This window comes from Propithecus coquereli, unplaced genomic scaffold (assembly GCF_000956105.1).
Source record: "Propithecus coquereli isolate 6110/MARCELLA unplaced genomic scaffold, Pcoq_1.0 Scaffold13, whole genome shotgun sequence".
Taxonomy (NCBI): Eukaryota; Metazoa; Chordata; class Mammalia; order Primates; family Indriidae; genus Propithecus; species Propithecus coquereli.
In genome coordinates this window covers 681,737-806,847 of record NW_012137191.1, presented here as the reverse complement: position 1 = coordinate 806,847, position 125,111 = coordinate 681,737, and the positions used below count along the sequence as shown (strand labels likewise).

General features: G+C 54.2%; 5 protein-coding genes across 10 annotated transcripts in view; 1 reads left to right on the top strand and 4 right to left on the bottom strand.

Annotated features, from left to right (window-relative positions):
• RPAP3 (RNA polymerase II associated protein 3) overlaps nucleotides 1-766 on the bottom strand; it is a 33,123-nt gene extending 32,357 nt beyond the window's left edge. For both annotated transcript variants that reach the window (XM_012638509.1, XM_012638510.1), the window contains exon 1: nucleotides 604-766. In XM_012638509.1, the coding sequence (XP_012493963.1) occupies nucleotides 604-756 (153 nt within the window). In that variant the 5' untranslated portion in view covers nucleotides 757-766. The remainder of the gene's footprint in view (nucleotides 1-603) is intronic.
• Nucleotides 767-7,658: 6,892 nt separating this feature from the next.
• On the bottom strand, nucleotides 7,659-23,481 carry ENDOU (endonuclease, polyU-specific). Of its 4 annotated transcripts, none has more exons than XM_012638424.1 (10): nucleotides 23,267-23,481; nucleotides 18,257-18,379; nucleotides 15,637-15,702; nucleotides 15,025-15,162; nucleotides 14,383-14,554; nucleotides 13,818-14,017; nucleotides 11,178-11,291; nucleotides 10,434-10,540; nucleotides 9,560-9,702; nucleotides 7,659-8,846 (listed from the first exon to the last, which is right to left on the bottom strand). In XM_012638424.1, exons 1-10 carry the CDS (start codon nucleotides 23,319-23,321, stop codon nucleotides 8,729-8,731), a joined length of 1,236 nt encoding a protein of 411 aa, XP_012493878.1. In that variant the 5' UTR covers nucleotides 23,322-23,481; the 3' UTR covers nucleotides 7,659-8,728. The 4 variants fall into 4 exon arrangements, with proteins under 4 accessions (XP_012493878.1, XP_012493879.1, XP_012493880.1 ...); XM_012638423.1 differs by having other exon boundaries at nucleotides 8,679-8,846; nucleotides 18,257-18,375; nucleotides 23,263-23,321; XM_012638425.1 differs by lacking the exon at nucleotides 18,257-18,379 and having other exon boundaries at nucleotides 8,360-8,846; nucleotides 23,267-23,455.
• A 9,855-nt stretch (nucleotides 23,482-33,336) lies between these two features.
• RAPGEF3 (Rap guanine nucleotide exchange factor (GEF) 3) lies at nucleotides 33,337-65,967 on the bottom strand. Its single transcript, XM_012638491.1, has 28 exons — nucleotides 65,820-65,967; nucleotides 53,863-54,075; nucleotides 47,523-47,576; nucleotides 47,337-47,443; nucleotides 47,007-47,128; nucleotides 46,673-46,841; nucleotides 45,951-46,035; nucleotides 45,550-45,610; nucleotides 45,361-45,437; nucleotides 45,050-45,196; nucleotides 44,523-44,635; nucleotides 44,189-44,277; nucleotides 43,818-43,896; nucleotides 43,456-43,606; nucleotides 43,288-43,370; nucleotides 42,671-42,710; nucleotides 40,104-40,185; nucleotides 39,613-39,759; nucleotides 37,609-37,706; nucleotides 37,054-37,179; nucleotides 36,787-36,968; nucleotides 36,435-36,525; nucleotides 36,268-36,318; nucleotides 35,259-35,346; nucleotides 34,921-34,985; nucleotides 34,431-34,485; nucleotides 34,266-34,337; nucleotides 33,337-33,455 (listed from the first exon to the last, which is right to left on the bottom strand). Exons 1-28 carry the CDS (start codon nucleotides 65,919-65,921, stop codon nucleotides 33,337-33,339), a joined length of 2,868 nt encoding a protein of 955 aa, XP_012493945.1. The 5' UTR covers nucleotides 65,922-65,967.
• A 1,822-nt stretch (nucleotides 65,968-67,789) lies between these two features.
• On the top strand, nucleotides 67,790-74,595 carry SLC48A1 (solute carrier family 48 (heme transporter), member 1). Its single transcript, XM_012638492.1, has 3 exons — nucleotides 67,790-68,012; nucleotides 73,422-73,589; nucleotides 74,206-74,595. Exons 1-3 carry the CDS (start codon nucleotides 67,877-67,879, stop codon nucleotides 74,340-74,342), a joined length of 441 nt encoding a protein of 146 aa, XP_012493946.1. The 5' UTR covers nucleotides 67,790-67,876; the 3' UTR covers nucleotides 74,343-74,595.
• Nucleotides 74,596-76,252: 1,657 nt separating this feature from the next.
• Nucleotides 76,253-111,629, bottom strand: HDAC7 (histone deacetylase 7). Of its 2 annotated transcripts, XM_012638490.1 has the most exons (26): nucleotides 111,416-111,570; nucleotides 95,867-95,917; nucleotides 92,485-92,672; nucleotides 92,259-92,349; nucleotides 91,850-91,961; nucleotides 91,227-91,342; nucleotides 90,890-91,015; nucleotides 90,428-90,519; nucleotides 90,130-90,240; nucleotides 89,812-89,992; nucleotides 89,404-89,600; nucleotides 89,002-89,175; nucleotides 87,617-87,836; nucleotides 86,186-86,319; nucleotides 85,925-86,045; nucleotides 85,622-85,671; nucleotides 84,232-84,339; nucleotides 83,221-83,276; nucleotides 82,941-83,028; nucleotides 81,649-81,768; nucleotides 81,318-81,415; nucleotides 80,127-80,245; nucleotides 79,300-79,433; nucleotides 78,920-79,004; nucleotides 77,603-77,741; nucleotides 76,322-77,414 (listed from the first exon to the last, which is right to left on the bottom strand). In XM_012638490.1, the coding sequence occupies exons 1-26, from the start codon at nucleotides 111,432-111,434 to the stop codon at nucleotides 77,369-77,371; spliced, it is 2,976 nt and encodes a 991-aa protein (XP_012493944.1). In that variant the 5' UTR covers nucleotides 111,435-111,570; the 3' UTR covers nucleotides 76,322-77,368. The 2 variants fall into 2 exon arrangements, with proteins under 2 accessions (XP_012493943.1, XP_012493944.1); XM_012638489.1 differs by lacking the exon at nucleotides 90,130-90,240 and having other exon boundaries at nucleotides 76,253-77,414; nucleotides 111,416-111,629.
• Nucleotides 111,630-125,111: the final 13,482 nt, after the last annotated feature.

Genomic DNA, 125,111 nt, shown 5'->3' with positions numbered 1-125,111 from the left:
TGTTTCTTAAAGCTGAATAGTACTCCACGGTATACATATACCACATTTTATTAATCCACTCATGTATTGATGGACACTGGGTTGTTTCCACATCTTTGCAATTGTGAATTGTGCTGCTATAAACATTCGGGTGCAGGTGTCTTTTTCATAGAGCAACTTTTGTCCTTTTGGGTAGATGCCCAGTAATGGGATTGCTGGATCAAATGGAAGCTCTATTTGTATCTCTTTAAGATATCTCCATACTGCTTTCCACAGAGGTCGCACTAGTTTGCAGTCCCACCAACAGTGCATGAGTGTTCCCATCTCTCCATATGATGCTATTCATTTACCTTTAAGCATTATCACATGATCATCCTTTCAGCAACTATTCACTAAGCCTTAAAATATCTTACTATAGTTAATATAATTATTACAAAGACTTTCTAAAAGGCAGAATTTCTAAAAATGTTGACAGTGAAGCAAATCACTTCAATGTCAGTATTTTCACAAAACATTTTTAAAACATTGTTCTTTATCTTAAAATAAATAGCTTTGCTGGGTTCTTAATTAAGAATTCCTTTTAAAAAAAAAATTCCATGACAGATTAGGGAATTCTGAATTTACCTCTTCAGGAACACCATTCTGTCTTCTTAGTTCCATATCCTTTTGTTTAATGTCTTTTTCCCAGTTTTCTAAATCCCTCATAAAGTCTTGTAATTCTTCCGCATTTTGTTTCACTTGTAGTTGTAATTCAATTGCTTTATTTGTCGAAGTCATTATGACTGCAGTTGTGAAACACCTCTAATAAGAATTAAATAGGATATTTGACTTATCTTTCCAAAATCTAATTAATAATTTTTCACCACTTCACAAATGGCCAAGAGACACAGAGAAGAGCTTAAAGAGATGCTGAATAAAGAAAATATCAATATAATATTTTTTAAATGAATCAACTGTTGAATAAACAAATGAAAAACAGACAAGTTTGAACATCCTTGAAATGCAACATAAATGAAAGGCAATGGGGAGAAAATCACTGAAATCAGCAAGTAGCCTATGGTAGCAGATAGGCTGCTCATCTCTGGAGTTTGTAAGTATATCCCAATTACCTTCTTTATTCCTTTTTCTTCCAACATTTATTGAACTTCTACTATGCAAAAGGCCCTGTGTCAAGATTTAGGGATGCAAAAACAAGTAAGACAAGGTCCCTCCTTTAGTGGAGGAAAAAACCAAAATAATCAAAGTACTGAGTAACAAAATATTATGTTAAGCAGGGGTTCTCCACCTTGGGACTACTGACATTTTGGGCCAAAAAATTCTTTGTTGTAAGGGTGCTGTCCTGTGCATTGTAGAATGGGTGGCAACATCTCTGTCCTCTACCAACCAGGTGCCAGTATTATCCCCTCCCTTCTTGGATTGTAACAACCAAAAATGCTCCCAGACATTGCCCAATGTCCCCTGGCAGGCAAAATTACCCGAGAACCCTCTGCTAAAGGTATGTACATATGCTATGGAACTGACCACAAAGGGCGGCATAAATCAGATGGTAGAGTGGTAGAGTCAAGGAAGAAGTCCTCAGAGGTGTTGGAACTTTAGTTGGGTTTCAAAAGGGGACAGCAAAGTGACTGACAGGGAGGAGTGGGTAGGCAGAGTGAGGGAGTATGAGGGAGAATGAAGAGGTTAAAGAGGTGGCTATGGGACAGATCTTGAAATGCCAGGCTATGAGGTCTGACCAATATTGCAAAAGCTATGTGAAGGTATGGAGGTAGTAAAATCAAAAAGACTTGATGACTGATTAGACTGAGGAGTTTGGGAGCAGAAAAAGATTCAAACAGTGGCCTAGATGTCTGGCTTAGGAGCCTGCTAAGATTAGTGATACCATTTTGAGTCAAGAAATACAACTTTAAAAGGAAAAGAGATTTCACAGTTCACGGGGAAACAGAAAGTCAGATTATTTCAGTTTGGGACATGTTGAATCTGAGTGCTTACGGGGACATCAGGGGAGGAGATATCCGATAGGCAGTTATTGTATTTATACAGATAAATTTGAGTGTGTCACCAGCATAAAGGCAGAAGCTAGAATCATGGATTTGGCCATTTTAACCACTGTGACTATTGGGAAATGGGGGGAGCCTGGAGAACGCTAATATTTAGGGAACAAACAGAAGAAGATCTCTTAGGAAAAACTAGGCAGTAACACCTAGACAGCTGGGAGGAAAACCGCGAGTGTACTGTCACGGAATATCAGAGAAAATGAGTTCAAAAAAGTGAGAGGTCGGTGGTGACAAATGCCACAAAGTTCATATAGAGGGAAATAAAATGCTTTATATTTAATAATACAAAGATTATTGAGAGTGTTCATGGGATAAAAAAAGAGGGGAAACAAAAAGAGCTAAGTAAATGAAATTATATGGGGATTAGAGTACATTTGCCTTTAATTCATGCAGAGGAAAAAGTACATGGGCTAAAGAAAAAAAAAGAGTAAATCTGCCTTTAAAAATGTAAGACTTATTCTTGAGTACTAATCTGGCGGTAAGAGGAACAAAGTAAAAGAAGACATAGGAAAGAGGATGAGTCTGGGCCAAAGTCCCCAAAGAGGTGGGAGGAGATTCAAAGCTTAAGAGGGAGAGGAGGGAAGTAAGGTGGGAAGGAGAGAGAAACAATTGGAAAAAGGATTTGTTTAGGACAGTTAAAAATATCTCACTAAGGAAGAAAGAAGAGACAGTTGCAGATGCAGATAGGTCTTCTGATCCCCACTCTCAACAAGTAAACTAAGTTTAAGCTTCTTTTGGGCAGCGTCCATGTGTGATCATATATGTGCATCTCATTCAGGAACAAAACTACGACAATGTTCTGCTGGGGACTCAAAAATATGAATAAAAGTGCAGCAAGGCAATGAGAGGTTGTAAGAGATTGGAAGCTTTTCCATTTCACCTATCGCCTTTGATGCTCTCGCAGGCCGAAATGCTCCCTCGGAACCTGCGATGGGGCAGGGGTCTAGGCATGCAACCAGAAACTTCCAGAGCCTGGGGCATCACTTTCATACCCAATATCCAAGCAAACATTGCACACCAACGCCGACAGGGGGCGAGCCCCACCCCAGCCTTCTCGGGAGGGGGTGGCTCCGCGGTGCCGACGACCGCAAATTGCCCAGTACCCCGGGCGGCGGGGGTGGAGAGTCCACGAGCAAAGCAGAACGCCCAGGCCTGGGTAGCGCGGGACGAACCCCTCCAGGGAACTCGCTGCCCGGGACTCCGCTACCCTGGACACCGACGCGCCGCCCCAACGCCGCACCTCCGCCGCCTGCCCCAGCCCACTCCGCCTCACCGGTACGCACAGCCGCGCCGCCTCCTCCCGCTAGGAGACCCCACAGGTCTCCTCGGTTGCTCCAAGCAGCTACAACGGAACTGCCCGCTCACCTGACCGGGCCGTTAGTGCCGGCACCGCCCCGCCAGACCTGCAGGGACTCACGCTGGCCCCCGCCTTCCTGCGCTTTCCCACAAGCCCTCGCGAGCCCTTGCCCCGCCCCCTAGATACTGGGCTGGAGCGTGCGCAGAAGGTCAGGTTCATGACTGCTCGGGGTAGAACCAGCTTGGTGAGGAGAGTGTGTGAAGGCGGCGTCTGACCCTTTGCCTGCTTCCAATGTAACTAAACTTTACATGAGATAACCTAAAAACTGTAGGGTCATCCTGACTTTCTTATCCCCAAAACAATAAAACCTTGACTATTTCCTTGGACTCCCCTCAATGTTATCCCTAATATTTACCTTGCTGGTATCTAACGGTATGTCCGTGACCCGTGTGAGTATTATAATGATGTGAGAAACTTACTGTTTTTCTACCATGAGCAGACTTGTAACTTTGTAAACTTGTAACCCTGGCAGTGCGGGACTTTTTTTTTTCTTTAAGTGTTTGTATTTGGCAAACCAGTCCTTCAGTCTGACTCCCTTACTCCTTTTGCAAGTAAACACTTTCCTTTTCTAAGTGTATCTCTCTCTGAGTCTTTCTTTGATGTGTGCCTGTATTAAGGTCTGTCTTTAGATATGCTCTGGCTTACAGAGAAAAAAGAACATGAAGCTCTTAACACTTTGCTTCTGCTTCCTGTGTGAAGGAAGGAAGCTCTCAGGAGAGAAGGCTGTCATTACAGAAATAGCTTTGTTGCGGTGACAACTCTAAAATTGTAAAATGAAAATAATTTTAGAAGTCCACAAAAACAAACACAAACAAAACTTTCAATTTGAAACAGCTCTATGATCTCAAACACCATCCTGAAAATCCTGATGGGTGGTTCTCAAGCTTGATTGAAACTTGGAATCACTTAAGGACTGTATGTGTTTGTGTATGGGTACACACACACACGCACACACACACACACTGATTGCTAAGTCCTATCCCAGAGAGTCTGATTTAATTAGTCTGGGGTGCAGCCTGAGCATCAGAATTTTTTAAAGCATAGAAAACGACTGTACAATTGAGGCTAGGAACCACTAATCCAGGTGCTGGTCAATGAAAAACTACCTTGGGATCCTCCCTCATGAGATCATATCATTAGCACATCTTTTCCATTGTTTAATTATTGGTATCTTTGTATTTTAAAGTCATAGGAGTCAAATCATTAAGTGCATCATCAAAATATTTACTAACGGAATGATTTTTCTTAATTGTGTTAGGGAGAAATGTAACTGACTTTTAAAGAGTTACTTATGTGTTTTAATTAATAACAAATTATTTTAAAACAGATATTGATTTATTGATGTTCTTAACAAAACCAACTACATTTGATTTATTCTGGGAGATTTGTGCTTACTTCGGCAGCACATGTACTAAAATTAGAAAGATACAGAGAACATTAGCATGGTCCCTATGCAAGGATGACATGCAAATTCATGAAGCATTCCATATTTTTAAAAATATAATTTATGTAAAAAAATTCTGGGAGAGTTGATTGAAATGAGAGATAGGGAGACTAGGTGGCTGCTCTAGTAAAACGTCATAGACCCTTAGGTGATCCTCTCTTCTCTCTGTTTCTCTCTCGTTTTCTCTCTCAAGCCACACGATAATCAGAAGGTTGCTTAGTGAATATAAAATCAAAGTGAGACGAGTTAATGGAATGATCTTGATGGCCATGATCCCCTAATTCTGAAGCTCCTGTTGTCCCAATAAAACTGCGCCTGTGGTGGCAGCCCTCTCTCCTGTGAGCTCAGACCCAGGCCATTTTAAGTTCTTTTCCAGATTCCATGCAGACTTTCCCATTTCTGTTGAAAACTGTCTTCAAATGGGTTTCAACAAGGTTGGTAAATCTTGCCTTTATTGTGTGTCTCTTTTATTCATTTATTTACTTTTACTGAGAATAAACCCCAGTCACCTCAATTGAATTTATTGTTAACACCTGAATAGTCATTTTCAAAGAGACAATCTCTTTATGTATTTTATATGCTGAAATTCAAATGATCAGTGCAAATAAACATGAATGTTTATTATTGCAACAGTAAAATGTTGTAATTGTTGTGAATATTGTTAATTTTATATACAAAACAATAATTAGTATCTTTCAAATAGTTAAATAAATAAAGATTCTGACAGTTAACATAAATCTTAAGAAGGGGAGCATTAGCTAAGTAACTTTAGGAAGAAAATTTATAAACCTTGGGGCTTCCAAACCTGTATTAGGTTTGGTTGCATATGACAAAAAGCCCAAAATAAGAGTGGCTTAAACATGAGAGATTATTTCTGTCTCCCATAGGACTGAATATAAGCAACCTAGAACTAGTATGGCAATCCCAGTGCCAGACCCAGGCTCCTTCTACCTTGCTGCTCTACCATCTTCAGCACATGGCTTTCACTCGTGGTTCAAGGTGGCTGCTCAAGCTCCAGTGACCTTGTCTGAAATTCAGTCAACAGGAGGGGGCACGAGTGAGAATAATGGCACCCCCTGCCCTTTAAGAATACTTCCTCTTACATGCCATTGGCCAGGATTTAGACACATGGCCACTTCTGTTTGCAGGGAGGTTGAGAGTTTTTACTCTTGGCAGTCATGTGCATATCTAAACACTGGGAGTTCAATGAATAAGGAAGAGGAGGAGGAAAGCAGATATTGAGGGGCAACCAGCAGCCTCTGTCACAGGTCTTAATAGGTATTTTTTTTTTTTTTTTTTTTGAGACAAAGTCTTGCTTTGTCACCCCAGATAGAGTGCAGCGGTGTCGTCATTGTAGCTCACTATAACCTCAGACTCCTGGGCTCAAGCAATCCTCCTGCCTCAGCCTCTTGAGTAGCCAGGACTACAGGCTCATGCCATAATGCCCAGCTAACTTTTTGATTTTTTTTTTGTAGAAATATATTGCTATGTTGCCCAGGCTGATCTCAAACTCCCGGGCTCAAGCAATCCTCCTGCCTTGACCTCCTAGAGTGCTAGGATTATAGGTGTGAGCCACCGCGCCTGGCCAGTAAGTATTCTTTAGAAGAATAATGAATGAATAAATGAGTGGATACTGCTAGAAATACAGACTAACTACAATGTAAGCAAAAGGGTTGAACTTTGCAATCCTGATTCCGCTGCTTACTACAAATGTAGCTTAATCAGAGCCTCAGTTATCTAGGTAAAATTAAAGTGGTAAAGATAAAAATATCTACCAGATCATGCGAGATATAGTCAGAAGCTTAAAAAAAATACCTATCAGAACGAGAAAATGTATACAAAAGGACTACTTAGCACAGCTTGGGACATCGTAAGAGCTTAATGAATGTTAGTTCCTACCCCTCCCTCCTGCGAAGCTAAGGTCCAGATGCTGGAATAGGGTAACTCTCTCCTACATCTCTGTCTCTTTGTTTCCCACGTGACTACCTGGAAGACCTCCAAAGAGATCTGTAGGGGGCACAAGTATTGGGCACCAGTGGATGAACGTTAAGGCTGATAAGAAGGATGGCAAATTGCCTCTCCTAGTGCAAAATGAAATCTATATAAGTGAGACAAGAATTATTATAAGAATGGCTAGCATGTTATTTTACATTGCTTATGTCACAACAGTGGTAATATTATTCCCATTTGACTGATGAGGAAATTGGCTCATCAGCCAGCAAGTGACAGAATCAAGCCTTGTACCTGGGCAGCATGACTTCAGAGCCTGTACTGTAACCAGTATGCGCCACTGACTCCCTGTCTTGCTGGGGAAGGGCAGGAAAGGGCCCTGTTTCATCTATCTACACTGTGGTAACTTGCCTGAGGTATGCCTTCCTACCTGACATTTTTCTAGCATTGTGGCTTAAATAATCTTTTTTGCAGGTCAGAGGTCTCTTTGTGTATCTCTTTAGCATCTCCTCTTCCCTCAGTTTGGTCAACCTCTGTGACCACAGAAGCTGCATTCAGAGGCATCCTTATACTCCTGTGTATGTCATCAAAGGGAATGGTTATTGGGGATGGGGCTGCCAGTCTCCATTTACCCCCTCCTCATAATCTGTGTGTAATGTTCCTTCTACTCTTCATGTTACAGGTGCGTCAGGAGGAATTCTCTTCCCCTCTTGGCTAGAGAGCCTTGGGGAGTCATCAAGGACCACACCCAGATACCACATTCTCCAAGATTCTGAAAAGACACTAAAGTAGAAGTATCACTCCTAGCCCTGCTTCAGGGAGGAGACAAGGGAGACAGACAGTTGAGGGGGGCCATATACAAAGAAGAGACACATTTCATGTTTTCTTAAATGACTTTAATTAGAAACTCAAACCCTCTAAACTATAGTTCTCCTTAGCTCTGTGGGACAGCATCTGGTTTCCTGGTTTCCAATGGGGCTGTGAAGAAATGCATAACTGAGGTTGAGACAGGGAACCCCCATCTCCCTGGTCTCCTATTCTAGACTTATTCAAATTATGGCTGCTGGATAGGCCTTAAAATAATTATGTTAATTCACAAAACTATAGGTTCCTTTCTTCTTCTTATGCTACATCTTCCTCCTATGAGGGGAACTCTTTCAAAAAACTATTTGGGATGAAAAGATAAATCTATAACTGCACTGAACACCTGCAATTGGGAAGCTTCTTGATGCAGATACTGAGCTGGCTGCAAAATCACTCAGGTCCAGAGAAGGCCACCCTGCCTCCAGCCTGCCCACTGCACTAATCCATTACCCTTCTCCAGGGTCAGATTCTCCCAGACTCTGTTCTAAGAAAATCTAACTCTAGAAAAGACCAAAGGCCCAATGCCTGATTTCTATGGCCTGACTTCATTGAGGCCCCCAACACAGGGCTGAATTGTAGTTTGCAGAGCAGTGTACAATAACAGCCATTATAGTAATCTTGAATTTCTATCAGCCGTTCTTCCTAAGAACAATTGACAACACCTTCACAGTAATTGTATCACCAGGTTTGCCCTCTCACCAACCCCAAAAAGAGGAAAGAGATCAGACCCCTTCCCTTTACATTAAAGGAAAGCATGAGGCCCAGTGAGGTCAAAGGACTTGCTTGTGGTTCCACCACACATCAGGGCAAAGAGCTTGCAAAGGAGTCCACCTTCTCTGCCTGGACTCTGTTTCTTAGCCTACATTACCAAAATGCTGGAGGACAAAGATTTGACTCTTTGCCTGCATTTTTTCTGATTTATATCTTTTTTCTTTCCCATATGGGCATTTGGGAATCCCTCTCATCAATTTAGGGACCCCGCCCAGTTTCCTCTTTCCCCTCTGGAGTCCACAGCAGACTGCACCTTGGCCTTGCAAGAGCCCTCACTGCTCTCATCCCCCTTTCTGGCTCAAGGCTTTATCAGGTAGAACACACCACATAGGCTGTGGCGATGTACTTCTTGCCATTTCCATAGGTGGTCTTGTCCCAGGTATAGGTCTGGATGGCCAAGGGATGTCCACCCAGGCTTAACGCGCACCTGTGGGGAGAGATCACGAAATCAGAGGTGCTCACCACTTCACCCTCCCTCCGTCCCCAGGCTGGAAGTCTCAAGCCCAACCCAAGCAGAAGGGATTCCATCCTGTTTAAATGGCCACTAAGGCAGAGCTGCTTCCAGCCCCCACGTGAAGGGAGCCCTTTTGAAATCTATGCCTTGTTTTCTGTCTTCTTTAAAAAACACTGCTCCTCATCCCCAGAGCAATATTCTAAAATCCCTAAAATCCCAGATTCTAGAGCTGAAATACTCAGAAATTAAACGTTTGCTTAGGGTTTCATAAGTAGTAGGACCCAAATGTTAGAGAACATGAAGGCCAGTTTCAATCTGTACTCTCTGCGGCTCTAGGGTTCCGCTCCTCCCCCAGGAGCCTCAGGATCCACATAGAGAGGCATAGAACCCCAGGGCGACTCCATTTCTAACTGTTTTATATATGAAAGTCCTTAATATATAAGAAATATAAGATTTCATTTAGGGGGCAAGAGGGGAAGTGGTTCTGCTGCTGATACAAAGTTTGGCAGCCACAGACTTAATCTAACAGCTTCATTGTTCAAGCAAGAAAACTAGGCCCAGAACAGCGATTTGTTCAAGCCCTCCCCTCCACTGAGCGGCAGAATCCAGGTCTCCTGACTCTGTCTTGGCAGAGGACAGCCTGCGGCCCTGGCCTGCTCCCCAGGCCTGGCTGGCCCGGTGCTTACATTTTGCCCGGCCTGGCGATGAAGCACAGGGAGTAGAGTGCAAACTCAAATTCCGGGCTGCTGCCGATGAACGCGGCGCCCACTTCCTTATAGTAGCCATCCCAGTTGAACTGCATCGCCAGCACGTCAGGGTAAGAATCCCACTGCAGAAAGAGGGCAGCAAAGGGGCTTGGCGAATGCCACAGAGAGGAGTCACACACGTACAAACGGCAACAGGCAGCCAGTATTTGTTGAGGGTCCATTAGGGGCCTGTGTGAACCTTCTGGGGAGACTAGATTCTTTAGATGGAGGGGACAGTCTGCCTTGCTAAGGTGTCTGAGCCCTATTCATACCCTCTGTCTGGAGCTGCCAGTGTGCATCTACTAGGGAGGCCAGAGTTAGCATCCAGCCAATCCCACAGTGGCAGGGTCATAACTGTTCCCTGTGGCCCTCATGCATGAAAGAGAAAGAGAGTTTATTGCTCCCAGATTATTTCCTGGCACAGGACAGCAAATGTTTCTGTCTTATAAAATATGTGGAGTTTAGCTCAGACCAGCCAGGCTGAAACTTCCACATTCTAAGGAAATTCAGAGAGGGGGTAATGGCATATCTTTGTTTTTCCCCTCTGAGAATCCTTCCTTGACCCCAACCTCTCACTCAGATATGGTGCCCACTGCCTCTGCCCCCTGCGGTTCTGGAGCCTTCACTGTTTAGAAGGGAACCCCAGCATCCTAGCTGGCTAAACCTCCTCTCCAGCAGACGAGGACATCATGGTCACAATCCCCAGTGGCCTGCCCATGAGAATCAGGGCGAGAAACAAGTCTGGCTGTTTGGAAAGCAGAGCAAGAGCAGGAAGTCTGGGCGCTGACAAGGCTTTTCCAGCCTGTGTACTCACAGGGCCGTCGTAGTTGTAACTGTAATAGTCAACGAGGCCCTCCTTCTCCTGCAGGTAGAAGCGGATCCAGTTATGAAAGCCGGTGACCTTGCCTTTCTTGACTTCACCTGTAATAAAGGGTCCAAGGTGAATGATTGAGGCTCCTTCCCTGCACCACTGCTCTGCCCCCTTTCTCCACCCCATGACAAGTCTGTCTCCCTTCTCCAGTCTTATTTTCTAGAATGTCCAGCTGCTCAGCCCCTGCCCTGACCCCCTAGAGTGCCTTGCACCCCCACCTCTCAGCTCAGGAAGGCCCCCTTTTGGCTCAAGGCCTTGGGGAATTCTTCCTCCCGCTGATCCTGAAGACCACTGTCCATCTCCCCAGGAGCAAGCCAGGCTTGGTGGGAGCTTTACCGGGTGGGGCAGTGGCGGGAAAGGCCATGAGCTTCTTGAGAAGCTGCTGATCAAGCACTGGAAGCAGAGGACTGTCCAGAGGCAGACGACCTTGCCCCAGTTACTTTTTCCATCCTAGATGCACCCTTGGGAGCCCCAGCATCCGGTCCTCTTTCCTCCTTAGATACTCCAGAAGAGACTCTTTCTCAGCATGGCTCCTTGGAACCCTCTGTCCAGGCCTGGGAGTGCATGTGTCCCTCCTTGCTAATTGGCGTGGCTGCTGATTCAGCAATGCCCAGGGCTGCCCCGCTCCTAAGCAAAGCCATTCTTCTTCATCCCTCCAATCTTTCTTGCCAAGCAGAGTTATCTCACCTGAGAAGACGTGTTCAAAGCCACTTGAGTCTCCCTCTTCGTTGCCTCTTGAATAGAGCCCAAACCACATGTTCTTCAAGTCATCTACGAACTCTTGTTCTGAGCTGTAGCGATCTGCAGAGAAGAACACAGGGAGCTTGGAGAGGGGACACAGAGCCTGGTCCTGGGGAGCAAGGAAGGGCCACCTGCTCCAGCACATCAACAGACACATGGGCTCAATCAAAAAATATGTGCAATTGCTTAATTCAACAATTACCTATGGAGTATCTATTTAGTAGTGGGCCCGGGTCCACAGGCTGCAGATTCAGCAGAGAATGACAAGAACACAATTCCTGTCTTTATAGTTTACATTCCAGTGGAGGAGACAAATAATAAATAAGTAAACAGTAAATAAATAATACAATTTCAGGTAAGTGCTTTGAAGCAGAGTCACCCTTAATGACTGGAGAAGCAATGGGAGGGTAGAAGGATCTTCCAGAGAGGACAATCTGAAAAGCCTCTCTGAGAAGGTAGCACTAATCAGAGATCTGAAAGATAATGGGCCTCACAAAGATCTGGGGGGAAGATTCTTCTATGTAGAGGGAACTGCAAGTGCCAAAGGCACCAGGCAGACTTGAGTTTGATGTCCAAAGAACTGAAAGGTTAATGTGGCTGGAGCACAGTGAGCAGGAGGGGAGAGTGGCAGGAGAGGAGGTGTGAGAGGTAGGCAGGGACCAGATCCTGCAAGCCATGGCAAGCAGGTCAGATCTCAGACAAGTAGTAATGAAAAAAAAATGTTTTCAATTTACCTAGCACTTTCATGTATGCCTAGCACTGTCTCAAGTGCTTTTGATATAACATTGAATCTTCACATTAAATCTTTACATAAGGATGGTGCTAATTAGCCCCAACTTAGAAATGAGGAAACTGAGGCAGACAGAGGTTATAAGATTCATACAAGATCACACAGGGGGCAGTGGGGTAAAGACAAGAATTAAATCTAACTCCTGGGCTTTTGGCCTGAGCAACTGATGGATTATGCTATCCTTTAGGAGATGAGGAAGACCCGGGGAGGGGTAGGTCTGGAGGAAGAGGTGGGAACCACGAGTTCTTCCTATGCTAATTTCTGTGTAAGATCTCAGTTGATAGGCAAGGAGATGTTGACAAGGCCCTTGGGACCCACAGGAAAGGTCAGGGCTGGAGATTTAAATTTAGGAACCATCAAATATTTTTACTGCCCAGAATTTTTTGTGGTGGATACAAAAGAGATACCAGACATATTTGCTCCTTTCAAGGACATAAAACACATTGGAAAACAAGACTAAATATACGTGAAATAACAGAGAATAGTTTCCCTAACAGAATAGCTGCCCTTACTGAGCACTTCCTGGGTGCTGGGCTTCCTGCTGGGGGCTTTATCAGCATTCACCCTCAAAGGCCCCACTTCACAGGTAAGGCTCAGAGAGGTAAAATAACTTGCCCAGGGTCTAACCACCAGCAAATGGTTCAGACCAAGTCTCTCTAGCCCAAGGCTGTTTTGGACCACATCCCAAACTCTCCACCTCTGCAGAGATGCTAAAAGCCATACATATGGTGAGATGAGCTAGAACTTTAAGGATAAGTGGGATTTGGACAGGGAGAGAGGAGAGGAGAGGGTGAGGTATGGGACAGCTGGCCTCAGCTTCGGAGCCCTGGGCTCCAGCCTGGCTCTGCTGGCAACTCCTTTGTGGCCTCAGATACAGGTCTCTGTTTCTCTTTTGAAAAACCCTTGCTCAGCCCAGACTGCCAAGACTGGCTGTGCATTTACTACAAAAAGAACACCAGGGGGCGGCACAGGATTGTGTCTGCAATCAAGTGTCACTGGCTCTACCTAAAAACACCACCACCAACTCCTAACCGAGGTGGATGGAATGCAGCAGCTCTGAGCCCAGGAGACCTCAGGAACAGCGAGGGGAGAACTGGACAGAGACACCTCTGAGACAGCCCAGCTGCTGGAGTTCGGGAAAGGAATCTGGAGGACACTAACAAACACAACCCCCTGCCAAGAAGTCCTGCAGCCAGAACCTTTTTTGGTCTGACTGGAATATATCTGTATCTGGAGGCATTCCAACCAGAACTTTTCCTGGTAGGACTTCCCTTTCTGGACCTTTGTTGATCTGTTGCTGTTTCCCCAGCAAAAATGTGGAGTCGGCCCACTCGCTTCCTGGACTCAGTGCAGGAGGAAGGAGTAGACTCAGGGCAGTAGACTCTACCAGTCGGAAATGTGGCACTGACTCTGGGGTCCACTGGGGGACTGAGAAGTGCCTTGGACTGGGGGTGGGGTGTGAGGGGAGGCTCACGCCTGGCAGAGAACCCTGAGACTGAGGCAGAGGGTGGGGATCCATGGGGCAACTAACGCTGAGTCAAAGGTGGGTGATTTCCAAGCCAGACAGCCAGAGTATCTTCAGCTCCTGGTTGGGTTCACAGCCTCTCCTTGGCTTCTCTCTGGCCTGCCTCGTCCCTGGTCCATCCCAGATATACACTGACCTCCACAAAGTCCCCAGAGCATCCTCACCTGCCCTCCTCACCTCCCCACCGTGGAGACCCAGAGGCGCCTGGCCCTCTTGCAAACAGACCTGTGTCCTCGGCACTGCCTTGTGGGGCTAGGGACAGCTCACTCACTCTGGTGGTGGAGGAAACTGTAGAGCTCCTTCATGACTGCTGTCTTCATGATCTCCCTGAGGAAGGTGTCCTGCTCGGCCAGCTGCTGGCCATTGAAGTGCTCCCCGTGGCCCGTTGCCCGCTGATAGTTGTTGAGGAGGTTGATGAAGGCTGCATAGGTGGGCTTGGAGAACAGCTTCTCGTTGACATAGGTGAAGAGTCTGGGGGAGGCAAAGGGGACCCACTGAGAGACCTACACATGGAGCAGAGATCCCTCGAGAGACTCCTAGACAGGCCGGGGGCAGGCGCATGAGGGCTGGATCATGAGCTGAGGGGGACTTCAGATACTCTTGAAGGCTGCACATGAGGTCATGTTTCTTCTACCTCAGCCTGGCCAGTCACAGAAACCCTCTCAGCTGAATACCCGCAGTCCCTCAAGACGGCTTTATTTGTCTCTGGAGACCTATTTTTCTTTTCTCTCCCTTTGATTCAGCCTGACTTGAGGAGAAAAGAGCTGAGGCATCAAAAGCAGCAAGGATGAGGGAGAGGCTTTGGGGGAGTGGGAAGAGGGCCGAGGGGAACTCACGGCTCTGGGCAGTGGTCCACTTTGTCTCTGGTCTCCGAGGGGGAGATGCAGTTTTGGCTATTGAGAACAATGTCTTCCTTCCGGGCTTTGTTGGTGTCTGCCCTGTAGATCTTCTCAGAGGTGCTCTGAAGCTCCTCTTTGGTTATGGCGTCACTGCTGTGGGAGAAGCCCTCTGGGAGAAATTGGGGGAGGCTGGTCTCAGAACCAGTGGGGCGGGCAAGAGATGATCTGTGGGCATCCCTCCCGGGCACCTTCGAGAAGCCGGCAGCGAGGGAGAGGGGCCACAATCAGATACCCTAGTGAGTGGAGGGCAGGGGCATAGAACCTAAAGAACCCTTAAAATCAGCACATGGCATTGTCCACAGAGTGGCCACAAAATGTCCACACTGCCCCGTCCCTCTAGGAGGGCTCTCACTCATGGGCATGCTTCATAATCACCTGGAGGGCTTGTTAAGACAGAGCGGTGAGCCCCTGCCCCAGAGTTTCTGATTTGGTAAGCCCAGAGGGAGCCCTAGAGTTTGCATGTCTCACAGGTTTCCAGGTGATGCTGAGCGAGCAGCTGGTCCAGGGACCACACTTTGAGAACCACTGCTCTAGAGTCCCTCTGTCTCTGAGGCTGCGCGAAGGGAGCAGGGGACTGACCGTGGTTGCCACACAGATTTGCGAAATCCTCGCAGCAGTTCCCAAACTCTTGGCAGCGGGCGTTGCAGTGGCACGGCTGGTGCTTGTCGAAGGCCTCACGGCAGCGGCCCTGGCAGGAAGTGGGTGCCAAGTACAAGTCTGCAAACAGAGGGGAGGCATGTCCCGGACTGGCCTCTAGAGGACGCTCTGCACGCCCCTCAGACCGGCCCCCCTCTGGTTGGCTCTCCCCCACTCTTCCTATTAAAGATCTCCATCCAGGGAAGGAAAACAAACAAGCTTAATCCGTGCACACCCTTCACAGTCAGGAAGTCCTTTCTGTTGCCGGACTTAACTTTCTGGCATGCTGTTTTTCTAATCTTCCCATTCTAAAAATAAAATCTCTTCCACATCCCTCTTCAGGCCTCAGACTCTCTTTCCTGGCTACTCCCCTGCCCCCTGAGGGGCTGGCTGAGCCCCTCAGCTTCTTCCTGCCCAGGGCCCAAGAGTCCTGTGAGCCCCTCTCAGCTGGCTCAGGCCTGGGCCTGCCACCTCTGCTGTGGCTGTCCTCTCCTGTCACTCCTCATGTCCCTCCCACTTTATCCTGTAGGCCCCCATTTGGGAGGGCAGGCTCACTGCTGGTGGGGGCCTCTTCCTCCTCTTCCTCCAGCTCCGGGAATGGCTCTGGCTCTTTGGGGTCCTCTGCAGCTGTAGATAGAAAAATAAAGTCACCAACGTCCCCTCCCTCTTTTGTCCTGGTCCCCAGGTCCCTGGCACAGGGACAAGCAAGGGCACTGGAAGCAAATAATAAACAGAGGCCTGGTCCCATGGACAGCACGAAATAATTGAGGACAAAAACTGAAAATGGAAGACAAATTATTGAAAACTGTCATAAAAAATGAAAATAACCTCCCCAGGTGACAAATCTCCAAACACTTTATCATTCTGGTACCCATTGTGCTCATCTATAGGAAGGGGAGGGGGCAGGAGGAGGTGGTCCCTTCTGGATTAAAAATTGATTTTAGCTATGACTTTTCTTAACTAAAGCTGACAGATGAATGGAGAGTCTTGATGCTCTCAGAATGACAAGACAGCACTTTGGAATATCTCCTACCTATAATAACTCTCAGTGGGAGTCGAGGGTAAATCCTCAGGGCCTAAAGGAATAAGAACTGTTTCCTGAGATACCAACTTCCTTTCTTTCTTTGCCCCACTTGGAAATGGCCACAAAGATTGTGTTTAGGGGAAGCGCACATTCAGAAAAGCACATTCCTATTGCTGCTTCATTCTCCTAACCTGCAAGCTGAGTGACTCGCCTCTGGGCAGAGGAGGGTGGGGTAGGGAAGAAGAGAAAGGAATGTTCCTGGGGACTCTGAGTTCCCCACTCATCACACAGTGGAATAATTCCCTCCACAAAGATACACACATACACACCCAAGAAAGGACACTGTTACAAGGTGACTCAGAATCTATTAGTGAGTTTGCTGGATAAAATTTTGTTATTATCATCAGAACCACCCGTCAGTTTATTCATTCAATCAACAAACATCTCATCACTTACTCTGTGCCAAGCTGTGTTCTAAGAGCTGGCAATCCATAGGGTTCTTAATTCAGCCACATTTTATGCTAAATAAACTTTTGGGAGCTGAGCTGGAGTCCTAACCATCATTTACAATATTTTTTCTATGGGAAAGAGGTTCTGAGTTTCAAATCAGAAACACGAAGGTGAAGTGACTACTAAACTGGGTATTGTCTTTATCTTGAAATGCCAGCCTGATGGCCCAAGGTGAACAGAGCTTCCTGTGTCTGCTGAATGGTAAGAAAAATTAGGGATCCAGGGGCAGCAGAAAAGGGGACTCTGGCACTGAGCTCTGAGCCTGGGCCTCCCTGCCTGGGCCTGATCATCAGGACCTCTGCTAATATACATGGTGTTTTTGTGTAAATTGAAAAAAGCGTCCATGTGAGTGGAAGCAGCTCTGTGGATACATGGCTGGGTCAGCAGATACCACCTTTGGGCAAATTAGGAAAAGGCATTCCTTTCTCTGAGCAGATACAACTCTGGAACAGGGCACACACTTAATGAGAAGGGTACAGACTGAATTTTAGTCCAACTTGCCTGCTCGGCCAGGTGTCCTTGTGCAGTACACAATCTCTGCAACCATATGCAGTGGTCTTGCTGACCATTACCTAACATGGCTTCAGCGACCATGTTTTCCAAATTGGGAATTGGGGCACATGATTTGACAGTGAGCCCAGCAAGGCGTTGTGTCACAAAGCAGGAGATCATTTATGTGGCAGTCTACAACCCTAGAAGCACCTAAATAAGATCATTCAAAAATAATTTTTAAAAATATTTCATTTAAAAACCACGCAGAATTGGCCTTTAAGGGTGGTACATTTCCCTTTTTGTTGCTGTTGTTGTTTTGAGACAGAGTCTCACTCTGTAGCTCTGGCTAGAGTGCAGTGGCATCATCATAGCTCACAGCAACCTCAAACTCCTGGGCTCAAGCAATCCTCCTGCCTCAGCCTCCCGAGGCAGGGACCATAGGCATGCGCCATAATGCCCAGCTAATTTTTTCCACTTTTAGTAGAGATGAGGTCATGCTCTTGCTCGGGTTAGTCTTGAATTCCTGAGCTCAAGTGATCCTCCCGCCTCAGCCTCCCAGAGTGCTAGGATTACAGGCGTGAGCACGACACCCAGCCTGCATGTCCCATTTTTAATCAGTGGCCTGGGAATGACAGTTTGGAGATATTGGGGCCACTCGGTCCACTCACTAGAGGAAGAGTGGTAAGAATTGTGTCAGTTACTGTGACACCATGCAGTCTTCCGGGGGGCATGTCAGTTGTGAGAGTTCACTGCCATTTTTATATTTTTGTGATTTAAAGTATTGAATAACAATTGGTAATATCATATGTACTAAAATATCATTTTTATCATTTTGCTCCCTTTGGGAATTAGGTTCTTAAACTTTCAAAATACTGTTAATCCTGATAGTTGAGACAGATATTCCAGATAAGTGACATCTACTATATATTAAGTCGGGGACATCCTAGAAAACCTGAGATGAGTGGTGGTCAAATCCCTGAGCCCAGCCTCTGCCCCTCCGTGCTCTCGTTCCAGGCCCTTAGAGCCTCTCTCATCGGTCCTGAAACCCACCCTGGGCTGCTGGACACCCAGGCCAATGGCCCCTCGGGCAGGCTGGACGTGCACATGGCCTGGAGGCCCCCGAACCCTTCATCCCTCCAGGATCCTCACCAGCACACAGATGTTCATAGTCTTCACAGCAGTCCCCATGCCGGGGACACCGCCGGTCACACTGGCAGGCAGCGTCCCGGTTAAATTTCTCATTACAGCGAGATGCGCATGACTCCATTCTTCCTATGGGCAGTAAAGGTCACAAACTCAGCTCTGTGGGAACCCTATTCTCCTCCTAACAGTTACTCTTGCGGGAGGGTCCACAGACAGGGGCAGGGGCACACCTGGCAGGGAAGGGCATTGCTCTCGGTGCAGGAGAAGTGCGTCCACAGCCTCCCAGGCACAGCATAAGCCTCCTCCCACCACCCAACACCCACCAAGTATTTCAGGGCTCATAATATAGACCAGGATCACAAACTCAAATGCCTACTCGGATTAGGCCTGCGCATAAACAAGCAAAGAACCAGGGTGCGAGGCAGTAAGAAGAAGTGGGGACTGTGACAAAATTGGTATTAATAGCAATGCCCCGTCGGAAGTTTGCAACCACCACTCAGCCCAGCCGATTGCTGCCATGCTGGGATGTGGGCTCAATGTTCCCAGAGTCTCCAGGTTTTCAAAACAAGACTTCATTTTTATGTGAAAATTTCCAAGCTTTTAAAACTTCAAGCAGGCCAAAGAAAGAGATCTGTGAACTAGATGCGGCCCACAGGCCACCACTCACCTGCCTTGTAGAGGAAGGGAAGTCACTGCCGCCCCAGTGATGCCACCTGCCCTCTCCCCTCTGCCCTTGCTCTCATCCCATCCTTTTTCTGTTCTTTGCTTCTCTGTTCTTCCCACCCCTTCACCTGGTCTCCTCCGCACCCTATTTGCCCTGCTTCACATCTCTGCTCCCTCCAGGCTTTGGAATGTATTCAGCGGAGTGAGGCGGGTGTGGGTGACAATCGGGCTCCGGCACAGGTTCTGTTATGTAACCACAGACCGCATCCCCGACTCCAGCCGAATGGTTTGCAGAGCAAGCTTTTGGTCACAAGGGACGTAAGACAAGATACTTTGAAAGGAACAGTACAAACCCACTATCCACTCTGGGCTTTAAGGGCGCTGACAGAGTCTTTGTTCCATTTGAGGTTCCTGAGGTTTGGACTTCGTGAGGCCTGGGTGTAGGGGCCAGGCTGTGCTCGGGGACAGTGTTGAGAGCAGTGTCAGAGTTGCCATCGGCATCAGACTGTGTCAGTGAGGAAATTGAATCCTAATCTGGACCAGGGTTGAGGTTAGTTAGATGAAGAGCCACAGTTAGGATTTGGGCTTGAGTTAAATTTATTGATAAAGTAATAATTTTGTATTGGTATTCGGGTAAGAAATAGGGTTAAACTTAAGGTGACATTCAGGGTGCGGGCATGTGTTGGGATTAGAAGAGGAGAAATAATCCTAGTGTTGCCTTAGATTATGTTTGCAGCTTGGTTCTGCTTATGATTGGACACAGGTATAGTATCTCAGTTTAAGCCTGGATTGGGTCGGAGATGAATACTAGAGATACGGGTTTAGTTACTGGTTTGGATTCTAGGATTAGGGTTTATTCTGTGTTAATGAGAGATGTTGTAGCAGAGAGGTTAAGAATCCAGTCTCTACCACCCACCTGCTAAATTTGACTGGCTTTTATAAAAAAATAACAATAAGAACCTAGTCTCTGATGCCAAATGGCTTGAGGTTGGAATTCTGGTTCTGCTGCTAACTATGTGATGTTGGCCAAGTTATTTAACCTCCTGTACCTCTGTTTTCTTATCTGTAAGAGTGGAATAATAATGGAGCCTATCTCATAGAATATTTATAAGAATTAAATGAGTCAATATTTGTAAAGCACTTAGTACATCATGACACATAGTAGCGCCATCTAAGTATTTGTTCGGGAAATAAACATTGGCGATATTTCGTGCCCATCTTCAAAGCAGCAAGTGTTCAGACTGGGTGGAGCAGTTTTCCCCGTGGAGTGGCCCTGTCGACATATTTCATTTAGTTGACACCCTCCCTGGGATTCAGCTGGTTTGGGTTGTCAGTGAATCTATGTTGCTGATGGTCCTGGCTAACGTCATCACTATGGGTCTGCATTCTTTACATCAGAGAGGTGTCAGGTCAAGGTTAACCCAGTTTAACTTCACATTGTCTACAAGGCCCCCAAGATAGCCAGGAAGGCAGTACTTTGGTCCAGTGGATCTTCTCTAAAAGCAACCAGACCCAAGGCCATTGTTCCTTCAAGCCCATAGGAACTCCTCTTGAATCTTAAATGATGCTCCCTTGGAACCTGAAATGCAAAAATCTTAAGGAAAAATTTTCACCCCTTCAGCTGCCTGCTCAGTCGGCTGGCAGTACACCCAGAATCCAAAGGGAGAGAATTCAGGCGAATCAGGGCAATGTTTTTAATGGGCCAGATCAGCAGAGTCCAAGGAAAGAATTCACTCCATTCCAGCAGCTGGCACCGGTTGAGAAGAGCTGAATAGCCAGCTTGGACAGCTCAGGAGAGCACCCCCGCCCGCCCAAGCTCAGTGGACTTTTTCATCTCTGTTCAAGAGCTTTGTCTCCAGCAAGAGCCCCTTGCCATGGGTTTCTCACATCTCTCTGTGAGCTTGGTCTGCGTCAAGGTGACCTTGGGATTTCAGGGTGGGGGGCAGGGGTGGGTGAGACTTTTCCCCATAGGCGCCTTGCTGCGCTGTTCTGGGGACACTCAGATGACTAGTCACCCTGACTACTCACTCCAGCGCCCCCACCCCACGCCTCCTGTTGACACAGACGCTCTGTGTAAGCCTAGAGCCCCAAGCCAGGCGCCTGAATCACTGCTTCAGCCACCTGCCGCCCCGTCCCTCTGCCTCGCCTCTCTGACTCTCTCTGCCTTTCTTCATTTGGGCCTTTCCTCTGTCAGGTTCAGATGCTCCCTGCATTCCCCATGAAGAGCTGAGGTCCTCTGTGCCACCGTGAAATGCTAAATTTCTCTGTACCCTATAAGACTTCAATTTGCCAGAACATTAGTCCCTATGCATACTTCAAGAGAGCTTGGTTCCAAGCCTGAGTGGACACAGTGTCCCTATACACCAGCCCTCAGCCCCTCACACCTGTGCCTCTCAGGGGCCCCAGATGCTGTCTCCATGGAGACCTAGACATCCAGGAAGCTTCAGTTCCAGGACCAGCTTCCTTTCCCCATTCACAACCAAGAAACAACCAAGGTCCTCAGCAGATACTCAGCTCGTAAAAGAGGATGTGAGGCTAGCAAGGACTCCCCGATGTGATTCATATTCTTGCATCTAAGAGGGTTTGGGAGAGTACAGACAAGAACAGAGCCTCTTCCCTCCTAACCCACTCGACCTTCACTTCCCGTCCAACCCACAGCTGGATCAGATCTGTGCTCTCACGCCCCAGCAGCAAGGGCTCCACCTGCACTTCTTTTTTGTTTGTTTGTTTTTTTAGAGACAGGGTCTTCGCTCTGTCACCCAGGCTAGAGTGCAGTGGTGCGATTATAGCTCACTGCAGCCTCCAACTCCCGGGCTCAAGCCATCAGTGATCTTCCTGCCTCAGCCTTCAGAGTTGCTAGTCCTACAGGCACATGCTACCATGCCCAACTAATTTTTAAAATTTTTTTGTAGAGATGGTGGTCTCATTATATTGCCCGGGCTGATCTTGAATTCCTGGCCTCAAGCAATCCTCCTACCTGAGCTTCCCACCGTGCCGGGATTACAGGCATGAGCCACTGTGCCTGGTCATCCACCTACACTTCTGAAGCCACTGTTGCCTCTGCCCTCAGGGAAGTCCCCGCAGGGACCAAATATCTGGTGGTGCTCTCCTCTCCTGAGGCTGGGATATCCCAAGCCCACCAGCCATGCCTCCACGCTAGGCCCTCACATGTTCTCCCTGCTTTCACACCACTAGGTCTGAGGATAGAGGCTCCCCACCCTCCCTCACTCTCTCCACTGCCTCTCCGGCATCCAGGGCTCAGGCACAGCTGATTCCTAGGTAGATGTGCACAGTCCCATCCAGTGCTGGGAGGCCTGGGAACAGCATTTTGCTCCAACAGCATTTTGCTCCAACGCAGGAATCCCATTAAGAGTCTCCTAATCTACAACCTGATTGAAAATGGTCCCAAGAGTAAGTTTCTCCCAGGAATATTTGCAATCACAATCATAACTGAAGTTCCAGTTCACTGAGATCTCATTCCACACTGGATGCTTCTCATATATGGCCTTATTTAATCCTTACAACAGTCCCGTACAGGAACAACCCAGGTAGGTGGGATGGACATCCAGCTCTGATTCTCTCCCCTGTGGGCAGAGGAGGACCCTCCCCACACTCCTCAGCTCAGCCCCCTCCCTTGCCAAACCTTCCTGCCCACCCACTGGCCAGCGATTAACACATCAGCATCTCTATTTTGCATAATCACTGAACAGGAAAGTGCTCCTGTTCCTCTGCTGGTTCCGTGCAGCCCCTGCACCATCACACCTGTGGACCAGGTCCCTTCTCTTCTTTTTAGTTCCCCTGACCCTGGGACAGAGACCCATTCCTCTGGCCACTTGTACAACCCCAGATAGGACATGGCTCACCTCCTGGTCAGGGGCCCTTCTGGTTTCCACCTGAGCCTGCCCATCTCCTAAGAAAGGTCACACTCAGACAACCTCACCTGTCACCAGACTGTGGAGGGAGTGACCAAGGGCAGCCAGGCCACTCACCCCAGCAGGCCCCAGCCCCAGCTTTAGATCATACAGTGGCCACAGAAAACAAAACCTTGGTGAGAACAAAAGTCAAGCTGGACTAAGGGACATTGGGGCTTACCACCTCAGAGGTGGTAAGAAGGGGCTTCCATGAAATCAGTCCTTCAGCCCTGCAACTCCCTCCACACCATCCAGCCCACTCCAGAGACGAGTCCTGCACCCTGGGACAGGGCAGGCCAAGAGTGCTCCACAGCTTTAGAAGAGAGCTCACCCTCCCTGCCCCACTACCCTACCCTCTCTCTACCAACCTCCCCAACTCTCTGCTTGTTTAGCAAAGACCTCTACCCACCCCCATTCCCATGCCCACCAGATAGTGACTTACCAACCCAGGCCAGGCCACAGAGCACGGCCACTATCAGGGGGACACAGGCCCTCATGGTGCCCCGTTGGAGGCCAAAAGGGGAGTGGCTGTTGGACTTTCACTAGAGTCAAGGTGAATGTCACAGCTCTCAAATGAGCCTTATTCCACAGGTCGATCCTTTTAAAGACATCAGGACTTGTGGATCTGGTGTCTCCAGATCCTCCCAGGAAGAAAAAGGGAAGGGAGGGACCCCAGGTGGATAGGAGGTGGAGGGGAGGCGGGGCCCTACAGCTGTTTGAAGCCAGAGGGAAGGTGACTAAGCAGGGAGGTAATGCCAGATGTTTGAAACAGGTAATGCTAGCTGTTTGTAGCTAGAAAATAGGTCATTCAAGCAGGTAGGCACAGAAAGATGGGCCTAGTTTGGGAGGTTCTTTGTCCAAACTGGGGACACCCATGGGCTAATCTTTGGGTGATCCCTACCAAACACCCACCTACTTACTAGTCTCAGACCTGACCTTCCAAGGGGCCACAGATTGGCTTCATCTTCGAATTCTTAGTCCTTAGCATGGCACTGACACATAGTAAGGTGATCGTGCCAAGTCTGACAAAAAGTAAATGCCCAAGCAAAGGTTGGGGTCATTGGACAGGGAGACATAGGAGGTATGGGTCAGAAACGAGAGCTGTTCTTGTTACCATCAAGCCCAACACAACTAAATCATCCCGAACTATTAATATTATGCAAATGACTCTTATTGAGTCAGCATCTCAGGTTTACATGTTTCAGGTTCTCCCAGGTTCTAGTTTATGAGGCACGGGAAGGGCAAGAGCCCTCTTAAAGGCAACCGAGGGATGACCCTTCCTCTCCTGGGAGCCCAGGGTCTCGCCCCGCCTCACCCCTCCTTGAGCCCTCCCCCTCAGGGACCCCTCCCCAGTGAGAGGGGTGGCTTCTCAGGGTTCCTTTGTTTCCAAGTTGACAGAAGAGGAACAGCTCCCTGTGGCTTTCAAGTTTTCCCCCCAAAATAAAGGTAAAACCTGCTAAGTAAAATACCCTTTCCAGAAAGAGGCACTGCCTGGGGATTCTCAGCCCTCTCAAAAAAAAGAGAAAAGTATCAAAAACTATCATATAAAAAGGCAAAATTGATGAACAATGGAGACCACTCTGTAAGTGACTGTATCTGGAGGTGGGGAAGTGGAGCATGGGAGCATGTCTTCTTCATCCCCTGTAGTTTAATAGAAGTTTCTTTCTCTCTGGTCTTCAGCTTTCTTGTCTGTGAAGCGATGGGGTTGGATCTGACAAACCCTCCCCAGTTCTCAGACTTTAATCTTGAGGTTTCCTGCCCGTGCACCAGGTTGAGTAGTTACTGTTGGGTTAAGGAGATTCCCCCAACTCTTTGCTGTGTGGAAATGAGACCAAATGTGAGGCCTCAGGGGTGAAGGACAAGCCACCCTTGCAAGGGACTCATGCCAGAAGTACAAAGGAGGACTGAGCCTGGCCCTGCTCCCCGGGAAGGAAGCTGGTTAAAGGGAGTAAGGGCAGAAACGGTCGCTTCATTTGCATAGGTTTCATTTGCACAACTCACAAGTAGGGAGCTGAGCCACCGCCAGCCAAAAGTCTCATCCTCCCTGGATCAGCACCTTGAGAACATGTCAGGAGGGTCACTGGTTGGGCTAGGAAGCAATGATGCCCAGAGTTTGGCATTGGATGGTCTGTCCCTTGCAAGTGCCCAGCGGGGTGGACCCTGGCTGAAGCCAAGCTGCAGAGTGGGAGTGCAGCCTGGCCAGGGCTCCCCTTTTGTCCAGCTGAACTGGCCATGGCATGGAGTTTTGAGGGCAGGAGCTCTTCCCTCCATCAAGGGAATTTTAAGTCAGGAGCAAGGGTGGGAGCTGGGGAAGACAGTTGCGACTGACCACATAGAGCCAGATGGATTGTCCGAGGACCCAAATGTTTCAAACTGCTCTCATCAGCAAGAAGGCCGACCTTAACAACTACCACCAACACCGACTGAGCACTTACCATGTGTCACACATGAAGTGTGTGTGTTATCTCACTGTATTTAATATGTGTTACCCCATCGATGCTCACTACAACCTTACTAGGTACTATTGTTGTCTTCACTTTACAGATGAGGAAACTGAGGCATAGAAGGTTAGGAGATGTGCCTAAAAGCACACAATTAGTAAGTTATGCCACAGTGCTTCAAACCCAGGTCCATCTGACCAGAGGTCATTCTTGTAAGCACTGATACCCTGTTGGCCCACAAACATCACACTTTCAAGCACCACTTAATCATGTCTAGGTTACTATGCAAAGGAGTCTAGCTTCAGATTCATTGGAATTAAAGGGATCTCAGTGGCCATCTAGTTCCATTTCTCATTTGATGTTGCAACCCCCTAAACAGTCCTAGGGGTCATTGAAATGGTTTTCCTGCCTCCACTTCAATGCCTCTGGTGCTGGGGTGGGGGCATTGGGTCACACCCTCTCAAGGCTGCTCATTCATACCACCCCTTCTCCCAGACCCTAGGACTCTACAACCTGACACATGCTGACGTAGGCAAAAGTAGGTAGGACAGTGGGAAAAAAATCCATTAAGCCAACGAATGAACATACACCAATACATTCATGCAAAGATGCCTCATAGATAAACTTAGACAGCCATAAATACGGACACGGATACATTCAAGTGTATTTCAAACAGCTTTCTCTTCCCTGCTGGCCTGGTCTGGACAGAGAACTCTGCTCCTCCTCTTTCTCGTTCTCCCCCAGGTAGGTTCTCACATGGGCATTCCACCCTCACACGCTTCCCAAGGAGCCATAGTGGGGACCACCTGGCAAAGGGGGAGTCCCAGTAGGCTGGGTTCCAGAGAGCTGAGGCAGGGAGAGGGTAGAGGGAGATGCATGGTGGATGGGATCCCAATGATGAGATACCAACAGAGATGCTGCTCTTATGGCCTCCGCAGAGGTTTGGGAGGTTGGAAGAGGGGGAAGCGGAGAGGGCAAAGGTCCAGGAGGCAGTCAGCTGTCAGAGATGTAGGGAATGGAAATTCTATTGCCAAATATTTATTGAGTGCTCACTATATGCCAGGCGCTCTATTGTTATTGGATTAGCAGGGTTCAGGCCGGGCTGGAAAACGCTTCCTGGAACTGATTGGTTTCTGGTGGAACAGAGGACAGATAAGCCTCAGCATTAGGCCATTGTTTGAATTAGGCCCCACTGATCTCTGGGCTACCAGGGGTCAGGAGTCTGTCAGGATCATCAGACAATGAGGGAGACTGGCCCAGGGGACTACTGAAGAGGACACCTGCCCAGGCCAGCCTATTCCACCACACTTGTCCTCCTGCAAAACCAAGGCCAAGTCATTTCAGCAGAGGACCTGAGCCTGCCCAGCACAGGTGAGGCCTGGACTCACCTCTGAAGGGGACTCTGGCACCTGAAGTTGCTGGATCTCCACTCTCCGGCCCACTGCGTCCTGGCCCTTGGGGGAGAGGCCAGGGATAGTCACCCACATCTGATCTTACTGAATGTGTCTTAGAAATGGCTCCATGTGTGATTTCTTTCCCCTTTGCTTTGTACGCTGCATACCACATCTGTGTGAACAGGCTTTTGTCTGAGGGTGTGGGCAGCCCTGACATCCAGCATCAAGCTCACTGCTGCCTGGGCATCTCTGTCAGACCTGCCCACGGGCCCACCCGTGGCAGAGTCCCAGGCTGTGCTTCCAGTTCTGCAGGCCACACCCCATGCTGTCTTCAGCCTAGAATGCCCTCTCCTCACCGGACCTGCTCAGCTGTCCTTCTCCTACTCATCCTCCCGCCCCAGGGCAGATCCACCCTCCCACAAAGCCTGGCCTCCTCTGTCCAACCCACAGGATTGCTCTTGCCTGTGGACTTAGTTCTTGACATTTGTCCCACGTGCTTTGACTCAGCACAGCCACCTCTGATAGATCTGTTGCTGCCAATGTGGTGTCAGTAAATCCCTACACCGTCATGTAACTTTTCCTCCATACTGGTTGTTTCCTTAGCTCACCTCTGAAGTTCCTTGAGACGGGACCCTGTCTCATGGGTCCCCTCAGCTGCTTTGCATTGCCATCCAATGTGTGTTAGAAAACTGTCACCATGTGCCTGTGGCCTGCAATGATCACTCATGAATGAATAGGGCACTGGTTGGCCTTCTGGCCCCACCTGTTGTTAAAGACTGGGGTGAAGATAATTAGCACAACAGAAACTAGATGGCTCCCCCATGAGCTGTGATGGCACCCATATTTGTATGTGGGGGGCCTTACAGGCAGTGGGTGGAAGTGGGGTCTCGGGACTCATCTCAAGGCTGCGTTTTCATAGCAAACCTGCCATTTTTAACTATATTGTGTTTATTTGGGCCTAATGTAAATTTAGGGGGACCTAACCCCCAAGCCACCCCTTAGCACCTCCACTGCAAAGGGGCAGCCACCAGCAATTTCTGAATCCAAAATGTCACAGATAACTCAACTTTAGGATCCCAAAATGATCACCTGCCTGCACTTCTGCCAGCTGTGCTAAGGTTTGTTTTACACTGCCTGACAGCGATTATAAAATAAAATTACTACTATTGCATGTCCTCAGACTCCACTGGCTTTGGAGAGTGTCTGCAGGCACAATGGGAACAAAGAGAAGGAAATGAGACAGGCAGACAGAGATAAGGAGGCTGAGAGACTGCGAAGGCGTGAGCAAGGGCAAGATCAAGAGAGAGAGCCATGCCCGAGGCTGGCCAGGAGCAAGGCATTGACTAGACATGAGGCACCTGGCCCACCCCTCGCCCCAAGCGTGTGGGCACAGTCAGCTGTATGCCAGGACTGACAGGAGCAGTTCCTGACCCATGATTCAAACATCTACAATCTGTCAAAATTATCATTATTGTACTAAGGTAGTTGGGTTATGAGAAATTTACCCCTTTCTCATTCATTCATTCAGCTGACCCGTGGTCATTGAGGGTCACAGTGTGCCAGACACGGTGCCAAGTAAAGTGGACACAAGGGCATGGACTCGGTGTCCGGAGGGGAAGGAAGATCACAGGTGAAGGGCATTTGCAGCCACAATCAGAGCAGCAGGGCACAGATCTGAGATCATCGCTCCTACAGCTAGACCACCCGGGGCTGAATCCCAGCTCTGCCACTTAACAGCTGTACAACTCTGGGCAAGTTCTCTAACCCTCTGTGCCTCAGGTTCCCCTGCAGATAAAAAAAAAAAAAGGGCATGTAAGAGCATCTTACAGGGCTGTTTTGAGGACCAAATAATACTTGCAAAGCTTTCAGAATAGTGCCTAGCATGTACCAAGACCAGGTAAGTATTTGTTCAAAAAAATCAGGCCTCACAAAGGGCACAATTTAGATACGATGGTTAGGAAAGGCCTTCCTGAAAAAAAATGACATTTAAAACAGAGGCACAATGCATAAGAAAGTGGAAACTTCTCCAAACTCTCCATAATGGGATATTTCTTTTATAATTCCACAAATAAATTTAAATTTTAAAAATGTGCACTCTCAGTATCTTCAAGTCTTAGGGATGGCCCCTTGATGAGTTGCATTGTCTGTGTCACCTGGTTTGGTCCCAAAGTGAACCACCTGTGTTCTGCAGCCGGAGGAGCTGTGCCTCGTTCCAAGGGGAGCTAAGAGCTATAGTGGGGAACAGGTCCATGGCTCAGCCTCCTGAGCCATGGCTCTATTTGATGAGATTACCCACAGCTGCCTGGGGCAAAGCCAAGAACCAGAGAGGAGGAGGGACAGAGATGGCTGACCTTCTCTGTGGGCCACCAGAGAGTCCAGCAGGCACATGCAGGCTCTCCCTCCAGCACTCAGGTTGCCCCTGCAGAGCTCAGCCCCAGCAAAGCCCAGCAGGTAGAAGGGGCCACCTGCCTTTCCCCCTGATTCCCACCCTGGGGTGTCCTTGCTCCCCAGGACCCCTGCAACACTCTCCCACCCTAAGTGATACTCTGGAGCTTGCCGCCTGATCATGCCATTAAAACTCTCCCTAATACCATTGCCTCAGGGCTCTTCCTTTCCTATTTTTCTTAACGTGACCATTAAAAGTATTAGTTACAATCTTCCCAAATTGTGTATCTACATAACAGGGGCCTTCTAGAGACAACTCAAGGACTAGAAAGCAAGCAGCCAGGCACTCAGGCAGGCTGCAGGGAGCAACATTTCAGGGTAGGGAACTCTGAGAACACTTCTAATAAAACTGCACTTGCAGCTGACTATGCCCCCCAGAGCAGTCTGGCTGGAGGCCACCGCTGGGAAGATGCTTGGAGGGGGCTGCACCCCTCTCCCCTTTGACAGCCTGAGCTGCCAAAGTCATAGACACAAAGAGCGGGAAGACATCCCCAAACACTTCTAGGGCTAACCCCTGTTTATAAATGAGGAAAATGAGGCCCACAGAGAGGAAGGGGCTGGCCCAAGGCCACATGGCTGCTGAGAGGCTGAGACTCCCCCTGCCCCAGCACCCTGCCTACCTGTAGCACCCTGTGCTACCTCAAGCTCTGGTTGACAGGGCACTTTTATGGATGGTCAAGTAGGCTTAAAATGTCCTGCTGTCAAGGCCCCAGCAAAAAGGCACCCTCTGTCCACCGCTGTGCTGGGGAGGGTCCCCTAAGTGACAGGAAAACCTGCATGGTCCTCCATTCAGCAACCGAGAACAGCTCTGGGTTGTCCACAACTCACACCCCAGTGAGAAAACCAAGACCCCAGGCTCCCTCTAAGGGCCAAGATCGTGGCAGGCAGAGTCAGGGCGAGGCCTACATGTCCGGCTGCCTCGGGGTGAGTGGTGAGACACAGCCGCCCTCAGCTTCTGCCCCACAGCATCTTCTTCTGATGGACTTGTCTGCCGCCGGCTGGCCCACCCTGGGGGCGCCGGGACTGCCCGTTTTGTTCAGAGCCCCCACGAGGCCCACGGTAAGTATTTGAAAATGAAGGAACATGGGAGTGGAGAGAGGGAGAAAGGAATTTCTATGCCTGGGTCTGTTCTCACAAGAGAAGAAAATGTGGGGTTCGGGGAGCTGTCATGGGGAGTGCCGGGGGCACGAGGAAAGGGCATAGCTGGTACACATCCAGTTACTTCATCTGCCCACCCTGTTATTAAGCAGTCACGTGCCCTTAGGCAAACCTTCTTGTGCCTCAGTTTCTTTGACTGTAAAACAGGGGTGAATATACCTGTAGTACCTATTCTATCATCAGGATAAAGATAAGACAAAATATGAAAGTGTGAAGATGAAAAAGGATGAAAACACTATTCAAATGTTAATTTACTATTATTGTGATAAATACTGTGATGTTGAGAGGTAGAGCAGCCAGAGGCCAGTGCATCCAGGAGTGTGAAAGCAAGTGGGCCCCCACCAGCTCGCCCCACACCCGGTGCTCTCAGTGCTAAATGGCAGGGGCTGGTGATCGATCTGCAGGCAGAGTCTGTCCTGCTCAGCTGGGGCGGGGAGAGAGGGGAGTGCTGGCTCCAGGGAGAGGCTGGAGCAGCCGGAGGGTCCTGTCTCCCAGAGAGCTCCCCCCCACCCTGTGTGCTGGAGAGGTGTGACACTCCTGGTGTGCACCCCACGGTTAGGGCCCACCCTGGCCCCAGCCTGCCCAGCTTCACAGGGAAGCTAAGGGCAAGGGGGAAAGGACAGGGAGATGTGTGTAAGAACAACCACCCCCCATGCTATTGTCCCCCACAGGACACACCCACACCCACATACAGCCCCATTCCGTCTCTGCTTGACTCCTTTTAGGTGACAGAGATCTTTAAAAGACTGACCTCAGGCCACACTCCCTTCCCTCCTACCTTCCTCTCAGTGGTCCCATGGACTCCTGGGCTGCTAGGGAACCTGAGAGGACCCCCCCCTGCCCTGCCCCATGCCCGGGCAGTCTGGGAGACAGGAGACAGCACAGCTGTTCAAGCATGAGGCCACCCTAAAGTGGCATCTTCCCTTCCCCTCCTGGACCTCCTGTCCTCTGGGGGTGCCCTGGGCCCCAGCTTTTCCCGCTCCTGGAGTCTGTGTCCTCTCGCCTGCCCTGGGTACAGTTCTCCTGGCAAGGCCTCTCCCAACAGGCTCACAAGGAGTCCTGCCCAAGAGACTGGGGCAGCTGGGGGTTGCAAGGTGGTGCAGGGCGGAAGGGAGGCCCACTCGCAGCCAGTTCCATCAGGACGTAGCTGTGGCCAGAGAAGAGGAGAAATGCCGGCAGAGGGCACCAGCCCCGTTGAGCTTGGTTTCTGTCAGTCACTGGGCTGGGCTCACCCTGGAGTCTGGAGGAATGGCATAGGCCCCAGCTGGCTGGCTGGTGCCTTTGTGAGACACCAACAGACAATGGGCTTAGAAGAGAAGAAAACCCCTGGACTCCTGACTCACCAAGGCTTGGGCCTCCTGTCCTGATTGCCCAGCTCCGGAAGCTTCCGTGCCCCATAATCCTCTACCCCACCCATGGCAAGGGAACTGGTTTGGCTACCCCTGCCACCTGCTCCATGTCAGCCTCTCCCTCGGCCTTCACCCGAGGCAAAGCTGCCCCTCCACCAGGCCTGGACATGGAGCTGTGCAGAGGCAGGAGCTGCAGTTCCACCTGTTGGTCACTAAGCTGGATGAGAATCATCACACCCAGTCATAGACGGAGGAACGAAGGCAGAGAAGTGTTCGCGGACTAGCTCAGATTCGTTTAGAGACGTGAGGTATAATCCCAGCTGCGCTGCCTCCTTGCTAAGGGCTCTGGCCCTTTCTGGAAACAGCTGGCACGTGTATCCATGACCTCCACATTGCTGAGAGGAGTCTGGCAGTGTGGAGGCGAGAGGAGGCAGGGGTGTGTGCTGAGCAGGTGTGAAGGTGCCATCCCAGCACCTGCTCTCCCTCCAGGTGTGGGCCCGCTGCCTCCACACCTACTCGGAGAGCAGCCATGGGCCTGCGTCTCTCTCAGGCACACAGTGTGCTCCTGCTGCCGGGCTCCAGGCAGGAGAGCAGAGAGGGCAGAGTGTTCACCCGGAGCTCAGCACGAGAGGTCCTGGCAGCAGCTGGTTCCCAGGGGACACACTGTAAGGGCAAGGAAGAGAGGACTTCACCCTAACAGAGGTTGCTGGGAACTTCTCATCATGGATGACAAATCCTGATTTCCTGGAAGCCTGTCAGGCCTCAGCAAGTGATAGGAAGCCTCGGCGTCTTCTCTGTCAGTGGCCACCCTCGACCCTCTCAGGCAGCGTGAACAACACCCAGCAGGCCAGGGTGTGCTCAGGCCAGGGGAGCAGGGATTGGAGTGAGGAGGAAGGAGGTGGAAAAGGCCAGATGCATCTGGTCTGTACTGGTGGTTACCCTGGCCACACTGAGGGCCTCCAGCCCTCCCTGAGGCAGGGCCCGGAGGCACATCTGGGCAGCACTCAGCCACTTTGGAGCCCTGCCTTGGTCCCAGAGACCACACCAGCGGTGGGGCGGGGAGCAGGTGGTGGGGCAGGGTGAGGTTGCTCCATCAGCCTCCAGTGGAGCAGGGTCTTGCCTCTCTGCCACACGCCCTGGGGCTGGCCTCAGAACACACATACTTAGTCAACCGACAGTAACAGGAAAGCTCCTCAGGGACCACCACTCCCCAGCTGCAGCCCTGCCCACGCCCAGCTGTTTATCTCAGATGCTCTGGAAAGAAAAACAGGACGCCCCGCCCCCCTACAGCCCTCCAGGGCCAAGGCCCTGGCCCTTGCCACACATATGCCACACACATGCAGTCGCTCTCTCTGCCCACCGTGAAACCACAAAGGCCTGGCCATGGCTGGACAACAGAGCCAGAAGCTCAGGATCTGGAAGGATCCTGGTGTGGAGAGCTCTCTATTGAACATGAAGTTCCCAGCGCCCGCCCTGCTCTCCCACCCACTCCCAGGGCCTCTCTGTCCCCATTCCTTATCCTTGGGCCCCAGCTCAGGTCCACTCTGAAGTCCTCCTTAGCTGCCAGTTATCACGGGGGACAGCTGCCTCCATGCCGCCCGCTCCAGGGCCTCGAGTCCACTCTGCGGAGAGCCCTGCCCAGCTGCGGCCAGCCTGTGGGCCTCTTGGCCCGACGAGCCCTGCCTTTCCCGGAGGGAAGTGCCTGCTCCAGCCCCAGCCCCTTCCTCATGGCTCCAGCTCCCGGGAGAGGCGGGACAGTTCCCGCTGATTGTCGATGACCTTCAGCTGCTGGACATAAGCCCAGGTGCTGGCTGGACTCCGGGTGCTCAGGGACTGCTCCGAGCCTGGCGGGGGGAGAGTGGTCAGGGAGGAACGATGACACTTTGTGGAAGCCATCCCTTCCCCTCCAAGGAGCACACAGCTTTCCTACCCTCACCACCACCCTGCCCCTCCCAGCCCCAGTGCCCAGGACTGCTGCCCGCCCACCCCACTGATGCGGGGCAGAGCAGCACACGGCCCAGAGCACAGGGCTGAAGGAAGCAGGTCCCCAGGGCTCCAAGCAGCTCAGCACTCCTAAGCTCAAAAGCAACTAAACTAAAGAATATTTTGTCATTATATATACGAATATTAGATATGAGGGATTTTAAAGGGGGTGGGGTGTGTGTGAGATCACAGTATTTTAAAAACCCAAAAAATGAATAACTCCAAATTCAGGATAGGGTAACCCCGAGTGGGGGGCTGAGTAGACAGTGGGAGCTGGGAGTTATTGTCAGTGTTCTCACACTGGGGTTGGTCCAGAGGTGCTCATTATATTATCAGAATAAGAGCATACCTAAAATAAAGCAAAGGGCCTGTGGGGACAGGGTGGCATGAACCACAGATGATCATTCCCACTTCGTGCAACTGAGGTCCAGTCAAAACAATGTAGTCTGGAGTGACAGTGTCTGGCTTCCAGCTCTGTCACTAACTCATCGTGTGGCCTTAAGCAAGTTACCTCAACGAGCAAGCCTGTTTCCTCATCTTTCAGTTGGGATAACACCGTCACCCACCCCACAAGGGTGCTGTGACGAGTTATCGGCATCACGTATGGAAGTGCCCAGGTACGCTAGCGACGGCTGAGCATTATTGGCACCCCCAGGTCCCGCCCCACTTACACGTGGAGATCCTCAACGCCTGGCCGTCCTCGTGGAGGTGGGAAACCCGGCTTCTGAGTGGCGAGAGAGGCACTGGTGGGGTGAGGGGTGGGAGACAGGAGTCAGGGCCGAGCCGGGGCCTCACAGAGGACGTGGGGGGCTCCTGCCCGGGCCCAGCCCTCTCACCGCTGCTGTGGCCTCGGCAGTGGTGCAGCATCCGCACGGCTCTGGCCATCATGCGCTGTGGGCAACACAGGGCATGAGGGATAAAGCCCCGTCCTGCCCTGGGCGGCAGCTGGGAGTCCCAGCTCCCTCTGAACGGGGGCTCCTGAGGGGCTGTAAGAGGTGGGGTCGCACCGTCTTCTCCCAGCACACCCAGAGGCCCAGCAGGGACCAGGCAGAGGAGCAGACGGAGGTCAGGAAGCGCTTAGGGAGAAGAGGGCTGCAAGGGGCTCTTGCCGAATGGGAGATGTTTGAGGCTGTCTCCCCAGCAGACCCCAGTGGAAAGCAGAGCCTCCGGTGCGCAGTGAGGAGGCAGGGGCTCTTTAACAAAAAGCATTCACCTTTATGTCATTGATAACAAGTTTAAGTTACCTCCCAGCCCTGCCCCCTTTCCAGGCCACAGTCACGTGCCCCCACCTATGCCAGCGGCAGACGCCCACTCTCCCGAACTCACCATCTTCTCAAAGTTGATAAGATTCTCCACTAGCGTGTGGTTTCCCTCGTGGATGAAGGTCATGTCTGCAAAGAGTTGGGTTTTGTTCACAGGTCCCCAACTCCTCCCCCTCCTGTAGCCCAGGAGAGGTAATAAGGAGAGGAGGCCCACCCTCCACACAGCTCCAGCAGCAGTGTCCTCATCTCACAGGCCCTCGCATGCCCTTCTCTGTCTAGTGTCTGAACTCTTCTTCCAGCCTGGGAACTTGTCGTCCACCTGTGTCATCACCCTGGCAGCGCGGGCGGTCGCACAGGTGGGGATGGACGGGAAGCAGCAGGGAGGCCAGCGCCCGCCCTTACCTTTCAGAAGGAGGGGCATGAAGGGGATGACGGGTGGGGAGAGCTTTGCCAGGGCCAGGCGGTACACCCGGTGGTTCCACGAGGGGTCCTAGGGGAGGAAGCCACAATGTGGGGTGGTCCCACACACCATAGCCCACCCCAGCCCCCAGCCAACCAAGGAGGGGCCCCACACCCATCCCCCCAGCGGACAGCCCCTGGCTCAGCCTCTCCTCAACCCCAGAGCTCAGCCTCTGCCCGGAAGCTGCTGCCACTGCTGCTCTGCGAGCATGTGGCTTCCTGGTCTCCCACTGGCCCTGAGGAACCGTTAGTCACAGGGGCCCCAAAGTTTCTTGGAAAGTCTCTGTCGTTTTCTACCTCTCTTTGTCCCCTCTCTCTGACCCTCTCTCTCTCTCTGTGTCCCCCTCTGTCCCTGTCTCTCTTTCTCTCTACCCAAAGGTGGGTAAATTCCTTTGAACCCCTTGAGCCCCATGAGGTGAATTTTTTTCTCAAGAGCTCCAGGGCTATGCTGATAAAGCACCTCTGCTCTAGTTCTCTCCTGAACACTTCAAAACCCTCAGAAATTCCTGGAGGTGGAAGGTTCCGCCCCCCAACTCTTCCCTCACCTTTTGTGCTAGTCTAGCCCACAAGCACCTCAGTGCTCCTGAGACACCGCTGACGGCACCGGCTCATGTGGGCTCTCAGTGCCAGGCCCTTGGGGTCCTGACGCTGCCCTGACACTGCAGAGCCCAGGACCAGACACCCGACACGCTCTGGCCTGTTCTTCACACAGGGTCTCCTGTCCACAGCAAATGCCCCCACACGTGCACGCATGGAGGGGTATAGTGCACCAGGCAACCCCATCCCAATGCCGAACACCCCATTCCTCAGCCAGCTCCCCAGTCTCACAGGCCAGAGGGAGCTAGGCCCTGGGCCAGGGTTGGGAACCCGGAAAGTGACTAAGGGCAGGCAGAGGGAGTGCTGGGAGCCAGAGTCAGGGTTTCTCGAGGGCCAGGCCAAGCCCAGCACTCACCAGCAGCCTTTCGAGGGCAGAGTACAGCTTCCGGACTTTGTGCGGCAGCCGCTGTGAAGGAGACACAGGTGAGCTGCCGCTGTCTGGTGGGGAGGCCCACCCCCAGCCAGGACTCCCAGGAGGAGCCGAGGCCTGACCTCAGGACCGGGGCCTCCAATCCCACCTACCTGCCAGGTGTGGGCCAGGCGGCTGATGGCCGAGTTGCTGAGGCCAAACATGACAGCAAAGAAGGAATTCAGATTCTTTTGCTCCTTAAGGCTGTGAGCAGAAGACCCAGAGACCCTCAGGGAAGAAGCCACACCCACGGTGCCCCCAGAAGACAGCCAGGCCTGGTCCAGGACAGGGCCGGTGCTGTCTCTGCTGGGGACCCATGCTGGATGGGGTGGGGACACAGGGGCTCCAGGGGGCATGGGGAACAAAGGGGATGGCGGATTTAGCAACACACTGAGCAGGGAGGGGCTTTAAGAAAAAACAGCCTCAGGACACTGGCCAATCTCCTTCCCCCACAGAAGGACTCACTGGGCCGCCAGCTTGATGAACTTCCTGAGCAGCTGGGCCCGCAGGCCGGGCACCGAGCAGAGACACAGCTCTGTGGCCACCCAGTACTGCAGCTCATTGAAGCGGCGCATGAAGCGCTCCAAGTTGGCAGTGGTGACGTCCCGGAGATGCTGGGGGCCCAGCACGTAGTGGATCAGCTCCACCTGGGTGGGGGCCACAGGGGAGGTCAGTGTGCCCCAGGCTGGGCGCCCTGCCTTCTGCTCGCCTCCCCCGTCTCCGCTTCTGCACCTGGTGGATACTGTTGAAGAGGTTCCAGTCGTGGTCCGTCAGCTGGCCTGCCAGGTCCTTGGCGCTCACCAGGTCCAGCCCCTCAGCCGAGCCCACAGTGGGCCCCAGCTGCTCAGGGTGTGGGGTCTGCAGGTGGGAGAGGGCTCAGGGGGGTGCCTGAGGAATCCAGGGGAAGGCACAGGGTAGGAGGAGAGGGTTGGGTGCAAAGACTCTGCGGGTAGTAGGATGGGGACTGGGGAGGGCAGGGGGACTGCAGGGAGTGGAGGGGCTTCTAAGGGGATTCCCAATGCTGGGGACCCCTCCCTGCAGGCACCTGTCCCCTGGGGAAACCCTAAGCAGGTCTCCTCTTTCTCCTTGGGAACTTCCAACCAGTGCTACCCCCATGATCTTTGGAATCCCCCCATCAGCTGAGGCCCGGTCCTTCCTCTCTCCACTGAAGACCCAGCTGTAGCCAGAGCCAGGCCCCTCCCTCTTGTCCTGTGACCCTCCCCCAGAACCCTCCCCTGCCATTCCCAGAGTTCCTCCCTGGGCCATGGCACCCTGCCTGGTCCCTACCAGCTTATGCACTTCCTGTGGGTTAACAACAAAGAGCCGCTCATTGAGCCCCAGGGATGTGGCCACACCGCGGGCATCTAGCTGCAAGCCAGTGGCATCTGCAAAGAGAACAGAGGTGGCACTGGGTGGGGGCAGGGAGAGAGGCCAGGGACCAGCTGGAGGCCGGGGTGGAGGCCCTGTTTGGGAGGTCCCTTCTCCCAGTAGTGGGGTTGGAGTTCTGGGCAGGTGCTCTAAACACACAGGTGCACGTGTCCACACATCCACACTGCCAGGGGCAGCACACCCAAGGAGGGTGAAAAGGGATTCTTTGTGACACAGGCAGACCTTGGGCAGGGTTTGGACCTCCCTGAGCCTTACTTTCCTCCTTCGTAAAACAGAGACAATAAGACTTGCCCTGACTACTTCAGAAGTCAAATGAAAAAATTTATACAGTGTCTATAAGTATATAATACATTAAAAAGCCCTTTGAAAATTGGGAAATGCCTTACATAAGTCTTGGTGTTGATTTTCATCAGCTCTTCGTGGACTGGGACTGTGTTTTTTGTCATGTTTGAATCCCCAGTCCCTTGGCCAGTGGCCTCCAGAGTCAGGTATATAAGTCTATCCATATGTCCAGGAAAAATATTAGTTCTTTTCCTTATATTTATTTTTCCTACCTGTTTTGCATTTCTATTTTGCATATAGCTTTAATAATGGTATTAGTGTAGTAACATAAGTATGATTTATAAACAAATATTCACATAGTGGGGGTTTCTAATAAATTATTGGTTACTGACATAGGTGTTGATCAAAGTGGTTTGGAGATCAGTGCTCTAAACCGTTCCCAGCACATAGTAGGGTCTTAATTGGGCAGCGACAATTCTCTAGGTGGCCACCAGAGGGCAGTGCTTCCCAGAGGCGAGCAGAGCACACGGGCGACCTGTCTCTCCCTACTGCCTGAGGGGAGAAGGCTTTTCTTTTCTCATCTCCACGTCTTCATTATTCTTATGCCCCTAATTCCAGTCTACGCTGGGCTCCAGCTGTCAGGCCTGTGCCCTTCGCAAAGAACAGTGGTTTTTAATGTCCCAAGTTCTCTGAAAGCAGATCTTAATAATCCTGCTGCTGCCATGTTCTGAACACTTACTGTGCCAGACTGTGTGCTAAGTGCTTTACACACATTAAGCTCATTTAATAGGCACCGCAGTTCTGTGTGACAGATACAATTATAGTGCTCATTTGACAGATGAGCAAATGGAGGCTCAGAGAAGTTGAGCAACTTGCCAGGGATCACACAGCTAGTAAGTGGCAAGTCTAAGATTCCTCGACAGATCTGGGAGTCCACAGTTTATACTCAACCATCAAGCTGATCTATTTTATCTGCTGTGGTATCTCTAGCTGTTAACATATTGCTAGTCCATAGCTGAGCCTCAAAAATGTTTGCCAAATGACTGAATGAAGACAACCTAAGTTCCAAGGCCAGCTACACTCTCACTTACTGTGTGAGCTTGAGAAATTGCTTAACACCCTTGAGTTTCAGCTTCATTGTCTGAAGATAGGATAAAAATACCTATATCTCATAAGATTGTTATTAGTTACGATTAAATGACTGTAGAGGAATAATAATAATAGTAGTAGCAGCCAGTACTTATGTATCACTATGTGCCAGACACCGTTCCAAACACTGTAACAGATTAACTCATTTAATCCTCACAATTCCTCTAGCAGGCAAGTCCTCATCATCCCCATTTGACAGGTGTTGGCACCCAGTGCAGGGAGATGAAGTGTCCTACCTGAGGACACACAGATAAGGGGCTATCAAATGCAGACACAGGCTCCAGAGTTCATGCTCCCATGCGCTACACATAAAAGCACATTGAACAGACGTCATAAACCTCCCATAAACACTGAATGTCATTCGCATTAGGAAGATGAGAAAGATGATGATAATGGTCTTAACCTGGGGGATCTGGGCATGGATCTCAGGGGGGCACCCTCCCTTGGGGTCTATCCAGAGACACAACTCACCGCCTGCAGAATTGACCTTCACCAGCACCTGCCCCTTGGTCCAGCCGTCCTCCTGGGCCAAGGCTGCCATTACCTCCCTCACCGAGGCCGTCACAGGCAGCTGCAGAGTCAGCACCGAGTGGTCTGGCCGGCAGATGTCGTAGGAGACTAGAGAGGACAACATGCTGAGCTGCGGGAAGGGCTTCCTGGTCTCCCCACCAGAGGAAGGGCTGCGACTGCTGTGCTGGGAGGGAGCCCCAAGAGGCTGAGCTTCACAGAGTAGGTGGGGAAGCACTGAGCCAGAAAGAGGGGTGCAGGAGGCAGATCTGCATGGCAGCCTGGGACGCTCCTCTGTACCCCGAGGAGTACATGTGCCACCTCACATGGTCTGGGAGGCAGGATGAGCATTCAGGCACACCGAGGAAAAGGGTGACAACAGTGGGACAAGGGAGGCAGAGACAGCAGGGTGCAGATGTCAGGCTATGTATGCCTGGCTGGCTCAGACCACCAACCTTTGTCCCCAACTTGGATGGCACAATTGCTGCTGGGGAGGGGCTCCTCCTGGCTGGGGAGCCAAACAGGCACATTCTGGGCCTGGGAGGAAGAGAAAAGAGAAAGTGAGGCTCAGACCCAGAGGAGAGCACGCAGGGAGGGGACAGTGAGGGCCCTTGTCACCAGGAGCATGGGCCGGCACAGCACTCACACCACCAGAGGGCTCTGCCTGCCACATTCACCTGAGCCGGGGAAGGTGCCTAGGACCAAGGCTCCAGGAGAAGAGACACAAGAGGTTTCAGGTTAGGGCCAGTCTGTGCCCCTCCACCTGTCTCCCCCACCCCAACCAAGTAAATTCAGAGCAGTTCTAATATGGAAACCCCGCAGCTGTTGATCCTGGTTTTCCCCTTTCCCTCCTTCAGCTACCATTCGCTGTGAGCCAGGCATTGTTCTAAGTACCTAAATATTCCCAACAGCCCTTTGGGAAAAGTACTATCATTTTTGTTTTGTGGATGATATAAATGAGGCTCAGAGAGGTTAAGTAACATGCCCAGGGCCACACAGCTGCTAAGTAACAGAGCTGGACTCCCTCCTGCCCTGCCTCCCTCTGTGCTCTTACCCACCAGCACTACTGTGTCAGTGGCCCTGCCCACCCGACAGCAGGGCGCAGCGCCCCAAACCTCTGCTGGTGGGGCAGCCCCTGCTGGTCAAAAGGCTCCAGACGCAGGTTTCTCTTCCACCCCAGACTGTCCTTCCAGACTCTGGTACTGACTCTCTTCCTCCTCCCAGCTCCAAATGTGGCAGATCCTCCAGGTTCAGACCTTGGCCCATGGTTCCTCCCTAGATTCCCAAATCTCAGGGCGCTCCGCAGAGCTCCTCACGGCCTCAGGTGCCGCCTGCATGTCCGTGAGTCTCAAACCCACCACCAGTGCTGAACTCTCTTCCAAGTCCTGGTCTCACTCCCCTCCTGGGCCTTCCAGGTCCGTGAGCCATCACCCCAAACTCAACACACCCTCCTTATCCCCTCATCCTGCCTCCCAGACCACTCCTGCCCAGCCTGTCATCCCGCTCTGTGGCTTAGGCTTTGAGACGGGTCTCAGCCTCCTCCCCCCAGCCCAGGCTAACTCCAGCTCCACCTGCCCGGAGGCCTCATCCCTTGTCTACTACAATGGCCCAGCTATTCTCCACGTCTCCCCCCAGGTGCCTCCAGCCTCCAGCCGCCTCTTCCAATCTGCCTGACCAGAGCCCAATTAAGCTTCCTAACTTAGCTTCAATGGTGGTCATTGTCTGCTGGATAAAGCGCAGGCTCTTTAGCTGACCTATTCCAAATGCAAATCAGACCTGGCCAACCCTTGGCTCAAATCCCGTCAACAGTTTGCACCGCTCTTAGGACAAAGGCCAGATCCCCTTCCCTGGCCCAGGGGGCCCTGCATGCTTTGCCCGATTGCTCTGTCAGCTCTCTCTCCCTCCTCCGGGGCTCCCTTCCCTCTTGGCTTTCCTGTCTGGAGCGCATACAACAGCCTGCCCCTGGCTTGGCTGTGAGCCCCACAGGCAGGTCTGGCTGTCCCCACCCACTGCTGCGGCATCAGCACTAGCCCAGTGCCTGGCACTCAAGGGCGATTCCAGGCGGTTCCTGAGGGTCGGCCGCGTGCCACGCGGCATGTGGGCACGGTGGAAGCAGAGGCAGAGGCCCTCGAGAGTGAAACTGGCCTTCTGTGGGATGTAACAGACAATGGCAAACAGAAAAAGCAAACTCCATGTGGCAGGAATGTTTTGAAGAAAATCATGGAGGACGCCTTGGGGGGAGTGCTGGGAGAAAGGGGACTGTGCCCTGGATGGGGGGATGGGGAGGGCCTCTCTGGGAACCCAGCATGTTGCCTGGGATTGGAACGATAAGAAGGACCCAGTCGGGCCAATAGCCAGACAAAGAACTGTCCAGGCTAAGGAACAAGCGCAGAGTCCCTGAGGTGAGAACAAGCTTCGCCTATAGAAGAGGAGCCAGCTGCAGTCTCCGGCAAGCAGGAGGGTGGGACAGACAGGTGGCTGGGCACAGACAGCCTGTTGGCTGGGTGACATGCCTGGATTTTACTCCCAACACAGCACTCCCCATCACCAACCCAGTCTACCTCCCCAGTCCTTTCTCCCAGCATTCCTCAACCAAATCTCGGCTCCAGCCACACCTTCTCCCTCTGGGCCCCAGCTGGGAATAGCCTGAGCCACCTCTGACCCCGGGGAGGGGCCTCGCCTTCCTCTGGGCTCCCACAGCACTGGCCACCCGGAGCCCCCTGGGCCTCAGAGGCTACCTCTAGCCCCGGTTCCTCATCTCCCAGGCTCTAACTGTGGGCATGAATTACCTCCCAAAAGGAATAAAGCCCCTTGGGGTGGGGAGGAGGGGTGCCACCTTAGACCTCTGTGTCTCCCCAGCAGGGCCTGGCCCCAGGTACCACAGGTAGCAAGGGCGTGGGAGGGGAACCTTCCCACCCATGCAGAGCCCCTCAGAGCAGGAACTGAAGGAGGGGCCCGGGTCCCAGGAGGAGCAGAGGGAAGAAGCTGGGGCCGGCCAGAGGTGACATCACAGGGCAGACACCTTCATCTGCGGAGATGCATTGCCACAGCCATTTTCCAACCTGTGGAGCAAGAGAGGAGGTAAGGTGAGGCCAGCTATCCCTGGGGGCAGGGCGGCCTTGGTGGGGTGGGGGGATCCCTAGAGGCTCTGGATCCCATCCCGCCCTCATCAGCGGCTCAAAGGCAGGCAAGACTTGGTAAGTATCGCAGGGAGAGGGGCCAACTGGGCTGTGAGCCCGGGCCCCTGGAGTCCGTGTTTTCCCAAGGCCAACACGGGCCCAGTGTCTCTGATGGGGCACTGCCCCCACGGGAATGTCTGGGAACCCCAAGGCAAACTCTAGGAACTGTACCGGGCGGGGCCGGCGGGAGCTGGCACTGGGGGCATTCGTTAATAAACGTGTGCCGAAGGGAGGGAGTGAGAACAGCAGGTGCATTCAGGATGCCAGGATGTGCGAATGAGCAGATGATGCATGAGGATGGATGGACACGTGGTGTGAGGGTGACCAGCAAGGGGACAGAGAACAACCCTGAATAAGTGGCACAGCCTGGCTCTGAGGCCAGGTGCTTGACCCCAGAGCGTGTGCTCACGGCCCCCGAGGAGTTGCGGACATGACGCTTAAGGTAGAGTCAAAGCTTAACCTGTGGTGCCGTCGCCGCTCCGGCCACTGCTCCCTCAGCAGGTTGCTGAGCCGCGTGTCCCTGCTCACCAGGTCTGAGAGTTTCTACAAAGAGCCAAGACTCACTGACATGGCCGTGGCTGCGTCCAGCCCGGGCGGCCCAGCCCAGCCCTGCCTCACTCCCAGGTACCTGCAGAAAGTTGGTGGCCACAGGGTCAGTGTGGAGCATGGAGCCATACAGGGCCACCCACTGGCTGACCAGCCGCAGGATCTGCTGTCTCTTGTTGCAGATGTAGGTGCTGCACTCCTGCTCGCTGCCTCCCGCGGGCTCCGCATGGAAGGTGGGCACCAGTCAAGGGAACCACAACATACAACTGGGCCACCCTCCACACCTCAGGCAAAGGAGGGGCAGGATGCCCAGGGCCCCCACACTAGCTGGGCCTGGCACGAGACCGGCTCTTCGGAGGGCTCAGCACACCCTCGCTGGCGAGGCTTACCCTCCACATGCCACCCAACCCTATGCACAACATCCCCCTGGGGCTGGGAGGATATTGGTGCAGGAGGGCAGCGCAGAGCTGGGCACTGGGCATGAAGACGCTGTGGGTCAGGAGGAAGTCGCTGAGGAACGTCTCTGTAGGGCAGGGGGCAGGAGGAAATTCAGAGGCCAAGTCTGGTGAGCACGGGTATAGGGACAGCTGGAGGGGCCCTCCCCACGTGCCGCCATGAGCAAGGCACCAGCAACGCCCAGCCCTGTGACAGCGCTCCCCCCAAGCCAAGAGCATAGGTAAAAGGACTTCCTGCCAACTGGCTGTATGGATCAATCCAGCACCTGATGAGGGCAGATGCCACATGTCTGGCCCTCTCCCAGGCTGCACTGAGCACCCAACGAGTCAGAGAGCAGGCAGGGTGGCTGCTGCCCATACCTGTGGGGTCGTGAGCACTGGAATCCGGCCGCATGGCCTCCAGCAGAAGCTCTAGGATCTTCTCTGGTGTGCCAGACATCACCGTATACCTAGGGAAACGGCTACTCCATAGCACTAACGGTACTGCTCCCCACTCCCACTCCAGGGCAGACATCAACAATCAATCACATCACTCTTCCCGATTTGCCAGCCCTCTCCCCACTTAGGGTAGGGGGAGGCTGACCCAGGGGTGCATCCTAATCCCAGGGGGCAGGGAAATGACACAGTGGAAGGGTGCAAAGACCGGGAAATGGAAGGAGAGACAGCAGGAGAGGCAGCAAGGTGGGCGTGTTACCGGTTCCTGCCTGGGGTTGGGGGACGCGTGGTGCCAGCGCCCTGAGAGGCTCTCTCCAGCACCAGCACCACTTTGCCATGTTCTTCCAGCCGCATGGTCTTTGCCTCCACGTCCTGCAGAACAGACACGCCCGGTGCTCAGCACACCATGGCTCTGCTCTGGACCCTTCATCCACCTCCTCCGCTCAGGACCCTGACCCCACGGGGGTCCCACAAAGGCCCTCTGCCCTTCGCCCGCCAGGCTTTGGCTCTGCCTCCCCTGCCTCGTGGTGGGAGCCCCTTCCCCCTGTGGATCCTGCCCCTGCAGCCTAGCCCCCACCCCCTTGGCCTCCCACACCCAGCCTGAGGTCACTGGTCCTGCAGAGCCCGCTCAGAGTGCCACGGGCTTCACCTCCTCACACACCGAGGGCTATGGTCCCCTCCTACCGTCTCCATCTCCTACCTTCCCTGCCCCTCACAGGCCCTCCCTGGTCCTTGCCCTACACAAATCTCTGGACCCGTGTCCCCGCCCACCCCCAGCAGCAGCACCTTGATGATGCGGTTGAAGTCCTGCTTGTCCACACGCAGGAAATGACAGTTGTCTTCTCGCAGGATGATGGTGGCTGCCCGGGGTGCATCGTTCACCAGAGCCAGCTGTCCGAAGTCATCTCCCTCGTGCAGCGTGGTCACCAGCCCCTGCAGCCAGTACTCCGTCACAGCCACCCCACCCCTAGCCCTTGCCAGGACAGGCCCAGGGCAGGGAACCCAGACAGGAGCCGGCAAAGGCACGGCCCATGAGGATGGGGACCAGGAAGCAGTTACCACCCAGGGAGCTGGGGCAGGAGGCTGGGAGGGCTTACCTTGCCGTGGGTCACCACGTTGACAGATCCCTTCCAGATAATGTACCACGAGGTGCCCTTGTCCCCCTGGCTGAACACTGAGAGATGCACAGCTCAGACACGGCCCTCCTGGCACCCGCCACTCCTCCTTCATGGCCTCTACCCACATCCAGGCCCTGTACCCAGTTTGTGGTCCCCTGCTCAACTTACACACGGTCCCTGCTTTGCTGTGGGGCTCAAAGAGCAGAACTGCAGCTAACTCCCGCTTCACCTGCAGGGCAGGGAGAGGAGGGTTAGCAGCCGCAAGTTCAGGTGAAGACAGGCCAGGCTAGGGTGGGGGAGGTTAGGTCCAAAGACAGGAGTGCTGGGGGACAGAGATGTGGCCAGGTCAGGTGTTTCCGGGATTCAGCAGAAGACAAAGCAAGTGGAGAAAATGGGCTAAAAGAGGCAGAAGAATTTTCAGGCAGGGCAGTGCTGGGGCAAGAAATTAGACTGAAAATTCCAGGTGACCAACAGAAGGGTAGGGAACTGCCATCTGGCCGAGCCTCCATGAAGTCACGAGAAGAGGTGATTCCTGGGGACAGGGCAGGACTGGGACAGGCGACACTGACCGAGTTGGAGAGGTGGGCCACAGCCTTGACATGCAGCAGCTCCTCAAAGATGAGGTCCAGCTCCTCATCTGTGCGCTGTCCTGGGCTACAGGTGTGGGAGGGACAGACAGGATCACGTGAGGAACTGAGGGCTTGGGGCCAGGGAGGAAAGCCACCCCACCAGCCCAGCTCAGGCTTGGGGCCAGACGGCGCCCCAGCCTCGACTGTTGTCACTAGAGGGCTAACCTTTACGGAGTGTGCACGTGTGCCAGAAACCGTGCCAAGCACTGTGCATGCATTGTCCCACTCCACCCTCGCAACAGCCCCATGACGCGGGCGTCACGATCCTCACTTGACAGAAGAGGAACTAGCACGGGATGCCCAAGGTCACCCCACCAGTAACCACTGGAGCTGGAATTTGAACCCAGACCTGCCCACAGATTCCAAAGCCCAACCTCTCTTAGCCACAACTGTGTCTCAGCATGGGAAGGGTCCTGAGAGACCCTCTGGCCCAACACCCTCATTTACAGAGGAAGAAGCAGGCTCAGTGGGGGTGGCGGGACGGCACCAGATCACACAGCGAGCCCACGGCAGAACGCAGGGCAGGGCTGGGTCTCCTGGGCCAGCCAGGTTCCCTCCCCTCAGCACCAAGTGAGGGATGCCCTTAGAGATGAACGTGAGACGCGATGGAACCTGAGTGCTGTGCGGGACCTGGGGTGGCGGGTGCTGGGCTCCCGACTCACGGCTTTCGAAGTGCCACTGTGAGCAGGGCATCAGGCCCCCGCTGCGAGAGCAGGGCCATAGCCTCAACCAACTCCTCCTCCATCTCATGAGCTCCCGTGGGCTCTGGCTCTGGCCCAGGGAACCGGTAGAATTGGGCATCCCGGTCCTGGAAGGTCCAGTCGTGTTTCACTGGGAAGCAGAGGCCCAGGTGTGGGGGAGGAGAGGAAATTGAGGCCGTGTGGGCATGAGGCCCCCACTGCAATGCCACTCCCCTCCGCACTCCCCACCGGCGCCTGCTCCCAGGACTGCCTGGCATGCCCAGCCCAGCACACCCCACCCTGGGCTTGGGCTCACCATGGCAGAGGGCACCTTCATCCAGCAGCACCTGGCAGATTCCCACGGCTTGGCTCCGGGAGTGGACCCCAAGTCCCAGAGCCAAGATGCCATCCACCAGCTCCCGGCCAGAGCAGCACTGCCTGTGGGAAGAGGGACAGGTAAGAAAAGGGAGAATCCAATGGAAAGAGGGTAGGCGGAGAAGACACGTCTCCATCAGAGAGGCACCCTCCTAGGCCTAAGCCTAGTTCTCCAGCTGGAAGCAGGGCTAGGTGCAGGCGCCTGGAGCAGAGTGGGAAAGGAGGGAACATGGTGGGGGCGGGAGAGGAGGTGGGCAGGGCCTCTACTCACCGGTAGAGCCTAAGATGGTACTTTCGGTCTCGGATGAGGTTCGGGCAGGTGGCCAGGAGGTGCCGATGCAGCTGCTTTCCAGCCCTGAGCACCCGCTCTGTGGAGGCCTTGGAGGGAGGAAGGGCAGAGCTGAACCCTCACGGTGCTGGTCTGTCGATCCCAGCTCCACCCCTCCCGGGCTCCTACCTGCTCCAGGCTCACAGTGAAATCCAGGGACTCCTCGCTGTTGGTGAGTGGTGTCTGAGGGCAGTGGGGAAAGTTTGCACATCAGTGTGAGGCCTCCCAACCCAGCTCACGGACACCTCCCCTGCTCCATCACTCTGACCTAGCCAAGGCCCCACCCCAAATGCACCCATTCAGCCGCTCATCCAACAAATATGCAGACATTCGCTGAGCATCCTGTGCCCCAGGCAGCTGCCTCTTCCCACCCTTCCAGCCCCATCACCAGACTGGACCTAAGGACCATACCCCCTGCAAATGAAAGCCCCAAGACCCCTGTTCTGCTTACTCAGGGCCCAGATATGCCAGGAACCCCAGTTAAACTGCCCCCGGAGAAGAAGCGAGGGAGCTGGAAGGAGCATGAGGGCATGAGATAAGAAGACCTGCAAGAGGCCAGGATGTGAACAGATAAGGAGGTCTAGGAATACCCGCTCCTGGGCTGGGGCCCCAGGCCTGGTCCCAAGGTTCTGTGCCCAACCTCAGGACCATGGGCAGGTCTCCTGCCCCCTGTGGGCCTTGGTTCAGCCTGGTAGTTAAAAACACAAATCCCAGAGCCAGACTTCTGGATTCAAATCCCTGCTCCTCCAATTACTGAACAAGTGATTTAACTGTTCCCTGCCTCAGTTTCTTTATCTATAAAATCAATAAAACACAATAATACCAACTCATAAGCTTCTGGAAGGATTAAATGAGTTAATACACATGGAATGTTTAAAACATTGCCTGGCATATGGTTGTATGTACATGTTAGCTATTATTCATCTGGGAAGCATAGGGTGGGGCTCTTGCTGGAGGGTGTCCTTCTTCTCTGAGATGCTGCTAGTCCGTATGCTGCAAGAGTGAGTCAGGCCGTGGCAACACCCAGGACTGGCTCAGGAGGACAGGCTTGATGGCAGAAACATAGGTTAACAAGGTTTCCCTGCCCTGGGTATCAGTCCAGCCACCTGGAACCCCCGGGCCTATCTACCCTGGTACATCGACATGAAAGCCCCTCACCACCCTTTTTTTCCTGCCACCTGAAAACTGGAGCTTGTGGACGTCTCTTGACAGGATGCCCTGTGAGCACTCCCAATGGCAGGATACTTTGCAATTTACAAAGCATGTCCGCCTCTTTGATTTCACTGGCACCTATGTAAAATAGTACTACAGAGGGTTCTACAGTGGCTCACGCCTGTAATCCCAGCACTCTCAGAGGCCAAGGTGGGAGGATCGCTTCAGCCCAGAAGTTTGAGACCATAAGGCTCAAACAATAGTGAGACCTATCTCTCCAAAAAATGGAAAAATTAGCCAGGTGTGGTGGCACATGCCTGTAATCCCAGCTACTCGGGAGGCTGAGGCAGGAGGATCGCTTAAGCCCAGGAGTTTGAGGTTGCAGTAAGCTATGGTGACTCCACCGCACCCTACCCTGGATGGCAGAGCAAGACTCTTGTCTCCAAAAAAAAAATTTAGAAGAAAATATAGAATATCTTTAACAGTGAAGTAGGAAAATATTTCTTAAACATAGTATAAAAATGCAAATCATAGGGGGAAAAGTTATTAAGAATGACTACATACAATGTTAAAATTTCAGCTGGGCATGGTGGCTCACGCCTGTAATCCTAGCTCTGGGAGGCCAAGGCAGGAGGATTGCTTGAGGCCAGGAGTTTGACACCAGCCTGAGCAAGAGCGAGACCCCATCTCTACTAAAAATAGAAAAATTAGCCGGGCGCAGTGGCGCATGCTTGTAGTCCCAGCTACTCGGGAGGCTGAGGCAGAAGGATCGCTTGAGCCCAGGAGTCTGAGGCTGCTGTGTGTGAGCTATGATGATATCATTGCACTCTAGCCTGGGCACAGAGCAAGACCTTGTCTGTCTGTCTGTCTGTCTAAATGAATGAATGAATAAATAAATAAATAGTAGATAAGTAAATAAATAAATAAATAGGACCAGATGTGAAATTGGCAGAGCAGGTATTGGCCGTCCTCTGTGACTTACAAGGAAACAACAGTCTTGAGGGGAAGTGCCTGTGTAACTCAGGCACACATACTCAGATAGCCAGACAGCTATGGATGAACTCAAACTCCCACCCAGCAGTGCTGGCATTCTTGGTCCCACTCCGCCCACCACACCTTCCCCTTTCCTTTTCCTTCCCCCTTTCTCTCCCCAGCAACCTCTTTCCTGCCTTCCCATCTGCCCTCAGGTCTCTAAAAATGACCTGGCTGGGGCTCTGGGGTACAACCAGTCCAGGTCCTGGCAGGGCCCTGAGCACAGGCGTCCTGCCACTGTGTACCCAGGCAGAGGTCTGGCGTGCACAGGCGCCTGACCCAGGGCTGGGCGGAAGTCACTAGGTGTCCCAAGGGTATCCCTGCCCGGGTCATGGGGCCCAGCCCAGTGCCAGACACGGAGCCCTGGAGACTGAACGACAGGAAATGAGGAGGAGGAGGAGGAGCTGGGGAAGGGAGGAAGAGCAGGAATGCTACCCAGCCAGCCCCCTGTGTCGGAACAAACAGTGCCTGAGTGCTAATGACTTGTTATTGTTCATGTCAAAATGCGCAGGTGGCCCCAGTCCCTGCCCCAACTCCCTTTGGTGCCCATGACCCAGGCTCCAGCACCAGCTCCCTTCCTGGTATTATTCTGGTCTGGGAGGGCAGGTTAGCAGGGGAGGTGCCAGGTCATGTGGCCAGGCTGGTCATTTCCTGTCCTCCCCCAGGGAATGCGCACAAGGCCAGAGACCAGGGCCCTGGCCCACCAGCGCCGAGAAAGGGACCTTAAAATGAGATCCCTCTCATTTTGCCAAGGAAAGCAGAAGCCCAGAGAGATCGGTAGGCTATCCAGAGTCACACAACTACTTAGAAACGTAAGATTCTCCTGCTACTGGTGCCAACCCTGGAAGTGGATTTGCATCCCATTCCACAGCTAGAGAAAAGGAAGCTCAAAGGTTACATAACCTGCCCTAACAGTTGGTAAATAGGGCACCAGGACTCATGCCGTGCCTGTCTGACTCCCTAGCCGTGCTAATCTCAGCACTATGCCCTGCCGTTCCTGTGTCCCCTGGACACAGAGGCAGTAGAGGCATTCTGCCCTCAGAAAGTTCCAAGGGCAGGTAAGTTTGGGAACTGCTGGGTTAGACAAAGTTAGATAGGCTTGTCATCACAGCCCCTCTGTGCCCGAGAATGTTCGTGTGCATGGGAACCTCCCGGGACGGGGCAGGGGAGGGCTACTACGCAGGGGCAGTGGACAAGTGTGTGGGCTCCAGAGCCAGATGCTTGGGTTCAAACCCTGGCTGTCGATCACCACCTGGGTGAGTGACCTTGTGCTGATTACTGAAGCTCTCTTCAGTTTCCTCGTCTGTAAAGTAGGGTTGATGATGGTAACAGTACTACTCCACAGGGCATAAGGATCAAATGAGTTAATAATATAAAGCACTCGGAGCAGTGCCTGGCTCATAGCAACTGCTTCGTAAATGTTAAATGACGTGATCGAACTGTATTTCACGAAGGGCCCTATTACCCAGACACAGTGAAAAACTGCTGTCCCACAGCGGACCCTGTCTCTGAGCTGATGACTGAGTGTCAGCACTCAGTGCTGACATGACTGAGGGGCTCTCAGTCGGGAAGATGCAGCTGGTACAGGTCAAGGGGAAGGTCCTTGCCCACCTCCTCCTTTCATTCCTACACGGGAAGGACTCGAGTGGAAGAGGAGGCTAGCTCCCCTGGCACCAGCACTGTCACCTGCCCCATCCTCCCTCCCTGTCAGAGCTGGGATGGAGGGGCAGGTACAAAGCTAAACAGTGTGGGGACCCGTTAGACCAGTTCCCTTGGGCCATGGCTAAGGTCCCAGGTCAGGGCTGTGTGTGGCGGGACAGGGGAAGGGTGCATAGGGAGGGGTGATGCCTTGGGTGTCAGTGTTACCGTCTGTAGCAAGAGAGAAAGAAGTACAGCACAGTGGTTGTGAGCTTGAACTCTACAGCCAGATTGCCTGGGACCAAGGCCCAGCTTTGCAACTTAGCAGTTACGTAACCCTGGCCCTGTCACTTATTCTCTCTGTGTCTCTGTTTTCACATCTATAAAATGGGGATGATGACATAATTTGCCTACATCATGGAGCTGTTGTGAGGATTATTTGATATGATAAAGGCAAAGCTCTTACAATCGTTCCTGGGACATAACTACTAAATAACTATTAGCTACTATATAACCACCATTATTTGAATAGGTTGGATAAAAGCCTAAAACAGTTAGAGAATAGGGCCACCTCCCCCAAAACAATCACTCAGAGAGAAGCATCCCAAACTTCCCTGAGCTAGTGGTACCCACCAGAGGTCACCCTGATCTTGCTCCTCTCCCCAGACATTAGACAAGATCTCACCTCCCCCTCATATTTTCCAAAGAAGATGTTCTTCCATCCCATTCCAGCATCACCTTTGACATAGTTGGTAAGTCTCTTCTGTATCTAACTGCAAGCCCTCTTGCTATAACCTGCTTTCATTTTCTCTTGTCCTGGTCTAGGTAGGAACAGAAAGAACTCTCTTTAGACCTCTTTTCTCAGAGGTTGATGGATTTGCCCCTTGGCTTTCTAAGAAGTAGGTCTGGCCTGAACAACTCCCAGTGCTGTCCTGCTGGGACTTGGGCTCCACCTCCTTCGCCCTGTGTGTGCACACTCACTGCTGGCACTTGTGCCTGCATGGAAGCCCTTCCTGAGCCAAAGGCAGCATCATCATCAAGGCATCAAGGCAGAGCTTCACAGGTACCCAGAGCCTCTTAAACACGGGCACAGTGGAATGAAACCACCCAAACCTGTTCCCCAAAGACGGTCATCAGGAGAGGGTGCGGCCGGCTGCCTCTAGCCCTAAAAATCTAGGTTCCCTCTGGTCATTGACCTCCATCTGGCAGGGGAGGTGCCTTGTTTCTGTGCCTTTGGCCCCATTTACACTCAAGCGACCCTCACCCCCACACTTCCGGCCTCCCCCCACGCCAGCCTTTAAATTCTGGGGGATTGGAGGAGTCGGAAGACATCCTGGCGGCCTCCTCCACCCCTTCCCAGACAGCAGGTCCCAGGGGATCCTCCAGTGACCTCACTGTCCTGGCACCTGACCTTCCCCCCACTCCTACCTTGCTTCTACAAGCTGGGAGGGGGACAGGAAATGCACAAGTAATTATAGCCTGAGAGGCAAGAAGGGAGGGAGGGTTCCAGCCCACTGGCTCCAAGCAATAGCTACTGCCAGCAACCCAGAGAGCCAGAGGTGTGGGGGCAGGACCCAAGGCCCGAGGTAGAGAGGGCTGGGGGAGAGCAGAGGGACTGACACCTGGCTTCTCTTCTCAATTCCAACTGTAGAGAGGACGCCTCATCTTGGCAAGCCTCAGTTTCCTCAACTCAGCCACATATTTTGGTAATATAAATGGCAGCTGGGCAAGGTAGGGGAAAGGAGGGAGAAGGTGGTGGTTGTTCTACTCAAAGGGACTCACCATACGAGATGAGCTCTTCCAAGTTTGTCACCCACTCCTGGTCTCCCTCCACCCCTTTACCCAAGTGCCCTCCTGGCACTCCCCCCGGCTCCTCTCACACATACACATGTGTACACGCACAACAGACACATAACTGAATCTCAGGTGAAGCTACTCAATTATTAAGTCTGGGTTGTTGGGGTGGTTGGAGAGAGCATCTCTGCTGATTTGGACCCTACAGCCATTATCCTGCCCCACCCCCCACCCCCCAATCCCACCATTCTTTCCCCTGCCTGCTTTTTCCTTCATTCTTTCACTTCCAGAGATGTTTTCACTGGCAAAGGGAGATTCAACATCTCAGATTCTCCAAACTTCTCAGAATCCTCCCCTGAGCCCCCCAAAGCCAGATGCCAAGCAGTGTCCATATAACCACCTCACCCCAAGAACAAAATGCAAAATTAGCACTCACTAAAGGAGAATGTTGCCACGGCGACGTACCAGGAACAGTAACCAAGCTTAACCCACCCCTTACTTGACCTGGCCCCCACACCTCACACCCCCACCTGGAGAGAACACACAAGCAACCTAATTCAATGCCTGGCACACAGAGGTGACAGATAAAGGACAAATTCCTTTCCTCTTACCCCTGTGCCCAAATGGGCACACTTGGGCATGACACATGCAGACACACATGTCACAGCTGTGTGAGCCACCCACGCACACTGTAGCCAAGCTTCATCTGACCCACTGTCCATCCTAGCTGTGCCACTCTGCACCCCCAGCCCCCAGAGCAAGCTGGGCCACCAGCAGCATGCCCGAACCACAATCCAGGCCCCCCTCCAGCCCTTGTGCCTGGCTCTGGCCTAGGCAGGTGAAGGGTACTCACCCAGCGAAGCCCCTGGATGCGGCTTGGGCGCCGGTGCTCCAGCAGCAGCTGGTAGGAGCAGCTTCGGGACCGGTACATCCTCCTTAACACCATGTTGAGCAGTGTCCCCTCTGGCACCACGTCAGGGAGGCCTCCCACCTGCGATGCACTCAGGGCTGGGCTATCCTCCAGAGCCAGCCCTACCTGCCAGCGGCTCTCACCTGGCCAGCCCACCTATGGTGTGTGGAGGAAGGTGGACAGCCATGGGACAGGGGTTGGGGCAGCTGGACCACAGCACTACTGCCCCAGGCAGAACCACTTCCTTAGAGTCCTCTGGACTGGCCAGGCGGAGGTGCTGCAACCCTGCCAGAAGCTGGGGGGAGGAGCAGGAAGACCTTCACTGGGGCCCGCCGGTCTGGCGCACTTAGGGGTCTCTAGCTGGCTCACAGGGAAGATCAGGCCCCTCTCAGTCCTCTTTGGAATTCTGCCCCACCCCACTGTCCAGGCCCCTGCAGGGATCTCCACCACCTCCCAGTATGAGGCTATGGACTCACTGGATCCCCAGAAATGCAGCTTTGGCTCAAACCCTTCTTCTCCCCTCCTCCCTCACCCCTGACCAACCCTTTCTCTCCCACCCAAACTCCCCACCGTGTCAGCTTCCTCTCCCGCCCTCTCCTGCTGGACCCTGACCCCACCTTACCCACCTTCATGTTCCTTCTCAAGCTCGCACAGCTGTGCAGGCTCTAGCAAAAAGCTTGGGGGTCCCCAGGGAGGCCGGTCAGCTCTGATAAGGGGTGCTGGAGGGGTGCTGGCGGTAAGTCTGGGTACAGTGAACAAGGCCAATTCCTAGCTGGACCGGCTGCCGGAGCAGCAAGATGCAGGGTTCGGTGGAGAGGCTCCTCTTGGGTGAGTAAAGGGCTGGGGGCGTGGTGGGGGGGAGCCCCCCCAGCAACAGGGAGCCCGGAGCCTCCGCCTTCGTCCCAGACGAAAGAGCCAGCTGGCACCGGGCAGTGAAGCGAGGCTGCAGCTGGCACTGGTCCGGACGGGAGCTGTCACACCCCCTGCGCTGCCCGCCCCCTTCCCCTCCCCGGGACGGGCTGAAGAGGCGGGGAGAAGGCGCCCAGCCTTACGGTAGGGGAGGGCGCAGGGGAAGGGGCGGACATGGGCTGGGGGTGGAGTCCCGACTCTGGGGCACGTAGAGCGGGCACGAGCCGGAGCCCAAAGGGACCCCGGGGGGCAGGAGCAGCCCTGAGGTGTGTGCAAGAGCCGCAGCGGCCGGGGTGTCGCGGCAGGGGCGGTGAGTGGCTACCCCCGCCGCCACGTGGCCGGGAGGAGAAATGCAAACAAGGAAACTGGGGAAAGGGGGGCGGGGGGTGAGTCATCGCGGCCCCACCCGGGAGGGAAATCCGGGCTGGGGCCGCTTCCTGGCCGGGGGCGTCTGCCTCCTGTTTCGGTCCAGGGTCTCCAACAGCGCAGGGTGGAGGTGGGGGCGGGGATTGGGCGGCTTTCCCGTGGGGAATCCCGCTGCCTAGCATCCCACTGTTGCGTTCCGGGACACATGCCCCCTCCCCTCGCCCCAGCACACACGTCGGGCGCGGGGTATAGAAACTGAGGCTGGAGAGGAGGGACTGCGCTCGGGAATGGAAGGCGGCTGGAGTTGTGGCGGAGCTTCCAGGACAGAAGGGGATTCTAGGGGGCCACGCCCACCCCCCAGCGCGCTCCCTGGCGGCCGGGCAGGATGAGGCAGAGTCCTGTGTTGCAGGCTTGGTACGGAGCCCCACACCTCCCTGGGCCTGAGTCTCCACCAACGCGCAGGTGGCCAGAGCCGTCCTTTCCGCCCTACTCCTGCTTCCGAGAGGGCGGAGAGACAGTGGCCCTGGGACAGCGGCTCCCGTGGCGTCCCGTGATTGCTCAGGACGATAATGAGGGTTTGGAGGGTGGCGTACGCCCCGCCCCGGCTTTCTAGGACTCATTGACATTTCGCCCCATCTCTTCCCCATTGCCTTTGCTGTTGAGCCTGCCCGGACTTAGGAAGAAACATCTCTAAGAAACCTCTACCCGCTCCTTTGGGATGCCAAGGCCCTATCCTTCACCGATGATTATTTTCTTGAAGTGGGGAGAGGAATTTTAATTGTGGTTTAAAATCCCAATTTTAATGTGTATGTGTATAAAAATTTTTCTGCATTTTAATACTGCAGGTTTCATCCCCCCAAGTTCAGATTCAATCCTATTGGTATGAAATGGAAAATCTGTGTTTTGAATAAACACCCCAGGCCATCTGCTGTGTTCACACTTTGAGAAACACTGGTGGAGTTTTAAATGCCCCTCCGGGGAGGGAGGAGAGCCTGAGAATGAATCTGACCCAAACCTATTCACCCAAGTTCTGGTCGTTTGGAAGGAGGAAGAACAGCCTGGATACTGGCAGGAAAGGACAACAAGCTGGGGGCCGCAGGTATGCATGAGAGAAAGAGTTGAGGGAGGGATGGATTAGAGAGTTTCAGGTTGCTGGGCCAGTGGCCTGACCTAGAATTTCTTACAGGAGAGTTTCCTGAGACTGGCAGTGGGGTCAGCAAGGAGTCCTTTAGTTCCCATTCCTGCTACCCCTACTGTGGACAGGTGGAAAAGATGCTGGGAATGAGGCAGGACACCTGCTTACCTATAGACCTTTTAGCACAGCCACAGAAGCTTATCATGTCCTGGTACTGTTCCAAGTGCTTTCCATGTATTTAACCCCTGCCACAATCCTATGAGGTAGGTACTACTGTTATCCCCACTTTGCAGATGGGAAAACTGAGGCTCAGAGGTATTAAGTAACTTGCCAAGGTCACACAGCTAGGAAATGGTGGAGGTGGGGCTGAATCCAGGTTGTGGCTCTACTTACCCCCATGCCATACTGCATATATTCTGTATGCATTCTATTCATTCTTCTAACATGACGTAGGAGAAGATACCAAGGAAAGGGAAATGTGGGGGGGGTGTGTCCTGGGGGGAAGGATCCAAGGAAAGTCATGCAAATGGGTAAAAAGGAAAATCCCAAACCCACTTTCCCCCATTTATGTTCCCCCTCAACACTACTTTGCCTTCTTTTTCATGTCTCCTTGTTTCCCCTCTCTGGGAGACTGAGGAGATGGCCTGGGATGATTATCTGCTCACTGGTAGCCCAAGGAGATCACAGGGACTGGACCTTCCCCCTGCCCTGTTTCTATTGCTGGCAGGCAGGGCCACCAGTCTCCAGCCAAGTGGGAAAGGTTTTTCCCTTCTCAGGATTCCCGGATGTGGACTGGCCAGTGGATTAGTGCTCAGGAGATATGTGGTGGAGGCAGAGGGGGCAGGGGACTGGGAGTATGTCTGAGGAAGACATTCAGGCCAGATGGTTAGTCATTTGGGGGATAGTCATGCCATGTCCTGGTGCAACCTCCACCCTCCGCTGACTGTCACTAGATGTCTGGCAGGTGTGTTGGGACAGATAAATAATAATAAGAATAGTTTACATGCACCAGGCCCCGTTCTCAATTTTTATAAACATTCACTGATTCCATTGTCACAATCACTTTATGAGGTAGGATTGTTATCAGAGTTTTCCCATTTTACAGATGAGGAAGCTGAGACATGAAGAGGTTAAATGACTTGCCCAAGGTCCCACAGCTAGGAAGTGGTGGAGCAGTGAGTGATTCCAGCCAGGTGATTTCAAGTCTGTGTGCTTTATCACTCTCAATGCTGCCTCTCAAACATTCTGGCAGCTGCTACACAGCGGAGAAAGCCCACACCAAGGTCATTTCCCCACACCTGTGTGCACTGGCTCTGGGGTAAGGGGGGGAACAGGTAGACAGGGAAGCTGAGCAGCAGGCCTCCTTGACACAGTCTGTCTAGACAGTGAGCTCCTGCCAGGTCATGAAACCCCTCGAGCCCTCCTCCGTTCACTTCAGCAGGTGGCAGAGGCTCCCACAGAATAGTCAAAGAGGGTGGGACGGGTGAGAAGGGCTTCTTGGACCAGGCTTTGACTCTGGGCTGTGTTTCCCCCACCTTGGCCTCTTTGCTGAGCTCTATGCATGGTGAACCCATAGCTTCCTGGATCTCCATGGAAGCCTCACATTCTGTGCGTCCAAAACCCCCTCCTCCTGCCTTCTGTCTCTCAGCCTCCTGCTCCCTGAAGCCCCACCAATGCCTAAGTAAGGAACCTGATACTGCAGGTCCCCCCTTCTCCCACCTACGTCAGGCACCAAGTCTGGTTGATTCAACCAAGGAAACATCTTTTATATCGGTTCCTTACATACCACCCCCACTGCAACTGCTCTAGCCCCATGGTGGTCTCTTCCAGCACTTACTATGTGCACCATACCGTGTTAGTCACTTTATAGACATCTTTTGTCCTCAGAACAATTCCTATTTGCAAGTCAGGAAACTGAGGAGCAGAGAAGTGAAGTAACTTGCCCAAGGTCACACAGCTAGTAAGTAGTAGAGCCAGACTCAGGCAGTCTAACTGCAGAGTCCATATTCTTAACCACTTTTTGTACTGCTACCCCCTGCCATGATTGTTACTCTCAGCCTTGCCTTGCTCGGCCCTTCCTGTGCAATGCCACATGAATCATTAAACAATCTTTAATTCATTCAACAACATTTGCTGTAGGTGCCAGGAACTCTGCTGTAAACTGGAGATCTAAAGCTGAGCAGCAGATACTGTCCCAAAGCTTCAGGACCATAGAGCCTAGCAGAATTATCTTTTATCTCCCTAACACACGAATCTGATTGGCTCTCCCCACCCAGCACAGTGCCTGACATAAAGTAGGTGCTTAATGATTATGGCTGGGAATGAAATGAACAGGAACCATGGGAAGTCAGCTGGTGCCTGCCACAGGCATATACCCTGGACGGCTTGGAAGGGAGAGGAGCTAGTTTACCAGTTTGTTGTTAAAACCTTTCGTTTCATCTCCCTCCCTCCTTGCCACTTTCTTGTCTCCTATCTGTTTCTCCTCTGTCCTATCCTGCAAAGGCTCAGCTATGTCATTTGAGGGTGATTGCTGGGAAGGAGAATGAGAGGGGAGAGGGAGTTTTCACTAACAGACCTCGTGCAGGACTGCAGAAAAGGGCCAGCTTGGAGACCAACTCTGAAATAAAGCAGTAGCAGATGGAAGGGCTGTGCTGGGACCTTGGCCTGCAGCCAGCTCTCCCCCAGCAACCCTAGGAGTTAACACTGGCCGTGGGTGGTCAACAGTGGGGAGAGATTGAGAAGGGAGCCCCGGTATCCTCATCTGTTCTCTCCCTCCTGGCTCTGCATGGTTTAAAGCCCTCTGACTCCTGCCCAGTCTCCTTCCTCCCAAGGGTGGTTCCAGTTCAGTTCCCCCATCTCCTCCCTTGCTCATTCCTGGGGTGGGGGGTGGAGGCAGGGAGCTGGAACATTGATGGGCACTGAGCCAAACCTTCATAGGACTAATAGGTCACAGCCAATCACTCATGAGCCCCTATGGCAGCGATGGAGGCAGAGGAAGGATGGGCTCCTGCCTTCCCAGGTGGGGAGGTGGGCAAGCCCGGACTGACAGTCAGGGCTTGGACCAGCAGGGTGCTTGTAGAGGCAAAAGCAGTGACCCCACACTACCTGTGGGTACATGCTCCAGCTACCTATGCATGACAAGGGCGAGGAAGCCATCACCGAACAGACCTGTGGTGGTGATGGTGGTGGCTGGAGGGTGGGGAGAGGGTAGGGGAAGGTGGGAGAAGCCAGGAGAACAGGGAAGAAGATGGACAGGTCTGGAGGTGCCCCTAAAGGGAGGGGAACCGGCCTGCCTCCCAGGCAAATTTGGTGTTCTTTGAATGTGCAGAAATTAACTGCTCTCTGCCCCCAGCTTCTGCCTCTCAAGGAGAGAGTGTGTATGTCTCCTGTGTGTCCTAAGAGTGGTCTGACCTTGAATGGTCAGTGTTCTGAAATGGCTGCTCAGTTCCAGTTGCGGCCACTTTCCCTCAGACTCACTTTCCCCTTCACTCCTGTACCTCTGTCCTGGGGCTGACCACCCTACATCCTACCTGCCTGCCACCTCTTCCCCACTCCCCTCTTCCCAACATTCCCAGCTTCCCCAGACCCTTGTCTCAGTGCTCCCATCTTCCAACTCATCCTGGGCCCACAGCCTCTGTTCAGGACTCAAACCCTGTACTTTACCCTCTGGTTTCAGAGACCTGGCAGGGGTGGCTGCGGGAGCCTGGGGGAGGGGTCCAAGTAGGGGCCTGGGCCCTGCTCATGAGATGCCCAGTTCTGTCTCCCAGTCACTTAGGCGGGATCCAAAGCACTGGCTGGGAGGGGTGCGCAGGGTCGGGGAGGGCCAGGGAGAAGGGCCCCCTTCCAGCATTAGAGCAGAACCCAATCCTGCCCCCAGATCCCACTCGGGAAGTGCTCGGGTCAGAGAGGAAGTGGAACAGTCCAAAGACTTTCTGGCACCAGATCTGCTGCCCATTTCCTCCCTCCAGAGAGGACTTGGTAAAAGACCAGAAGCGGGTGTGAAGGTGGGGGTCTAGAGAGGGAAACAAAAGTGGGGTCCAGAGAGGGAGAGAAAAGAGAGGAGAAGTCTCCAGTTCTACCTGAGAGACAGACATAGGCCACCCTCTCAGCCTTTGCCTTGGGATGGAGAGGCACCCCAGGGGCACAGGAAGTCCTTCCTGCTCTTCAGCCTCTGCGCCTCCTCCTCTAGGCGCTTCACCTCCGGGAGTGGAGAGCCTGGTCCTGTGCTCTCTACTGAACACACTGCAGGGCTGGCCTGAATCCTGATTTAATATTCCCCGGCCCAGCCTCCTCTGGCCTCAGCTGAGGGTGCCAGGAGCTGCAGAGCGGCCAGGGCTTGCCTGGTGCTGCCCCAGCTTGGGCCCCATTTCCTTGCCACATGCCTGGCCCTCACCACATTGAGTCAAAGAATGGCATAACGATTTCATAATTCCTCCTCCAGGAGAGTGTAAGCTGTCAGAGGGCAGGAAGCAGCTCTGCTTTGCCCAACGCTACACGCCTGGCCAATGCCTTGTACATAGAAGGCCCTCAAGAGAGATTTCCTGCGTTAAATAGTAAATGGATTTCCCCCATCTCCTGCCATGGGTCCTTCTCGCCTCCCTCGTAGATCCCCGAGATCTGTCTTTCCTCCTGGGTCCTGTCCTCCCAGTTCTTGACCAAATCCCATTCCTCAAACTGCCTCAGTGCATCACTTGACTATCTCTTCCCCCTCTGGGAGGTACCATCAGATGTGGCCCCTGGAGCCTGTATAGGTTGCCACACTTGGGTCCCATGCTCTGGACTAAGCACAGGTGACAGCCTTATTTCTAGTCCTTTACTTCACCCAGTGCCCTTGCAGTTGGACTAGAGGGGAGTCCACATGCATCGATGAAGGAGCCATAGTGACTTTCTCATTCAATAAATCTGATCCCCAAATCCAAATCTAAAGGGTAAATTTTTTTTTTTTTTTTTTTTTTGAGACAGAGTCTTGCTCTGTTGCCTGGGCCCGGGCTAGAGTGCCGTGGCATCAGCCTAGCTTACAGCAACCTCCAACTCCTGGGCTCAAGCCATCCTCCTTCCTCAGCCTCCGGAAAGCGTGAATATTGATTAACTCCTGCGCCAGGCTTTGCCCTTGGGGAAGAGTGAGTGCCCTCCCCTCCTGCCCGCAAGCCTTGTTCTCTCACTCCTCACTCACAGGTACATTCCCTGCCCTTCTTCATCCCCTTGCAGCTTCCAAGAGTCACCCAAGTGAATCAGCCCCATTTGCCGTCAGGCTCAAGTCCCTGTTGAGGAGAACTGCATGCTTTACCTACCTCACCCTCCCCATCCAATAACTCCCTCGGTAAAAGAGGAAAGAGAATGGAGCAGGTACCTGTAGTTGAAGGTTCTGGTCAGGAGGTGGGGGTCACCAGAGGACACCAGGAAAGGGGAGCAGGCCTGGGCCCTGGCTCCTCCGTGCTGCTCTCCGTAGGCTGGTGTGGCTGTGACATCCGCCCCTCACCACCACCTGTGACTCTGCCCCTGATGCTCTTAAAAGCTTGTGAACTCAAAGACCTGCTGCTTCCGTTCAGCATCTTCTCACTCGCCGTCCTGCCTTCTGTGCAGACCTCTAGGCTGTCAGTGGGCAGGCAGAGGAAGTGGGGTCAAGGTGAGAAGCCAGGCTCTGAGCAGTTTCACTCTAGCCCTGAGAAGTGACGACAGCCCCTTCTAGGGGCAGAGACAGCCTTCCCAGGTGGGCCCTGGGAAGCAGCATTCCAGAGCCAAGGTGACCCCTGGATCTGAGTCCTTCCTGTAGCCTCAGAAGCTAGAATTCACCATGAGGGGACCAGTTCCTCCCTGCAGCCAGCCACCTACACCTCCTCTCTAGGCAGTCCTTTCTGCTCTGTGGTCTACAAGCCTGACCTCAGGAGGAAGATGGAGCTGCAGGAGGGGACCTGGTTGGGTGGGCAGGGGAAAGGAACCCGCCTCCATGTCAAGCACGGCCTTGGGCTGTCATATCCAGGGTCCTCTGCCTTGAACTCCACAAGGGCTGGGGGTGGGCAAGAGGACCAGGTAAGGTCTGGGGAGAATCTTGCATAATTTACCACCTAAGTTCAGGCACACACATATTAGCCCAACCTGCAAAGCTGAGTCTGAAAGCACAAGGTTGGGGAATGCTGCCCCCTAGAGCCAGAATCAAAAATTCTTTATGGACATTCAGCCGTTCTCTATTTCACGAGTATTAAGTTCCTACCTAGGCACCGGCATTATGCTAGGAACTGGGAATACAGCAGTGATGGAGGCAGGCAATAGAGTGACTAACCATCACGGTTTGCCCTAGATTGAGCGGTTTCTCGGGACATGGGACTTTTAGTGATAAAACTGGAAAAGTGCCAGGCAAATTGGGACGAGTCAGTCACCTAAGAGAGAAGGTCCTGCTCTCTTGGAGGTCATATTCCAATGGCGATGGCAGGGGTGGGGGTGGAAAGGATAAATACATAAGACAATTTCACATGGTGCTAAGTGCTGTGGAGGAAGGAAAACAGTGCAGGATCCTCTGAGGAGGTAACAGTTGAGCTGAGACTTGGATGATGAGGGATCAATCTTATGAGCACTCAGAGAAGAGCTTTCCAGGCACAAAGCACAAAGACCCTGGGGCAGGGACAAGCGCAGTGGGTTTGAGAAACAGAAAGAAAGCCCGTGTGCCTGAGTGAACTGGGCAAGGGTGAGTGAGGCTGGCTGGAGCTGGCAAGACCCTGATCAATTTACCCTAAGAGTCATGGGAAGCTATTGGAGGGGCTGAAGCAGGGGAGTACAATGTTCTGGTTGTTATTTTTAAAAGCTTGTTCCAGCTACTGGGTGGGGAGTGGATTGGAGGGGGAGGAATGAATGGAGGACGACCAGTTAGGAGGCTGTTGCAGATGGGCAGGTGGCTGGACTAGGGTGGCAGTGGGGCTGGAGAGAGAGGACAGGGCAGGTCCAACTATATTTTTTAATGAATTGGACATAGAGGTTGAAGGAAAGGGAGGACTCAGGGATAAGGCCTAGGTTTGGGTCTGGAGCCACAGTAAACAAGGACGTGCCCCAGGGGCATCAGGGGTCGCTCTGCGTGGGGATTAGGAGAAGAGAGAGGAGGAAGCCCAAGTCCAATAAACTCCATCAATTGGAAGATAGCTCAGTGGGCATATCCTTGATGTGGCATGGTGGGAGAAGATATATGTCTGGAATGTGCCTTTTGGGGGGAGCAAAGAAGGAGTTTCTTAGAAGGCAGAATGTGTGCGTACAGGAGTTAGCACTCTGTCTTAATATTGATGGGGTCCAGTTCAAAAGAGACTGCAGAGGAGTCGATGGTTCGGACAGGTTATGCATAAAGCAGTGGTCCCCAACGCTTTTGGCACCAGGGACCGGTTTCATGGAAGATAATTTTTCCATGGACTGGGGGGCATTCGATTCTCTTAAAGAGCACACGAGGAGCTTTGAAGCTTCGCTTGCCCACCTGCTGCTCACCTCCTGCTGTGCAGCCCGGCTCCTAACAGACCATGGAACAGTACTGGTCTGAGACCTGGGGGCTTGGAGACCACAGCCATAAAGGACCTGTTTAGATGACTTGAAATGGAATGAAGATGGTGTATCAAGATAATAAGGTTAGCTGTAACAAACAACCCCCAAATCTCAGTGGCTTGGCACAGCAGAGGTGTATTTCTCACTCGTGTTACAGTCCAGTGAGGGTCTGGGGGATGGCGGTGGCTCTGGTCCATTCATTCACTCGAGGCTGCCAGGCTCTTCTCATCATGTGGTGCTGCTCCCTTCAACACATGCCCTCTAACATCATCACAGAACGGGAGGAGGGAATGCAGGATGTGTGGGAGATTTTATGAGTCCAGCCTGGAAATGGCACACATTGCTTCTGCCTTCATTCCATTGCTCAGAACTCAATCCCATGGCATCAATTTAGCTGCAAGGAAGCTGGGAAGTATAGTTCAAATTTAGGAGGCCGTGTACTCAGAAGAAGAGACACATAGGTATTGGTGAACACTAGTGGTCTCTGCCATAGGCAGGGAGAGTGCTGTCTGTCTCATAGGGGTGGCAGTGATGCCTGTCCTGGTTTGGGATGGGAGTGTGCTCTCTGAACATACCTTGGAAAGGAAGCTGATGTGAGAAGGTGTGTGTGTGGTGCACACCTGTGTGCTTTGCAGCGCCACAGTCCTTCCATTCTCTCCCATTCTTGTGGCCTTTCTCCAGATAAGATCTTACTTATCTCACACCTTACCACTGAAATAACCTTGTGAATGCTTTGTCTTCTACAGTTTTATTTCCCCATCAAATCTAACCTGGATACTACAGTCTAACTAATCTTCCCAAGACCTGGCTTAAGTCATGCTACCCCTGTTCAATAATAACAGTAACAACAGCTTGTTGGATTTCTGTGTTGAGCGCTTTCACTGTAGTATCTCAATGTATCTCAATCTTTGCAACAAGCCAGTGAGGTATCATCATTATTTCCTTCATGCAAATAAGGATCCTGAGATGTTCTAGCTGTGCTAACAGGGTACCCACTAGCCATGTGCAGCTGTTTAAGTTAAAATTAATTAAAATTAAATATAATTAAAAATTCAGTTCCACAATCACACTAGCCACATATCAGGTATTCAGTGGCCATGTGTGACTCATAGCCACCGTTGTGGAGAGTGCAGACAGAGGGTATTTCCCTCAGGGCAGAAAGTTCAATTGGGCATTTCTGAGCTAGGATCACTTGCCCAGGGTCGCAGCAGCAAATGGTGAAGCTGCGCCTCTGACCCCATCTGAGACTAAAGCCCTTCAATAGCTCCTTATTGCTTCCGCGATTAAGAAAGTTTCGGCCTGGCCTTAAGCTTCTTGAACAACTTGGGCCCACGCCGCTGTTACATAATTATTTCTCATTATTTTCTTGCACAATCTCACTGTCCAGCACAAGTTTGCTCACTGCTCTCCAATACTCCCAGAATGTCCACTCATAATATTTTTGCTCTCCTCCTTTCTGTCCGCCCAGCTAATGAATTCCTACCTGACCTTTAGGTTCAAATAGCTTAAATATCTCTTGAATCAGTTCCCTTTTTTCTATTCTCACTGCCTCCGCCTGAACCAACTCTGAGGTTCCTCATCATCTCTTGCATGGTAGCCGTCTGCTGCTGCTGCTAATTATGCTTCCTGACATTTATTGAGTACCTGCAGTGTGCTGGCACTCTGCTAAGCACCGACCGCTCATCGGGACACTTTGAAGTAGTTATTACTGTGGTCTCCATTTGGTAACAAAAGCACTGGAAGGTGAAGTACTTGTCCAACTCATCTGTCTGCTTCTAGTCTTTCAGGGGCAGCTCATTCTTGCTCTATTACTCCCGCCACAGTTCTAAAACACAGAATGGTTACTTCCCTCCCTGGGCCCTATGGGGAGGGGACAGCGGGGCCTGCAAGGACCTTTATGTGCAGAACCTTTCTATTCTCAAAACCCACCACTCCACCCTCAAACCTGGTAGTCCAGCCACACACTGCTTACAGTTGCCCAAACCTGCCATGTTATTTCTCCCCTCTGGGCCGTCACATATGCTGTCCCCACTGCCTGGAATGTTGCCCATCCCGCCAGCTCTGAAGCTGCCATGGCAGCACACTCTGGACCACAGGCTTGCTCCCTCCTCTGCAGGGCCAGCACTTACTCTCCACCTTGGCTCCTAAGGGGGGGCTGGGTGCTGATCTCCTAGCATCAAAATCACTTCTCATTAAAATATTAATATATTCTCTGGGCTGGGTGCAGTGGCTCACATTTGTAATCCTAGCACTTTGGGAGGTCAGGGCAGGCAGACTGCTTGAGCCCAGGAGTTTGAGACAAGCCTTGGCAACATAGCAATACATCTCTACCGAAAATTAAAATGTTAGCCAGGCTTGGTGGCATGAGCCAGTAGGTGGGAGGATCACATGAGCCCGGGAGTTTGAGGTTGCAGTGATCTGTGATCGTGCCACTGCAACAGAACAAGACCCTGTCTCAGGAAAAAAAAAAATAATATATATATGTGTATACACACACTCACACACTTTCCAAGATTCAAAATTTAATAGGCAGGGGTGGAGTTTGGTTTATTTATTGTTAAAGAAGCTCCTGAGGTTATCTGAGTGAGGCAATGTGGTTTACACTGGTTTACATCCCTTGCTTGGGCAGTTAATCATGCCCTGCCTAGATTCCTTGTGTATAACACCCTTTCTTGTTATTTAAATCTCACCCTCATTCATTCACACTCATCTATGCAACAAATGTTTATTAAGGGGTATTATGTGCCACATGCTCTTCTAGGTGTTGGTGTGAAAAGTGGCACCATCCCTGCTGCTCATGGAGTTTACGTTCCAGAAGGGTGTGGCACACAGAATAATGGCCCCCAAAGACGTCCCCATCCAAATTAATCCCATAGAACCTGTGTCACCTTATAGGCAAAGGGATTTTGCTGATGTGATGAAGTTAAGGATGTTGACATGATTATCCTGGATGGTAGGGTCCTCAGTCACAGAGGTCCTTGTAAGGGAAGAGAGGGAGAGAGAGCACCACAAGTCAAGGCATGTGGGTGGCCTCTCTCTAGAAGCTGGAAAAGGAAATAGATTTTCCCCTAGAGCCTCGAGGAACAAGGCAGCCGTGATGTCCCCTTAATTTTAGCCCAGTGAGACCTGTATTTGGATTCCTGACCTACAGAACTATAAAATAATGTGTTGTTTTAAGTGACCAAATTTGTGGTAATGTGTTACAACAGCAAAAGGAAACGAACTACTACTAGAGGTTTGGTTACATACTTTGCACAGATGTGCGGTGGGCTCCCCTTGTATTATGTTGATAGATTCTGAGAGCTTGGGGCAGAGTCCCTGTTGCTGTGCCCAGGTTTTCCCTCCCAGCAGGAAGCGGGGCCGCGGTGGAGCTGAGTGTACACCTGCTACAGATTGTGTCGCTGCTTTAAAATGGTCTGATTCTGAGGGTCGGGGTGATGTTTGGTGGGGACTTGAGGTATGAAGCTTGTGCGGATAAAAGGAAAGGGGAACGGTGGGTGAGAATAGGTGTTTGGGGTTAGAAGGTGATGGTCGCAGGGGTTCTCAAGCATTAGTGTGCAGAGGAATCTTCTGGGATGTGGTGAGAGGGAACCTGGTTGATAAGGGGACGCGTGGAAGGAATTATATTCGCTGTGTACTCTTTTATTTCCTAATTTTTATGTATTTTAGCAAGAAACTTAAATCTTAAACGAGAATGTGCCTCCGATTTAGATAAAATTTAAAAAGTAATCACCGCAGCCTGTTTGTATAAAGGCATATTCCCGGGCCCGGCCAAGGCCCACCTATCCTGCCACGGCGCGTCTGGGGACGAGCCCAGGACTCTGCCTGGCTGGCAGGCACCGGCCGAGCCGGCTTTGCAAAGCGGCGGTGCGGCCTGCGCTGGGCGCGGGCGGCCTCCGGCCGGGGAGGGCGCTGTGCCGGCGGCTAGGGCGCCGGGGCCAGGCGGGGGCGGAGCGCAGGGCGCCGGCTGCTCGGGCTGCGGCTCGGGCCCTGCACCTGTGACTCTCGGCCGCCCGGCGTCGCAGCCCCATGGCCCCGTCCCGGCTGCAGCTCGGCCTCCGCGCCGCCTACTCCGGCATCAGCTCCTTGGCCGGCTTCTCCATCTTCCTCGTCTGGACGGTGGTCTACAGACAGCCGGGGACCGCGGCCATGGGAGGGCTCGCAGGTACGCGGGGGCGCGGGGTCCCGGCTCGGGCGGGCGGCGGCGGGGAGAGCACTGTCAGCTGCTCCAGGACGATCCTTCTGGGCGGCGCTTCCCCCGGGCAGCGGGTGGGGTGTTTACCCGAAAACGCTGGTTGGCAACGCTGGTTGGCAGCGCAGGTCCCGCGCGTGCCCGGGCTCCTGGGCATGCCCCTGAGCCCCCGGGACCCGATGCCCGCCCGAGCCCGCCGCTGCCGTTTGCACAAGCGCGCCGAGCCGCCCGGCTTTCGTCCCCGCTCCGCATCTGCCAGCCCTGCGCCCGGCGCCCGCTTCCCTGGCCACCTCCTTCCCCCAAACACGCACACTCGTTCTGGGAGATCCTCGTCCCCCAAACGCCCCTTGTTGGGTGCTGGGTGAGGGAAAGGAAGAGGGCAGGGGAACCCATCTGCCTCCTTCCAGTGCGGACCCACAACCCTAGCAGAGCCCTCGGCGGAGACTGGGAGCACAGCGCTGGGGATCTGATGGACACTGGACATTTTCTTTCCACCCACGTTGGTGCCTTTTGCCACCCGTTTGCTGCGGCTCCTTGGCCGAGCCCCGCCGACCACCTTTCTCAAGGAGGGAAGGGGCGGCACCGGCGCTCTGGTGGAGGCCAGGTGCGCGCCACTGCTTCCTACTTGCTGTGCACCTTTGGCATGCAATTTAACCTCTCTGTGCCATAGATAGACAAAAAATATTATTTCTACTTGCTAACATTTTTTTAATGCTTTCTATGTTTCAGGCACTGTGTTAAGTAATCTGCTTCCCTTATTTCATTTAATCCTTACATTAATCCTATGAAGTAGGCATTATTGTTGTGTCCATTTTACAGATACTCTAAACTAAGGTTTAGAGTAAATAAATAACTTGCCCAGGGTTACACAGCTACATGAAATAATATGCGTGGGAAAGGACTTTGGGGAAAAAATACATGTAAGGGTAATACTTTTACATATGATGATCTTATTCTGTTACTAAAATCCTTTACTAAAAGAGCCCTACATGGAATTACTAAAAATAACTAATTTACTCATTGCCACAGGGCTTGCTGAGGGCCATCCCCCGGTACAGCCAGAGCATGAGGTGGGGTTTCTGCCTTATAAGAGGGGCATACGTAGCCCCAGTCTAAGCAGTGCCAAGCAAAGTGCTGGGGTCACCACAGAAGTGTAGATGGGCGCCCTGACTGGGATATTCTCAGCCTGCCAAGCTGCCCCACCACCCGTGGGCTCCTGTCCCTCCTGTGGGCAGCCAGCCCAGCTCTGCCCAGTTATCTACGAGCTCTGGTTCCTTTTCCCCCACACCCCCACCATCTTCCATGCTCTTCACCGTTCACTTCTTACAGCTTCTTTTCTGTATCCTGTTGGCCCTGCTGCTTGCTTTCCTTTGGAAGGCGGTGTCAGGGCAGGATGGTTGAGATAAGGGGACTATAGAGGTGGTGGGGGAGGGCCATCCCTGGGACCCCAGCTTGGGTACATTCAGAGTCTGGCCTGGTGGAAGTTGAGGTGAGCCGTTCCTAGCCGTTGTGACCTTGGGCATACCAAGGCTTCCTGGGCCACAGTTTCCTCTTCTGTAAGAAGTGGGAGATTCCCCCGAACTAGCTATCTGACTTCCCTCCAGGTCTGAAATGTTGCAGTTCTGCTGTCCACTCCCTGAATCTTCCATCTCCAGCTGCCTGTTAGAAAGTTGTGGAAAAGGCCTTCTTTCTTGTACTCTGGGGAGTTGCCTAGGGTTTCCCTCTGACCCAAACTCTGCCCTCTCTCCGTCCCTGCGGCTTCCCTTGGCCTCTGAGGCAGGCCAGCTGTGAGCTGTGGCATTGCCTTCAGGGAAAGGCGCTAAGGCAGCAACCACTTGGAGTAGGGTCCTGGCATTTGACCTGACATTTGACCTTTGACGGTGGCCACGGAAGAGCCAAAACTGCTTGGTGGTAGATGGTGGCGGTGGTGCATGGTGGTGGGGAGGGGATCGCCAGGCCAGGGCCATGCACCTTCCCCACCCCGAGTGAGTTCTGAGAGAGTCTGTAGCCAGTCAGCCTTCTTCCCCTTTTTGGGGGTGAAGTGTCAGCGGATTTACTGACTTGTGAGCACCTCACTTCTGACTTGGCATTTTCCAGCCCAGAAACTGCTGAGTCACCAGAGGGTAGCCCTAGCATGCTCCTTCTCCCCCTGTGTTAGACCAGGAAAGGGCTGGTTGGGTGCACTGGTTTCTGGGGCCAGGGCAGCCATGGAGCCCCTGGTTCCAATGGGCAGAGAGTTTGTGGGTAAGGACACAGTCTCCCAGCCTGGTGGGTATCTGGGAAAAAGTGTCTTAGAAGAAAGGTTGGTTTTGCTGGGGAGGCCTGGGTTGGACCTACCTGTTCTGGCTTTGCTGTGGGAGCCCTGGAGGGAAACAGACTCTTGCTCTAGGTTTAGTAGGCCAAGGAAAGAGAAAAAGAATAGTTGCCCCAGGAGACTAAACTGCTCTGCGTTCCTCCCACATGAGCTGTAGAGGGCTGGAGTGCCCGCATGTAGAGGGGCCCGACCCAGGCCCAGTGTCCTGCTTGTCTTCGTTTCACCTGGGGGCTCCCCTGGCTGTCTTATGTCTTCTCACCTCCAGCCCAGCCGCTGGGGATGCTTTCACCACCCAGCCCTGCACCTTCCTTGCCCTTAGCTTGTCTGCTGTAAGCGCAGAAGTGGAGCAGGGGCCCTGCTCCTTGGAGCAGGTGGGGTGGAGTTAGGGTGTGGTCTGACATGGGCTTGCAGCCAGGGGGTGCTGGTGATCTGTCCATTCCTCTGAGAACCGTGCAGACCAGGCTTGCTGGAGTCCCGGAGTATCCTAGGGAAGGGTGCAGGGCCGAGGGATATTGCCTCTTGCCTGAGGTGTGGGAGGGGACCAGCGAGCGGCTCCAGCTCACTCAGTGAACCCCTTGGGTAGAGCTGGTAGGGAGCTCTCTTCTGAGGAGGGTGGCGGGAGCCAGGGTGGTGGGAGTGGTCCTGCCTCCAGACTAGGCGTGCGTTTATCTGGATGTGAGGCCTGTGTGCAGGGCCTGGAGCAGGTTTGAGGGGAGGTGAGAGGTGGGTAAAGTCATGCTTGCTTATTAACAAAGAACAGGGCCCTAGAAACACCCCAAACGGCCATCTTCTTCTCCCTCTTGGCCTCACCCTCTTTGGTATGTGCGTGTACATGGGGTGGGAGTTTTGGGGAACTACTGGATCATGGCCAGTGGACTAAGAGCTGGCGTCTTCACAAGCCTCTATTTCAGCATTTCCTAACCCAGAAATTGCTGAGTCACAGAGGAATTGCTCTGACCTCCTTATTTTTCTCCTAAGCTGGCTTCCAGAATCTTCAAGTGGGAAACGATCTTGGAGCTCAACTTCTCCAGCCCCTCTGTGGCGTGAGGAGACAGAGGGCGAGTGGACCTGTCCCAGACAGGTGCCCGTTTGACTGTTCCTTGAATGTGCTCAGTGACAACAAGCTCGTCCCTAGGGCCCTTTAAGAAGCCAAACATCTCCCTCAAGTGAAAACTTAGGATGATGTGAGAGAAGTGGGACTTTTGAGGACAGTGTCCGGTATAAAATCCAGATCACATAGGATGTAAGCAGAAGCCGTGGGATTATATTCTGTCCACTGCAAGCCTGCTCCAGCTGCCTGACTAGGCAAGGATGGAGAGATGCTTATCCCTAATCTCAGGGGTAAGGGGACCCACTTTCCAGGCCCCCAAACCCTGAGGATGGTGGCCAGGGGCAGAGCTGGGAGAGTGTGTGGGAGGGGAGGCTGCGGGGTGGTGGACCTCTGCTCTCCCCAGAGTGGAGCTCCAGGGCCCCTGATTATCCAGACTGGCAGGACCTCTGGGCTCACCCATTTTTAGATGTGAGAAACACCAGGACTCTGGGGCACGCCAGCACAGGGCCTCAGGTTTCCTGGCTTGCAGGCTCGTGGATTTTTGTCCCTCACCAGGCTACCGGAATTGCGACAGCTTCTGAGCTGGTATCCAGAGTATAGCTCCATGATAACTAGCTTCCCCTTGCCTTTTTTTTCCCCTTCACTTTTAAAAAAATTATGAAATATTTCAGGCATGTAAAAAAAGAGTAGACAATTTAACAAAATCCCTTATATTCACTACCTAGCCTAAGAAATAAAATAGCATACATTCAGTCAAAGCACTCCCCACTCCACCTCCCTATCAACTTCCCTTCCTCATCTCCATTGCCAGAGATAACCACTTTCCCTGGCCAGATGCTCATCCTTCCTTGCATGTTTGGGAGGCTGTGATGCGTGCAGTGTGTGCCACCCCCTTTTGGAGAAGCCTCGTGACTCCTAGGGCACAGCAGCCTATATGGCCCACACCCTGCAGGCCAGCAGGTGGAGAGGTTGCAGCTGGCTCTGCCACTTTCCTCATTCCTCCCTTGCTGGGACCCCACGGCCCAGTCCGGACCCTTGCCAATGGAATTGATATTCGCTCCACTCTTTGGACTGTGCCAGCAGGCACTGCCTGGCACAGAGGGTTGTTTTGTATTGTATTGTATTGGCTGAGTGGCAGCTGGCATCCTAGGGGAAGTGCACACCCAGGCCCAGAGGGCAGGCCCAGGAAAGGCTGGGGGTGTTGGCTTGCCCTGAGCTGCAAACTAGAGGGAGTGGCATGAGGTCTGGCTAATAGCAAGAAGGCTTCTTCAGTGCTGGGTGGCCCTGGTGTCCTCATGGCTGGGCCTCCTCACCCTCCAAGACCAATGTAGGGAGTTTGGGAAGAGCCCTGCTACGTAAGAGCCCTGCTACAGGCCTTGAAACTTGGAGGTTGTGGCCTCCAACGGCCAGGTGGAGGAAGCGTGGGGTGGGAGGACAGCCCCAGGACAGGGTGGACAATGGGAAGTCCCCATAAAGCAGGCTGGGCTGCTGAGGTTCTCAAATTTTCTGATTTCAGGACCCCTTTATGCTCTTGAAAAGTAGTGAAACTCAAAGCAAATTTTGTGTACATGGGTTATATCTATGGACATGTACCACATTAGAAGTTAAAACTGAGAACACTTTTCAACACTTGAAAGTAATACTAAAAATAATATTGAGTTAACAACATAAATAACATTTTCGTGAGAGATATTCATGTTTTCCAAACAAAAACAATCAGGGAGAAGAATGCAGGGTTTTCTATTTTTGCAAATCTCTTTAATGTCTGGCTTGCTAGCAGGCAGCTAGCCTCTTATCTGCTTCTGCATCTAAGTCCTGGTGATACCACAGGCCCTGTCCAGCTCCACGGGAACCTGCACTCTGCAGTCACGAGGGAACCAGTGAGGAAGGCCAGTATTCTTAGTATTCTTATGCAGATAGGCCAGGCCTAGTGGACCCAAAGGGCCCTGGGGATGCCCGAGGCCCTGGGGCTGCAGCGTGGCTGGCAGGCGGGTCGCTGACCCAGTCTTTCCCGCAGGTGTGCTGGCGCTGTGGGTTCTGGTGACGCACGTGATGTACATGCAGGATTACTGGAGGACCTGGCTCAAGGGGTTGCGCGGCTTCTTCTTCGTGGGTGTCCTCTTCTCGGCCGTCTCCGTCGCCGCCTTCTGCACCTTCCTGGTGCTGGCCATCACCTGGCACCAGAGTGAGTGCCTTCCCGGGGAAGAGGCGTGGGAGGGGGAGCGGGGGGCTTAGGAATAGATCCTGGGATTCCGGTCCTGGTTCCGCAGCTCATGGCCAAGGGACTGGGTAGACCACTTAGCCTTCCTGAGCGTGGGTAATCTTATCGTGAAAGTGGGGAGAATGAGCCCCCACCCCTAGCGATGGGGGTGTTCGAAGAGACTGTGGGAAGTGTTGAGCACTGCCCATGCGCAGTAGCTATTGGTAGCGCTCAGTCTCATCGGGGTGGGGGCGCCCTCTGGTGGCGGTGGCAGGAAGTATCCAGAGGCCCTTCTGCCTGCCCGCGGGCAGTCTGATGCTAACTAAAGCAGGTTGCCAATGGCCTGGGGTGCGTGTCACAAAAACAGAGTGGATGATACAGACCTGTGCTTGGCCAGCCCTGCCATTCCCTAACCCCCACTGCCTCCTGCCTGCAACCCCTGGAATGCTCTGAAACCTCTATCACACTCAGGTCTTTCTGTGGGGTCCATTCAGCTGCCAGGATGTTGAGCAGGATGAGGAAGGTGGCCCTGGCCTTGTGGCATGGCGCTGGGGCTGAGGGCGGGGCCCTCTCGAGTCACTGTCCGGCTCTCTCCCTGCAGGCCTCACAGACCCCACCAGCTACTACCTCTCCAGCGTCTGGAGCTTCATTTCCTTCAAGTGGGCCTTTCTGCTCAGCCTTTACGCCCACCGCTACCGGGCTGACTTCGCAGACATCAGCATCCTCAGCGATTTCTGACCCAGGGGTGAAGTCTCTGCACCCTGGGGGTCCTCAGGACCTGGACTCAGTCTCTTGAGACATTGGGAGGGCCTGATCCCACCCCCTTGGGAACCCAGAACTGTGGCAGAGAGCGCACAGCAGGACGAGTGTGGTCTCCCAGAAAGCTATCCTGCCTGTCCTGTTGGGGGAGACCTGGGTGTGGTGGAGAACATTGCTCCTCATCGGCCTGGCTGGAGGGCAGCTTTACACCTTCTCGAATGGGTGTTTTCTTAGCACTCAGTGAGGAATCTTTGCGGGTCAAGGGGTAGGACCATGAGGCCTTGACCTACGCCTGGGGGCAGATCAGTCCCAGAGATGGCGACATTGGGCTCTTATCCCCAAGGCCTAAGGAGCTGAGTGGAGAGTTCAGTGTCCCTCCTCCTACCCTCTCACCCTGAGCTGGTCTCCCATGAGTGTGCTAGAGCCAGAAGCCATCAGCCTCTCCCTGCCACCCCCAACATACAGAGGCATCCCCATACCCCAGCACAGGACTCCCCCAACAAGGCCAGACTAAGGGTCATGGGGAATGTGCTCCTGCCCCCTGAAGGGCTTTGGGGAAGGGGGCAACATGGTATAGGCTAGAAGGAGCCCCCCAAACCTGTACCGTGTACCCCCCACCCTGCATTTCCACTCTGCCTCCTCAGAGTGCCATTGCACCCAGCCCCCCGGCCATGAGGTACCTTCTCTCCCACTCCAGCCCCTGCTCACTGCCCTTCAACTAGAGCTTTTATCTTTTTAAATCTCCCTTCTGAAGGACTAAATCTGCTTTTCTGCCCATACACTGGCCCACGGGCTCACCTAACTCAGGAGGGAGGGGCCTGTTGTTACCTAGATCTTTTTATGTTATGTTGCCATTTTGCACGGTCTACCCCTCTCCCACAGACCCACGATGTGTCCTGCCCCTCAGCTCTTTGCCTTATCTGTGTCACTGTCACTTTAGCGGAAATACAGCAGCCATTTGTATCAGACAGCCTCTGGTGGTTACTTGTGGGGAGGGAATTAGGAGGGAGGATGGACTAGGAGGGGTGGGCGGGGCGGAGGGTGGTAATAGTTCTCTATCGGATTAAACCATTTCCCTAGTCCAAGTTGTGGGGAACCAGCAGCTCAGCTGTGCTCTCTCAGCTCTCAGCATGCCCCCAGCAAGGGCGAGGATGCCCACACACACAGCCTCAGCAACCCCCCTGGGATCTGGTGTCCATCACAGGAGAGGCCAGGTCAGATGGGAAAGGGACGAGCACCTCTTCCCTTCACACCCTGCCAGGCTGCTGAGGGCTCAGGGCCAGGTCTAAGGTAACAAGGTGCTGCTCTTCCTGCTGGAAAAGCCTGGCAGACTCAGAACCGCAAAGGCAGGTGCTGGCAGCCCTGGCGCCTTCCTCTCTGCTTATACCGGCTGAGCTTGCCCGGGCCTGTTGCCTCGCCCATTCTCTCTTCTAGGCTCAGTATATGCTTAAGAAGTCATGGCACATGAGAGCAGAAGGAACTGTAAACAATATCTATTTCCGGAGCCTTTTGCTGATAAACAGAGGCCTCAGAAGGTGATGGGACTTACCTGAATTCCCAGCTGGGACTTGAACCCAGGGGTGTCTGATTCATGACTCGCTGTGGCTGAGCACCTGTATTCCTGCCTCCCCCATCCCAGGGCTGGGCCCTGTGTGTGTGGACTCAGCCCAGGGCCGCCTCCTTATCACCCCACGGTGGGGCAGGCAGGGACAGCTGTGGTGTGTTCAGAATGGGTTCTTCCTGCAGGGCAGCAGCCGCAGAAGAGCAAGGAGCAAGAGAGCAGCTGCGGCCCAGCCCCGGCTCATCCCTTGCTCTCAGCTCCGAGTCGGACGCGTGCTGCGCGGTGCAGCTGTGTGTCCATGTACACGCCCACACGACAGCACAGGCCCTTTCATAGGCACTTTTAAAGCAAATAAAACATTTATTCAGATTTTTTCCATTTTTTTTCCTTTTTTCCTTCTTTTTTACAAAAACATGCATACATACACAGGGTATGGTGGGTCCTGGGGAAGACACGCACACGCACACGTACACTCCCCACTCGCACACGCTCACACACAAACGCTTTCCTTCTTGGCCCCAGGCCTGGACCCCAAAAGCCTTGAAGACTTTGCCAGGGAAGCCTCCCCTCCCCACGTCTTGTGTCCACTCTCCCACTCCTCCCCCACAGCCAGGCTAGTCCTATGTAGGACAGGAGTGAGAGCTGGGGGAGACCCCAGAAATAAGGCTCATGGAGTGGGCAGCATCTGGGGGGTCCCTGGGGGTCATGCTGTGCTTCTGAGGGGAGATGAAGGGTTTGGCACCATTGGATCAGGAAGCACAGGACTCCAAGAGCACCTGTCTGCCCCACCAGGGCACTGAGATGGTCAATGCAGGGCGGCCTCCGGCGGGGGGCAGGGACCAGATGGAGGTCTGCTGACAACTGTTCTCAGGGGGAGCTTCGTCTCAGTGCCCAGTGTTGCAGGGAAGCTTCCAGAGTCATCCGAGGAAGCAGGTGAGAGGAGGGGACCCCCCTGCATTCAGGGATACAGGACCTCTTGGCTCCCTGCCTACCTCCAGCCCACAGAGCCTAGGAAGGGCCACCCTGGCTGAGGCCAAGTTCACATTTCTGTGTGGAGCCTGGGGCTGTGTGCAAAGTCTGGGGTCTGCAGAGCCAAAAATAGTGGTTAAGTGTGGGCCCAACCGAGCCAGTCCTCCTCCATGCAGTCCTGAGGAACGTGGGCCACCGTTTGGGGCCGGGACACCAAAGGGGTAGAATCTGTTCTTGAGAGAGCCCTGCTGGGGCCTGGCTGCCCAAACTCCTCTCAGGGTCCTCTCTGGTCCTGTCCTAGACCCAGGGGCCCTCTCAGACTCCCTGGGGTGACTGTCAAGGCAGGCAGGCTGTTCTCTGGCCCAGACCACCTGCCTTCAGGATCTCTGAAGACCCAGGAAGGGGGGCAGTTGCCAGAGATTAGAAGAGGACCGGGTCTGAAGGGCAGGGTGGGTGCACAGATGGTTCCAAAGCCTTAGAGATTCATTGGTTCCTCCTCCTCCACCAGCTGCTCTGAGGACCTGGAGGGAGGGACAAGGGTGGGATGCCGGAGGGCCAGGGGCTGCAGGAAGGGCTGCAGCTGAGCTTCCCTCCCAGCCCTGGTCAGGAAGCCTGAGAAGGCGGGGGTAGCTGCACTGGGGATTTGGGGTCTTCCAGTAGGGAGGATCAGAGGGGTGGAGAGGGCCCAGGGTCAGGGGTCTGGCATTACCTGTCTTCAGCCAGGATGCCTACAGAGAGGGATGCCAGCGCGGTCACTGCCTCCACTTCTTCTGCGTCGGCCCCTGGCCCCCGGGGCACCCAGGAGTCTGGACAGGAGGCCAGGCGCTGCATGCAGCCCCAGTATTTACCTGGGGTGAGAAGCTGGTGAGAAAGGGCTGGGGAAGGCAAGCCCCTCCACGCTGCACCCTAGACCAGACACAGGCGTCTCAGGCCCAGGGCCCAAGAGCAGCAGGCCCATCCTCAGCTTGGGGTCAGCTCTCCCACCTGCCCCTCACCCCCAGTCACACCCCTCCCCGCCCAGCCCTGACAGGGTGAGCACAGCAGGTTCCACTTGGCTCTGAGGGGGTCCTAGCAGCGCAGGCCTTTCTCTCATGCCCTGTGGCTGAAAGGCTACATTGGACCCCTTGTCCTAGGTGTGGGTTCCTGAGAGCACGGGGAGGACCCACTTTCCTGCATACGGGGTCTGTGTCAGAGTGACCTCACAGATCCCCAAGCCGTGGCGTCCTGCAGCACAGGGTCCCATTCATGCTGCCTCCACCAGTGCTCCGCCCGGCACCCAGGGAAGGAGAGCGTGGGAGGTGGGAAGAATACAGCGCTGGGAGAGCTGACCATCCCACGGCCACTCTGTGCGGCCTTCGGGCTGCCACCGCCCCATCCAGGCCATGGCAGTGTTGTGAAGGCTGATGCACAGGGAGCACGCCCAGCACACAACCTGGCCGGCGTGAGGCCTCCACCGAAAGAACCAGCAGTGTCTCTGCCATTATGCACACTTCCTTTACCCAGCCCTTGTGTGGGGACTCTGTTTTATTCGTTTTTATGTCCCTAGAATAAGTTCTGGGTCTTTACATAAAGTACTCAACACATGTTGAGTTGAAGCTGAAAACTTGAAGTTCTTTCCAAATGTGGGGGTTATTCTGAGACCGGGCCCCCAAGCAGGCAGAGGTCCCAAGGCTTCCGTGGCCACGACTGGGGGGAGGGGCGGCAACGCGGCCTCTGGAAAACAAGGCCTGAGTGCTGCATCGGCCTGGCCCTGGCCTAGGGATGTGGCTAGAGAGGGGAGGCCAGTCCCTGCCTTGAGGAGGCCACTGTCTGGTGGTCCCTGCTGTGTCTATCTGGAGGGCTTGGAGGTGCCTACTCACGGGGGGCTGCCCACCATTACTGCTGGGTGACTCAGGAATCTTACTACAGACCAACAGCAGGTCACCCGGTTGGCACTGGAAGCCCTGGAACTCTGGCCACTGGGGACAGCAGATCTTTGAGTTTCTTTCAAGTCTGAGCTCAGTGACTGTCCTATCTCCACACTTACTGTGCGCCCGGATCACGGCTTCCAAGGATCGGATGGCATTGAGGTTGGGTTTCTGTTTCCAGCCTTCTTCTGAAAGGGGATCCACCTACAGAAAACACTACATCAGCCACCAGTCTCTCAGGGACTCACAGGCCCAGCTCTCTCCCACCCCAAGGGCTCCAGCCTTCTGGGTACAAATAGGCACAGGTGCTGGCTCTGCCTAGGTCAGGAGGTGCTGGCCCTAGACCAGCCTTAGGGAAGAGACATCCACTTTGCCTACCTCATTTCAGACCTGGCCACTCCTGCCCTGTCCCATCCCATCTGCCTGCTCTTTGGGCAGTCCTGGGGAGCAGGGCTCACCTGCCCCACAGAAGCATGGATGGGGGTGGGGGAGAGCTTACCTTGTTGCCCAGCAAAGCAGCCACACAGGCCTCAGAGGCATCACAGATGGCTGTGAGGTCATGGCCGCCCTCCAAGGCCAGCACCACTGCACCTCCTGCCAGGTTCATCAGCTGCTGTGTCATGTACCCAAAACCTAGACGGTCGGGTGGGGGGGATTGGAGGGGACGGCGATGGAGGAGTGGTGACCCATTCTCTACCCCTGTCTCCCTGCTTGCTTCCTCCCTTGTAGATAATGACTGAAATGCGTAAGTCGCTAGTTTCCCAAGGGCTTTCACATCGAATCCCGCACAAGGCTCAGAGAAGTTAAGGGACTTGAGAAAGGCCCCACAGCTAGTAAGTGGCAGCAGGGCTAGGACTTGAACTGTGGGCATCGACTCCAGCCTGAGTCTTTTTCACGGAGCCACACCATCTCCTCTTTCTGTCCTCTAGGCCCTGTGGCCCAGGGTGCTGAGGGGCACCCTCTGTTCTGAGGACGCAGCTCCTCCCATCCTCCCTGTGGAGGAGCTGCCAGCCCCGCCTGCAAACAGCACAGTTGGGCTGGGCAGTTCTATGGCTGAGCTTTCTGTGTGTCAGACTTAAGTTCCCAGGGGTGTGACCTGGTCAAGCCCTCTCTGGTGAACAGGCCTGGGTCCCAGAAAGGGCCTGGGCGGTGCTAGGCTAGGAGATCCCAGGGAATCCCAGGGCCAGCTGCCATACTGCAGTCCTCAGGCTCACAGCCCTGGGCCAGCCACTGCTGCTGTCCCCTTTAGACTTGGGCGGTGCCTCCTCACCCCCCACAGCCTGGCTCTCCATCCCTACACCTCCTCCTCAGCTGGGGCCCCCTTACATTTGGCAGAAACGTGGTAGCCACCCAGCGGGGCTGGGTGACCCTCGGCAGCGTCAAACCCAGCTGACACTAGGACCAGGTCTGGAGAGAACTCTCGGGCGATGGGCATGACAACTGTCCTGTGAGGTTGCAAGGAGAAGCGGGGTCACCACACTGCACAGCGCTGCTGGGGGCAGAGGCCAGGGCCCTGCCAACTTTGCTGTGGGGTGCCCTGCTCTTAGGGCTCCAGGACACGCAGTCCCCCAGCAGGATTAGCAGGTCCTCTGCCTCCTTGACTTTGGCTGGCCACTCGTGTCCCTGGCACACAGCCTGAGGACTCAGCCCCCCAGGGAATGAAGGAGGAGTGTGTGTGTATCTGTGAGTGCAGTGAGCAGGGCCACAGAGAAGGGGCAATCTCACAGCCGGCGGAATGGCTGGGGACTGGCCCAGGGACTGCAAACGCTGGGCACTGTGGACTGAGTGACTGGGCACTGTGGCACTGTGGCACTCAGCTACTCCATACCTGAGTGCTGACCAGGGCAACTAGACCCTCTGAGGTCCTGGGCCACTAGCTCCATTCTCTCATCCCCTCCTCTGCCGGCCCCCCACAGCTGCCTCCCTCTAGCCCTGACCGAACTCCGAGGTCCATTTTCATGTTCTTCAAAGCCCTGGGCTCTTGCCACAGACACCAGGAACTCCCGCCCAGGGCTCCTGCAGAATTAGCTCTCATGGAGAATACCTACAGAAAAGTTTGGAGGTCTACTTCCAGGGTTCTCATTTCCTACATGGAGCGCAGGGCCCCCAGCGTGAACGGAGCCTAAGCCCCTCTCCCAGATCCAGAACAGCTTTTCTTAAGGTACTCCCCCAACATGGACATCCTCTGCTTTTCCTCTTCCTCCCCAATTTAAGTTTCTCCTCTCCTGCTCAAAGCCCACCTCCTCCAGGCAGCCTTCTCTAAGTGTGGCAGCTCTGCTCACTCCACCCTGCCTGTCTGCCGGCGTTCAGTCTGACATTGGCTCTTGGTAATGTGGGACTTTATACAGCACCCTTTGACTTCTGTGTGTGTTCTATCTTTCCACTTGAGTTTGCCTACAATGTCTAGTAACCAGTGGGGACAGGGTGACAATCCATTTGATCGCCTCCAACCTGGTGCTATTGGGAAAGGGCCAGGAGAGGGTGGCCTTGCTCCTCTGGGGGCCCCTGAGCACTTACCTGAAGGCAGCCAGGTACTCAGGATCCCCCATGGGGGGGTCCAGACCGCCAGCCCAGGCCACATTGACATTGAAGCCCTCACCGCTTCCAGCCCCTACCTGGGAAACAGACGCAAGGGAGGCATGAGGAGAGCAGAGCCCCGGGAGAGGAAACCCAGACGCTAGCGCTGCCAGACCAGTCCATCAGCCTCCTCACTTCCAAATGGGGAAGCCGAGGATCAGGGAGGCCAAACGATCTGCTCAGGGCCACACAGCTCATGGTGACAGAAGCAGATCAAGTGCCAGGAGGAGAGTCAACAAGGTGGGAGGATATGGCCCCACCGTGTGGTCACCTCATCCACAGCCCCGCTGCCTGGGAAGAAGTTGCCATCGTCATGGCGATGCAGGGAGATGTAGAGCACACTGGGGTCTTGGTAGAAGGTTTGCTGGGTGCCGTTGCCATGGTGAACATCCTGCATAGGGAGATGGGCAGTGGATTAGGGAAGACGCGAAAGCAGAGAGATGGGGACCAGGACGGTTAGAAGGGTTTCAAGGTCAGTAGCCATTCTGAGGGTCAGGACCCTAGACTGGGGGTCAGGAAACTGGGGTTCCTAGAGCCATATGGATCAGTGGCCCCAAGTAACCCACTGCCCAGCTCTGAGCCTCAGTCTCTCCATATGGAGGATCTCTCCCTCCCTGTCACTCTCTATAGGGACAGAGAGAAACATGGTGGGTGGAGCTGGCTATAGTATGAAATCCTAAGGGAGGCATCTTCATCTCTGAGGAGGCAGCCACAGCAGGCCGGCCCACATGAGAGAAAGCATGTGGAGTGGGGGATTAGTGGCAGGGAGCGGGAAGAGACCAGGATTACACACATCGGGAACCCTCGCCACCATGTCCTGCATGAAGGCATGAACAGAAACTGAGCTCAGTTACGGAGGGGCAGGTCCCTGGCTCGGCCCCATCCCTCCTAGGAAGAGCTGAGCCTACACTCGACTCACAAGGCCACGCATGGGCTCAAGTGTGCAAAGTTCCTCCCCAGTTTTCAACTTCTGCTTTGCCGTGTCCCTTTCACAGCCATCAGTGCAGAAGGGACATAGCTTAGTAGTTAAATACGTGCACTCTACAGCTAACCGGCCTGGGTTCAGATCCATCTCACAGCTTATGAGGTGAGTGAGTGTGTACAAGTCACTTAATTTTGTTCTGTGCTCACTTTCCTCATTTGTAAAATGGGTTGTAGTCCGGATTAAACCCATCTCTATAAAAACCATCGGTGTCTGGATGTGAGTAGTGGTATACTGATATGATTTGCTATTATTCTTATCATAACTACCTGTAGGGGAAATGCAGACATAATTAGATCTGCCAAAAGAAGCCAACAGAGGTCAAGAGACAACACTCAAATGCAAACGCCTACCCGCTGTGGGAGTTCACTCTGGCTGAAGGCCTTCCCACACACCATGTCCTCTGGGCCTCCCAACAGCCCTGTGACATGAGTGTTATTTTCATCGGAATTTTACACAAGGGGAAACTGAGGCTCAGGGAGGCTAGCACAGAACTAAGACATGGAACCATATCTCTAACGCCAGGCTGCGGGCTCTCTCCACAGGACTCTCGGATCTGAGGTGCAAGGACAGGCACCTACCCAGTCCACAATGAGGATCTTGCTGGCCTTGCTCTGCTGTTGCAGCTGCCGGCAGGCGATGGCCACAGAGTTGAAGAAGCAGAAACCCCTGGGTGGAGGAGAGAGAGGTCCTGCTGGCCCTTTCCCTCCCCACGACCCCACCTCTCCAGCCCCTTCTCTCCCCCAGCCTCTGGCTCGGCCCAGCCCCAGAAGGCTCAGGGAAGGAGGGGAATGTCCTTACAGGAAGACCCTGGAGGCCTGCCCCCCACCTCATCCCACCTAGGCCTCCCCCAGGCCTTACATGGCTGTGGAATGATCTGCATGGTGTCCCGGGGGCCGCACCACAGCAAAACCATTCTGGAAAGAGAAAGAATGCTTGTCAACCAAATGGCCAGTGCTCTGACCCTCATCTGCACGTACCAGTCCCCCAGCCCCAGCCTCTTCCTCTGAGAAGGAGCGACAGGGCATCAGCCGCCAGCATGTCTGACCCTGTCCGGGCTGGAGCTGAAGTGGCCCAGAGCCCGACCCTCATGCTGCAGGCCCTCTGTTCGCAGGCTGCACGTGAACACAGAGCCCCTCCTCCTGGGGTGTCCCGGCTATTATCACTTGGCAATGACAACTGCTACTGACTATCAAGCAAAAACGATGCTCCTGGCACTGTGCTAAACGCTTCATAAACGCTGGACTTCATCCTCACAGCATCTCTGTGAGGTCAACGTTACCTAATCCTTCGTACAACATCTTCATCAGACACACATTATCATCTCCAGTCCACAGATTAGAAGTCTGAAGCTCAGGCGAGTTAAGCAACTTATCTGAGGTTGTCTGGTTGTGAATGGTAGAGCCATGCTTTCCAGCTCCACTGAGGTCCTCTGACACTGAGGACACTGTGACTGCCTTGGGCTATACGCTCCTAGACAACCGGGGTGTGGGCCGCAGGACAAGTCCCATAAGATGCACAGCCCAGAGCAGAAAGCATGGGCACCAACCCAGTCTACATGACCTCAGCACTGGAGGTCCAGTGACATCCCAAGACTTGCCTATAGCCACGAAGTGGGCCTTAAATGATCCTGGATGATCAGAACCCTGTGTCTCCTAGAGACCAGAGGTCACAGTGGCTTGCCTCCCTGCCAAGTAACATGAGCCTACGGTTGAAGTCTCCACCTGGTCCCTAGAGCCTTCGATTTCCCTTCCAAAACCATGTGGCAATATCCAAGAGGAACAAGATATCTGGGGTCCTGGGCCTGGATTCGCTACTGTTCCACCCTGTTGCCTCCCCCGTGGTGGGCCCACCTCAAGCCAAACTTCCTACCTTCAGCTCACGGGAAGCCACTTTGAAGGCGAGTTCAGTGACACTGCCAGCGGCCCAGCGGGCTGCATTGGAAGAATGCAGCTCGTTCCAGATGGTGTCAGTATCCACCTGTGGGAGCCAGAGTCAGGGCCCGCATCATCCAAGGCTTCGCACAGGAGCCAGGGCCCAATGGGGCAATCCCCACCCAAAGGCCAGGACCCCAGGGGCAGGGAGCTGGGCAGACAGTGCTGCCTCCCCAGTGCCCCACCGCCCAAAGGCAAGGCCTCCTGTGTCCCCAATCCCAGCACAACTTCTCCTTCCCAGCTTAAGTCCCAGAACCAGCCCATATCTGGCCAGCACTCTGCTGGCAGCATCGCACCTGCCTCCCTGGTCAGGGGAGGGGGCATAGCGTTACCTGGGCGGGACTTGGGGTTTGGGCCGGGAGGGGGTTTTAAGCCCCAGCTGACTCTGCTCAGGCCCTGCGGGACGGTCGGAGCTGGAGGGGCCGTCTGCACCACTGTCTTCCACTCAGGGCCCCTAGCCCAGGCTGGCAGGCCCCCCAAACCCAGCCCCTGGGCCTCAAGGGGGGCATGATGGGGAGATGGGGAGGGCGAGGCAGACCAAGAGAGGCGAGGAAGGCAGAGAGAGTCGCAAGAGGCTGGAGAAAGAGAGAAAGAGAGAAAGACAGAGAGGGAGAGGAGGGAGGAGAAAACAGAAGCAACAACAGTTGGAAAAATCAGAAAGTGGCAAGAAATGGGAAGTTGTGAACAGGGCGCTGACTGGCTCCCAAACAGCCCCCCACCAGCTACAGCTCCCACTTTCCCTCAGAGCGAAGCCTCCATCCCCTGCCTCCACACACCTCGCTTGAGAAACCACTGCAGGGACATTTCTAGGTGAGGAGAGCCGAGCCAGAGGGGGCAGGAAGCCCCTCCAACAGGTGACGGGCGAGCAAAGCTGGGGGTCAGGGGACTGCGTCCTGGGGTAGAGAAGTGCCTGGGTCGCCAAGGACACCAGGAACACCCCATGGCCCCACGACAGGCAGTCCCTGGTCTGGAGACCAGCCTCACTCTGCCATGGAATGGCCAAGACCCAGCCACTGGGGTCTCAGGAAGGGAGATGACCGCAGCCCCAGTCTTGGCCCTGCTCTTTAAGCCTCACTCGACGTCCACCAAACACCTTCTCAGTGCAAACCTAGACTGGGCTCCATGCTGGGAAGACACCGATGGGCTAGGATATCCCTTGCCCTGGGGAGCTTCCAGCCTGCAGAGGGCGTCATGGGGAAGTCCCTGTCCACCCGGCCCGGAAGAACCACAAGAACAAGCAGGCAGGGGCTGGGCCTGGGAGAACCGAGGTGGGGAGGGAGATCCGAGAGCCTTTGGCAATGCCCGCTCGAGACCCTGGGCACACTTACCCCAACCCCACCACAGGGCAGCATCACAAACATCCGCTGTGCCAGGAGCCCTGTGGGGAGAGGCCGGGCCCACGTGAGTGTGAATGCTCTCAGCCTTCGGCCCGGCCAGGAGCAGGGGGGCCCTGACAAGGGCTGGGCGGGTGTGCAGGAGAGAAACAGTGCAGGGAGAGGTGGGGGTGGGCAGCCGAGGGGCCAGCAAGGCAAGCTGGAGCAGGGATGTCCAGGAGGCTGCAGGACGGCCAGCGGGGACGAGAGCACAGGGGCCAGGTGAGACCCGGGGCCTGGGCGCCACCAAGCCCCTACCTGCCAGCTTCCCGTTGTCCAGTTTGAGGCGGCTGAGCGGGTTGGTGCCGTAGAGGAGCACATGCCGCTCAGAGTGAACCAACTGCAGCTCCTCCAGGTTGGCTTTCCGGCCCCGGACACACTGAGGAAGGGCCCACAGAGCTCCTCAGCTCTTGCCCACCCCCTCCTATTGCCACCGCCCCAGCTGCCCCTCATCTCTCGCTGGCCCCAGGCCCTCCGACCCCATCGCTCCCACTGCCCTTACCTCCTCCGCCTCCTCACCTCACACTGGCTCCGGAGCCCCCGCTCCTGCAGCCGGGACCAGATGCTCTGGATACGGCCGGCGTGCTCTGGGTGCCTGCTGTTGTCCCCGCAGGAGCACTGGTGCTTCAGCATCGCTGAGTCATAGACCAGCCCTGCGGGAGCGGGGGTCAGGACCAGCACCCCAAGGCCTCCTCCTCCACCTCCATGGCCACGGCCCCCACAGAGCCAGGCAGGGCACAACCCCCGCACACCCACACATTCTTGCCCCCATCCCCACCCCAGCCCGTCACACCCATCTGCACACCCTGACGCTTCCCCAGGTGGCCTCAGACAACACACCAACACAGCGCCAGCCAACACAGCGGCCACAGAGCCACTGCCTCCCTGCCACGCTGACCTGACTGCTCACACGGCCCAACACGTCACCAGGCCCTCAAGTGCTCAGAGCCTATGCACAACAAGGCCTGCTGCCAGGAGTCTCACACTGGCTGTCATGACCCCAAAGAGGCTACCAAGGGGCAGCAGAGGGGAAAGAATTCCTAGGAAAACCCAAAACCGGGAGCTAGGAAGCCCACAACGACACCGGGTCATGTGATAAGACAAATACAGCTTTGGAGAAGTGACTCTTTCAGTCTGACCTGTGGGAAGACTATAGGGGAGGCCCTGCACAGTGCTGGTGGGAGGATGAGTTCCTGTGGATCTCAGGACACCAAGGACCTTCAAACTGCTCACACCATTTTTCCCAGGGATGCCACTCCCCAAGAGTGAACGCTGGGAAATAATGCCAAGCATGAGTGAAGATTTATGCATCAGGAAAATAAAATGAGCAATAATCTAAATGTCCAACCACTAAGAAATCACCGAATAAAAATAAAATACTATGAGACTCTCAGTTTTACAATTAATGTGTCAAAAAGCATTCATAACATGTTAATCAAAGAACGCAGGGTACGAAACATAGTTCATGTGTTGACGGCATCCGCACACGTACATGTGGCTAGAACAAAGACGGGACTGAACTATGGCAGAATTTAAGAGGGGTTACCTCTGGGTGGTGGGATACTGGTTGGTGATTTTTATTTTATTTTTATGCTTTTCTGTACTTTTCAAACTTTCTAAAATAATTCTGAGCTCTTTCTACAACAGAGCTACAGTAATAAATGTCATTTCAAAAATGGGCTGAATGCGTTGGCAGGAGATTGAAATTCTTATCCTGGCCTGACTGGCACTTGCCGTCTGCCCACAAACTCGTCACCTTAGATTTCCCAAGCCTTGGTCTCCTCAATGGCCAACAGAATCACCACCTGCTCCACCGGCCTCACGGGCACTGTGTGGCTCGAACAAGACTAAGTGCTCTGTGGGTCTAAAATGTCCTCAGTACCACGACACAGACATGGGCTCGTGCAGCCGAGCCTCCCCCTCCTGCCTCCGCTGTCATCCCATTCTCACCTGTGGTGAAGCGTGGGGTCCCGGCAGGGGTCTCTGAGCTGGAGAGGACGCGGGCCTGGCTGGCAGGCTCTGAGGTTGACAGTGAGGCAGACGCGGCTGGGGAAGACTGAGTCCTGGACAGGGGCCGGTGTCCGCCCTGAGCCAGAGGAAGCAGCAGAGAGTCCCCGGTGCTTCCCGGGTGGAGCCGCCCGGCCAGTCGCTGCTGTTCCCAGAGCAACACCTGAGAGAAACAGGGGGCCTCAGTCTCCAGTTTCTCAGCGTCCTGCCTGAGGTCTTGGGAACCTCTGGGTGGGGCCCTTTCCTGGAGAGACTCCAGGACACACCTAGCCCTGCCATCCAGCTGGGCTCTGGCCTTGGACTGAGCCCCCTGCCCCAGCAGCCCCTCAGAGGCCTGTACCCCAGACGGACCACCCAGCTCCACCAGAGCTCCCTGGGCCCTTGGGACCCGAAACCAGACCCAAGTGAGGGGACTTGGGTCCAGCTCTGATCAGGATCTCCTCATCTCCACAGACTGTGCAGCTGCCCCAGAACACATGTATGGACCCACGTGTCACACTGTGCCCCCAAACCAATTCACAGTTGAAGTCCTAGCCCCCGGTGCCTCAGAATGTGACCTTATTTAGAGACAGGGTCTCCAAATTACAGAGGTAATTGAGTGAAAATGAGGTGATCGGTGTGGGCCTTAATCCAATATGACTGCTGTCCTCGTAAAAAGAGGAAGTTTGAACACAGACACAGACAGAGGGAAGACCATGTGAAGACACAGGAAGAAGATGACCCTCTGTTAGCCAAGGAGAGATGCCAGACAGCTCCTTCCCTCGCAGCCCTCAGAAGGAACCAACTCTGCCAACACCTTGATTTTGGGCTTCCCCAGCCTCCAGAATTGAGAGGTGATAAATTTCTGCTGTTTAAGGCACCCAGACTGTGGTACTTGTCCCAGCAGCTCTAGCAAACAAATACACCGTGGCTTGGTTCACATGGTGAATTAAGCACTCCATCTGGTTGGAGTGCTTGAGCCTAGCTCCTTCCTGCCTCTTGCCCCAGCCACCTGTGCCTGGGTACAGGGGAGACACACTAGGACAGGGTGTGCATGGCTCCATGGAAGGCCAGACTCCCTGCTGGAAAAGGGACATGTCTTCACCCTGAGACTGGCAGGCTGCTGGAGCATGTGTGTACGTGTGGGTGTTTATGTGTGTGTGTGAATGTGTGCACACATGTATGTGCCTGCATCTTGGAGTGGATGCAGCACCTGGGATCTTGTAGGGTAACCATGGGTTCCAGAGCTGTCCCCTGCACTAATACCACATCTCCCTCCCTTCCTCATCTCATGCCCGGCCGCAGAGTCTTGCACACGCTCTCTGAGGGGTGTGCGGGCACTGCCGTACCTGCGGGTGCTGCTGGAGAGGAAAAGGGCCTCTGGCTTCGGGCTGCGCATGGCTCAACTCCCTGTGCTCCGGGCCGTCGTCTTGCAGCTGCCCCACTGCGCCCCCATCCGTCTCGAGGTCCTCAGCTGAGGGTATCTGCCGCAGTCGGGGCTTCTCACTCGGCTTGGCTGGCCTCTGAGGAAGGGAGACGCCTGGCTGAGAAGCCACGGTGGAGTGATGGGTGTGGGATAGGAGGTGGAGGGTAGGGCCAAGGACTTCAGCACCATGCAGCTCTGGGCCCCCAGAAGCCACATCCTCCCTCTAGCCCTCCAGGTCCCTGCCCTTCCTAAGTCCCTCTGCTTTCAGGCCCCCAGAGGCCAGTTAAGCACCCACTCAGAACAGCCCCTACCCAGTTCTTCTCACCTTGATCAGCTGGATGTGAGGTTTGAGTCGCTCCTGGCCAGGCTGCAGGGGGCCCAGCAGTAGAGGGGTGGTGGCACTGGGGGGCAGGGGCTCTGAACGAGTCCGGCTCAGCGGCCGGTGGAGGCCTGACCCGGAGAGCCGCTCGGTGGTCAGTAAGGACTGGGCAAAGTGGAAGGGCACGTGCCCAAACCCAGGCACTGGAAAGAATGGGGTGGCGGGGGCATAAGGAGGGGACCACGGGGAGCAGTGGAAGGAAGCCAGGGTATGGAGTGGGGACTAGGGCACAGCAGGGAGATGCACAGGACAGGGGGATGGAAGGGGCAGGAAGGAGGGGTCCCTTCCCAAGCTTGGCCCTTAGCAGGGTGCAGGGATCCACCCTCAGCCCCCCAGAGAAGCAGTGGGACTTACCAGTCAGCAGGGAGGCATGAGAGACTGAGGGGTCCAGGAGGAGAATGGGCTGCAGGCGAGAGGGCAAGGCGCCCCCAGCCTCGGCCTCCAGGCCATGGGGCAGGAAGAGGGGAGCATGGGGGCTCCCCAGGACCGGCCCCCGAGGGCCCAGAGTTGGATGGGTCCTGCGATCACCATCAACCTGGGAGAGAAGTAGGGAGAAGTCACGGGGAGAACCTTCCAGCAGAGAGCAGTGGAGGTGATGGGGTGAGGCAGTAGGAAAAGAGAGTGAAAGAAGCTGGGAGGCCTGAAGTGGGGGTTGGCGCCCCAGCCACTCACCCTGGCAGGGGCAGGAAGCCCCAGTGTGATTGTGGGCAGCAAGGACACTGTCGGCAAGGCGAACAGGGCCAGAGAAATCTCCTGCAGCCGCAGCCGCTGGCCCAAGAGCGCCTGCCATAGGGAGCAGGGCCAGGGGTCACCGGTCCCAGCCCTCCACCCCGGCACGCTCCCCAGAACCCCCAGAGGCTCTGCTGCGGGCTGCCCAGACCCTGCGGCCCCAGCCCAGGTCGGCTGTCTGCTGGAAGAAGGCTGAGCCTCAGAACTGCCCCAGGAGAGCCCAGTCCTGGCAAGGCCTTACCTCCGAGCCCAGGACAGGGTTAGGGCCATGTTCGCTGTCATTGGGGGAGCTGCACCCTGACACGGGTGTGCTGCTACTACTGGGGGAGGAGTCTGGGGTGGGGAGAAAGGGAGGTGCATCAGAGGCCGTAGTGGGCAGGAAGGTACCCAGAAGCAGCCTCTTCCCTGATCGGCAGCCTCTGCTTCCTGCTTTCTTCCCATAAGAGCAGAAAGAAGGCAGGCCACACCTAGCCTACAGCACCTGGGGACTATTTTTTTTATCTGCCCTTTTCTGGGCAGATGTCAGCTGAGCCAACATCTAAGCAGGATAGGAGTCAGCACGCCCCCGACCCCCTCCAGCAAGTGTGTAGGACACACCCTGTATGACCACACACAACAGCCCTGAGGAGGGGACACCCATCTGGATGGGACCCGACCCAGAGGGTCAAGACCTGCCAGGATTGAGGGTGGCTGCTGCCCTCACCTCCCAGGGTTTCTGCAGGCCGCCGCCGGAGGCTGGGTGGCGCACTCTCCTTCCTGAGCAGCGGATTCTTCCTGCGCTCCAGAGACTTCTTGGGCTTGTAGCGCAGTTTCAGGTTGGGCTCAGAGACTGCGAGGAGCACCAGCGTTACTCAGGCCCCACGCCGCCCTTTGGTCCCTCACCCCCAGTCATCTCTGTGGGTTAGGCAAGAGACGGCAGCGCCAGAGAGAAGACCACAGCCTGTGGACCGTGGCCCCCACCCTCTGCACTCCTGACCTGCATCCGAGGCCCTCCCCCTAACTTCCCAGCAGGGCCCCGCTCGCTCGCGTGCCCAGCTCACCTGTCTTGCGCAGGGGGAAGTGCTCTGGGGGGTCACTGGGCAGGCTGGGCACAGGAGGCAGAAAGCTGCTGAGCATGGAGCAGGCGGCTCCTTCTGTCTCCAAGGGCTCAAGAGTTCTGTGGAGGGAGTGCCCTGGCACTTCAGAGTGGCAGGTGCTGCACAGGCACCTTCCTGAGCACGGCACATGGGCCTGGGACCTGCTAGGGAGGCAGCAGCAGGCAGGGCCGGCAGGAATGGGGACCATCTCCAGGGGGCAGCAGTGGGCCACCCATCCTGCTCTGATCTAGGCAGAGAAGCCAGGGTCTCAGCGCTTGGGTGAGGGCCCCAGTGGGGACTGTCTGTCTCCTGCAGCAAGAACCTGCTCTAGGAACTAGGGCATTTTTGTGCTTAGGAGAAGATACAAAGAGAGAAGGGACTCCTGTGTTCGAGAAGAAAGCCAGCAGGGCATGTGGGGGGGCCTCAGGTGGGGTGGGGAGAGATCATGGAAAGAGAGAAGAGGGCAGTGATGAGTGGAGAGAGCTTGAGAGGCATTACAGGTCAGGTGATGGCAGCTGGGGAGGAAGGGGCAAGTATGCATGTGGGTCACGGTGGGACAGAGGGAGCAGGTGGGGAGAGGGAGTTACCTGTAGGGGATGCTGGGGCTATTGGGGTGGCCTGTTCTCTCTAGGGCTGCCTGCTGCTTCTTCAGAATCACCTCTGCCAGCTTCTGCTTGACTACACTGCTGGCTACGGCACCTGCAGGGTGGGAGTCAGGAGTGGGCTGGGAGTGGGTGGATGGGCGGCCTCCCAGGTACACTCTCTGCCCATTGCCTTGTCCACACCCCCAGTATGATGCATCCTAGGGACTCTTCAGGCAAGAGCCAAGCAGAGGTACCACCCTCCTTGGAGCCTCCAGACCCCCCACACTCAGGCAGAGCCAGGCAAGCAGAGGGAGAGCAGGCGGCTGGTGGCCCAGCTGGCTGTGCCCCTCCCCACTCCCAGACCCACACAGGCGGCCGTGGGCTCCCAGGCTGGGGCGACCCCCATCCTTACTTCGCTTGCTTTTGTCCTTGTTGAGAAGCTGCCGCAGCTCTTGATCCTGCTGCCCGCCCTGCAACTCGGTCATTGGCGTGTCCATGGAGAGCTGTGGGCAGGGCCAGCAGCCCAGGAAGGGGCAAGGCGTTGAGGACAGAGGCTGGGGTCTAGGGAGGGTGGAGGAGGGAGGGAGGCTGGGGGCCAAGCCCAAGGTCACCCCGTGTTTGGGGAGCTCTATCTTTACCCTCATGGGCTCTGCCGAGTGATGCTGCTGCAGGCCTGCCAGGAAGAGGTGACGGTGCAGGCGCTGGGGACGCTGCAGGGCCAGCAGCGTGGGCTCTGGTGGGGGCTCCACCGTGGGCCGCTGGCCTACCCGCAGGTCCATGGGCTGGGGCTGAGGGCCTGGAGTGTCTGCACGGGGTTTGGGGCAGCCTGGGGACAGAGAGAGAAGGCAGGGTCAACTGGACAGTCTGCCTGCAGGTGCAGGCTGCAGCCCGCTCAGCCTCCTTCAGGCTCACTTAACAACCGCAGCACACCCTCGGGGCCTTTTCCTCACTTAATCCATGCCGTGGTCCTGCAAGGTGAGTATCATCAACTCCATTTTACCCATGAGAAAGGAGGTCATACCATCTGTACACAGTAACACTCGATCGCTGGGGGTGTCTGAGTTGCGCTTCTGACTCCAGGCGTAGGGCTTTTCCACAAAATGTTCCTCCCCAGGCACAGGGCAGAGGGCTACGGGGATTTAGTGCTGGACTGCAGGCCCCACAGTGGTATATTCTGGGCCCTGCCCTCTCCTTCCCTTTGCCCCTCCCCAACCTCTGAATAAGAGGCTTTGCCCAGCTGCCGGCTAATGAGCTGGGCTCAAAGGAAGCGATCAGGCAGGCAAACAGGCAGGCAAACAGGCCCACGCTGTTCCTCCTCCAACCCCAAAGGGCCTGGCAGGCCCTCTCAGTCACCACCCTCCCATGCTCTAGCCCCGGTCATCAGATAAAGAAGTGATGCCTCAAGCCTACGGCAGCCCTGGCCAGCCACCTGGGCCAGCAGAGCCCTGTGCCCAAGGCAGGTTCCTCAGCTGCCTGGGCCCACGTGCCCCCGGACCTGGTCCTGGGTGCCTCCACAGCAGCTCTGGGCCTGGCCCGGTGAAGACGGCAGGCTTGGCTGCCTCTTGTCAAGTCCTCTGCACCCACTCCAGAAGCACCCAGTCTGTGGGTGCAGGGGCTATTTATAACTGGCCGCCAAACCAGGGTCCGTGTCAGCACAGCCGGCTGGGCCGAGCAGCCAGAGAGGCCAAGACACTCGGAGATGGATCTGCTGCGGGCAGACTGTCCTGGAGAAGGGGAAGCAGGTGGGGAGCAGGTCCCCCCCAGAGCAGTCCCAACACTGGGCATTCCCCAACAGGCAGCCACAGCCATCCCCTGGGCCCAGGCCAAGGAGGGCTGAAAAGGCTTCATGGCAAAGCGCCAGTCAGGGAGTTAGCAGGGAGTCGCAGCCCCCAGGCCCAACCCAACCCCTCCTAATCCCGATGTTTGCATCTGTAGCAGGTGTGCACAGGCATTTGCAGACCCTTTCCCCTCATCACCCCCACCCACCCGGGGTGGTAGTTGTAGTTGTTACTATTCTGTTATCCCAAATGAGGAAACCGAGGCTCGGAGGTAAAGGGACCCATCCAGTCTCCCATCTAGGGGCAGAGCTAGCATGGGTTCTAGTCTTGCCGAGGCCAGTGCTGTTTTTCCACCAACTTGCAGGAAGTCGCCAACCCTCAAGGGGGCTTCTCACTGGGCAAAGGAAGAGAGGCTTGCAGCATGTTATCCCTAAGGGACACTCACTAGCATTCTCTGTGAGATGGACGTGACAGAGGAGCTGCCCCACCCCCACCCACATCGAGAGCCCTGAAGGGATGGCTGTACACCCAGATGTGGCCCACAGCAGACAACGTGCGGCTTCGATGCCCCCACCCCTGTTCACGTGGCCACCTAAAGATTCCCGATGCTCATTCTGGCGGAGTCTGGGCCTCCAGTACCAACACACTCCTGCCCCAGGAAAGGTCTTAGTCCTCCCATGATCTGGTGTCCTGGCTTCCTGGGGTGACTCCCCTGATGATGATGCAAGAGGACCTTAGGGGAGCCCAAGGCGGGCCACCTGGACCCCAGACCCATGGCTTCCGCCACACGGACTATGAGCAGCCCCTAGCAGTGGCCGCATCCCTCACTCTCAGCACAGCCACTGCCTCCAGAGCAGAAGAGAACATAGGAGGGGCTCTGCCTGGGACCCTGGAAAGTACCTTTCAGGGTGCTTTAGCATTTGGGGGGTGATACAATTGATCCTAACTTGGCTTCTCTCAACTCGGTCTCCTCCATCTGCACAAGACCCTCCACCTTGGCCATCAGCTTCCACCCTGTCACAGCCTGTGTATGTTCTATCCTCTGAGCTTTTCCTCCCAATGTCACCTGCGTATGCTGTCCTTGTCCCTATATTCTACTCTTCCAAATCCTGCCCTTTGCTTAAAGCCTAGCTAGAGTCCTCCCTCTTCGCTGGACCCAGTGCAGTGCCCAGGGTCCTCCCTCTTCTGCACAGCAATCATGCTGGCTGTTCCACAGCAGGAGAAGCACTTGGTGGGCAGGTACCATGCCTGAGTTAAGCTCCATAGAGCAGGGACTTGGTTTCATCCAATGCTCATTATCCCCAGCACCTAGAATAGTACCTAGTGCATGATCGGCACTCAGTCAACATGAAATCAATGAATAAATCCCTGCATCCCCCCTAAAATGCCTAGGAAGGGATCCTGGCACAGAGATGGGGTTCATCGATTCTTGAATATTAATCAGGTGTCCTCTCATTTGGCACTGGGCACATACTGCATTCTACTGCTTTTTTCTTTTATTTGTGTGTCCATCTCCCCAACCTGCCTGTTAGCGTTTTGACAGCCAGGAGGATACCTGGGCTCCCCTGCTCCCTGCCATGTGGAGTCACTGGCACCAGGCTGTCTGTCCTGCACTCTGTAGGCCCTCCGTGGACATTGGCTGAAGGGAAGGAAGGGCAGGCCTCGCCCAGTCCAGACCTAGCCCCATGGGCAGGTCCTAAACCAACATGGCCGCAGGAAGTCCACCCCTTCCCCAGGGCAGCCTAACAGCAGAGGAAGCTTGGGCCGGCAGGGGAGACTCAAGGACGGTGACAGAGCCATCTCACTAGGGCAGCCCTTTGGCTCCCACGGAGCAGTCCTGCATGGGCTGCTACACCCACCATATGGGTTGACAAACAACAACACACTTCGCCTGGTGCCTGACGTGGGGCAGGGGTCTGAGTATAAATATTAGCCTCCTCCTTTCCTTCCTGTTTCACTACACCCAGCAAGGACAAGAAGAGCATCCTGTCTTTCCTTTTCCTGTTGTGCTTCCTGGCACCGGGCCCAGCCCCCATTCAGAGCTGCCTGTCTTACCCAACTCCTCAGCCCTTCCTCATGGCACCCCAACTTCACCCCTCACCTGGCACCCCCACCTGCCTACTCTCTAGCCGACCAGCCAGCCACCCTGCCTCTGCAACCCCTCGGCTTCTCGCCTCCCTGGGGGCCCTCCATCCCTCACCTTCCACTCCCCACCACAGGCTCCCTTAGGCCTGACTCTTACCTGTGCCAGGGGGCCTGGGACAGTGGGCACCCGGACTCACCTGGGTCCCATCTGCAGAGAGAAGAGAGATGGAGTGAAGGGGCTGCAAGGAAGGGGAAAGCAGGGAGAGAGAGCCAAGCCAGGCCAGCCCCTGCCGTTCCAGCTGAGCATGCCAAAACCTGGGCTTCCACCAGAAGCTGACCTCCCACCCCTCTCTGCAAATGCCCATGCTGGCTGAGAGGGGTTCCTGCTCCCCCTTCCCCATCCACCCACTGAGTGACCTGAGCTCAGTCCATGCATGGCAAGAAACTAAGGAGGCCCCAGCTCACCCAACAGTACCCTCAGCCCTCCCTGGTGTGGTCAGATACAATCTTCCCTGGGCAGCCAAACCAGGCTCCTATAGCCTGAAGGGAAAGAGGGCTGGGAGGAGAGGTGGGGCCAGGGGTGGGAGAGCTGGCTGGGGAGGCTGGCAGGGAGATGGGGCGCAGGCTCAGAAAGGGGCACAGGCTTGGAGATGGGGCTGGGTCATGGCTTGGAGGCAAAGTCAGATCTGGTGGGAGCTGTGGAGTGGTGTGGTCTGGAATGTATAGCCCGAGGACCCCAAATGGGGACCCCTTTCCTGCTACTGCACCAGCCTGTGTCCTCAGCCTCTGTTCCCCCAGAGAAGAGACCTACCCGGCCTCTTTCTTGGATAACCTGAGATAGAAATCTTTTCCTTTGGAAACAGCTACCTCTCCCAGATTCCTAAACCCCGCTCTGGTCCTCCTGTCTCATTCAGAACCCACGTAGCACTATCATAGGGCCCGAGCTAGGCAGCAACAGAAAGACCCCAAGGAACCCAGAGGCTGGCTGGGGCAGGGCAAGACAGAGGCAAGTCCTGAGGCCACCTGTCCATGAGGGACACCTTTCCCTCCTGCCATTCCAACTCAGGGCCAAGGGGATAGGAAGCCACCTGGGGGCACTGGGTGAAGACCTGTGCAGGCCAGACTTGGGGCAGAAGGGAGACTTTCTGCAGAACAACTGGTGGGTGCTACTCGTTGGGTCTGTGTCTCAGGGGCAGCCACAGTTCCTCTTCCAGAAGCTGAGAAAGGAGAACTCCTTGCAGGCCAGTGCTGCCGGGGGAGGAGGCTCTAGGCACAGGGAGACTCCCACCAACTGCCCCCAAATGCCGGTGCCCTGTGCTTCGATGACAACGTATAGTCAGGAAATGCTACTCCACCTATTCAAATGCTGCCCGTCCTTTGAGATCCGGCCCAACATCTCCTGGTGAAGCTTACCCTGACCTCTTCTCTCCTCCCTTCCCATAGCACTAGCCCTGTGTCCACCGCCTTGATGCTTCATCAGTCATGATCTCTGTGGTGCCATTTGTAAGCCATGCCCACCCGCACCTCACAGCTTGCTGGGCACGCAGCAGGCTCTGTGACTGGTGAATCAAACACAGTGGCTCTCTCCCGGCCACCTGCCTGAGACACAGCATGAATTGTTTCTCAAGGTTTGTGAGCCCCTGAGGCAGATTCCCTCCCCAGGACAAGGGTAACCCCTAACCCTGAGCCTTCTCAGAACCTCCTCTTTCTTCTGCAGGACCTGGTCCCCCAAGAGAAGTTTCTGGACTGGGCTGCAGGGTGCACCCCAGAGACAGTGTCAGGCTTAGGGTCCCCTGCCTCCTGGGAATTCTCTCCCACCTCCCCTGGGGCCCCCGCCTGAGGGCTTGTCAGCAGCATTCACGCTTGGGAGCAGAGCCAGGTTCCTGTGCCTCGCTCCCCCGGTAACCACAGATTCCGAACGCCGTGCACTCTCTGGATAGGAGAAAAATTAATGTCCCTGAACTCTGTGGTGTTTGTTACCAGACCCAAAAGGGATATTTTGTGGTGATGATCTATAACATAAACTCTGTTCAGAAAAGCCGCGTGTGTGCGTGCATGTGCGTGTGTGGGCTGGCAACAGGCGCTGCTTCCAAAAGCAATTCTTGGGAAAAGTCTGCTTCTCCCCCGACTCCTGGCAATAGCTCTGTGCTGAGGGCCACTGAGTTCAAAAGAGCCCGGAGCAACAGAGATAAGACCTGGGAACAGCTCTCTTTGTGTCCCAGAGAGAGGAAAGGTATCTAATGGCCCCCAGTCAGTAGCTGCACTGAAGCCAGAACATGAACATCCTGCATTTCAGTTCTGGCTTGAATTTGGGGACCCCTCTTCTCATCGGCTCCTCGCTCCCTCTCTCAGAGGGCGATTACGGCTAATTTGGGGTCAGACTGAAATAACACAAGGAGTAAGCGGACCTGAGGGATGGGCCCAGGGCTGGACCCTTCTCCACGCAGCTCTCTGCCAGGATGGGGAGTTCCCCTTTTTGAAATCCTCACTACTCCCCGTTTCTACCTTCCTTGGAGGCAAGTACAGTTAAACTTAAGAAGCACTTTACTTGTTGCTAAGGCACCTGAGCCTACCGAGTCACCTTCCTAAATCAGAGGACCTGATCTCACCCGGAACCAAGGAGCCCCAGAAATCCTGCTACAGTAGGCCCAGGTCAGCCCTCAGCAACCTCCAGAGTAGACACAAACACCACAATTCTACCCTTGAACGACAAGCTGGCTTCCCCACTACTCCTACCTAATTGCCTCAGGTCCCAGCCTTGGTCTTACCTTCCCAGCAGGTGTGACTTTGCCCCCCAGATCTACACAATGTGGCCAGAAACCTGAGCCTTGCCGACCACCTGCTCTCCCAGGGGCTTCAGGCCCTTTGTCGGGGGAGAGGGCTTCCCTAGGAGCGCTGCCACCCTGAAGCCCCTCCCAATGCCTCCGGTGTCTTTGTTGAGGCTGTTCCCACCTCCCTGGTCTCCTGACTAGCTGAAAAGGAAGTAGGAGACCCCAGGACAGCAGGCAGTGGCAGGAGGCCACAGTCCTGGCCTCAGGGCTGACTCCCTTCACACCCCAGCTTGCAGCCTCTGGTTCTCTTTCTCAGATACAGGCTGGACCAAGCGTGACCCCGCATGAAGGCTGGCAGAAAGGACAAAAGCTGGGGGTGAACTGGCTTCAGGAAGATCCAAGAATAAATAAACAGGAGAAAGAAAGGTTGCCAGGCCTCCCTGACACAGAGCGAGGGCTGAGTATGGAGGAGCAGCTCTTCTCCCAGGCTTTAGAGATCATTCAGGCCAAGGCCCTCACTTGGCAGAGGAGGAAAGAGTGAGGAGAAGGGCAAGGTCACAGCCTCCGGCAGGCCAGTGGTCCAGCAAGGCCAGGCAGCGCGGCGGAAACCCAAAAGGTCAATCTCAAGCGCAGGTACTAACAATCTCCATGGGAAGTCACTGATCTAGGGGTCGGAAAGAAAATACAGATAAAACTTGGTTTTCACTCTTAAGGAATTTAAAATACAGCCCACAGTCTTAAAAATGTTTGAAAAAATATATTACTTGCAGATACTAAAAAAAAGTTCAAAGAGCCCCAAAAAGTGTAAAGCAAAAAGTTTTTCACTCATCCCAGACTCCCTAGAGCTTCCCTAGAATCAGCCTTTTCTAACAGTTTCTTGTGTCTCCCTTCTAGAAATTCTCGATACCGCCCATTATCTTGGCAATGAACTGCTCCTTGCTCAGATTTATCTAGAACCCAGCAGGGGGCCAAGAGTGGGCTGGAAACCCTGCGACATGAAGCTGGCAGGCCACAAACTGTGAGAGAAGTGAGGATGTGAAGCACAGAGGACACTGGCTCGAGGTCAGATGGGCCTGGGTTTGAACCCCAACCCTCTCTGTGACTGGCAGGAACAGCCTGAAACACAATTCAACCTGGTCAAGCCCAGCTGCCCCTCCTGTAATCAGGAGATAAGAAGACCTGGCTGGAAGAGGCCACCTGAGGTTAGCAATTCTGTGTGTGAAGCAGCCGGCACCCATGGCTGCTCCCTCAGTGGTGGTGACTACTGTTTGCCTCCTGCAGTTGGCATGCAGTCTCCCTTCAGGTGTCAGCATTTTAATGTCTGGTCCCACCTCCCCTCCTTTCCTCTGCCTCAAACCCCGTTCTCCCAGATGCACAACCCTGACCCTTCTCCTAGCCCCAACCTCTCCCAACTGCAGTCTCTTCCCTTTCTCTCCCATCTGAACTTTATTTGCTAACTTATCTAACCCTCACAACAAACCTAGAAAGTGGTTACTGTCTTTATTCCCATTAGACAGATGAGTTGACTGAGGCCCAGCAGTATGAAATAACTTCTCTGAGGTCACACAATGCAGAGTGGCTGAGCTGGGACTCAAGCCCAGGCAGCTAGGTTCCAGGATCCATACTCTGAACCAATACATGCTACAGCCCCACCAGAGCATTTCCACTTGCCACGGGCCAGCCAGCACAGGACACATGCAGGAGCTAGGTGGGCACGGGGAAAGACCGAAAACTCACACAGCCCCGCAGAGACCCATGCCAGCGGCAACCCCCCGCCCTGCCCAGGCGAGAGGGCAGAAGCTGCCTGTTTCATCTTTGTGCGCCCGTGCAGACAGTCCTAAATAATCACTTAGAGCAGCTGCTGACGTTGGAGACACCAAGCAGTGATTTGAGACTGGATGCTGGAGACAGGAGGCTGGCAACAGGCTGGGGCCTTGGAGGAGCATCAACTCCAGGTTCCCTGCTCTAGGGCGCCCTGCCCTGTCCTTTCTCTAGGAGCCCCCCAGTGCCTCTAAGACTCTCTCACTAGCATCGCAAAGCAAGCTGCACCGTTTCTTTGCGCAGGCAGAGGGACCGACCGCCCATCAGGGCAGGGACTCAGCTGGCAGGTGAGCAACCGAGAACGCCTGCCTGCCCAGAAGAAGGCCTCCATCAGTCTGAGGCAAAGGGATTGAGCAGCTCTGCAGGCTCCGCAGCTGTGCACCAGGCAGGAGGCTGGATATGAGGCCGTGGGGCCAGCCCTCCTGCCTCCACAGTGAGCGTGGCCCTGTCCCGCCACCTCTGGGCAGCTGGGGCCCGGGGGCAGCTATTTTTAGCTCTTGACACCTGGGTATTTTGTAGCCGCAGGATGTCCGGTTTGGAGTCTCTTTCTGGGAATCCCACACGCGGCTGTTGTAAACAGCCCCACACAGCGGTGGCCCGAGCTGAGAGCCAGTGCACCCCCCGTTGGCTGTTTGAGATGACTCAAACAGGAAGCACATGTAACCATGGCAGCGGCAGCTCGAGCTCTTGGGGGGTGGGAAAGTGTCCTCCCTGGTTCCTTGCCCCCCACCCCAGACCCCCTACTCCACCCCAAGGCCTCTCTTCATGGATGGAGACCCGGCTGGACCCTGAGGCCGGGGTGCTGGGCCATTCTGAGTTGCATGTGGCTGTCAGTGCCCAGGCCTGGCATTCTCCAGAGAGCCTTGCTGTCCTCTGGCAAAGAAAACCAGGGGTCCTCCGGGTCCTGCCCACCTCCCAGGGCCTCTTAGACCACCACTTGGCCTTCCCTGCATGCCCACTGTCAAGGCGAGGACATAGCTACTTCCTGGGGGTGGCGGGCCTGGAGAGCCTGCATCCACTTCCTGTCACCCACAGCCTTCTCCCTACAGCTCAGCCTGCCTCAGCACTGCCCTGCCCACTTCGGGAATTTCTGAACAGGCAGGCTCAGCTCGTCCAGACGGCCCTAGAAGTTCTCAGGTCCTGAAAGCCTTCAAAGACACAAGTGCCACACTCCCCGTCACTCCTCTGCTCCCATATCTCCAATCCCTGAGATAGGAAGTTCACCATGATGTCTAACCACCATCTTTCCTATCATAAGCAGAACATCCTAAGCAGGCAAGATCTGTAATATGGGGCTAAGAGCTTAGTTTCTGTCGGCTTCTGCCTTCACCTCTCCCCCTCCCTCCTACCCTCTGGAGCCCCACTTAGATCGGCTGCTCCCTCTCAGTAGCCAGTCTGAGCCAGTCCTTCTCAAGGGTCAGTGCACCAGGAAGCACCCTCTCCACCCTGGGCTGCCTCTCAGGGCCACTCCCCACCCCTCTCAGGTCTCACACACATTCCCTTGCTCTCCTGCTACCCCCAGCTCCTGGGGCTGCAGCCAGACCCCGCCTCCCTGCATACTCCACTCCTGCTGGCCTCCCTTGGCTCCTCTCACCTCTGCCACCCACAAAGCCCTCAGCCCACTCCCAAGACTGCCAGGGAAATGTCTAAGTTACAATATCAACAGTAAGTATATTATTCTGATTGTTAATTGATAATAATAATTATCAACAACCATGTGTGAATGCTCACTGTGTGCTGATTACTGTGCCAAGCATTTTAATAGTATTACCTCACGTAGTCCTCGCAACAAACCTATAAGGTAGATACTGTTATTATTCTCATTTTACGAATGAGGAAACTGACGCTCAGAGAGGTTAAGGAACTTGCCGAGGCCACACAGATGGTCATGGGGCTGCTAGGGCTCCAGGACCCAAGCTCAGGATCAGGGCACTGGCATGAACAGCTAGTTCAGCCCAACACCTGACAGGAGGCAAGGCCACCGAGGGGAGGCAGGTCACAGTGTGGTCCTAAGGTGTGACTCCAAGTGTCTGCATGTTCCCACAAAGTGTGCTGTGCTCCATCCCCAAACATCAACAATAACAAAAATATGGGCTGGGTGTGGTGGTTCACATTTGTAATCTTAACACTTTGGGAGGCTGAGGCTGGAGGATTGCTTGAGGCCAGGAGTTTGAGACAAGCTTGGGCAACATAGCAAGACCCCATCTCTATAAAAAATTTTTAAAAATTAGCCAGGTATGGTGGCACATGCCTGTAGTCCCAGCTACTCAGGAGGCTGAGGCAGGAGGATCGCTTGAGCCCAGGAGTTTGAAGTTACAGCGAGCTATGATGATGGCACTGCACTCTAGACTGGGGGACAGAGAAAGACTCTGTCTCAAAAAAAAAAAAAACTCAAGAGATAATAATCTCTGCCTTGTGTCCTTCACATGTCTTTTGTCTCTAGGAGGCATCCCCGCCCCACCTTCACTCCCTTTTTCATCTTATATTTTCCCAGCTTTTTAAATGTACGTATCACCATTTTATTGTATTTCTTGCAAGCTGCCTCCAGCAGGGTATCGCTAAATAAGCAAAGCTCCCAGGGCTGCTGTGGAGGATCAAACGCTGCATGAGCACTTTGGAAACTGTCAAGCCCTGTACAAAATGCAGGTTGCATAACCAGAGCAAGTCACCCTCGCAGTGGGTATTCTGCAGTGAATTCCCTTGGGAGGAGATGGTGTGTGTCCTCTGCCCTCTGTCTGTCTGTCTCTCTCTCATTCTCTACCCCCGCCTGCCCCAGGCCTCACACACAGGCAGGCCTTGGTCAGGTGGAAGGGCTGGAGGCATCCACTAGTGCAGAAGGGAGCACGCACCTTCAGGGCAGCCTCCTGTGGACACAGCCAAGTAGCCACTGGCACCCCTAACGTGGTACAGGGGAAGGCAGAGGCCACTGAGGAGACCCCAGCCTACACCATGGCCCAGGGCTGGTGGGGGGAGTCAGTAAGAACCAAGCAAATGGAGGCATCTCTGCATGAATAGGAACAAGCTATGAATAGGGGAATTAACAGAGATGCCACATTAATATTAATGGCAGTAAATACCCAAGAGGTCCATTCCAATCGTGCCCTAGCATCCTCCTCCTTTTCCCTGTAATTTTGGAAGATGGCAGAAGTTTACTGGGCAGATTCTTCAGGTGACCCGCCTCCCTCTCGCAGCCAAGGCTGCCCTTGAGACTTGGTGGGCAGGGGTTCTTCCCGCTCACAAATTCAGCCAGGTGCTTATACAGCCTTCAGGGAACTCCGCAGACAGACACATGGTCCTGGACATCAATTTGGACAAACCAGCTGTAGGGACAATTTCTGGCCAACTGTGAATTTGATGGGATAAAAATTTACTGTAATGGAAGGTGGAGATCACAAACTGGAAAAACAGCATATGCAGCGTGGTCTCATTTTGGTAAAAAGTACAACATATAAGGAAATGGAAAGGCGTGAGGAGGGCTTACAGCAGTGATCTCTGATGAGTCTGTGGTGTTTTTTATTTTTTAGTTTTTGCTCGTCTGTATTGTCTGATTATCTACAAGGCACACGAACTGCCTCGGTAATAACGCAGCATACACACGTACACACACACACATACACACACACACACACACACACACACACACATAAAGATGGTACAGCCACAGGTAGCAAAGTCAAGATGTGATTTCAGGTTCCTGTGAAAACTAGGCCACGGGGCTTTCATTGCCTCTGTGTATTCTTGGACCATAGATCTTCTGAGGTTCCATGCTACCTACAACCCAGTGTCTTCTGCCTCTCCCGAATCTCACCAAGGGCCTAGCACAAGGCTGGACACAAAGTCAGGACTTGCTTAATGAATGCCTGTCAGCTGAATAATGATCATTTCCTGAAAGAAATGTCTCATGCCTCTTCCAGAGCCGCTGTGCTGGGAATACTCACTGCTGACATCACTGACCTGCCCACCCCTCCTCTGCCTCATGTTCCTCTTAAGAGCTGCCAGGGAGGGGCTAAAATAAAGGTCACTCCAGCAGATGCTGGCAAGGTACTCTATACCCTGTCCCAGACCCTCCCCAGGCTGGCATGGTAGCCCCTTTGCAGGGCCAGCTGGCTGCGAGGCCCTGGGGTCCCTCCTCACGCTGCCTCATTGGGTAAGGCTGGGGGAGGTGGAGTGAACGAGAGAAGCAGGGGTCCACCCTGTGACTTCTGGCTACAGACTCCTGCTGCTCCAGGCCCTTATGGGTGGAGGAATCTGGAACAGGGAATTTGGCCTGGTTTTTTCTGTGAACTGGGGCTGCGCCCAGTTTCTGTTCTTCGTGTCTTCAACATTCCCTATCCCTGACCTTCAAAAATATGAACAATAACATTAATAATGATGATGAATATTCAGTGTACACTGACTTCATACCAGGCATGGAGGCAATTTTATTTACAACATCTCTTTTCATCTTTATAGCAACTCCATGAGGTTGACACTATAATTATTTTTACATTACAGGTGAAGAAACTGAGGCACAGAGAGCAATGTCCCCAGTGTCACACTTAGATGTCTGCAGGAAAAAGAGGGATTCTGCCAAGGTCATCCCAATCCTCCCTCTGTGTCCTTACAGGAAGGGCCTCCTGCCAGGCTTTGCAATGGGCAAAACAGGTCTCCAGTGATAATTAACATCTGTAGGGTGCTTTAAACACCAAGTGTTTACATATACAGATGAGAAAATCCCCACTTGAAACAAGGAAATCAAGTCTTAGAGCACTCAGCACCCTTGCACAAGGTCCCACGGCCATGTGGCTGGGATTCAAACCTAGGCCTCTGGCCTCAGAATGGCACATTTCTTCCCCCATATCATACAATGCCCCTGGCCCACTCCCAAGATGGCCCTGATGGCCTGGAGGGGAGAGTCACCAGTTTCTTCAGCTCTGGAGCTCAGCCCCTCGCCGTGGGGGTGGGGGTGCTGCGCCAGCACCTCCTCAGCGTCTCTACCGTGACTCACGCCTGGGACCCAGGGGAAGCACAGCCCTGCGCTGTGGGCAAACATTGCCCGCTGCCCGCCCCGCCTCAGCTCCCCGCCTCCACATTTGCTAACCGAAACACGCCTGCTGCTATTTTTAACCCTCCCACTCCCCCTTGCCTGGGGCTCCCCCCTTCACCCCCACCCCCACCCCCTGCCCCAGCCGGGTGCCACCAGCCTGTCATTCTGAGAGCAGTTCTACAACCTGAAAGCCCAGGAGGGTGCAGCAGATGCCCGGACGCGCAGGTTTGTAGGGCAAGCAAAACAAGACGGTTACGGCCCAGTCGCCGAATTCCCCCACCCCAGACTCTTTCCGAACCTATAACTCCCAGCCTGCCCCACTAATCCCTGTCATCCTGGGGGGCTGGAGGAAGGGGGAATGGGACTTCTGGGCTGGGGGTCACCACAGGAGACAGTGGCTTGAACCAGACCCACCTGCCCCTCTAGTCTCAATCTCACCCAGTTTGGGGAGCAGGAGAAGCTCCTTAGAACGGGCTCTGTAGGGAGAAAGCTGAACTAAAGGGGGATGGGGTTCCCCTTACTGTCCCCAGGGCATGAGGCTGCCTCTAAGGTCCAAGGCTTCTGACCACCAGGGTTTCCAATCCCTGCAGGCAACACAGGGGAAAAAGGAAGTGGCGTGGAGACAGGCTGGGGATGGTGAGTTTAGCCAGGGCCCTCAGCATTAGAAGTCCCCTCCCTGTCCTCCCATGGGGGCTGTGGAGCCTGGGCAGGGAAGGCCTGGGAGCCTGGGGGCAGAGCACGGAGTGGCCGGAAGAGCAGCCGGGGTGGAAGGACAGCCTTGGCAGTGTGCAGGGGGAGGAAAGCAGACCGGCCTCTCTTTTCTTTGAGGGCTCCTCTAATACTCTACAGAGCAGAGTATTTGGCCACACCTTCCTGTGGCCCAAAGCTCCCAGGGGAAACCTTCCTCGAGAAGAGGCTGGAGGTGAGAGGATCGTTAGGCTGCTGGCCTAGAGCAGGGACTCTACACCCAAGTTGCTGATGTGAAAAGTGAACCTCCTGAGGGAAGGGTGAAGAGGTAGGGCTGTAGGTGGACCAGAGGAAGCATGTCCTTCTAGCAGATGTAGAGCTGGCAGCTTGAACCAGACCACCGGCCCCTCTGGTCTCAGTAACACCTAGTTTGGAGGGCAGATGCCAAGGGCCCAGGAGGGGGTCTGGAGCACCCAGCCAAAGGGCCACTTGGGCACAGGTCTTCCTCACACCTCTCTCCTGTCCTGCACCCTCAGCCCTCTCTTGAGCCCTGACCTCTCCCATTCCCGGCTCTTCTTTCTGGCTCTGTCCACTCTCCCAGGGTCCTCTCTAAGACTTGACCTCCTCTTGCCTCAGTGATTTCTGAGCCAAGTAAATAAACCCCAGTGGCCACAGAGGCAGGTAGGCAGGCTAGGCCCAGAAAGGAGGGATCTGGCACAGCAGTTCCCTGGGTGGGCAGATGAGGAGGAAGGGAATGAGGTTGGAGGACGGTGAGGCAGGAGGGCCAGGAGCGGGGCAGTGCTCGAGAGCTCCTGGAGAGAGGCTGCCTCCTTCCCCCTGGACTCAGCCCCATGAAGGAACATGGCTGCTCCCCACACAGCGGAGCTTGCCCTGTGCTGCTCCCCGTTCTTCTCTCCCCTTCTGCCAACCTTTGAGGGCTGCCTGAGGAGTGGAGCTCCACCCAGGCCCCCCACCTGGATCCAGGTGGTTCCCAAGCATGGCTCTAAAGGCTCTGAGGGCCCACTTCCAGTCTGGGGAGAGGAGAGAAGGCACTGCTTTCACCTTCTTAGGCAGGCCTCCCCTGGCCACCCTGTCTAAGGAAGTCCCACCTTGTTATTCTCTATTGCTGTACCGTGTTCATTTCCTTCTTAGGGCTTATCACAGGATATAACTAGACATATAGACTCATTCCTTTACTTACTTACTTGCTCTGTTTGTCTCCTCCACTAGAGTGGAAGTTCCCTGAGGTCAGAGGTTGTGCCTATGTGTTCACTACCTCTCTGTAGCCAGCGCCTGGCACACTGCAAGGCTCAGCAAGTACCCAATGAATGGATGAATTGCTGAATGACTGGCTCAATAAATGGGGCTCCCTGGTTGCCAACATCTACCTTTAGGGTTGACGCTCAACAGTTCCAGGATTTCCCCAAGGAAGAGGAAGTAGGAAGTAACAGGAACAGCTAGGTCGGGAAAGCTCGGACTCCAAGGGAAAGCTCAGCGCCAGCCAGAGGCAGCACCTGCATCAGCCCTGTCTGGTCCACGCCATTATGCAGTGTGTGTGTGCGCACACGCACACGCAGAGGGGCCTGTGAGTGTGAGTCCCAGACAGGTCTTAGAAGCCTGGAGTTTTGTCTTGATTCTTCCTTTTAATAGCCCTGTGAACTTAGACAAACTACATATCTCCTCCTCAAAAGAAAAAATGAAGAGGTTGGCCCAGATCAGTGGTTTTCAAACGTGGCTTTGCACCAGAATCACCTGAAGCACATATCGAAATCCAGATTCCTGGGCCACACTCCTGTAGATTCTGACTGAGTTGGTCTGGAATGGGGCCAGAGAATCTTTATTTTTAGACATTTTCCAGGTGACTCTGAAGCGAATGGTCCAGGAATTGGCATTTAAGGACCACAGATGAGCTGGGGTTTTGTAAGCTGACATCTAGACTTCTATTAAAAAGCCACTGCTACACAGGTATACATCACCCCAAAACATGTCCATACATTCCACGTACCCCACACAGCACCATAAATGACGCAGGTGCACTCTATACAGATGCACAGCTGTACTATATGTGTGCATACTCCCAAGACACCCAACACAGAGCCACCCTGTGGATCACAAATTGCCAAGGAACCACCACATCAACGTACACAGCCTGGGACATACACACAGATTCCTACCACACACCCAGTGTGCCGCTCACACACATATCACATGCTGACCCACACTAAACAGACACTATCTTGAATTTATTTTGCCTCTGGGAACTGGTCCAGGACAAAGGAGCTATGCTCTGCTGATGAAAACATCCCTCTGCCTCTGCCACCCCCACCCCTACCCTTGCCCCAGGCAGCATGCTGTCCACTCCCCCTTGTAGGGGGAGGGCTGCTGGAGGAGGACAGTGGAGAGATGGGTTGAGGGGAGGCAGAGGCTGAGGCCAGCGACTCAAGTCCAGCAACCCCCTCTCGTCCCTTTCCCTCCAGGAAAAGCCAAAGGGCCTCCACCCAGCCCCCAAGTCAGTGCTCACTCAGGCCACTTGCCTAGATTCCCAGGCCCTGGTCTTCAGGAGCCAAAAGGGCTAGGGAGGTGGCTAGATCTGGGGACTCCTCCTAACAGTCAGGCCTCTAAGGAAAGGGCTGTCTGGGGGCACCTTCCTACAGCCCTAAGGCCTGGGGCCCCCAGGGAAGGTTACCACAGAAACGGGGGAAAATATTATAAGGAAACACAATACCCGGCAGGGTCACCTGCTGACCAGGCTTCCTGCTGTGTTGCCCACCCCCCATCTCACTGCCCTCATAGCCTCCTCCAGCCTCAGCCTGGGCCTCCTCACCAAAGCTCTCCTTCCTGCCCAGGGCTGGGGGAAGCAGGCTTAAGAGAAACTCTGTGGTTCCAAACAACATCAGGGATGGCCCAGAGCTGAGCCCCCAACTCTTAATCCCTACCAGCTCCCCCCAACAGGAAATCAAAGCTTCCTGCCCCAGAGGAAGTGCCCCATCTAGGGAACAAATCCAACACACACAAACGCACGGTTCAGTCCCCAGGAGCCTTGGGAGGACAGATGCCCTCCCCCCAGCCCCAGGCCTCACTCTGGCCATGCTTCCAACAATACCCCCCCCCGGAGGCCCCAGCCCCCCGTCTGGTCAGGGAGGGCCAGGGTATCGGGGGAGGCTGAGAGAATGGGCAGTGGCAGTCAGAAGTCCTGGTTCAGGCCCCACTCCGCCTGCCATTCCCTGGCTGGGCGACCCTGGGCCTTGTATGATTAGCTCATCTTCTCTCAGGCCCCTGCCAACTTCAAAATTACCAGCTCTTAATGAAAGGCCAGGAGAAAGAAGAGGGGGAGGAGGTGGGGTTACACATGCTTCTGTCTTCCAAGTCCTTGGGCAAGCATCCCATAGCTACAAGAGGGTCCCATCCCCATCCCCATCACACATGAACTTCTCATTTGCCCAAGGGTTTATATCAGAACTGAGAAAGTTCCAACTCCCATGCCCAGAAGCCACCAAGGACTAAATGTGAGGTCCATTATCCCTAAGGGAAGTTGGGAGAATGTAGTAGCACCCATACTGGACACTGCTTCATTTCTTTATAGTCAACCTCTCCTGCTCTGTGCTCTGAGAAGTATACTTGAAATTTTCTTCTCATTTTATTGGTGGGGAAACTGAGCTCGAGTATTAAGGTGAAGTGACCAGCTAAGATGCAACTTTCTCTCTGTCCCTGGATCCCAGCAAAAGACTTGGCAGCCAGACAGACACCCACCCAATGGGCTTGAGCTAAGGGACACAGAGGCCTCAGGAGAACACTGCCCAAGGTCCAACCAGGTGCAGCCGCACAGGAGGCAGCTCTGAGCTTAATTCTGAGCCTGGCCCTGCTGGGCAGTGAGGGACATCAGGAGACTAAATGCAGGGGACCAGTCCCAGTGGGTCCAGGACCTGAGTCCAGTCTGGCTTCCCTGGGTACAACGCAGTGGGACTGCTCTGTGCCTTAGTTTCCCTCAGAAGTGACTGCAGAGAAGAAGAAAATAACTAATAACTGAAGTGGGTAGAGGGAGCAGAGAGCAGGGAATGAGAATGAAATGCTACGCCGGGAGGGGCTGGAGAAGCGGCCTGGGAAGGTGTCAGAGGCTTGGTGTGAGAAAGGAAGAATGTACAGCAGCCTAAGCCACCTATGGAGTCCTGCTGGGGAGAAATGGGCCACCGAAGTACCCCATTAGAGGGTGGGGATCTGAGTCACATTCCCCTTTCTTTTAGCCCGATGGCTGGACAGGGGTCTTGAGGAAGGTCCCCAAGGATCCAGGTGCAAGATCGTGAGCTCCCAGCAGAGCTGCTAAGAACCAGTGCCCCATTCTCACCCTAGAAACTGGCAGGCAGAGGTGGGCCTCAAGCAGATGTTGATTAGGGGTGTAGGCAGGGAGAGTTAGCAGCAAGACAGCCAGTGTCCAGATGCAGGGGGAGGCTTTCGGGTGTGCAGGACAGCCAGCAGACACAAGGAATGGGGAGCAGCAATGGCTGGCCAGGTCAGACCCAAATGGGCAGCCAGAGGGGAAGAAATGGGAGGGGGGCACGGGTGGCCTGTAGGCCCAAGGTCTCTCTCCCAGCCCACAGGCATAGAAATTCTGCTCGTGGCAACCCAGCTCCGCTGCCTGGTTTGCCGCCTGCTCTCACACTCCTCAACACCAAAAGACCCAGGCCTGGGGGTTGCACATCCTGTCCCCACCCCTCAGTGCACAGCCTGCGGTCCCCACCTTCCCGCGCCCCTGCCGGCAGTGCCCTCAGCAGCTCACTTGGGCACAGGTGTCTCTTCACCCTGATGGGTGAGCAAGGGTGGGTAGGCGATGCTCAGAGAAACCTTCCAGTCAGGGACCCCTCCGGGGGGAACCGCTTTCGCCCGCCCAGGGATCTGAGTAGGGCCCTGCTCGGCTCCACGGGATGGGGGCGCTGATGTCCAGCCCCACAAGCCCGGCCCCAACTCAGTGGGTGCTGCCCTTTGCCCTCGAGCTTCCAAACCTTCCGCCCCAGAGCACCGCCCCCTCTCCGGGCCACGGCGGCCGTCCTCCGTCCCGGTCTCCCGGCTCGTCCTCCCCGGGAATAGGGGTGATGGAACGTCGGGCCCGCGCATCGGCGACCCGGGGCCTCCAGCTCCCTCCCTCGGGCCTGTCTCTGCCCCCGGGCGGGCGGATGTGGACGCCCCGCGGGAGGCCCGAGCCCTCCGGCCCCGGAACCAGCCCCGGCAGAGAGCCTGCCAGAGCCCCGCTGAGCCGGGCGGGGCGGGCGCGGTCGGGGGGTGCACGCCGGGCTGGGCTCAGGCCGGCCAGAGCCCGAGCCGGAGCCGGAGCCCGAGCCCGAGCCTGTGCGGGCGGCGCTGGGTGCCGCGCGCAGGGCGGGGCGGGGGGCGGCCGCCCAGTACTCACCAGCGCTGGGGCTGTGCATCCAGGGGCCGGGGCCCTCAGAGCGGGGGGCTCATGGCGGGGCGGGGGGCTGGGGCGCCGGCCTCACATCCCCCCAGTCGCCGGAGGCTGCAGAGCGACTGTGAGACGGCGAGAGGAAGGGAGGGGGCCGGCAGGGGGAGGGCCCTGGCAGCCCGGCCGGCCGGGTAGGATGACAATGGAAGGAAATGCTTTATCTGAGTCTGAGAGCGGGCCAAGGGGGAGGGGAGGGAGGGGGCAGGCGCTCGCGGCCCTGGGACACACCACCCCGGCAGACTGCACCGCGCGGCGCACAGGCGGGCCGCAGACACAGCGCGCGGCCGGATCGCGGCGGGGCGCGGCGCACCGCCCGGGAGGCAGCGCCGAACCCGGAACGCCAGACGCGGCCCGAGCCCCGGCCGCCGCGCGGCGCTGCGACCCGCGCACAATTCCCGGAAACCCAGATACCTGAGCGCACGCACCCTCGTACACACTACGTACACGAGCATGCATCCATGTTTACACAGGGCCAGAATCCTTGACACACACACACTGCGGCTTCGGGGAGGGACCCCGGTGCCCCGATCTACATACACGTACAGCCCGCAAGCGGACAGCCACACACAGAGACAGTTGGACACGCGTGGAGTCCCAGGTCCCACGCAAGGAATCCCAGATGGACACCCCCCCCAACACACACACTCTCACACACAAACACACACACAAGCACGACTTGCCTCAGGAAAGTTCCAGGATCTGATTTGAATCACTGCCCAGCCCTCCCCCACTGGCACCCCCCCATGCCTGCTGAGGGGAACAGAAGGGTCCAGCCTGTTCCTATTAAAAGAAAAAGGGGGTGGGGGTGGTGCGGATTTTGAAAGTTTTCTTTTTTTAAAGAAATTTCTCAAGGGATTTCCTTCCCTCCTCTCCTCTTCCTCTCTTCCTCCCATTCCTCTCCCTCCACATGCCCCCCTCCTTTCCCCCTCCCGGTCCCTATGAGTCAAACTTCAGCAATGTGCCCAGTGTCCCCCAGTGCATTACAGCGGATCACAGAAATGTTCCAGTCTGTGAGTCGGAATGCAGCCGCCTCCAGCCCTCCCTCAGCTAATAAACTCAGCTCAGGGCCGGCTTTACGCGGTGGCCCTCCCTGCCTCTCCCCCCAGCCACCCTTTTAGCTGCAGAGAAGGTCAGATTCAGGGGTCAGGGGCTGAGGACCTTGCCATTGTGCTTCCTGGCCTAGCCTATCAGCCGTGTCAGCCTCCAGCAATCTGCTGGGTCAGAAACACAGCTGCTCCTGGGAAGCGGAGAGGTCCACAACCCAGGGACACTGGGCTCTCCCGCTGTGTGAGGCGCCAGCAGGGAGCAGCTTCCCTCTGACCCCATCCTACCTTCTGCAATCCTAGGAACTCCAGAAGTCTACAGAAGGAGAAACTGAGGCAGACCCAGAGGAGAAGTCATGTCAAATTGGAAGTAAGAGTCCACAGTTGCCTAGGAGGGCTTGGCCATGCTGGGTGAACCTCTGGCCTTAGACTTCTTGTTCCCTCCGGCACAGCTGAGGGCTTCTAGCTGCTGCCCGTCACATGCTTGTACTTTCCCACTCCCTCGCCTGGGCTCACCATGTTCCCTCCAAAGTGAATGTCCTCCCCAGTCCCTTTCTCTTCCTCTTGAAAGCTTTCCAATCCTCAAGACCCACAGCCTATACCCCCTTCTCCAGGAGCTTTCCCTGATTCTCACAGCCAGAGGGATTCTTCCTTTCCCTTAAAGGACCCCACCCCAGAACTGTGTTGCTCTTTCTCTGTACATTGACCGTCACTCACCTAGTCTGCTTGTTTCAACTCTCTTCCTACTTCCCCAAGAGCATTCAAGAGTGGGTATCCCCACGCAGCTACTGCTGTAGTCATGGGTGCATGGCCTATAGCGTCTTGCATAGAATTCAAACTCGATGTGAGTTATTTGTTGAATTGGGACAGATGTTCATGACCTTCAAGGACCATCCTCCAGCTGGACACCCCCAATACACTCTTTCACCCCATAAACTACCTATGCTGGTAGCTGCAAGACACATGCTTTTCCACTCAGGTATGTCATTCCCAGCCCCCACTTCCAAATCAGATCACCCTCCTTCCAAAGCCCTCCTTGGCATGCACAACCACCAGTAAAACCACTTGATTACTGCAGACCCCCAGCCTCTCCCCTGCTCTCTCCCTCCCCTAGTCCTGTAATGCCCCCCACACGCACACCTCCTAGCTCTCCTGTAGCTATTTCTGTGCTGAAGTCAGACCCTTGTCTGCTCCTTTCTACCACGTGCATCATGCATGCATTTGTTTATGAGTCTTCTTTCTCGTTTTAACCTGATCACTGAGTTCTGAGTGATCTGAACAAAGGGTGTCTCCCTGCCTGTCTGTCCCCACAGTGCCTAGCATGTGGCTTTCTACACACACCTGGACTCACTGTGTCCAAAACATAGAAAGACAACATGTGCGACCTGCATCGGGGAAGCTGGACTGTGTCCTTCCTTCCCCTGCCAGATATACTTACCACTCCACCAGCCCCCGCCCCACAGCAAAGTCCTAAGCCACTTTCTAAGTCACATGTCCCCTGCCACAATATGTTAGACAGCCTCTGGGAACCCTTAGAGACATGAGACAGAAAGATGCAGGCTACCTCTCTCTCCTCTAGCCTGGTTACCATGGGAAGCTTTTTTAAAAAAGGCTCTTGAGTCCAGGCCTCTCACCACCTGCTCAGCTGAACACCTAGCAGAAGAGACTGATCCCAAAGGACCTGCCTTGGCTTCCTGAGTCTTCCCTGGAGTCTCTGGCCAGCACAAAGCCTGAGGGCACCCCCCTCTGCTTCCTTTTAGGGTTCTGGGCCTATTCGACCTTCTCTTTCTCCTTTTCCTCTCCTTTCCTTAGTTAGCTACTGTTTACCAACTGTTTACCATGTAGCAGTCCTTGCTATCCCTTTGACAAACATTAGATCATTTTATTCTTAACAATAATCTTTGTTATGCCCACAAGTATAGTGTGACCCATAAACATTAACCCTGACCAAAGTTGCACAACCAGTAAGTGACAGGGCCATTCATTCATTCAACAAATATTGTTGGGTACCTACTTTGTGCCAGGATTTAAAGCTTCTGGCACAAAGACACCTCAGGGCTCTGAGACCCCTCCTGTCCCAGTCTTCTAGATATGGGGGCTGCAGCCACAATTCATCCCAGTACCTGCACTTACTCTCACACATTCCCCATGAAGTGAACCAGAAAGTACTGCTTCCCCAAGGCCTCAGTGAGATCTCAGTGGACAACAATGGCATTGGCTTGGATTGAGCCTTATGTTCCAGTTTCTGGATCTGAGATCAAATGCCAATTCATAGGGTTTGGGACTTTTGGATTAATAGAGGAGGTGGGTCCCTAACTCCAAATAAAGGGTTTCATAGAACCAGATATAAGAAGTACAAGGAAAGAAGGAAGGGTGGAAGGAAGGAAGGGAGGGAGGGAGGAAGGAAGGAAAGGAAAGGAAGAAGGAAAGGAGGATAATGTAGGATTTATAGACCAGCCCCTGCATATCATGTCCTGTTCAAGGCCCTTTCACTTATGTCTCATTATGATCCCCATTGTTTTAGTGAGCAAACTAAAGCTCGAAAAGACAAAATGATTTGCCCAAGGCCACAAAGCCAGTAGGTGACTTAATCCCAAGTGTGTCTGATTCAGAGCCTGCGCAATTTCTCCTCTCAGGTCAAAACAATGGAGAAGCTATTGACAGGGTCTCCTGCTCCAGTGTAGCCTTGTTACTTGAGGTCCTAGCTGATCTCTGCATGTCATTCCAGATGCCAAGTTTCCTGCCTCCCTGACCCCGGCCATGTGGCCTCTCCTTGTTTCCCACCTTTCTCTGTTGCACTGCACAGGCAGGATCAGAGGAACTGTGTAAGTACTTTGGGGAGGGTTGGGGAGAGTGGCTTTGGGGTACAGGCAGGCAGCCCCCATCTAGGATTTCATGGTCTGAGACAAGAGGTGCCACATCCTTCTGGGCCAGAATTGACTGGATAAATCAAGAGGAGGCTGCAGCATGGCCACAAGTCCTGCTGGCTTAGGTTGGGAGGGGAGATGACCGTGGGGATGGGGGCAGGTGGAGAGAACTAAGTGAGTCCTTTCCCCATCCCCCCACCTCCCTACAGACTCAGCAGGTGATGTGGTTTCCCCTGTGGTCTGTTGCCCTAGACACCTGCAGTTCTGAGTATATGTGTATGTGACTATGTACCAACTATGTGGTGGGGGGACACAAGGAGAAAGCACTGGCACAGGATAGGGAGGGGCAGGAAGCCAAAGACAGGGTCTCCTCAACCCCAAGACAAAGAAGGTACAAAGAGTGCAAAAGATGGCAAAGGTCACCCGCTCCACTACTCCAGGTCCCCAGCCAGCAGCATGGAGAGAGAGCTGGAAGAGCGGCATTGTGGTTACCAGGACCCTGAGCTGGGAGTCAGGGAATGTGAGTTCTAGGCCCAGTTCTGTCATTAACTTCCTGGGTCACACCTTTCTAAGTCTCAGTTTCCTGCTCTGTAAGTAGCAATGTCTTGGCTTCCAACCTCATGGTGCTGGTCTGAGATCAGATGAATAATATATGCAAAAGTTTGTGCCACTGTTGAGTTTTAGAATTATTGTCCTGATAGCATCAGAAATATTACAGTTGCTTACTCTAGCCCCTGAATATACAACATACACACATGTACACACACACACACACACACACACACACACACACATGCCCCCAGAATGTGGAGTTAAAGAGCATTAAAGACAAAAACAAAAACACAGCCCAGACCTCATATTGATCACAATGTGTTGAGGAAACAAAACAAACACATAAAATACTTGCTAGCCTCTTACAAAGCCAGCTATGTAAACCCTCTCACTGTCTGTGTGACTGGCCAAGTCACAACCTCTCTGGGCGTCAGTTTTCTCTTCTATTAAACGAGGGGGCTGATTGAGATCATCTTTGCTTATTTTTCTGAGTCTAAAGCAGTTTTCTGATTGTGTTCTTCCAAGTGTAAATGAGCACATCAAAACAAGGGCAGACCAGAGGGGTCGGGCAGGGCACGGCCTGAATGAAGCCTGCGAACTGGGTTTGAAGAGCCCAGAAATGTGAAGCGGTGTGGGGAGAGAGGCGGGGGTGACATTCCAGGTAGGGAGAATGGCATGTGCAAGGGCAGGGCGAGGCTAGGAGGCAGAGGGTGGCAAACAGATTAGCCAGGCTCAGGAATGAGGTTGGCAGGATCGGAAGGAGCCTGGGGAGGAAGTCGGGGAAGGAAGAGTAGAAGGAGCAGTCCTGAGCTCAGGGCAAAGACGGGAAGGTGGGGGAGGAACATGGGTGGGGAGAGACTCTCTCAGCCCCAGAGGTTGGCGCCAAAGCTCCACCCAGGAGAGGGGGAGAGCAAGGCCCCCTTGCCAAGAGGCGCCACCCACCAGGGAAGGCCCTCCCCTCCCAGCCCCAGTCCAAACCCTGAGGTAAGTGAGGACCCCCTTAGGCCAGAGCCTGGTGCATGACAGAAGCAGATGGGGCCACCATGATATCCTTCTGTAACAATAATGCTAGCAGCAAAATAATAATAATGATCGTGATGATAATGAAATAAACTACCCCTCCCTCCTCCCCTCCGTAAAACCCCACAGCAGTAAACCTCATGACGTGGCCATGCCATTTACTAGCATCTTTGCTCCCGAGAGCTGCGAGTGTTTTCACAAGACTGTCTGGTCTGTAGGATCCCCCAAAACTGACCCTGTGTCAAGATCACTTGAGAGAACCTATGAAAAACAGATTTCTGGGCCCCATCACAGACCCAGTCGGACGCTCTGAGGGGGCTGGGTGGTAGCCAGGAATCTGTCGCTCCACAGATAATTCTAGGGTGTGGTTAGGTATGGGACTCCCTCATCTGATCCAAACCACTCCTTTTACAGACAAGGAAACTGAGGACACGAGGGGCAATAGCTTGCTAGAGGTGACACGGTTAGTCAGGGTCAGGCAGGCAGAGAGCTCCAGCCTCCGGCTTCCAGGTCGGAGCTCCTTCCACCGCTGTCACTGCCCAGCCCAGAGACGCCTGTGCCCGCAGAGATTACGGTTAGGGAGGCAGCCACTGGGCCACACTCTAATCATGAGCAAGAGGAAATTTGTCTGAGTTGCAAAATGCCTTTCTGCAGCCAGCTCATGATTACTCGCTCCAGTGGGCCCCTGCAGGGATGCCATGGTCCACCCACTGGCAGACCCAGTGGCCCTGGTCTTGCCATATCCCCCAGCACGCCCCTCTGTCACCCCAGCAACTGCTTTGGCTGGACGGTAGGATCCCGCTTTGCCACAACTCTCAATGGCTCCTCTTTGGAGGTGCAGACCTCTGGTCCCCGACTGTCCAGGAGGGACCATTGAGAAGGTCTTGGCCTAAAGATACTCACCTCTTTTCCCCTAGGAGTGTCTTCCAGGTTCGGATTATGCGCCTATGTGTCAGGAGACCAGAGGCAGGAAAGACAGCAACGAGCTGAGGGTGAAATGGGGTTGGGAGTGGTTAACCGGGAGGCGAGCAAGGGTGTCCTTGCTAAGACCTTAACGTACCCCACCCTTGCGTGATCACCATTATACTCCTTTCATCAACTCCCGTTTATTGAGCATCTACTCTGGGCCAGGCTGTCAGGCACAGAGGCGCAATAAGCCAGAGTCCCTCTAAACTGAGGAATCCATCGTCTCCTGGGGAGCAGGATACAGTCTAAGAACTTGGAGCAGAGAAAACTGTCAGATGAGGGACTCAAATAACATGTGCTGTAAAGGAGATGGTGGGTTCAGAATCGCCGGAGTTCCAAGTTGGAAGGGACCTGACAGATCATCGGGCCATTTTGGGCTGGGGCAGTGGTTCTGCTCTCACTGAACCCCTTTGTGCTGGCTACCCAAGGAAGCCTGGAACAGTGATTCTAGAAGTCTCTGCACTGTCAGATCCCTCACTCCAGCTTGGCCTGAGTAACTGGCGGGAGGAGGGCAGAGGAGGCAGAGAGAGAGTGCAGACAACACCCTTTCCCTTGTGCAGCTTCTGAGGCTGGGGCTCCAGGGCTTTCTACACCGGGCTTTCGAGTGGTCATGCAAAAACACATGGAGGAATGGACAAAGGGAGGTGGTGGTGTGGCTAAGAGCAAGGATTTGGAGTCAGGCTGCTTGGGCCAGAGTTTGTTGCTTCCCCACTGCACGGTCTTAGGCATGTTATTTAACCTCGAGGAGACTTGATTTCCTCATCTACAGAAAAGGGTGTGAAGCTCCTGCCGGATTAGGGTTGCTGCCAGGACTGATGTGATCAGCACACGAAATGCTCAGAACAGTGCCTGACACACACTGGGCTCTGTTAGGTACAGAGCTCCCATAATAACATTAGTAATAGAAGAAAGACAGTGTCCTGTCTCTTCTGTCTCTCTAAGCCTGTTTTCCCCTACAAATTATTAATAAATCTCAAAATGAGCACTGACCTAATTTATGCAAGTGAATCCAATCGTGTCTATAGCCCAAACCAACCTTTCTAGGGTGTACAGGTAGCTTGGACAGCATATGGGCATGGGAAAATATTAATAGGTGCGATCTTCCCTGACCCTCCCAGAATACTCAGGTGTTGTCTGGGAGTTGAGGGGAGCCTGGACCAGGGTGCAGGGAATGCCATATGCCTGGCCCTTCTGCCAAATGCTGGCACTGCACATCTGGAGTGATCTGCACATCTGGCTGCATCCCTGGGGCAATGGTCACAGCTGCTGACATTTGATGGTAGAGCAATCCAGCTCCTCAGACAGGGCCTGGGGGGCTATAAATAACTAGCTAAGAGGACCAGGGGGACAAGGTTGACCTTTTGGGGGGCAGGAGCTGCTGGCGATTTCCCCCTCACCCCTTGGAGCCAGAGCCAGAAGTTTAGCAAAACAGGAAGAGGCAGCAGCAGCTTCTGGGAAAGTAGGAGTGGCTCCCCTTCCCCTACTTGCCTGGGGCCTTCGGATCCCTGCCAGGACCTGGGAGAGGTGGAGTCATCTAGGCAAGGGGAGGGAGGGGTAGACCCACACAGACTGGGTCCCAGCTTCAGTGCCCTCGTATGGCTCATCTGGAGCACAGGAAAGGCAGAAATGAGACAGAGGAGAAGGGCAGCCCAGTGGGGTGTGCCTGCCACCCTGGCCCCCTCCTGTTCCCCCTGATCCCCTATCAGTGGGCCAGCAGGAAGGGTAGTCATCAGAAACGAAGTACAAAATGTGCCTGCAACCCGGGTATATTGATTGTATCCAGAGGCCCAAGGTCAAGTTGAGCATACCTCTGTCTCCATTCCCTCTCAGCCTAAGGTGGGCTAAGCCTAAGCCCAAGTGGGTGGGAGAGAGGGCCCTAGATAGGAGGAAGGATGCCTCTGGGCTTCTGGAAGGGGCTCCAGGGCCTGACCCAGGTGGAATGATGGAGAACCTCCCAATGGACTATTGAAGTGGGGAAGATCCAAAGGTCTGGGTGGTCCTGGGTAAGTGTTTTCCTGGAATAACAGAGCGTCTCTTGGAACAAGCTCAGGAGAGCTAAGCCCCAACTCAGAGGCCCTCATAAAGTCAAAGACTGAAGGAATTATCCAGGAAATGTTGCATTGCTTTGCTTTGCCTGGGTGAGTCTGGCCACCGAGAGTCTGTCCTTCGGTGTCTGCCTGCAGACATCTGGTTGGAGCTTTGGCTGGCCCACATCTGCAGTGGGTCTGTACCTGTATCTGCCATGGAACATCCTACCTCCTCAGCCTAGAGGCCATGTTCCACCTGCCAGGAGGGTCCAGACCAACACTCTGTCCAAAAGAAACAATGTGAGCCACATGTGGAACTTTAAATTTTCTAGTAGCCACGCCAAAAAAAGTAAAAATAAATAGATGAAATTCATTTTAATAGTATATTTATTTAAACTAATATACTATATTTAAAATATCATTTTGGCATGTAATCAAAATAAAAAGTTATTAATGAGATATTTTACATTCTTTTGTCATACTAAGTCTTTGCAATGCAGTGTGTATTTTATTATACTCATAGCACATTTCAATTCTGACTAGCCCCATTTCAAGTGCTCAATAGCCATAGGTGACCAGTGGCAGGTTTAGATGACTTGTAGTTTAACTTCTTCATTGCCCCTTCCAGTCCCTCCCCGGGGAGGAGGCTCAAGAGATGGAGGAGGAAGCCGTCAAGGTCAATGTTAAGAGTTAATTTGCTCTAGGAGGGTAACTACCCACTTTGGTTTTCAAGCATCTATCACTAGAGCTGGAATCAGTTCTATTATATAGGCGGGCAAGGAAACTGAGTCACAGGGCAGCATCTTCCCTGACCACTGGCCCTCTTCTCCACTTCCCAGCTAAAGGCTGATACACTCCTATTTCCTCTTCAGATCTGCTAGCCTGTGAATTCCTCTTCCCCCTTTGTAAAACAACCCCAAACCCAGAGGAATTTGGGGAGCCAAGTTAGGAAATATGGGAAGAGAAGGAAATTTGGAGGTAAATGCAGAATCGAGCTGTGGACAGGTGGAGTTTGAGGTGCTGGTGGGACAAACAAGGGGAGATGTTGGTGGGACAGTTGCTATCTGGGGCTCAGAAGAGGCACAAAGGACAATAAAGACCTGGAGATCCATGAGATGAAGCTGCAGGATGGATGAGACCACAAGAGCAGGGGAGAAGAGGCGAGAAAGGGAGGGGAGGGGAGATGGCTAAATTCAGAAACCTGAGAAAACAAAAATTTCAGATGGGTAGAGGAGTGGAAGCTGGAGAAGGAGGTTGAGAGGGAGCAGTCAGAGATTTAAATGGAGCAAGAAGTGCCACACGGGAATCCAAAGTGGGAGCGAATGTCAAGGAGAGATTTGCAGGCAATTGTAATTGACAATGCTTTAGAATCATTCTTATGAAGGAGCTCACACAGCTTGTTGAGAAGCACTAAAACAGTAGTACACTACAGTTTAAAGCACAGAAACAGACTCTTCCAGGAAAGAGGAAACACAGCTAGTAAGCAAAGGTAGGGGAATGTTCAACCTGATCGTAATCAAAGCAATGTCAATTAAAACTAGCTGAAGGTAGGTGCTGTTCTCAAACATCAGTGAGAACCTGGTGAAGTGTGTATGTTGTCGGTAGTGGCGTAACCTCTTTTGAAATCAATTTGGCAATATACAGTAATAGCTCCAAAATGCTGTTACCCTTTGGCTCAATAACCCCACCCAGTGTACCCTAAACTAGATTTCAATGGCCAGAATTTGGGGAGAAGGAGTGGAATATGAGCATAATTATGTTATCCATCACACTGCTTATAATATGGAAAATTAGAAACAATTGGAACACCTACAATTGGAAAATTGTGAAGTAAGTTATAACCTTTCCACTTAATAGAAATTATGAAGCTGTTAAAAAGGGTTTATGAATGCAACATAGCATCAAAGGAAAATGTAGATTGGTGCGTGCCCTCTGATGGCAACTATTGAAAAAACATACAGGCATGGAGGAAAAGATCAAGAGGTAGTATGTGCAGGAGGTAATGATTATGCAGGGGAGTATGAGCACACGTGTTTTTCTGATCATTTAATGATTGTCAATGTTGCGGAGGGCTGTGGAGAACAGGGATGAGGGCTAATCAGAAGCCCAGAGTTGGCTATGAGGAAGTCATGAATTCACTCATCTAGCAAGTAAAGGTACTGAGCTCAGTCCATATGCCAGGGGACTGTCACTGTGGGTATTAGCTCAGCCTTCTCCTGCCAGAAGAAAGCCCACAGTGAGGGGCAATGGCCAGGTGCTCACCCCAGATTCCCTGTCTGGGTTCCAGGGTGGTCTGTCCACAGGAGGCACCTGGAGCTCCTTTGTCTCCTCTGTTCCTGCTGAGGGCAAGGCCGGGCACGAGGAGGATGAGGATGGAGGGAAGACGAGAGCAGGCAATGGAGGAACACTGTGTCTGTCGCAGTGGCTGAGGAGGTTAGGGGAGGTTAGGGGAGGGCAGGGGGCCACTGAGGAGCTTAGGGGTGTGAGGGCTGCTCTTCTCCTGGGAAGGGTTGCCAGCTGTGGTTGGCCACCTGCTGTTTCACATCACCCTGAAGGTGACGTGAGAGATTAGATTCGAGGGGCCGTCACCTCCACCGCCCCCCACAGGAACTCTACCTGGGCCCCCACCTACAGGCACCATCCGGCTGGGCAGTCTCCTGCTCCTCCCCCCTCGGCTCTCTTCCTACAACGACACAGCGAGGCCTTGAAATAACACATCTTTATTTACGCCATCATTTCCACATAATTTGCCTATGATTCATTTGTCGTCAAGAGGCATTAAAACCTCCAGCTCCCGGGCACCCCCAGCCTGTCCCCTCCCTCCTAGGCCCCACCACCACCTCCCACGGTGTCCTGCCTGGCTCTCACCCCCATCCCTGCTTCCTGAGCGCTGCATCCACCCTCTCAGCACCTCTTTTCCCACGACCACCCCACCTCTACTTGGCCTTTCTTGGGGAGCAGGGGGAAGGAGCAGGGGCGGGTCCAGATGGCATCCACCCACCTCCCCAGCCCAGACCCGCCTGAGGAAGGCCCTGCTGGGAAGGCCTCTAGCCTCAGGACTTGAGATGACCTCATGCAAGCAGGAAGCCCTGGAAAAGGGAAGAAGCTTCTCTGCCTAGAATCAGGAAGCTGTGGAACCCCTAGCCCCAGAGGCTGCCCCTTTCTGCGACCTCCACCCCCTCGCTTTGTCAGGCTGGATTTTCCTCCTGTCCCAAGGCCTGGTCCCCGGGTCCCTCCCCCTCGCTGTTTCCTAGTAGGCACAGGGGTATAGAGTTTCCACTGTGTGTGTGTGTGTGTGTGTGTGTGTGTGTGTGTGTGTTCGCCATGTGTGCTGGGGAGTAGGAAGAGTTGTCTTCTCACACCCTCATTACCCAGCAAGGCTTTGGGGTTCCCCTCCCTGCCCCTCCCAGGGCCATCTAGGTGCTCAGGAGCTGGAAGGTGGGGCAGGCAGTGGGGAGGAAGAAGACGAGGGGCGAGGGGTGCTGGGCGCCGGTTATCTGATGCGAGGAGCCAGGTGTGCAGCGCTGGGCCTCTGGGGTGGGGGAAGAGCAGCCTGAGAGGGAAGCAAAAGCTGCAGAAGCAGCCTGGAGACCAAGCGGCAGAGACAGGAGAGGCAGAAGGTGGGAGGGAAGAGCGGCCCTGAACCAGGAGGAAGACCGGGGGACTGGAGCTCTCTCCCTGTCAGAGGCTTTCCTCCTCATGCTCTGGAGGCAACGCTGGGTAGGTGGGCGTGCCCCGCGCCCCCAGCTCCCAGAAAGCAGGCAGCCTCCTTTCAACACCATGAGGCAGAAGGGGACGAGGGTCCAGCCTTATCCCTGAATCAGAGCAGTTGGAGACAGTTGAGGGTCTATAATCTCGGTTGGGGTTAACGGGTAGAGGAGGCTTTGCAGGAGGAGATAATGGGGCGGAGCAGAGCCCTGGCCTGGAAGAGCAGGCCCTTGGTCCCCCCACTCCTGCACTCCCTGCACCACCCTGCACCATGCCGTGCAGCGGGGCAGTGAGCAGGGCTGTGGGCACCACGGGCCGGGTGAGGGGTGTGCCCACCAGCCTTGTGGCCTGCTTGGGATGCCAGCTTGGCCTTGCACAAGAGGGGTCCCCCTGTGAGTTCCAACTTCCACCCTCTAGCCCTGACCTGGGATGTGTGTGCATTGGGCTGCTGGTTGCGAGGAAGAGGACATCAGGTTAGAGGATATCTGGCTGGAGGAGAGGCTCCCCAGAGGAGATGAAAATGACAGTAATGAGGGCTAATGTTACTTAACTGCACAGCAGGCACAATTCTAAACCCTACATGGTACCCATTTGGCCCTCACCACAACCACGAAGTAAGTATCATCATTATCTTCGCTTTCCGGAAGAGAGGCCAAGAGAGTGTCCATGGGTTGCCAGCGGTCCCACAGCTAATACGGGCAGAGCCAGGGTTCTAATCCCATCCCCTGGATACCGTTTGTGCTGCTCTTAACAGCCACTCTAGATAAGGCCCCGCCGGGCAGCATGCTGCAAGCTTTCCCTCATGCTACCTTTGCGAAGACTCTACATCGCATTCACGGATGAGAAACCAAGGCTCAGAGAGCTCACGCCATTTTCCCTCAAGGTGACACAGCCAGTGAGAGAACACTGTCAGGATTCGGGATAACCTACTGTTAAAGTCCATCTCTTATCCGCTAACCAGCTGCTCTCCTCAAGGCTGGGGAGTGGAGCTAAGAGGAGGGTAGAAGAGCAACTGAGCTCAATCTGCCTCTGTGACCCTCCCGGCCTAGTGCTCTGCAGGGTGGTAGGAAGAGCATGGTAAGTGTTTGCTGGGTGAATGAACAAACAACCAAACACAGAACAATGAAGGGTCATCTTCCAAGGCACACGATTGCCAAAACCACTGATGTCCTCCCCACCCCTCTCCCCACCCACTCCTCTGCCACCTCAAGTCCTTCCTGTGAACACAGCAGAAGGCAGGGAACCCCTTGGGGAGGGGTCCCTATCAGGGAGGAAGTGAAGCTGGTTTCTCCCCCACCCCCTTTATCACTTCTCCCCATCCCCACTTTATCACCCAGGGCGCTCCACAGCACCCCCTCCCCTGGGGCTCCTGGGTAAGACAGGGTAAGAAATTTAAATCAGTGGGGCTGGGGGAAGCTGAGACAGAGGGACACCAGGAAGGTTTTCCTGGCACTGTTGACCT

Excerpts from the sequence above, each read along its gene's own strand:
- ENDOU (XM_012638424.1), bottom strand. The coding sequence starts at position 23,321 with ATGAGGGCCTGTGTCCCCCTGATAGTGGCCGTGCTCTGTGGCCTGGCC. Across the intron at positions 15,703-18,256 it reads CTATGAACATCTGTGTGCTG|AGGACCCCAAAGAGCCAGAG; the intron begins GTGAGGATCCTG and ends CTACAGCTGCAG. Across the intron at positions 9,703-10,433 it reads GTTACAACTACGACGGCCCT|TGGGATTCTTACCCTGACGT; the intron begins GTGAGTACACAG and ends CTCTTTCTGCAG.
- RAPGEF3 (XM_012638491.1), bottom strand. The coding sequence starts at position 65,921 with ATGGCAGCTTCAGAGCTGGCGGGATGGGCAACATTCCAGGCAGTGGGG. Across the intron at positions 45,611-45,950 it reads TGGCCCACCTCTCCAACTCG|GTGAAGCGGGAGTTAGCTGC; the intron begins GTCAGTGTCGCC and ends CCTGCCCTGCAG. Across the intron at positions 44,636-45,049 it reads ACTTCAACCGCATCATCAAG|GACGTGGAGGCAAAGACCAT; the intron begins GTGCTGCTGCTG and ends TCTGTTCTGCAG.
- SLC48A1 (XM_012638492.1), top strand. The coding sequence starts at position 67,877 with ATGGCCCCGTCCCGGCTGCAGCTCGGCCTCCGCGCCGCCTACTCCGGC. Across the intron at positions 68,013-73,421 it reads GGCCATGGGAGGGCTCGCAG|GTGTGCTGGCGCTGTGGGTT; the intron begins GTACGCGGGGGC and ends TCTTTCCCGCAG. Across the intron at positions 73,590-74,205 it reads GGCCATCACCTGGCACCAGA|GCCTCACAGACCCCACCAGC; the intron begins GTGAGTGCCTTC and ends CTCTCCCTGCAG.
- HDAC7 (XM_012638490.1), bottom strand. Across the intron at positions 89,993-90,129 it reads GGCTTCCTGCCCCTGCCAGG|GTTGATGGTGATCGCAGGAC; the intron begins GTGAGTGGCTGG and ends CTTCTCTCCCAG. Across the intron at positions 89,601-89,811 it reads TCATGCCTCCCTGCTGACTG|TGCCTGGGTTTGGGCACGTG; the intron begins GTAAGTCCCACT and ends CATTCTTTCCAG.